The 144,179-nt window shown below is 34.7% G+C and overlaps 1 pseudogene; it reads right to left on the bottom strand.

Moving 5' to 3' along the window:
* Window positions 1–83,291: 83,291 nt before the first annotated feature.
* LOC141519172 (transketolase-like) lies at window positions 83,292–139,010 on the bottom strand (annotated as a pseudogene).
* Between the last annotated feature and the right edge of the window lie 5,169 nt (window positions 139,011–144,179).

Here is a 144,179-nt window from a genome sequence, read left to right as displayed (position 1 = left end):
AATAATGTTCCATAGTATTCATGTACAATAACTTGTTTAGCCATTCCCCAGTTGATGGGCATCCCCTCAGTTTCCAAATCATTGCCACTATAAAAAAGAGCAGCTATGAATATTTTGGAACATGTGGGAGTTTTTGCATTTATATGATCTTTTCTGGATATAGGTCTGGAATTTGAATTGCTGGATCTAAGCAAATGAACATTTTTATTGTTCTTTGGGCATACTTCCATGTTTCTCTCCAGAATGATTGGATCCATTCACAACTCTACCAACAATGCTTTAATGTCCCAATCTTCCCACAACATTTCCAATATTGATCACTTTCCCTTTTTCTCAACTCAGTCAATCTGATAGGTGTGAGGTGATATCTCATAGTTGTTTTAATTTGCATTTCCCCAATCAATACTGATTTGGAGAATTTTTTATTTGATTTTATATATATGTATATGTATATGTATATGTATATGTATATGTATCTTTAATTTCTTCATTTGAAAACTCTATTCATAACCTTTGACCATTTATCAATTGGGGATTGACTTGTAACCTTATAAATTTGTTGCATTCTTCTATATATTTTAGGAATGAGACTTATCAGAATTCCTAGTTCTGAAGATTTTTTCCCAACTTCCTGTTTTCCTTCTGATTTTGGCAACATTGATTTTATTAATATAAAAAATTTTAATTTAATATAGTCAAAATCATTGATTTTGAAGTTTATAATGTACTCTATTTCTTGTTTGATCATAAACTTGTCCCCTTCCCATAAAGCATTTCTTGGTCTATTAATTTTTCTATGGTGACGCCCTTTACATGTAAATCCTGTAACCATTTTGACCTTATTTTGATATAGGGTGTGAGATGTAGGTCTATGCCTAGTTTTTGCCATATGATTTTCCAGTTTTCTCAATAATTTTTGTCAAATAGTGAATCCTTATACCAGAAGCTTTACTCATTTACTTCATTTCCTTTTGAACCTGTCTTAAGTGATCCATTACTCTATTTTTAAACAAGTACCAAGCAGTTTTGATGCCTGCCACTTTATAGTATAGTTTTAGATCTGGTAGAGCTAGGACACTTTCCTTTACAGTTTTTTCATCACTTGCCTTGCTATTCTTGACCTATTGCTGCTCCAGATGATTGTTTTAACTATTTTTTCTGGTTATTTGGTAGTTTGATTGGTATGGCACTGAATATGTAATTTAATTTGGGTAGAATTATGATTTTTATTATATTGGTTCAACCTAACCATATTGGTTCAACTAATATGGGACATTGTAAAATGGTATTTTGCTTTTTTTATATTTATTTATTTATTTATTCATTCATCTATTCATTCATTCACTTATTTGTTTGTTTGTTTATGTATTTTATTCATTCATTGTTTTTTAAGGTTTTTGCAAGGCAAATTCCATTAAGTGGCTTGCCCAAGGCCACACAGCTAGGTCATTATTAAGTGTCTGAGGCTGGATTTGCACTCAGGTACTCCTGACTCCAGGGCCGGTGCTTTATCCACTGCGCTACCTAGCCACCCTATTTTTTCCTATTTATTGTAAAGATTTTATTTATTTTGAGTCTTACAATTTCCCCCCTTTCTTGCTTCCCTCCCCCCCCCCCGCCCACAGAAGGCATTGTTAGTCTTTACATTGTTTCCATGGTATACATTGATCTCAGTTGAAGAATATGAGAGAGAAATCATATCCTTAAGGAAGAAAAATAAAGTATGAGATAGCAAATTACATATTAAGATAATGGGTTTTTTCTCCTAATTTGAAGGTAATAGTCTTTGGTCTTTGTTCAAACTTCACAATTCTTTCTCTGGATACAGATGGTATTCTCCATTGCAGATAGCCCAAAATTATACCTGGTTGTTGTACTGATGGAATGAGCAAGTCCATCAAGGTTGACCATTGCCCCCATGATGCTGTTAGGGTATACAATGCTTTTCTGGTTCTGCTCATCTTGCTCAGCATCAGTTCATGCAAATCCTTCCAGGCTTCCCCGAATTCCCATTCCTCCTGGTTTCAAATAGAACAACAGTGTTCCATGACATACATATTCCATAGTTTGTTAAGACATTTTCTAATTGAAGGACATTTACTTGATTTCCAATTCTTTGTCACCACAAACAGGGATGCCATGAATATTTTTGTATGAGTGATGTTTTAACCCTTTTGCATCATCTCTTCAGCAGTGGTATTGCTAGATCAAAGGGTATGTACATTTTTGTTGCCCTTTGGTCATAATTCCAAATTGCTCTTCAGAAAGGTTGGATGAGTTCACAGCTCCACTGACAATGTATTAGTGTCCTAGATTTACCACATCCTTTACAACACTAATTTTTGTCCTTTCTGGTCATATTGGCCAGTCTGAGAGGTGTGATGTGGTATCTCAGAGATGCTTTAATTTGCATTTCTCTATTAAGTAATGATTTGGAGCAATTTTTCATATGACTATGGATGGCTTTGATTTCCTCAGCTGTAAATTGCCTTTGCATATTTATGACCATTTATCAATTGGAGAATGGCTTGTTTTTTTGAAAATTTGACTCAGTTCTCTGTATATTTTAGAAATGAGTCCTTTGTCAGAAATACTAGTTTTAAAAATTGTTTCCCAATTTACTACATTTCTTTTGATCTTGGTCACAGCGGTTTTTATCTGTGCAAAAGATTTTTATTTTAATGTAATCAAAATTTTCTAGTTCGTTTTTAATAATGCTCTCCATCTCTTCCTTGGTCATAAACTGCTTCCCTTTCTAAACATCTGACAGGTAACCTTCCCCTTGATCTTCTAGTTTTGCTTATAATATTGTTTTTTATTTCTAAATCCTGCATCTATTTCAATCTTGGCATAGGGTGTGAGGAGTTGGTCTAATCTAAGTTCCTTCCATACTAACTTCCAATTTTCCCAACAGATTTTATTGAAGAGAGCATTTTTTATTCCAATAGCTGGACTCTGGGTTTATCAAACAGCAGATTACTATAATCATTTCCTGCTATTGCACCTGCACTATTCCACTGATCCACCACTCTATTTCTTAGACAATACCAGTGAATTTTGATGACTGATGCTTTATAATATAATTTTAGATCTGGTAAGGCTAAGCCACCTTCTTTTGCACATTTTTTCATTGAATACCTGGAAATTCTTGACTTTTTATTTCTCCATATAAATTTAATTACAACTTTTTTCTAACTCATTAAAGTAGGGTTTTTTTTGAATTTTGATTGGCAGGGCACTAAACAAGTAGTTTAGTTTTGGTAGGATTGTCATTTTTATTATATTAGCTCTACCTATCCATGAACATTTGATGCTAGCCCAATTATTTAAACCTGATTTTACTAGTGTGAGATGTGTTTTGTAATTGTTTTCAAAAAGTTTTTGAGTCTGCCTTTGCAGGTAGACTCCCAGGTATTTTAGAGTGTCTGGGGTTACTTTGAATGGAATTTCTGTTTCTAGTTCTTTCTGCTGTATCTTGCTAGCCATATATAGAAATGTTGAGGATTTATGAGAGTTCATTTTATATCCTGCTACTTTGTTAATGTTGCTAGTTATTTCTACTAGTTTTTTTAGATTTTTTTTAATTCTCTAGGTATATCATCATGTCATCTATAAAGAGTGATAATTTTGTCTCTTCCTTCCCAATTTTAATTCCTTCAATTTCTTTTTCTTCTCTTATTGCTGAAGCTAACATTTCTAATACAATATATTGAATAGTAGTGGTGATAATGGGGCAACCTTGTTTCATCCCTGATCTTATTGCGATAACATATCCCTGTTGCATATAATGTTTTTTGATGGTTTCAGATAGAACTAATTTAATCTATTTATTCCTACACTCTCTAGTGTTTTTAGCAGGAATGGTGCTGTATTTTGTCAAAAGCTGTTTCAGCATCTATTGATATAATCATTTGGTTTCTGATAGGTATGTTATTGATATAATTAAATATATTTCCAGTTTTCCTAATATTGAACCAACAATGCATTCCTGGTATAAATCCTACTTGATCATAATGTATTATCCTAGTGATAACTTGTAATCATCTTGCTAAAACTTTATTTAGGATTTTTGCATTTATATTCATCAGGGAGCTTGGTCTATAATTTTCTTTCTCTGTTTTAACTCTTCCTGGTTTAGGTATCAGTACCATATTGGTGTCAGAGAAAGAGTTAGACAGAGTTCTGTCTTCACCTATTTTTCCAAAGAGTTTAAATAGAATTGGAACTTAAATGTTTGACAGAGTTCACTGGTGAATCCATCTAGCCTTGGAGATTTTTTCTTAGGGAGTTCAATAATGGCTTATATAATTTCTTTTTTCTGAGATAGGGTTATTTAGGTTAATTTCCTCTTCATTTTATCTGGACTACTTATATTTTTATAAATATTCATCCATTTCACTTAGATTGTCAAATTTATTGGCATAGAGTTGGGCAAAATAATTCTCAATTATTACTTTAATTTCCTCCTCATTGGTGGTGAGTTCACCTTTTTCATTTATGATACTAGTAATTTGGTTTTCTTCTTTCTTTTTTTTAATCAAGTTAACCAGAAGTTTATCGATTTTATTGTTTTTTTCCATAAAACCAGCTCTTGGGTTTAGTTATTAGTTCAGTAGTTTTCTTGCATTTGATTTTATTAATTTCTCCTTTGATTTTTAGAATTTCTAATTTGGTATATAATTGGGGGGTTAATTTGTTCTTTCTCTAATTGTTTTAGTTGCATATTTACTTCATTGATTTCTTCTTTCTCTGATTTATTAATGTAAGCATTTAAAGATTTAATATATCCCCTGACAGCTGCCTTTATTATATCCCATAGGTTTTGGTATATTGTTCAATTATTGTCATTATCTAGGATGAATTCATTAAGTCTTTCTAAAATTTGTTGCTTTTTTCGCTCATTCTTTAAAATGAGCTTATTTAGTTTCCAGTTAGTTCTGGGTCTATATCTCCCTGGCCCAGTATTACATATGATTTTTATTGCTTTATAATCTGAGAAAGATGTGTTCACTATTTCTGCCTTCTTGCAATTAATCCTTAGGTTTTTATGCCCTAGTACATGGTCAATTTTTGTGTAAGTGCCATGTACTGCAGAAAAATTATATTCCTTTCTATCCTCATTCAATTTCCTCCATAGTTCTATCATATCTAGGTTTTTCTAACAATTTATTTACCTCCTTAACATCCTTCTTGATTATTTTATGATTAGATTTATCTAAATCTGAGAGCAGGAGGTTGAGTTCTCCCACTAGTGAAGTTTTGTTGTCTATGTCTTCCTGTAGCTCTTTCAACTTCTCTAAGAGTTTGGATGCTGTACCATTGGGTGCATACATATTTAGGTTTGAAATTACTTTATTGACTATGGCATCCTTTAGGAGGATATAGTTTCCTGACTTATCTCTTAATGATGTCTATTTTTGCAGCTGCTTTGTCTGAGATAAGGATTGCTACCTCTTCTTTTTTCAATTCAGCTGATGGAAAATATATTTTGCTCCAATCTTTTACCTTTACTCTATATGCATCTCTCTGCTTCTAATGAGTTTCTTGTAAGAAGTATATTGTAGGATTCTGGTTTTCAATCCACTCTGCTATTCACTTAAGTTTTAATGGAGGGTTCATCCCATTCACATTCAAAGTTATAATTAGTAACTCTTTATTGCCCTCCATACTATCTTCCTTCTGTTTGTATTTCCCCCCTTTTTCCCCTTTATCCATATTCCCCAGTGTTTTGTTTCTGAATACAGCCACCTTCAGTGTGTTTGCCCTCTTTATCAACCCACTTCCCTTTCTTTCCTCTTTCCCTTTTCCAGTTCTTCCCTTCCTTCTGTTAGTTCCACTTTTTCTCCCCCTCCTTGTCCCTCTCTCCCCTTTTCCCCTTTTAATGCTTGAAAGGTACCATAAGTTTCTTAACTGAGTGTGTCTAAGTTAACTTTAAGCCAAGTATTATCAGATGAATATTCAGGTGGTTCTCATCTCCTCCCTTCTTCCCCTCAATTACAATAAGTCTTTTGTACCTCTTAATGTATTGGGATTTACCCCATTCAGTCTCCTCCATCCTCCCATCTACTTACTATCCACTTTTTAAAGGAGGTATTGTTTTTAAATCATTCTATCTAGTTACAGAAAAGTTGAGTGTCCATCATTTTTGGCCAAGTATAGCCTCTCTAATAGAGTTACAATTCTCAAGAGTTATTAGAATTTTTCTCCCAAGTGGGTATAGACAGTTTCATCTTATTGGATAGCAGTTTTTTCCTTTACCCTTTTTTTAACCTTTTCATGTGTCTCTTGATGTCCTGTTTGATGTCCAAATTTTCTATTTAGCTCTGGCTTTTTCATCAAGAAATATTGGAAGTCTCCCATCTCATTAAATGTCCATCTTTTCCCCTGGAAGAGAAGGCTCAGCTTTGCCAGGGGCTGTATTCCAAGTTCCCTTGCTCTTTGGAATATCTCATTCCAGGCTCTTTGATCTCTTAATGTTGCTGCTGTCAGGTCCTGAATAATGCTTACTGTGGCTCTTTGGTATTTAATTTTTTTTTTCTTTCTGGTTGCTTGCAGGATTTTTACTTTTATCTGATAGTTCTGAATTTTGACCACAACATTCCTTGGTATTTTCATTTTAGGATTTTTTTTTTCCAAAGGGGATTGATGTATTCTTTCAATAACTATCTTGCCCTGTGGTTTCATGATTTCCAGGCAATTTTCCATCACTAAATCCTTTAATATGAAGTACGGGCTTTTTTTTCTCTTCTGTGCTTTCAGGAAGACCTTTAACTCTCAGGTTCTCCCTTCTTGATCTGTTCTCGAGGTCAGTAGTTTTTGCTGATGAGATATTTTAAATTTTCTTCTATTTTATTGATCTTTTGGTTTTGTTTAACACAATCTTGTTTTCCCATGTATTCATTTGTTTCCACCAATTCCATTCTTTTTTAAGAGAAAATTTTTCTTCATTTATCTTTTGCCACTCCTTTTCCTGTTGATCCACTGAGATGCGACAAAATGTGGATTCACTCTCTACTATTTGTGATAATATTTGCCTAACCCATGAACTGCAAGAAAACAAAGGTAGTCCATTGGCCACCTCCACACTATTCATAAATGGAACCATTGGTTACAGCAAATGGAGAAGTTTTGAATACTGAGGATGAGCATACTTTTGCAGTATACTTTTGAAGGTGTACCCATTGATAATGAGGTTGACTCACACATTGCTAGATAGAGAAAAGTGTGGAAGGAAAGAGATATTATACTGCCCATTAAACTGAAAGTCTATGGAGTCATACTCTGCTACAGAGAGGACAGCTTTAATGGACTGGACAAGTTGTTTGAATACCAGTTGTAAGCTTGTCAAAAAGATGATTTTAATAACAGTTCACATAGGGCAAGCACATGGTGATTGGAAAAAGTCTCTTAAAGTCTCAAGTCTCTCTCTCTCTCAGAAATTATATTTATTTTGAATTTTATAATTTTTCCCCTAATCTCACTTCCTTCCCCTCACCCCACACAGCAGGCAATCTGTTAGTCTTTACATTGTTTCCATGGTATACATTGATCTAAGTTGAATGGGATGATAGTGAGATCATATATTTAAGGAAGAAAAATAATGTATAAGATATAGTAAAATTACATATAATATAGTAAAATTACATATAACATAGTAAAATTACAAGATAATGGGGGTTTTTTAAACTAAAAGTAATGGTCTTTGGTCTTTGTTCAATCCACAATTCTTTCTCTGGATACAGATGGTATTCTCCATCACAGATACCCTAAAATTGTGCCTCATTGTTGCACTGATGCAATGAGCAGGTCCATTAAGATTGATCATCACCACCATGTTGCTGTTAGGGTATACAATGTACTTCTGGTTCTGCTCATCTTGCTCGGCATCAGTTCAAGCAAATCTTTCCAGGTTTCCCTGAATTCCCATCCCTCCTGGTTTCTAATAAAACAATAGTGCTCCATAATGTACATAGACCACAATATGGTCAACCATTCCCCAATTGAATGACATTCACTTAATTTCCAATTCTTTGCCACCACAAACAGGGCTGCTATGAATATTTTTGTACAAGTGATGTTTTTACCCTTTTGCATCATCTCTTCATGGTAGAGACTCAGTAGTAGTATTGCTGGATCAAAGAGTATGCACATTTTTGTTGTCCTCTGGGTATAATTCGAAATTACTCTTCATAAAGGTTGGATGAATTCACAGCCCCACCAATAATGTATTAGAATCTCAGATTTCCCACATCCTTCCCACATTGATCAATGTCTTTTCTGGTCATATTGGCCATTCTGAGAGGTTTGAGGTGGTGCCTCAGAGATGCTTTAATTTGCATATTTAATAAGTAATGATTTGGAGCATTTTTTCAAATGACTATAGATAGCTTTGATTCCATCAACTGTAAATTACCTTGCATGTCCTGTGACCATTTGTCAACTGGTGAATGGCTTGTATTTTAAAAAATTTCACTCAGTTCTCTGTATATTTTAGAAATGAGTCCTTTGTTAGAAACACTAGTTGTAAAAATTGTATCTCAATTTACTACATTTCTTTTGATCTTGGTTAGAGTAGTTTTGTCTGTACAAAGGCTTTCTAATTTAATGTAATCAAAACTGTCTAGTTAGTTTTTAATGATATTCTATATCTCTTCCTTGGTCATAAACTGCCTCCCTTTCTAAAGATCTGACAGATAAACCAATCCTTGAACTCTTAGTTTGTTTATAATAATTTTTATGTCTAAATCCTGAATTCATTTTGATCTTATCTTGGTATATGGTGTGAGGTGTTAGTGTAATAAAAGTTTCTGCCATACTAATTTCCAATTTTCCCAACAGTTTTTATTCAAGAGAGTGTTTTTATCCCAATAGCTGGACTCTTTGGGGTTATCAAACAACAGATTACTATAATTGATTTCTGCTATTGCACCTACTCTATTCCACTGATCCACTACTCTATTTCTTAGCTAGTACCAGACAGTCTTGATGACTGATGCTTTATGATATAATTTTAGATCTGGTAGAGCTAAGCCACCTTCTTTTGCACTTTTTTTCATTAAATCTCTGTAAATTCTCAACTTTTTTTCTCCATATGAATTTACTTACAATTTTTTCCCTTACTCATTAAAGTAATTTGTTTGGAATATTGATTGGTATGGCACTAAACAAGTAATTTGATTTTGGTAGAACTTTCACTCTATTATATTAGCTCACCCTATCCATGAGTAGTTGATATTTGCCCAGTTATTTAAATCTGAATTTACTTGTCTGAGAAGTGTTTTTTAATTTTTTTTCAAAAAGCTTCTGAGTATGCCATGGCAGGTGGACTCCCAGTTATTTTATATTGTCTGAGGTTACTTTGAATGGGATTTTTCTTTCTAGCTCTTTCTGCTGTATCTTGCTAGTTATATATAAAAATGTTGAACATTTGTGAGGGTTCATTTTATATCCTGCAACTTTGCTAAAATTCCTAATTATTTCTAGTAATTTTAGATGATTTTTTTATGTTTCTCTAGGGATACCATCATGTCATCTGCAAAGAGTGGGTTTTGTATCTTCCTTCCTAATTCTAATCCCTTCAATTTCTTTTTATTCTCTTCTTGCTGAAGCTAACATTTCTAATCCAATATTGAATAGTAGGGGTGATAATGGGCATCCTTGTTTCACCCCTAATCTTAATGAGAATATCTCTAGCCTATCCCCATTGTATATAATGCTTGTTGATTGTTTCAGATAGATACAACTTATTATTCTAAGGAATAATCCATTTATTCCTATGCTCTCTAGTGTTTTTAGTAGAAATAGGTGCTATATTTTGTCAAAATCTTTTTCAGCATTTATTGATATAATCATATGATTTCTAATAGATTTGTTATTGATATAATTGCTTATATTAACAGTTTTTCTAATATTGAACCAATCCTGCATTCCTGGCATAAATCCTACTTGGTCATAATGTATTGTCCTAGTGATAACTTGTTGTAGGCATTTTGCTAAAATTTTACTTAAGATTTTTGCATCTATATTCATCAGGAAGCTAGGTCTATAATTTTCTTCCTCTGTTTTACTTATTCCTGGTTTAGGTATCAGCACCATATTGGTGTCATAGAAAGAGTTAGGCAGAGTTCCATCTTCACCACTTTTTCCAATGAGTTTATATAGAATTAGAACCAATTGTTCCTTAAATGTTTCATAGAATTTATTTTGAATCCATCTACCCTGGAAATTGGTTCTTAGTGAATTCAATAATGGCTTGTTGGACTTCTTTTTATGAGATAGCATTATTTAGATTTTTCATTTCCTCTTCATTTAAACTAGTAATCTTATATTATTATATTATAAACATATTATATTACAAATATTCGTCCATTTCATTTAGATTATCAAATTTATTAGCATAGTTGGGAAAAATAGTCCCAAATTATTACTTTCATTTCCTCCTCATTGGTGGGGAGTTCATCTTTTTCAATTATGATACTAGCAATTTGGTTTTCTTCTTTTATTTAATCAATTTGTACAGAGGTTTATCAATTTTATTGGGTTTTTCATAAAACCAATTCTTTGTTTTTTTGTTAGTTCAATAGTTTTCTTGCTTTCAATTTTATTAATTTCTCCTTTAATTTTTAGAATTTCTAATTTGATATTTAATTGGGGTGTCTTAATTTAATCATTCTCTAATTATTTAAGCCCCACATTTATTTCATTGATTTCCTCTTTCTCCAATTTATTCCTGTGAGGATTTAAGGATATAATATATCACCTGACAGCCACCTTGAATGTATCCCATAGGTTTTGGTATGTTGTTTCATTATTGTCATTTTCTAGGATGAAATAATTAATTCTTTCTATAGTTTGTTGTTTGATCCATTCATTCCTTAAATTGAAGTTATTTAGTTTCCAATTATTTTGAGATCTATATCTCCCTGGCCCAATATTGCATGTGATTTTTATTGCATTATGATCTGAGAAGTATGTATTCACTATTTCTGCCTTTCTGCAATTGATTATCAGGTTTTTATGTCCTAGAACATGGTCAGTTTTTTGTGTAAGTGTCATTTACTTCAGGAAAAAAAAGCATATTCCTTTCTGTCCCCTTTCAATTTGTTTCATAAGTCTATCATGTCTGGGTTTTCTAACAATCTATTTACCTCTTCAACTTCCTTCTTGTTTATTTTATGATCTGATTTATCTAAATCTGAGAATGGGAGTTTGAAGTTTCCCACTAGTAGAGTTTTGCTGTCTATGTCTTCCTGTAACTCCTTCAACTTCTCCTCTAGGAATTTGGTTGCTATAAAATTGGGTGCATATATATTTAGTATTAAAATTCCTTTACTGTTTATATCTATATCGATATAATATATATGTATATCTCTAGGAGGATATAGTTTCCTTCCTTAACTCTTTTAACAATGTCTATTTTTGCAGCTGCTTTGTCTGAGATGAGGATTGATGCCCCAGCATTTTTCACTTCAGTTGAAGCAAAATATATTTTGCTCCAACCTTTTACCTTTACTCTATATGGATCTATCTACTTCAAATGAGTTTCTTATAAGCAGCATATTGTAGGATTCTGGATTTTAATCCACTATGCCATTTACTTACATTTCAAGGGACAGTTTATCCCATTCACATTCAAAGTTATAATCACTAGGTCTTTATTGTCCTCCATGCTGTCTTCCCTCTGTTTGAATTTACCCCTTTTTTCCCATTTATCCATATTCCCCAGTATTTTGTTGCTGAATACCACCACCTTCAATGTGTTTTCCCTCCTATATCCAACCCTCTCCCCTTTCTTTCCCTTTTCCTTTTGTCTCTTCTCCCTTCCCTTCCTTCTGTTTGCTCCCCTTTTAATACTTGAAAGGTAACATAAGTTTCTTACCTTAACTGAGTGTATGTTAACTTTAAGCCAAATCTGATGAGAGTAAGAGTCAGACGGTTCTCACATCCTCCCTTATTCCCCTCTATTGAAATAGGTCCTTTCTACTTCATAATGTAATAAGATTTACTCCTTTCCATCTCCTCCATCCTCCTATCTCCTTACTGTCCCACTTTTTTAAGGAGGTATTGTTTGTAAATCGTTCTATCTGCATCACAGAAAAGTCATGAGTTTCCATCACTTCTGGATAAGTATATTCTCTCTATTAGAGTTGTAATTCTCAAGAGTTATGAGAATCTTTCTTCCAGGTGGGGATATAGACAGTTTCATCTTATTGGATAGTAGTTTTTTTCTTTATCTTTTTTTTACCCTTTCCATGTGTCTCTTGAGTCTCCTGTTTGATGCTGAAATTTTCTAGCTCTGGTCTTTTCATCTAGAAATTTTGGAATTCTTCCATTTCATTAAATGAAGACTTAGTTTTGCCAGATAGTGAATTTTGACTGTATTCTAAGCTCCCTTGCTCTTTGGAATATTGCATTCCAGGCCCTTTGACCCCTTAATGTTGATGCAGCAAGGTCCCACATAATCCTTACTGTGGCTCCTTGGTATTTAAATTGTTTCTTTCTGGCTGCTTGCAGGATTTTCTCTTTTATTTGATAGTTCTAGAATTTGGACACAATATTGCTTGGTGTTTTCATTTTAGGATCCCTTTCTGGAGTGGATCAATATATTCTTTCAATAACTATTTTTGCCTCTGGTTCCATGATATCAGGACAGTTTTCCATCACTAAGTCCTGTATTATTAGGTCCAGGCTTTCTTTTCTCTTCAATGTTTTCAGGAAGACCAATCCTTCTTAGGTTATCTCTTTTTGATCTATTTTTTTAGGTTTTTGCAAGGAAAATGGGGTTAAGTGGCTTGCCCAAGGTCACACAGCTAGGTAATTATTCAGTGTCTGAGACTGGTTTTGAACCCAGGTACTCCTGACTCCAGGGCCGCTGCTTTATCCACTGTGCCACCTAGCCACCCTCCTTGATCTATTCTTAAGGTCAGTGCTAATGCTGATGAGATATTTTACATTTTCTTCTATTTTTTTTATCTTGTTTTGTTTAACAGAATATTGTCTCATGAAGTCGTTAATTTCCAGAGATCCCATTCTTTTTTTAGAGAATTTTCTTCATTTACCTTTTGCAACTTCTTATCCAATTGGTCAATTCTATTTTTCAAGGAATTTTTCCATTTGCCCAAGTGTAGTTTTGAGAGAATCATTTTCTTTTTGCATTTGCCCAATTGAGGATCTGAGAGAATTAGTCTCATTTTATTTATTTATTGTATTTTCCAACGATTTGCTTTCTTGTTGAGAGATGTTAATTTTCTCTTGCAATATGTTTATTTTCTCTTGAATTTCTTTTCCCAATTTTTCCAGTTGATTTTTAAACTCCTTTCTGTTTTCTTCCAGGAAGTCATTCTGGGTTGAAGACCAATTTATATTCTCCCCAGAAGTTCTAGATCTCTCTGGGTTAGGATCTGTCCTTTCAAAGTAGTTCTCAATGGATCTCTATTCCCTAGCCTTTCTTCATTTTACTAGGATCTTTTGTTGGAGGAGTGGCTGGCTCTCAGAGTTTTGCTTTTGGTAACCCTAGAGGTTTTGTTTACTTGGCTTAGTAACTTCAAGTGGGCTGGCCAGTAGGGGGTGCTAGAGGTTTTGCACACTGGGTTTAGTAGCTCCAAGTAAGCTGACCAGTAGGGGGCATTGATTGCTTTCTTTGTAGTGTTTGAGACCATTCCCCTAGGTCTACAGTGAGTGGAGGGCAGTAGCAGGTTCTGAATTGTCCTTGACCAATGGGCTGAGCCTTGTGGGAAGTAGTTAATCTCCTTTTCAGCTGAGGGAGCTCTGCTGTCCACACCTGAGCCTGAGAGGGAGAGAAGGTTATTATTTGTTCTCAGAAGAGAGCTCCTCTAAAAGTATGGATTTCAGGCCCCCAACCCTCTGTGCTCTGCAGCTCTGGGCTGGAACTTGCCCTTCAGCCTGGCTGGGACTCACTAGATCTCTGCTCCCCCAGTCAAATATTCTGTGACTAATGTTGATCCTCAGACCTACCACTCACCAAAGCCTCCTTGGCTAACACTGATCCTCTGGCTTCACCCCACCTGCCTTTACATTGGTTCTCTGTTCCCTGCTCCCAGTTCATGCACAGTCCCTTGAGCAGACCTCTTGGTAGGTGTTCTCCTAGCTTCTCTTTCTGGGTTTTGTCAATTGAATTTCTGTTAAGAGGTTTCTTTCATGTCATTTTTGAGGTGAAACCAGGAGAGCCTAGCACAGTGCCTGTCTTCCCTCCAAATCTTTACCGGAACTGTCTCTTAAGAACTTTAGAATTGATTTTATGACATGGGAAACACTGGCACAGGACTGCCCATCATGGCATGTCCTCATCAGAGAAAGTGCTGCTTTATGAGCAAAATAGAATTGAAGTAACTTGTGATATATGCAAATGTAGACATTCTACCTCAAATGTTCACATGGCCTATTTGTGTCCAATATGTGGTAGAGCATTCTGAGTTCCTGTTGGCCTGCCCAGTCATAGTTGGACACACTGTAGCTGAACTCTAACATAGTACATTTCGATTCTGTTCAAGGACAAAGGACAGCAACTAAAATAGTAGTAATACAAGCATTATTAGATTGTTAGATTTGGAATCAGGTTACCTGGGTTCTGAACTTCAACTCTCCAATTTTTCCTCTGGAACCCTGGATTAGTGAGTCAACATCTTTAAACTACAGTCTGTGAAAGAGGGTTATGGTCTATATTTTCTCTAAATTCACTCCCATCTTTAATTCTATTATTATATAAGTCCATGAATATATTATCTCCAAAGTCTGTTCTAGTTCCAGCACTGTTATGGTGTGAAAGATTGTATTGTAGAAGAGAGAGATAAAATTAATCTCTTTGTCTCCAAATGGTGAAATTAAGAGGAGAGAGTGGGGGGAAGAGAAAGACAAATCAACAGAGTCAGAGAGAATAGGAGAAAGAAAGACAGAGAGGAGAAAAGAGAAAGAGGGGGAGAAAAAGGAGAGGGACAGAAAGGAGCAGAAAGGAGGAAAGAGAGGACCAAAGAAATTGTGGGTGATAAAAGAGAGAGGGAAGAAAGAAAAAGTGAGCAAAGAAAGAGGGGGAGAGAGAGAGAGAGAGAGAGAGAGAGAGAGAGAGAGAGAGAGAGAGAGAGAGAGGCGAGAGAGCACATAGAAGGAAACATTTCTGTTCATTCTTGACAAAAACAAATAAAACAACAAACATTTTTTATTAATAAGAGTTTTCAAAGTTTGAATCAGCTGATTTGTAAGTTTGATGAACTGCCCATTCCTGGGGGTGGGGTCTTTAATCAGTATCTGAATGAACCCTTGGTTGTAATACTGCATTCAATTTTATCCATAGATTCTAAGGCCAATGTTCTAACTTCTGATAATTTGTTCTACAATCATTCTTTCTTTTCTCTCTCATCCAATTTTGGTTTACTCTTTCTTCCTTATGTATTGGCTCTCCCCCATTGCCTACAAACATATTTCAGTATCTTTTGAATGTTTGTAAGTTTGGCTCTAACCAAGAAAACAATACCAATTTTGTTTGAACCACCATCTCCTCAAATCATCATGTTTTACTCTTCCCTTTAGCAACCAAATTTCTTGATGGTGGTGGAGTGGGGATTATTCTCACTGAATCTTCTTTTTCATTTCTTACTTCAATTTAACTCCCAATACCACCTATAAAATGAAACTCTTATCTGTAAGATTACCAAAAGCAGTCATCTTAGTTGCTAAATCTATTGCCCCTTTCCAGCCTTCATTCCATTTAACTAAGACTAGGTGACCTCTGAAGCTCTTTCTGGGGAAATTCATCTTACAATTCTATGATTTAAAGCACCTAAGAGTTCACTTATGCTAAGCTTTAATTACATCCTAAGTAATGAAATTTCAAATTCTAGGAGTCCTGAGGAATGTTTTTTAACATTAGAACATATCACTTTCAATGGGCCTTTAGTATTTATGGAATATTAAGTCACATAACATTGAAGGTTCCACAGGTAGACCAGGACACATAGGGGGAAGAGGATTTGCCTCAGGTATACAAATGTCTTTACTCCATGTTCTTAAATTCTTCCTTTCTGCCTGGATTAAACCTATCCCTTTGCCTCCTTTGAAGACTTATTAGAAGGCAAACAAAAAACCCTACAGGTCGGCTTATTCTAATCCTGTTTTCAGCACAGGTTTGCATTCATTTTAAAATTCATCACTGTGCCTATAAGAATCTTCTTTAAATTGTACAATTCATATGTATGCATTCTGCAATTTTGTCCCTTCCAAACATTCCAGTTTCCCTCTCCTGGGAAGTCTATTGTAAGTATTAGTCACAGCAGCATAACTATCTACAGAATAAATACTTTTAGAATTTTCTTCTAAATAGACTTTTAAGGTCAAATGAAATATAACTATTCGTATTTATATAATGTTAGGTTTACAAAGTATTTTCTTCAATAGTCCTCTCAGATTTGTGGGTTCTACAGAAGTTTCTCTTCCTGACCACAGATCTGTTATAAGAGAAAACAATCCAGCATTTTTTTTGCCCTGTGCATATAATCTCATAAATATGAGTAGAAAACCAAGGAAGAATATATCCAGTGTCTTCTCCATCAGTTATCTGAATTTAATTTAGCAGTCTTTCTGATTTTTTTAATGTTTTCAGAGATCACATTAGGCCAATTTTATTTACAAAATTGCATTACAAAGTGCCAAAGGCCAATTAAAAATGACAAAACCAAGCATAAACTTTCTTCATTGTCTATACACTTATTTTTAAGGACTGAGTTTAGTTTTAGTGGCAATCTACCTTCTGATTGGACAGGATGCAAATGATCATGCCATAAAGTTGTGACGGGCTTAGGCAACTCCTGAATTAATGGACTGGATAATTCATTTCTTTTCACAGAATTTCAAAATGCATTGATCTAAATTGATCTAAGTCTAGCTTTGGGCACTGATGAATCAATATCATTTAAATTTTGTAATCTCAAAAAAGACTCATTCTTAGAATCCCCCTATGATTGTTAAATAAAGATGATATCATTGACTTTCATTTTTACTTCCAATCAGCTAAGCTTACCTCATTCTTAACTATGCCATGAATTTTACTTGTATTATGTAGTTGGTGCAACTCTTTTTTTCTCCAAAAACTTGAGAGTTTAATAAGCTTGGGGAAGTTAAAAGGAGCTTCTCTAGCTCCAGTTGATTTTACAGTATTCCGAACAGCAAGAACTGATGATTCAGTGAGCTGAGTTAAGGGTCAGATTACCTCCTCAAAATGTCTGGGGAAATTTTCTTTGTGCCAGATCAAGGGACAAGACATCAAGGTAGTAGAATTCCAGGGTGGAAATGACCTGCTGTACTTTACCCATTGTAAAGATTCTTTTTTTCTGAATTTAAAAAATAAAGCCATAGGAGCATATAAATAATTGTCACAAGCAAGGAAGGGGCAAAGAGAAAGTCATGGCAAATGAAGTTTAAATAGATTACCTAGGGTTTCTTAGATTTCCAAGACCCTTGGATCTACTGGGCAAGATTTGACCCAGGCTAAGTTCTGAGCAGATAAACACTTGGAATCATAACACATTAGCCTTTATGTAAGAACCTTGGTCACTCTACAGTGACTGTCTGGTTAACAAGAATAGCTGGCTGGTATATCATCCATATCATTTCATTCTGAGACAGATAGACAGTTAAAAAATAGAGAAAAAAAGTCAGAGACACAGAGAAAGACAGACACAGAGAGACAGAGAAAGAGAGCCAGAGAGAGAGAGAGAGAGAGAGAGAGAGAGAGAGAGAGAGCCAGAGAGACATAGAGAGTTAGAGAGAGAGACAGACAGACAGAGAGACAGAGAGACAGACAAATAGAAAGACAGGAAGGAAGGAAGGAAGGAAGGAAGGAAGGGAGGGAGGGAGGGAGGGAGGGAGGGAGGGAGGGAGGGAGGGAAGAGACAGAAAGAGTGAGAGGGAAAAGAAAGAAAAAGAGTGAGCAAGAGAGAAAAAGAAACAGAGAGAGAACAAAAGAGAGAGTATTAAGTGAACTCCTTAGTTAAGTTAAAGGAAACTGTAATCAAAATTTCAATTCAAATTTCACATCACTACTTAATTATTTGGGTGACTAGGGACATGCTTACCTGAAATTTGTGAGGCTCAGTTTCCATATATGTAAAATGGAAATTATACATGCTAGTCTAAGTATAGACTATATGATCTCACCCACACACAAACAATCTAGCATTTATAGAATTGGAGGCTATCCCACCTATTAGCATAAATTTTGATGTATATTTACAGTTTATCTTCTTTCAAAATAATCTTCTAAGAATGCATTTTTTGGGGGAAGAAATGAGTGTTTAGAGCTAGGTGATGCCTATATTTGGACCAATAATATTGGTAGTGTTTGCCTCATGGTTTTATTTTAAAGAGAAAATAGATAAAAAGTACTTTGCAAGCATCAAGAGCTATACCACCCAACCCTTGTTAATGGAGAAAAAAGAGCCCATTCTGAAAAATGCTCCTAGGGTCTAAATCCATACAACAAAGGCATTATTCATTTTAACAAGGGAAAAGTTGGAAGACTCCTCAAGTGTGTGAAGAGAGAGATAGTCTTTGAGTTAAAAAGATGTGAGTTGAATCTTGCCACAGACAATTTTACTAACCCAAATTACACTGTTAATTAAATTCCTCATCATCAGTTAAATGAAATTATGGGACTTAAAATCCCTTTCTAACTTTAAATCTACTAACCAACATAAAACTCTTTTCCCTTTTTATTCAAATAAGTCCAGCAAATATACACTTACATAATTATTTAGTTCACAGACTTATGTGTGCATGTGGGTGTTGAGAGAGACATGCTTTCTTGTCTTTGCTGCTGTTACATCTGAGGATGAAGAAACACCTGAATAAAGGAGAAAAGGAGGGAGAGATGAGGAGAAGACGATCAAGGGATAGAGCAAAATGGAAGACACTGGAAGAATTGCTGGAGTGATACCCTTTCCAAGGAAGTTAACTTCTTGGTCTAATGTTAGTGCAGTTTGAAGTGGACTTGGAGGAAGACCTGTAACCCTGAAGAGTACCAGCTGCATTCTTAGTATTAGTCTGAAGAGGCTTCACCTGTGATCCTCACTATGATAGAATTCTTAAATATATGGAATTCTTAAATCTATCAAACCAACCCTATTCCCGACTTTTAAATTACAACTACTTTATATTCCTCAGCTGAGATGTTTTCTTCCTGCTATTCTAAAGAATTTTCTCTGTCTCAAAAAGTGGAATGAATTATTGTAAAGGAGAAGCAAGAGCATGTATAAATGTTTTTCCCCTTCTTTTCTTTCCTTTATTAAGCACTTTCCTTATAACTGTGCAAAGCACTTTAAAAAATATTTTTTTCATTTGATCCTCACAACAACACTGGGAGGTAGAGCACCATTGTTGGCCCCACTTTACCATTGAGGAAATTGAGGCAGAGAGATCAGTGATTTATCCAGGTTCCCACAGCTAGTAAATAAAACCAAATTTGAGCTCAGATCTTTCTGACTCAGCACTAGATTATCAATGGATCATCTAACTGCCCTAATCATTGTCTACCAAAGCAAAAAAAAAAAAAAGATTATTGCTGTGATTATTACTTCATAAAATTCTTTCCCCCATCATAGGAAAGAAATAAGCTGTGTTTTTAAAGGTTACTTATTCCAGAAGTATATAACGTCTGGAACTTCCTGACATAATGGAAAGACCACGAATATGATCCCAGTGGTCAACTTTGCTTGTATTGTCTGAGACTGATTCCCCAAAGGCTCATCATAAGTTGAACCATGAAAGGGTAATGAAATTTTTACCGCATAAACTTTTAAAAATTATCTCCCACATCAAAGATGAATTGAGGTCTGTAAGGACAAGAAATAATACAACACTAATCAAAACAAAGATGATAAAAATATTGAAGTTATTACTCTATTGTTTTTATTATCTCATTCTCATCTTTTCTCTGAGGTGCAGATAGAAATTGTTCTGGGAGTAATCACTAACCTTCTATTATTTTATCTTCAATTAATCTGCAATTGTCCTATGGATAAAATGAGATAACAATATAAATAGGCAAAGATAGCCTTGAACCAAATGACACAAATATAATGAAAGAAAACAGCCATAGATTAGTCATTGGATTTAATAATACTAATGTAAATGCCTATCCCTGGTTCAAAATATGAACTCACAATTGTAAAGTAGAAAATATATGACAAAAACTTGTCTGAACAAGATCTTGGGGTTTCAGTTTGCTTTTGACCTAGTATGAATCTATAGTATGGCAGCCAAAAGACAAAATTTCTAACTTGTAATTGAATCAAAACATTAAGATGCAAGCCCATCTTTAATAGACTCACTGAAAGTATCTTTGGGCCAACTCTACTACCAAATGGGAAAAAAAGATGACATGTCTCAATCTATCCTCACAAGATTATGATTTCTTCTATTAGATATCTACATTTCTGAATCTTTTCAGTGCATGTAGCATAGAGAGTATGAATATTGGTTATGGTGATATTATCATGTAAAATTATTAAATTTAAAACATTATTCAATTTTTATGGATCAATGTTCTATCCATGTGATTATAGTTAACAATGTGAATAATATTCTAATTCCAATACATTTTCATAACTGAATTCTCAAGGATAGTCTGAAGTCTGCCTTGAATTATAGAGATTTGTTATCTTTTGGTTTATGAAAGATATTAAGCTTCTAATATATAATACCAATGATCAGATCATGTTATTCTAAGTACACAGTAGGTGCTACATTTTTACAACCTACATTAATATGTTTCTAGTCTTCTTGCATAATATGATTGGTCAATTATGTTCAGTCTCCTAAAAGACCATCATTTTGTAATTTTGGTGGAGATTACCTGACCTGAATTGTTTTTTTTAAAGCCCTCTGTTTCTTAAATTAATCTGTATGGTTCAGATATTATTTTGTTCATATAGATGTTGCCCAGGGCAGGTCTTTTGATTATATTCTTGGATCTTTGTCATTCTATAGGCAGTAATAATGATTATTATTCTTATTATCATTCCAAGCTCCCTAACTTTGATCAGCTACTAGTATTACTTGAATTTCCACCTGGTCAATTCCTCTATTGTTTGGGGATAAAACTCTGGTTTATAGTAAAAGCACTGAAAAGACTAAAGAGCCAGAGCAATGGCCCTCCAGTGTTATTTTAAGACTCTAAGCCTAGCTATTGTCTATTTGACATGATTTTACTCACTAGATTTGGTTGATTTCATTAAGAAAAACAAGCTTATGCTTTCTTATTTCCTCTGAAAAAGTTTCTTTCATGAACTGTACCAAATTGATGGCTTAATACAAATGTTGGAAGAAGAACTTGTCATCAAAAGTATCTGCTCAGCACAACATCAAGTATATTTTGCTGAAGCCAGACCAAGAGCAATTATATAATTTTAGCTTCCAGAAGGAGACTGTGTAGCTTCCTGGATACATTCAAAATCCATGGGCATTAGCACAAAGAGTTATTAAAACAGTTTACAGAAGGGACACTGAGTTCTTATCAAATGCATTCTCTAGTTCCCATCAAGGATGCTGATGCTAATAATTATTTTTTAAAATGCTTATTCACCATTTAGCTTCCTCAGTGATGACAGTGCCTATCATACAATGTTACCCAGTCTGCATACACAAATATGCCACATAATCATGAGTAACCAGTAGTATCAGTATGTGGGGATGGATGAGCAAGGATAGGGAATTAAAATACAAAATACCCATCTATCAATTCACAGTCAAGACTTTTTATCCACAGTATTCTGAGTTCAAATAAAGATACTGATACTCATTTGTTAAAAGTTGAGCTAGATGATCTATGATCCTATGATATCCTTGGTCTGGTGCATCATGGGGAAGGGGGGATTGAAGTGAGGGCATGACAGGCACTGGGGCAGTTGGTTTAAAGACTTGAAGATGAGAAAATGAATGCTATATGTGCAGAACAGAGAAAAGGTCAATATGACTGAATTCATGGGAAAGGAAGGGTTGGAAAGATAGGAAGGGTCCAGGTTGTAAAAAAAAGTGAAATGAAATTTAGATTTTATATTGGAAAAATTATTTAGCACCCCTTGAATTTATTGAGGACAGGGAAATTAATTTTTAGAGATTTTGGCAGCAGAGAGGATGGATTGGAAGTAGAAGGGGCTTGAGGCAGGGAGAACAAATAATAGTTTATTCCAATAGTCTAGGTGTGAAGAAATGAGTACTTGGATTAGGATAATGGCTATTTTTGTGGAAAGAGGAAGAATATGTGTAAGAAATGTTTAGAAAACAGAAATGACAAGATTTAGCAAATGACTAGATACATAGAGTGAGAGAAACTAGTCAAGGATAATCACAAAATTATGAACTTTCATGACTAGTTAAATATTATTACCCTTGATAATATTAGGAAAGTTATAAATAGTGAGTTTGGGGAGGATATAGGGACTATTTTGCCCAAGCATATTGAATTTGTGGTACCCATCTCAAAGTTCTAGTTTGAAATGTTCAATAGGCTTCTTATTAATGCTAGACTAGAATTTAGGAAAGAGAATAGTGTAAATATATAAATCCACAGAGACTGTAATTAGGTCCAGGGGAGCTGGCAAACTCACCAAATAATCTGGTTCACATCCTTTCCAAATTTTATAAGTGGACCTTTATCCAATGTATTAATTAAAATGGTGAATAAGACATGACAAAAGGCCCCTTGAACAATCCAGGACACTTTGGGTCTTGATATTGAATAATTCTCTCTTCATTTTTATCATCTATTAAATGACAGAGATAGCTAGGAATTAGGACTCAGATACTTCTAACTGTGAAACACTTCTGCATTTCTTCAACTATTAAATGAGATTAATAAAAATACCTATCTCCCAGAGTTGTGAGGATCAGATGAATATTTGCAAAGTGGTCAGCCAAGGTTCTGGCTAAGTAGCCTCAATAAATGCTCATTCTCTTTGTTATTATTCCCTCCCCATTATAATCATTCCATTTACTCTGAACAATGGTCTCTATTATTGTTGAGTTAGTTTTTAGTTGTATCCAACTCTTTGTGACTCCATCTGGAGTTTCCTTGGCAAAGACAATGGAGTAGTTTGCCATTTCCTACTCCAGCACATTTTACAGATGAGGCAAACAGGGATAATTAATTTACCCAGGGTCACAAAGCTAGCAGTGTCTGATGCTGAATTCAAACTCATGTCTTTCTGACTCCAGACCCTGAAGTCTATCCAGAACACTATTTAACTCCTTAGCAATGATCTTAATTTTTTTTAATCTTCATCTAACCCTCAGAACTTTAAAATGTTCATTCTGTAAATTTTTTAAACTAAAATTGTGTTGTTCTTAGGATTGATCACCAATTTCAGTTTATTATGAGTTTTAGTAACTTCTGATCATTTTCTAAAGGTCCATAAAAGGACTCATCCATCTTCTGTATATCTTTTAAGAGAAAGTTTACTTATGTGTTCCCTCTGTATCTCTTTCACTTTACTTAGACAATCCCTACTTTCTCATTATATTTTCTCCTTTAATATTAACAAAATTATTTTCTTGTGCCATAGTGAACCTTTATATGGACAAGGGCAAGGTGAGGTTGAGGGAAAATGTAGACTTAGATCATCATTCATAACTAGGAAAAATATGGAAAGCAATACTAATCCTAATCCTACAAAAGAACCATGTAATTTGAATTGCCATTGACAGGACACATGAAATCATCTTGCCAATGAAGATTCTGATCTGAATGTATGGACAGAAGATGCTGTAGTAAATATTCTCCCTCCTTTGGACTCATTTCAACTCTTACTGGCACCAGAATGTTGGACCCCCAGTAAGGTAACATGGCTGGTTATATAGGCTTCTTACTTCTATATGTTGGATTAGAACCAGCTAGGGAATAGATATCCTGCTCTGTATAATTCTCCCAGAATAGAAAACTCCAAACATGCTCTAAAGATTGGACCAATTACTGCATCACGAAAGTGAAGAATTGCCACAATCAGACTGTCATAAAAATACTTGTATCTGTAATTCAACAAAACTGAATGAAATAGTTTCTTTTAGAACTATTAGAAAATTAATATATTTTTTACATTTGTTGTTGTTCAAGAAAATCTGTCATATATATTTTTCCATCTAGTCTTTTGGTCGAATTTTCAACCAGGTGGTGAAGCTAATGTGTGACGTTTTAGGTGGGGGCTGAAATTCTGTTCTGGAAAACCAACAGAATAAATCTTATTTCTAGGTGCTATAAAGAACTGAATTATAAACTGTGTTCTTAAATGTCTCCCAGATTCTGTCTAAAGTTTAATCTCTGATCCACAGAAAGTATTTTTAAGCAGATCAAATCATTCCCAACCAAGTCAGTAATTTAATCAGTTTCTTAAGGTTTGAAACCAGAAGAACAATTGTGATTGTGTATCTGACTGAGAATTTAGCCTAACCTGATGGGTTTTTTTGATTCTATCTTTCTGAAGTTAAAGACATATTTTTCTTGCTCTTGACCAGGATTTATATCAAATCTACAATCCTCTTGTCTAGCTGATGAAATTACTTCTCCCAGAAAGTTACATAGGTCATGAATCTATTCTAAAATAGAGAACTAATGGAATACCAGTAAATAAATTTGGTAGGTTAATTTTACACTAAAAGCCATTACATCCTATGTTATATCCAGACAGAATAGGCTCACCTCAGTTAAATGTTTCCAATTATTTTTGTTCTTGCTGCCCATTTGATTTAGACCCCTGTGATTCCTTTTATCTTTCAGCAACATAGAAACCTATGAGGCAGAGAATATGGGTAGCTATTTTTTTTTTGAATGGCCTGTCAGGTTCACTTTTGAGAAAGAACAAAAAAAAGTCAAGCTTTATTGGTATGCAAGTGTGTCAAAATGAGAGATGCATTTTCCTCCTTACACCCCTGCAGATAAGCATAATAAAAGTCCTGGTGATATTGGGAATATATCTGAGCAACCTATAATCAAATTGATGAGACAATTAGCATTTTTCTTTCTCAGATTCTAAGGTAACTGATTGAGATTTTCAAATTTTCAAATAGAATGTTAGTTTCATTGATATTAATTAATTAATGTATGAAGAATAACGTGTTGCTATAGATATAAAGTTTCAATTAGACATTGTCCTTGTCTTCAAGTAACTTACAATCTATTAGGGAGGTGATGTAAGATGCTAAAAAAATAAATAGCACTGAAAGTGGCCTTCGAGTTCATCTAGTTCACACCCTGCATTTTACAGGTAGCTAGCAGATTATCAATGGTAAGATTTCAACTCAGTTTTTCCATATAATATATGTGTATGTTTGCACATGTGTATACACGTATATTTATATGTATTTGCACACATAATTATAATATATATATATACTTAGATGTTTTAAATTCATGAATTGCAAGCAAAATAATTTAACAAGCTTAAGAATGACAAAATCTTTACTTATTTCCACTTTCCATTTCTTTGCTTTTGTATAAACTGCCCCCTAAGCCTAATGCCTCCTTCAATTTCTAACTTCTTTCAAAGCTCTGTTCAAGAATCAACTTCTACTTTAAGACATTCCTAATTCCCTCCTAGTTAATACCCAGACATTGTATAAAAGAGACAGTATGGCCTCGCAGCTGGCCAGTGAGTCAAGTTCTAAGTTCAAATCCAGGTTCTGCCATATAATGACTAACACTGGGCAAGACTTCTCATTGCTTCCAGCAAATTGCTAATATAATAAGCTGCAGAACTATTAATGCATTGGTGGAAAGAGTTTCTTTTCCAGCAAATTCTCTACCAGAGACATCAAATTTGAACAAAAGTGGCAGCAGCAATCCTCAATATAGCCTGAGCCATACATCAATGTTTAAAAACTAAAGAAAAACGCAATCCAAAATAATGCTAATTTGTGGTTCAGTAGGGAGGATAGGCTATCACTGCCCTGATACCAATGAAAGAACAAGTTTGGATGATACACACAAGCTTATATGTGTATGTGGGCATTTATATGTGTATATATATATATATATATATATATATATATATGTATATATATATTTATATATATATTTATATATATAGTGTGCATATTGTGGGCATTTATATGTACATATATATATATATATATGTACATATAAATGCCCACATACACATATAAGCTTGTGTGTATATCATCCAAACTTGTTCTTTATATATTAGGCACTGACTCTGGGCTAGGGAGTTACAGGTTCAAATCTCACCTCTGATATTTTCTACCTTTGTGACTTTGGGCAAGTCTCTAACTCTGCCAGGGGCTTGGTTTCTATTTCTGCAAAATGAGAGAATTAGACTAGGTCTCCTTCAAGATCCCTTTTAATTCTATCTGAATGAATGAATCTTTGATCAATCCCTCTGTAGAATACAAACCCCTTGAGGGGAGGAAATGTTTATTCTTTTCTAAAATAAAATGTAATTAATAGCTTTTGCTTTTATCTTATTTTAATTTTCCCCATTTTCCTTCTCTTCACCCTCCCAGGGAGCCAACTCTTATGACAAAGATAAAAAAAAAATCATCAGGGCCTTTTTCATTTGCATCATCAGGAACTAGTGCAAAGTGGGTACTTTAATAACTACTTGATGACTGATTAATTGTCATTAGCATAAATTGGAGGCAGCATAGTACAATGGTGGCCTTAGGGTACAGAATAGCTACATTCAAATACTACCTTAGATATTCCATGACTTTGGGTAAATCATCAAGAGGTTATGGTAGTACAGTGGATAGAGCACTGACCCTGGAGTCAGGAGAACATGAGTTCCAATGTGACCTCAAACACTTAATACTTTCTTAGCTATGTGTTACCTTGGAAAAGTCACTTAACCCTATTGCCTTGCAAATATTAAAAAAAAAAAAAAGAGAAAGCTTTCAAGAGCAGCTGGTAGCATAAGAAATAAAAGTGAGACTCCAGACTTCAGACACTTACTAGCTAAGTGACTCTGAAAAATAACTTAACCTCATTTGTCTCAGTTTCCTCATAAAAGGAGCTGAGGAAGGAAATGGCAAACTACAAAACAAAATGGCATCATGAAAAGTCAGATATAAATAACGGAACAACCTCTCCTACTTTTATATAAATTCATGTATAAAATCAGGATAAAAACAAAGTACTTACCCTAAAGGGTTATTGTAAGGATCAGATAAGATGATGTATGCAAAATCCAAAGATACAACACAATTAATTTCAGGTATCATCATCATCATCATCATCATCATCATCATCATTATGGGTTGAAGGATGAGAAAATAAAGGTTGAAACTCCTGCTAGGTGGCTATTTGTAATCATCTAGGTAGCTGGTAATGAGGGTTTGTATTTGGGAATTGGCAGCTGGAGTCTAGTGAGGGCCAAGGATGTAAAAGGAGACAGAATTTAAAAAATGACCTGATTACTGATGAAACCTTTCCTTTCTTCCTTTTTTTTATATCCATGATTTTGAATGTGGGGAAACTAGATGAATGTATAAATAGTATTACAAATTAGGGAAGACAGTAAAATGTCCCCCTTGTTAGAATGGGCCACTTTTTAATATTTTCTTAAGTGAAACTCTCCATTTGATTTTCAGTATAGTGTATCTAGCATCATATAAAATTTCCTCCATGGGCAGATTCACATAGTTTAAGATGTCTGCTTTATCTTTGGGAAGGTTATGAGTTTAAAGCCTATTGGGGTTGTATGATTATTAAAAATTCAGTTTATTTATTTCCCTCTCAGTATGATACACACCACAAATGGCAAACCAGTAAATTAAGCCACTGTTTTTTTATTAAATTTTGACTGCATAGGGTGAACTGAAGAAATTTTTTTTCTGCTTAACCCATTTTCCCTCTTGCTACACCATCTATCATTTTAAAACTTTTTTTTTCCATTTTTGATACTCAGGCTAGGAAGATGAATTCTAAACTGCTGTTTGGGCAAGCATTCTATTATAGCAGAGAGAATGCTGAATTTTGATAGAGGTCCTGTGTTCAAATTAACTGTGTGATCCCAGGAAAATCACCTAATTTCTCTGAGGCTCAAATTTCATATCTATAATATAAAGATAGCACCTACCTCACAGGATATTTGTGAGAATCTTTCCAAATATTCAATAGCTAAATAAATGTTAGTTTATTTTATTGTTAAATATGTGATATTGGGCAAATCACTCAAATTCTTTGGTTTAAGGTAGAGTCAAGATGGTGGAGTGAGAAGAAATATTTTTGTCCAGCTGACCCAGTAAAATCTCTTCCACAGCAACCTTAGAAAACCTACCAGACGAGAAAACCAAGAAAACATAGTGAATCATCTTTCCATCTGAGGTAGTTCGAAAAACAGAGAGGTCTGCAGACACTAAGATAGGGGTTGAGTTGGAATACTCAAGATATCATTGCAGAAGGCAGAATTAAATGGGACACAGAGACAGAGCACTAGGAAGGAAGCATGGGGTGGAAAGAGATATTGGTACATACCTAACCTAGAACTAGTTGTATGAATAGGTACCATCTGACAGCTCAGCTATCCATTACTCAGTGTTGCATGATAGATCCAAGATGAAGAAGAGTGTTCACTTAGTTCTCCAGGTCAGGGCTGAACAATGACGAAGTTATGGGCATGTAGCTCCTGAGACCGGTAGCAGAGTGGTAACTCAGTTCCAGCTTTTAGCACATAAGACTTTATTGGAATAATGGGCCAGACAAGAAGACCAAAGCAGAGACACTCTGATTTTACAGAATCTGCCAGTGTGTTAAGAGTATAATGGACTCCAAGATCAGTTTACTCAATTACTTACAAGTCGACAGAACCAATCATTGTTTAGGAACTCATAGAGCTCAGACTAGGAAAGCATTGAACAGACTTGCTCTGGATCATACCACTGTGGTGCTATTTAAAATAGAACCATAATTCCATACATAAGATATTTATTTCTACTGACAAAAACATGTCAATGAGCATTGGATGTACCTACTGACAAAGACTAAAGGGGTGCATCTACATGTTGTAGACCTTTGACTGAATGTCACTAATTCAAAACCCCCGAGCCTTGATGAAATGGGAAAGATGTACATCTAAAAGATCAAGGTCTCCTACTGTATCCAGATCAGATATCAAGTCATTGTCTAAGACACTTCTGGAAGAGGCAGGGAGAAGTATATCTTTGCACAACACTCCTGTCATCTTTATCACCATGATGTACATGTCATGGGTCTTCTTAAGTGATGAAGAACAATAATTATTCACATAAAACTTAACAAACCCCTAGACTGCGATGTGAAAGGAGTTGAAAGACTTCAAAGAATACAAGCTGGGGACACCTAGTTGGTGCAGTGATAGACTGGCCCTGGAGTCAGGCGTACCTGAGTTCAAATAAAGCCTCAGATACTTAATAATTACCTAGCTGTGTGGCCTTGGGCAAGCCATTTAATCCTATTTGCCTTGCAAAAACCCCTGAAAATACAAGCCAAACAAGCCTCCAATCCCCAGAAAAGGGGAGATGCCAGCTCTAATTTAAAATCTAAAGTCAAGAAATAGGTTGAAAGGTTGATCAAATAAAACATACAATCAAAAAAGAGGTCAACTACAAAAAGCTATTGTGCTGATAGGAAAGCTGAAGTCATAAACATAGAAGAAGAAAATAACTTGGAAACATCTCCAAACAAAACCTCAAAGAAAAATGCAAATTGGACACAAGCTAAACAAGAAGAGTTGAAAATGCAAAAAATGCAAAAAATGCAAAAAGAATGGAAACCAAAACAAAAGTCATTAAAGTGAAAGTGAGATGGAAAATGAGAGCAATGCAAGAAAATTTTAAAAAGGGAATTAACATCTTAGTAAAAGAAGTGAAAAATCTTCCTAAAAAAATAAAAATAGATTCTATGGAAAGTAATGATTTCGTGAGTCGACAAGAGATAATAAAACAAAGTGAAAAAGGCTAAAAAATGGAAGAAACTGTGAAAAACCTCAAGTTCATCAAGAAGAGATAATTTAAGAATCATCGGACTACTTGAAAGCTATGAGCAACAACCATCCCAAATCCTTGATATTATATTTCAAAAGATTAATAAAAAAACTTCCCCCACACATCTTAGAATCTGAGGACAAAGTAGACATGGAGAAAGTCCACTAAACCCTTACTGAAAAAAAATATCATATTTAATGAAAATTTCCAGTAATGTTATAACCAAAATCTAGAACTCATAAGTTAAGGAAAAAATACTATAAGCAGTCAGAAAGAAAAAATTCAAATACTCTGGACTGATAGTGAGGATCACACAAGATTTACCAGTCTTTTCTATATTAAATAAAATGTGTAGAGTTTGATATGATATTTCAGAAAGCCAAGAAGCCAGGACTACAACAACAACCACAACATGATGACAACAAAAATCCCCACCCAGTAAAACTGGGTATAATCCTACAAGAAGGGAAATGGATATTTAATGAAAGAGAAGACTTGCGAGCATTCAGAAGACCAAAACTGAACAGAAAATATGACATTCAAACACAAGATTCAAAAGAAACATAAAAAAATATAAATATGAATTAGAAATCATGAGGAACTTAATAAAGTTAAGCCATTTACATTTCTAAAAAGGAAAATTAAATGTTACTCCTAAGACAGTTAGAAATCTCCTTAAAAACAGAAGGCATGAGTGTGATTTTATTATGGAATTATATTTTGGAATAAACTCTAAAAAATGGAAGTGAGAAAGAGGTAGGTGCTGGAAGAAAGGACAAGGGAGAGGAAGAATAGAGAAATTAATATCACATAAAAAGACAAAGAAGGAAGTTTTTATTTTTAATTGAAGGGGAAATGGGGGAATAGGCAACATTTGAATTTCACTCACTTGAATTGAATCAAAGAGGGAAGTGTATAAATGTAGGAAATCTATAATAATAACTGACCAGATTAATAATAAAAACAACAAAAATAATATTTTTTTCAAAAAATGGAAGAAAGGTGGTTTTTATTTTACAAAATACAAGCACATTTCTGTTTTTTAAAGATATTAGAAAGCACAAGAATAAAAGGAGCTTTCTTTCAAATGTTATGCAGTATCTATATAGAACCTAGAGCATGTATTATTTCTTTTTTTTAGGTTTTTTTTGTAAGGCAAATGGGGTTAAGTAGCTTGCCCAAGGCCACACAGCTAGGTAATTATTAAGTGTCTGAGACCGGATTTGAACCCAGGTACTCCTGACTCCAGGGCTGCTGCTTTATCCACTGCGCCACCTAGCCGCCCCCGAGCATTTATTATTTCTAAAGGAGATAAACTAAAATTCTTTCTAATAAGATCTGGGGTGAAGCAAGGATGTCTACTATCATTATTATTCAACAATGTATTAATTATGCCAGTTATCATAATAAGAAAAGAAAAAGATAGTCAAAGAATAACTAGATAAAAGGAAACAAAATTATTCCTTTTTGTATATGACATGATCATTTATTTACAGAACCCCAGAGAGGTAATATTAAAAAACCTTATCAAAATGAAACAATTGACAACTTTAGGAAAGTAGTAGGATATAAAATAAATTTATTTCTGTATATTAACTCAGTAAGAAGAAATAGAAAGTTAATTTTTAAAAATAACTTTAGACATTATCAAATACTTGGGCATCTACCTGTCAAAGTGCACTTAAGAACTATATGAACACAATTACAGAACACTCTTCACACAAATAAAGACATGTCTATATGACTGAAGAACTATTAATTATTTATGGATAAGCTAAGCAATTGATTTTTCTATACTAGCTAAATACCAATTAATATTTTATATAGTTGAAAAAAGTAGTAACCCAATTCATATGGAAAAAAGAGGTTAAAAATATCAATGGAATTAATAAAAAAAAATGGGTACACGAGGGAAATGAAGAGGACCTAGCAATACTGAAATTCAAAATTTACAATAAAACTGTAACTGTCAAAATAACTTCATAACAGGTAAGATATTCAGGTTGATCAGTGGAATAGAATAGACACACACAGTATACTGAAGCAAATGAGCCCAGTAACCTAAATGATAAACTTTCAAAATATCAGCTATTATGACAAGTACTAACTTACAAAAATTGTTGGAAAAACTAAGCAGTCTTGAAGTCACTAGGTATAGATTACTATTTAATACCATATAACAAAATAATCTCTAAATTGGTATATGATTTTGACATCCTAAATAGTGACATCATAAGCAAATTAGTGAAGCATGGAAAGCATTACCTGTCAGATCCATAGATAAGGAAAGAACACATGACCAAACAAGAGATAGATTCACTGGAGGTAATAAGGAAACTTTTCATTACAAAAACTTAAAATGTGTTTTTTTTTACACAAAACTAATGCAATGAAAATCAGAGAAGTAATAAACTGGAGGAAAATATTTATTGCAAGCCTCTCTGATAAAAATTTCATTTCTAATAGGGAAGTGAGTCAAAATTACAAGAAACAAGTAATTCTTCCAGTGGTAAATAGTCAAAATCTAAGAATAGCTTGTTTTGGATAAAAAAAATCTAAACTATCAATAACTATATATAAATATTCTACATTACTCCGGGGTACTACCTCAAATTGGCCAAGATGACAAAAAAAGGAAAATGATAAATGTGAGAGGGAATATGAAAAAACAGGTGCAGTAAAACACTGTTGATTAACTTGTGAACTAGTCCTACCATTCTGGAAAGCATTTTGGAAGGATTTCCAAAAAAGCTAATAAAGTGTGCATAACATTTTACTCAACAATAGCATGATAAGGAATATAACCCTCAAGAGATCAAAGAAAGGAGAAAAGAATATACACATATATGTACAAAAATATTTATGATAACTATTTGTGTGATGACAAAGAATTAGAAAATAAAGAAATGATGATATCAACTGACTGAACAAGCCATAGTATAGGTAAATGATTGAATACTGTTGTGTTTTAAGAAATGGTAAAAGGAATGGTTTCAAGAAAAACAAGTAAAGATTTGAATTTGTAAAAAGATTTGATGCAAAATGAAGTGAGAAGAACCAAGAAAATAATATGCTGCAATAGAGATATATAATCAACCATTAAAGGACTCATGATGAAACACATTATTTACCTCCAGAAAGAAAAATGACAGATTCAGAGTGCAGATTGAGTCATATTTTCCGTTCTTTCTTTTGTTTTCTACTTTTAAACATGATTAGAATGAGAATTTGTGCTGCATGATTATACATATTTATTGGACTGTATGGGGTGTCCAAAGAAAACTAGCACCTTTGGTTTGAGGGCTTGCCAAGTTCTTTGAAGGGTTGTGTTCACTTGTCACCCAATTCTGATCTGTGACTACAATAAGCAATAGCATACACAAAAACATAGTCCACACCTGGATAAAACCCACTCTGCAAATGGACTAAGTCAGGTTAGGGATAACCAACATGCTTCAAACCCGAAGGTGAATTAGGAGGATTTCAACCCCATGCATGTGAAGAATTCCTAAAATGGAATGAGCAGAAAAGAATAATCGATCCAGTGGTCATGAAGGAAGGAGATGCTCCCAGCCACTGGATCCCAAGCCATCTATAATTGTCTTGACTTTTGTCTTGCCACTGGACTTCAATGACTCTGAGAGTGAAAGCAATGACTTTGGGCAAAACTGTCTCACTTAAATCCAATTCATGTGGAAATTCAGTCATCTCCCATGATGTCTTTGATGTTATTGATCCTTTTCAAAAATGAAGGACAAAGAGCAACAATATATTTGTAAGAAGTTTTGTTTTTCTTACCTTCTCATGGGAGGGAGAGAGAGAAAGAGGAGACAGACAGACAGATACAGAGAGACAGACAGTGAGAGAATGAGAGAGAGAGAGAGAGAGAGAGAGAGAGAGAGAGAGAGAGAGAGAGAGAGAGAGAGAGAGAGAGAAGGAAAGATTTGGAACTGAAAATAAAATGCTCTTTGAGCTTCAGTTTTTTTACTCATCTATAAGTTAAAGTGTTTGAACTGAAAAATCTTTAATATCCCTTCTATTAGACCAATGATTCAATTAGCCTGTAAAAATTTTTAAGAGGGATCATATGCTATTAAGAATTTTTTAATAGCATGATTTTTTAAATGTCCTCTAACAGTTTGGGTGAGAAAAGGAATGTTCCCAAGAACCAAAATGATTTGGGCTCTAGGTTCAGCTCTGCTAGAAGCTAGCAAGTTGCTTCAGTTCTCTAGGGCTATTTTATCATCAACAAATGAGGATGCTGGAATGTATGAGCTCTAGGGTTCCTTCTAGCTGAAGTATTCAGTGATTCTTTTGGTTCCTTTCATGTCTGTAACAGGGCTAAGCCACTGGGCTAGATCTCTATGGGAAACACTAAAGAAAGGTGAATTTGAAAAAGGAGAAAGTCATCAATGAGTCATACAGGAAAAAAATATCAGATGTCTATCTGGTCCTTTTGTCAAAATTATGTCACCCTGTAATGAACATGCATAGAAAATCCATGCTGTGCTTATGGACAAACATATCTAGTCCCCTTAATAAGTTCCAAAGATGTGACTGGAAATAGTAAAAGGACACATAATCCCTTTATTTACAGGCTTGATATTTATTCTAAAGGAAACCATGGAGTCCTCATGAGCTATCTCATCTTCAGAGAGCAGTGACAAGGACAGCAGAGGCATCAGTTATTGAAAGAATAAGAACTCTGCAGTCACAGACAGCTTCAATCCTCTCTTCGACATTTGCTACTTTTGTTACCTAGGACAAGTTACTTGACCTCACTGTCCTCAATGTGCAAATGAGGAATTTAGGCTACATAATTTCTTAGATCCATTATAAACTGAGAGTCTCATGATTCTAATCCCATGATTGCTCTAGAACAAGACCTTCTATTATTTCTAGGTTCCTTCTCTCCTCATTAATTCTCAAAATAATGTTCTTCATGACCCAGGTAAAAAACATCAAAGATCCTAGAAAGATAAGTACAATATTCAGCCAAGCATATACTATACACCATAATTATAATTATCAAGGACTATGATTTTATATGTTTCTTTTTACAGTCTGCCAGCTACTCTACCTCAAAGGAGGACTTTGGTATTTGACTCAAAATCTGCATTTCCATCCTAAACCAGGTTCTCTTCTTCAGGAAATTCAATGTTCAGGATTGGTCTACCACTTTATCTATCTCTCTAAATTCCATAATTTGCACTGCTGAGGTACCTCAATGCCCAGGTAATCAGAACATAGAACTCAACATCATCCCATAATCCACCTTCATGGTTTAACTTTGAAATTCTGTCTCTGACCAAAATCTTTTTCCTTTCCATTTCCTTCTCTACTTAATTCCTCAAAACCATTTATTTAACCTTAATGCAGCCTCTAGTTCCATTTCAGTTGGGCCTTACTCTTCTGCCCAATCCTGACCCTATAGTTAACCAACTGGGGAAAAGCATTATTCTTTGCCCCTTTGATTTTTATTTTATCATTTATGCCATGCAACTGGATGGGACATCCCAACCTTGTTCTTCTCCTTATTTTCAGGCCACCAAAAATGTAAAGAAAATCACAAATTTATGACATTTGGGGCTCATATGAATTCATTTTATCTAGCTCCAATCTGTTCAATTAAATGAAAACCTGAAATTAAATAGAAGTTTCAAATAACAGGAATGGTAAGTTATTAGTTCTTCCAAAAGGATCAAAGAAAGAAATGGTGGTGTTAGTTTCCCAAAGATCATTTTTGAGAAACTTGATTATTTCTTCTTCAAACATTGTGAATAATAACTACACATAAAACCTTTAATGTTTGAAAAGATAGCTAGATGGATAAATGAATGGAATGGATAGATAGATAGATGGATGGATATTCCCCATTTGATCCTCTGTAAGGGAGATACTATTATTGTTTCCATTTTATATATAAAATTTCTGTAAATAGATTAAAGAGATTAGTTGGCCTTCCTGGTATCACACAGCTACATAGTGCATGATGCAGGATTTGAACTCAGTTCTTCTTGACACTAAGGTCCACAGGTGTTACACATTGTATATGTTCTCAAAATTTTCAATGTATTAATACGCTAGACTGCATTTTTCCTCTCTCAAAAATAAATACTGTTATGTATAATGACTCTAGGAGTAAAGATAACTAAGATGATGTAAAAAACAGCCAGTATAAACTAAAAATATTTTTTAAAAATCAAGGTGTGCTACATCCTAGGGCAGCCTGTGTGAATTACCATAAAGGGCATCACATTCATTTTTTTTCCTGAAGTAACTGAGATCCATTTATATCTGAGATGAAACCTAGGGCTTTTTTTTGCTTTGTTTAAGCCTTATGTCTTCTTTTATTTGAGTTGTTGGGTTTTTTAAATTTGCATCATTCCTCTGCCTCTTTGGTAAAAGCTAAAAGGAAGAATATGACAATGCATCCTTCAGATTATAACACACAGTTTGAAGTCCAGACCATGTATCTATCAGTGAATGCATACAGACAGGCACAGCAAATGGATAAGGATTAAAACCCAGTCTGAGTTAGTAGGTAAAGAGTGATCATGATTACATTACATCTTCAATGCACGTAAAATTCTTTTAAGGATATTTTAATTTATATTTAGCTGATTTTTTAATTTTAATAATATAAACATAATAATATAAACATTTCTAGGAATATTTCCTCTCAAAATTAACTTCTCCCAACAAAGGAAACAATTTTTAAAACTCTAATACAATATGCCCCTTCTTCCAATGGAAGGAAAAACAGAATAGAATTTTATTAGAGAAAAAGGCAGACCAGAGACAGAAGAAATAGATGATGAGATTTGGAAACATATGAGTAATTCGCACATAGTATGTAATAGTAGGGGACAATTGTCAAGGCAACTTTCTCTCTCTCTCTCTCTCTCTCTCTCTCTCTCTCTCTCTCTCTCTCTCTCTCCTCTCTCCCCCCCCACATTCTATTCTTCCCTTCTTCTTTTTCTCCCCTCTTCTCAAACTGCTCTGCTTCTCCTCTCTCTCTCTCTTTTTCTCTCACCCCCCCAACTCTGTCTCTCTAACTTCTTCACTCTTTCCCTCTCTGTCTGTCCCTCTCACTCTCCTATCCTCATACTCATTGATAAAAATAAATGTTACTACATTTTAGATTTGCTTTAATAATTATCTTATCCTTACAAAGGAAGTGGAAGAATCAACAAGGTAAAATTGTTTTTTAGACTTGATTCTCATTAACTCAATCTTGGAGTGGAAATGTTGGGAATCAACCAGTAAATAAGTATTTATTAAACAGCTACTCTCTATCAGGGACTGAAGTCCAAACAAACTGATCTCTATTCACAATGGTTGTGGTAGATTTTTTTGAGAGAACAAAAACAACATCCTCTGAAAACCATACTAGAATCTGAGAAAGTGGATTTCAAAAAAATTCAGAGGAAGTATGAGTAGAATCCCTGGGAAAAAAAGAACTGGAGAAGTCAGCATGAGGATGACAAAAACTGAAGTATGAAATTCTAAAGATACAAAGAAAAACAATTCCAATGAGGAAGAAATAGACCTTTATCTGTAGAGACCAGTTGCTGCACAGTGAATTTGCCAACTTAGATTTTTAAAATATATGCATAAGAGATGAAAGCAATGTCAGGTAACGTGATTAATTTAAGAGTGTGGCAGGAGCCTAAAAAGATTGTGTCAGTAGTCCTGAAGCTCAGAATGAGCTGGAGATGATGAAGGACAACAAAAAAGGGTTTGTTGTTTTGCTTGAAAGTATATTGGAGGAAAGAGGAGGATCAAAGGAGAGATAGAATCACTGTTTGGGGTGGATAGGATGATGACAAATGACAATAAAGAAAAGAGTGCTTCTTTTGCTTCTGTTTTCTCTATCTAGGAAAATGTCCTTTTCATAGGAAAAGCAAAGAAATTAGCTACTAGGCTATTGATATTTAAGCTAAGAAATGAGATGATAAGACAGCACCTTACTACATTTGATATTGAATTTCCCTCTCTCAGATGAGCTGTATCTTCAGGTACTGTAAAAAGTAGCATAGTTGGGACTGTTAAACTACTGGAAGATCATAGACAATGGGAGAGATACTACATGCATGAAGAATGGCAATGATCTCCCAATTTTCCAAAAAAGGGTAGAAATAAAGTTCAAAGACCATAGACTAGTGAGCTTGCCTTTGATTTCTTGGGAAATTTTGGAATAAATCATTAAAAAAGATGCTTAGCAAACATCTCAAAAGGAAAGACAGATTACAAGGGGCAAAGATGGCCTCATCAAGAACAGGTCAAATCAGAATATCCTTCCTTTATCCTCAATATTATTAAACTAAGAAATCAGAAAATATTATAGAGATAATTTACCAAGATTTTAGCAAAACTAAAGTTTTTCATACTATTTTTGTGGAAGAGACGAAAAGGCATGGGAGAGACAATAATAGATTTAGATAAACTGGAGTTATGGATGGCTAGACTGAAGAAATAGTCATTAAGTATCTAGGCTAAAGAAGTAGCGAAATATTAACTTGGTGGTGAAGTAGCCAAAGAAGTGCCTCAAGGATATGAGCTATATTGTTTAATATTTTTATGAATGACTTGAATAAAGTTATAAATGACACAATCATCAAATTTAAAAAGGGCAACCTGAGGAGGATCGTTAACATTATAATATAGAGTTGGGCTTCCAAAGGACTTGACAGACTAGGGTACTGGACTGAATCCAATAAGATGAAAAGCAAAATGAATAAAGTCTTAGACAGTTTTAAAAAAAATAATTTCAATAGTACAAGATAGAAAAGGCAGGGTTAGTCATTAATTTACCTTAAAAAGATAAAAAAAAATATTCAAGCAACTCTCTAAAGTGGTAAGTTGCAGTCTCATGCTAATCTGCACCAAAAGGAGTCTCCCCATTAGGAATACCTGAAAAAATGAAATCACAGTTCTGGTTCAAATAATAAGAGTGAAAGTAGATAGCAACCAGGCACAAACCAACATCTCACCTCATATATGAAGAGAAGCTCCAAATACATGATTTAGAAATGAAGTATGATGTCATAAGCAAATTAGTAGAGTTTGGAGGAAATTGCCTCTCAAATCTATAGTTAGAGAAGAATACACGGCAAAGGTAAAGACAGAGAGATTCATAGGAGGTTAAATGCATATCTTGATTATATATAAATAAATCTAATACAATTTCTCAGATAATAGTCTCACTTTTCAAATATATGAAGAACCAAACCAAATTTATAAGAAAAAGTATAATTCCCTCAAAGAAAGATGGTCAAGGAATATGAAGAGGCAGTTTCTAGAAGAAAAAAATAAAAACTATCCATAATCATACAGAAAAATGTTTTAAATAATTAATAATAATGGAAATGCAAACTAAAATAACCAGGAAGTATCATCTTATACCTATCAGATTGACTAAGATGTCAAAAATAGGAAATAATGAATACCTAAGGAATATTATCAGAGAAAATAGGGGCATTAATGCACAGCTGATGAGATTGTAAAGTAGTCCAAACATTGTGGACAGAAATTATGTCCAAATGATATACTATATACATATATATATATATATATATATATATATATATATATATGTGTGTGTGTGTGTGTGTGTGTGTGTGTGTGTGTGTGTGTGTGTGTGTTTACCTAGCAATACCACTACTAGGTCTATATTCTCAAAAAAGAGAAAGGGAAAGGGAAAGGATTCAGGTGTATAAAAGACATTTATAACATCCCTTTTTATGGTGGAAAAGAATGAAAAATTGAAGGTTATGTCCATCAACTGGGGAATAGCTGAACAAACTATGGATAGAGATATGGGATAGGAATGTCATACTACTGTTCTATAAGAAATGATGAAGGTGATGATTCAGAAAACTTAGACATAAGAACTGATGCAATGTAAAATGAGCAGAACAAGGAAAATATCATACGTAGTGATAACAATAATAGTGACCAACTATGAAAGGTTTGGCAATTCTGACCAATATAATAAGCCACAGCTTTTTTCAAAGAACTCAAGTGAAGTAGTGAACTCTGAGTACACATTGAAATATTTTTGTCTTTCTGTCTTTTTTGTTTTTAGAACATTTCTAATGCAAACAAATTTTCTATAACTTTACATGTGAAACAAATATTGCAGTTCTTGACTTCTCAATGGGTATGAGAAGGAAAGAAGGGAGAAAATTTGGAACAAAAATTAAATATAAAAATAAGGAAAAATATTTTTCAAAGGTTTACAAAGTACTTTTCTCATCACAATTAGTGGTCACTAAGTTGGTCACTAAATATTAATTAATCATTCACCATATGCTAGGTACTATGCTACATGCTGAGCATAGTGCCAATGTTAGAGCCATATTGCAAAAATCAAAAAGCATTTATATAACTCCTACTATGTGCCAAGAAAGATCAACTTTTCTTCCCCCAGAAGATCTAATTTCTCAAGAATAGCCACGCTGCATGATGCAGTCAAGAGTTGAAGTTCACTTTCCCCTGTCTTTTCAGCTTCATGTGTCATGCCTAGACCTAAAGACCTTGATAATTTCAAAGGAAGTTTCAAAAACAAACTAGACAAATGCTAAAGAGAGGAAAATTTGAAGAATTAATCCCCATGAAAATAAATTATTTTCAAAAACTCATTTGAGTAACATTTTATGATTATTAAAAAAATCTACTCAGGAGAAAAGTTGGAGAGGAGAAATGGTTGATTTGGGGGAGGGGACTTTATTCTCAACAACACAAAGCACAACCTCTGTTGACTACAAGGAGGAGTCTTTAATATATCTCTTCTCTAAATAAGTATAGTCAAAGGTTGTGGTTTCCTTAGCAACTGATGACTTCTTTCTATTTTTTCTTAAGGAAAAGAAATGTACTCTGGCTTTCCAAAGAGCTTGTCATCCAAGGTATCAAAGCATGCTGTGGACAAATTGTCACACCGCCCTTGTGAAGTAGATAAATAGTATCCCTCTGCTCCCCCCACTTTCTAGATGAGAAAGGTAGTGAACAGGACAAATCATAGGCTGACCACCTGTGTCAATGGCAGAAAGAAAAAGGAATTGTCCCCTTTTCTCCCATTCTCAGTTCCTAGTAGAATGGAAGCTGAGTCAGAAACTATCTGAGAAAAGGCATTACATGGAACAGCACTATTAGATCAACAAAGTTGAGGAGAGGTAGAAAGAGAGGGATGATCAATGCCAATATCAAATTCAGCAAACAGTTATCAAGAATCTGCTCTGGACTAAGCATGATATTAGGTGCTGGGGAGATTCAGAATTCATCTAAAACAAAGTCGCTGACCTTGTTGAGTTCAGTCTAGTAAAATAATATAACATCATTATAGATTCCTTTAACCTAAAAATCCATGTGTTAGATTCACAGAATATACCATATTTCCATGAAAATAAGACCAGGTCTAATATCAATTTTTGTTCCAAAAAATACATTAGGGCTTATATCTGGAAATGGGCAATCATTCCTATGGGAATCAATATTTTATCTATTCTTCTCTCTCTGAAACTGACCTAAATTGTGTCTTCAGTGTTGTGAATTCCAGATTAGCAGATCTCCTTGATCACCTGCAATGCAAGTGGTCACTTTTTTTTAACTTAATTTAATTTTTTTTATTCTCATTTTGTACAATTTTTTTTTACATTAATAAAATAATTTTGTTTAAGAGTAATCAAAATACCCCTCCCCCATGAATATAGACTTGCTTGGGCGATAAAGTAAAGGGGAGAGAAAAAATTAAAATAAAAAAAATAATAGTCATAATTGTAGCTATGGCCGGGTGGTGTAATGGATGAAGCACCAGCCCTGGAGCCACGAACACCCGAGCCTACATCCAGCCCCGTAGACCCAACAATCACCCAGCCGTGTGACATGCAAGATACCTGACCCCACTGCTCTGCAAAAACCAAAAAAAAGAAAAAAAAGACCCAAAATAAAATAAAATAGTAATAATAGTAGGGGTGGCTTGGTGGCAGACAGTGCATTGGCCCTTGAGCCAGGAGCACCCGGGTCCAAATCCGGCCTCAGACACCCAAAGATCACCCTGCTATGTGGCCCCAGGCAGGCCACCCAGCCCCAAATAATAATAAAAAATGTGCTTCGGTCTTTGTTCCAACACCAACAACTCTGTTGTGGGTGGATCACATTCTTTATGGTAAGTCCATCACAGAAGTTACTTCCTTATTTTTCCACCATTGCCTTTGCTGATCGCAACTCCCTCCTTTCTTATTTCTCCACTACCATGTACTATATTTTCTTTCTCTTTTCACTCTGACTCTGCTGTAGGGTCTCTGAGTGGCGCAGCAGACAGATCCCTGGTCCTGGGGCCAAGAAGCCCTGAGCCCCCATACTACCCCTTAGGCCCAGAATCCACCTGGCCCTGTGGTCCTGGACAGGCCTTCCAATCCCAGCCCCTTGCAAGAAGCAAAAAAGAAAATGTGTTATATCTGACCACTCTCCCCCCATGGTCCATTCTCTCCTCCTTTATTCACATCCCCACCCCTTCCCCCTGCTCCCCCCTCCTTCTTAATCCAGATGTCTATACCCCATTGAGTATATATGCTGTTTCCTCTCCTAGCCATCTCTGATGAGAGCAAAGGTTTCCTCATTCCCCTTTGCCCCCCCCATATCATTGCAATAACTCATTGCAATAAAAAAAATCTTATTATATGCAATATCTTGGCCTATTCCCCCTCTCCTTTTTCTTTCTCCTCATTACATTTCCCTTTTTTTCTATTTACTCCATTTTTACACCATATTTTATCTTCAAATTCAGCTTTCTCCTGTGCTTCAACTATAAAAGCTCCCTCTACCTCCCCTATTAACTGAGAAAGTTCATATGAATATTATCAGTGTCATTTTTCTATGCAGGAATACATGCAGTTCATCATCATTAAGTCCCTCATATTTTCCCCCTTTCCTCCAATCTCTATGCTTCACCTGAGTCCTGTATTTGAAGGTCAAACCTTCTCTGTTCAGCTCTAGCCATTCCAAAAGGAACATTTGAAATTCCCCTGGTTCATTGAAAGTCCATCTTTTTCCCTGGAAGAGGACATTCAGCCTTGCTGGGTAGTTCATTCTTGGCTGCATTCTAAACTCTTTTGCCTTCCGGTATATTATATTCCAAGCCCTACGAGCTTCCAATGTAGTTGCTGCTAAGTCCTGTGTGATCCTGACTGCAGTGCAATGATATTTGAATTGTGTCCTTCTGGCTGATTGTAATATTTTCTCTTTGTCTTGGGAGTTCTGGAACTTGGCTATAATATTCCTAGGGGTTGGTTTTTTGGGATCTCTTTCTCTGGGTGTATATATGGATTCTCTCCATTTCTATTTTGCCCTCTGCTTCTAGAATATCAGGGCAGTTTTCCTGTAGTAATTCTTTGAAAATGATGTCAAGGGTCTTTTCCTGATCATGACTTTTAGGTATTCCAATAATTTTTAAATTATCTTTCCTGAGTCTGTTTTCCATATCAGTTGTTCTTTCAATGAGGTATTTCACATTTTCTTCTAATTTTTCATTTTTTTGGTTTTGAAGTATTGATTCCTGATTTCTGGTAAATTCATCAATCTCCCTGAATTCTATTCTTTGTCTGAAGGTTGTGTTCTCCTCAGAGAGTTTTCTTATCTCTTTTTCCATCTGGACAATTTTGCTTTTTAAGGCATTCTTCTCTTCAATAACTTTTTGAGCTGTTTTATCCATTTGACCTAAGCTGGTTTTTAGCATGCTGTTTTCTTCAGCATTTTTTTGGATTTTCTTGACTAAGCTGCTGACTTCATTTTCATGTTTTTCCTGCATCTCTCTCCTTTCTTTTCCCAGTTTTTCTTCCAATACCCTCATTTGATTTTCAAAGTCTTTTTTGAGCTCTGACATAGCCTGAACCCAATTTCTGTTTTTCTTGGAGTCTTTAGATGCAGGAGCTTGTGCTTCCTCATCTTCAGACTGAGTATTTTGATCCTTCTTGGGCTCATATGCAAAATATTTCTCAATGGTCTTCCTCTTGTTTTTCTGCTTGCTCATTTTCCCAGCCTGTGTGGTTTTGGGGTGCTTCCTGAGCTTTTGGGACACTCCCACAAGGGTCTCAGTGTGTGAGGCTCTGTCCTCCCTCCTAGTCTGTGAATGACCATAAGCACCCTGCCTCTGCCACAGTGCTGAGGTGGGGGTCCCTGCTGTTCTATGGGGGGGCCTAGACTGGGATCAGGATCTGAATGTAGTCAGAACCCCAGAGTCCTATTCCAGGGGCAGAGGACAGAGCTCTGCAGTCTCTCTTCACTCCCCTCCCTCAGCTCAATGGGCTCATGCCCTGGAGGCTCCTGCTTACCAGCTCCACCTGCTTCTGTTTCCAGATCTGAGGAAAGACCAAGCTGCATGCTGTGTGCCCTGAGGGTTGGGCTCCACATGATCGCTCTGGCAGAGGTCCCCCGCTGTTCCCCTACTTTGTGCCCAGTGCTCCCTGGGGTGCAGCTCAGGAGACTCCCCCGCTGTGCGGCTCCCAGCATCCTAGGGATGCCTCCAGGAGGCTGAAGTTCTTTCACTCTGGAGGGCCACCCCTCTGGAGAGCTGCCCCTCCGACCCCGGGGAGCAGAGCCTTTCTGCTCTTTTCCAGGTTACCTTGAGTAGGAGAACTGCCTCACTGGGTCCCTTTATGGGTTCTGTCTCTCAAAAGTTTAGTTAGAGTCCTTAGTTTCAAGTTTTATCAGAGAGCTCCTAAGACTGGATTCCTTCTTGTCACCATCTTGGCTCTGCCCTTGACATTGCCAAGTGGTCACTTTCTTATAACTGCTTCTGTAGACCAGGATTTTTCGGTTTCAAGAAGATAAAATGTCTGAAACATATTCAATCTTATCTTTCTTGCCCTGAGTGAAGATTAGAGGTTGGTCTTTCTTTCCATCTAGATGTTGTCAAGTATTCACATTATTCCTGCATTGTGTCTGTACTCTGGTCATTTGGCAAAAAGTTTTGAATTCAACTATTTACATAAATGTTTAGCTTTCATGCAAAGGCACTTGCTTGGGTATTTACAAATACTTTATTATAATTTACATTATTTATTTTAAGTGTTAATGTCAATAATATTATTTATTCATATTTAATTATATATTAATGTTATTATTGTATAATCCAATATGTCTGTTGTGTACTGCAACAGACATACTAAATCTACCTATCTGGCTAACAGTCTTAACTGGGGCTTATTTTGGGGGTGGGGTTTATATTATGAGTATCCTGAAAAAAAATCATTGAAGAGCTTATTTTCTGCTTAGGTCTTATTTGGGGGAGGTGGGAGGAAAAACAGTAAAGTATAACCTGAAGAAAGGTCATTAACCAAAAATTACGGGTAGGAGTGGAAGGTAATGGGGAAGAGAATTGTAGATGGATTCAATAGATACAAATTACATTTCTGCTGTTCTTACTGCCCTGTAACATTAGAAAATTCACTTTAAAGTTTCCTAGCCCTTAAAATGAGAGGAGTTAGTCTAGGTGATCTCTAAGTTTATTCCACCTCTAAATCTATGATCCCAAATCTATGGAGAGAAGGTGTTTGAGCTGACTTCTAAAGACAGATGAAAATGGAAGAAAGAGATACTACAAATATAGTATCTTGATTGGAGGGCACAAAGCACTTTGAGGGAACTAACAACAGTTCAATTTCCCTGAATCATAGAATATATATGGCAGGAGGATACTGTGAGATAAGAGCAGAAAGGAAGGAAAGCACTAGATAGTAGAGGACCATGAAAACTAACCAAAGTAATTTCAGTTTTATGGACTAAGTAACAAAGAATCTCTCATTATAGTTAAATAAAAGAGTAGCATTGTATTAGATTATTAGATCAGGAAGGAAGGAAGGAAGGAAGGAAGGAAGGAAGGAAGGAAGGAAGGAAGGAAGGAAGGAAGGAAAGAAGGAAGGAAGGGAGGGAGGGAGATCGGAAGGAAGGGAGGAAGGACGGGAGGAAGGACAGGAGGGAAGGAGAAAATAAAAATTTGTATAATGTCTGCAATCTGCCATTTTAAAAATATCATATAAGATTCAGATCAGTGAAAGGTAGGTGCTGCTATTATCCCCACTTTATAGCTGAGGAAACTAAGGCAAATATAGGTTAAGGTACTTGCCCAGGGTCACATAACTAGAAATTTCCTGGGACTGAATTTTAATTCAAGTTTTCCTGACTCCAGCAGTCTCTCCACTGTACTACCTAGTCTCAATGATGATGATTTTGTCCTTCCTTCTTGAAGGACCATGACATTAGGGAGGTGATGCCATGACAAGCAAATAGATGAATTGAAGGGAAATGGAGCTCTTCTAAATCACCAGTCTCACTTTCCCCTCCAGAGACATTTGGGTCCAGTGGCCAGATATGAATCAGAATGACTAGAGATGGCCCTGGATGCAAGGCAATCAGTTTTAAGTGACTTGCCCAAGATCACAAAGCTAGTAAGTGTCTGAGGAAGGATTTGAAATCAGATTCTCCTGACTTCAGGATCATCTAGGTGCTAAAATATTGCACTAAATGACATCAATCAATCACTATTTATTCAGAACTATTCTTACAACCATTGTATTAAATTCTGAGAAAAAAAAATCCTGGTTCCTACCCTCAAGAATCTTACATCCTAGAGGAGTAGAAACATTTCTACAAATAAGTATTTTTAATTTAATTTTTAAAATTAATTTTAAAGTCAAATATTTTGGCAAGTTAGTCACAAAGGTACAGTTGGTGATTGACAAAAAACTGGGAAGATCTCAACAAGGGATCACAGCTCAGAACTGGAGGAACATGAGATATTATCCAATATATCCTTCCCCCTTTACAAAGGAAAAAAATGAGGCCAAGGGATTATATAACTTGCCCCAAATCACATAAAAAGCAACAGCAGAACAAGTACAAAAGCAAAATCTTCTTTATTCCAATCCGTTCATCTCCTATTGTGCTATTTAGTGTCCTTCTTCATTTCTATCTCTTGGCTTTCCTGGACTCCTTTAAGCTTCAACTTAAATTTTACTTTCTGCAATAGGTCTGGTATATTGTCAGCACTTAAGATTTTGTTGACTGTTGATTGACAAATTAACTTTGATACTCTGGGCAAATAATCAAATATCTCATTTTCTGTTTCCTCACTTCATAATGAAGGGAAAGAAGAGGCAATAACCTCAGGATCATATAGTTAAAAAAAGAAGAAACCTCAGAGGCTATCTTGTGCCACCTCCTTCATTTTGCAGCTGAGAAAACTGAGGGAGACCCAGATTGGTAATTTAGCTATTTGATAAAGTTGTCAAAGCTTGGCCCTAATTGTTTTCAACTCTAGAGCTACTTATTTTGAGGTAAACTGAATACTCAGTTATTAAATTTTCAGTGTGGATATTTACACTTCAGAGATGCTACAAACCAGACTTTACCGTTTCATTGATTATCTCTAGATTTAAGAAAGCACTGGAGAAAATGTTAATAATTCAGATTGCAGTTAGAAGTGTATGTTGCAATTTTTCCTAGAGTCATAAATATTTACAGATGACCTCCTTGATCAGAGGTTGTCTTCAGATTCAACAAAGGGCCAAAGTGAGATAGAATCAGAAGAATAAGTGAGACTGAGGGGCAGAGAAAGACCACTCAAATCGCAACAGGCAAGGAGAACATAAACCACCAGCACACAGAGGGAACTCCAGTTTCAGATGCCTGAAAAGGAAGAAGAAGCCTGAAAAGGAAAGGCCAAAAGGCATTTCTGTTAGAAGTCATTTTGAACCAATTGTGAAGTAATTGTGTAGTTGTTTGAGGAAAAGGATGATTTATTAAGGAATCTAAGTGGAGTCCTATACAAATTATGATTGAAAAAAGAAGAAGCTGAGCTTTGAGTGAATTCATACTTAATGAAGAAAGGGAGAACTTTATCACTGTCAAGGGCATGGAGGAAACTGCTGATCTCAGAACTTTGAGTTTCAATTGTTAGATAAGTGAATGGGCAGCATAAGTTGGCATGAAGATTCTTATAAAGCCTGAACTAAATAGGTGTATAGAGGAAAGGCAAGGATATAACCTTGTGCATTCATGAATGATTTATTTCAGGGAAGGGCAAATTCAATTGGGACCCAGATATCTTTCAAAGCTTTGCTAGTTATAATGAACTTCTCATTTGAGCTAAGTGTGAATAATGTTACTAGGCGACTTCTAAAGCTTTGGTGAAATGGAACTTTATTTCTTACTGATTCCTCAGCAATAGAATATCACACACACACACACACACACACACACACACACACACACAAACACACAAATCTCTGGGAATAAAATTTTTGTTACAACCAAAACTACCACCATACTTTGTAAAGAAATAAGCATGATCAACCTAAAGGGAACCTGAATTTTTACTTTCAGCTAAAATACACTTTTCTAAAACAAGGCACATCATGTTTTAATAATAGATTTTGTTGATATCTTGTGTTTGTTAAATCACAAAAATTTCTTTCAATATCCATTCTTCCCTCCTGAATATTCCACATAATTATTTAAAGAAGGTGATAGGAATTTTGAAAACTATTAAATAGTTAGTGCTTATATTTGCTTTCAAGTGGATGGTATCGTAAAGAGCAAGATTCATCTGAGATTATTTGATCATTTATTTCAACTGTGAGATTGTATGTTAATTTATAGTATGTATTGAAGTTTTATCTTTGAGCCAACTTAGCCCTAATAGACCTTAGATTCCAGGATTTCAATTTTGCCTTAGGGATTAATATACAATGCAGATTTGAGGTCTAGAGTAGCCAGAATTTTTCTGGGATCTTGCATAAAATTATTATGTATTCATTGTATATGTAAAACTCTAGAAGGTGCTTATTCTTAACTTACCAATGGAGAAAAATAACATATATTTAAATGCTCAGTAGTATTATTGCAACATAACAAAAATAATATCTTACCCTTAAGTTGTGATTAATGAAATTTTGCTGGTTGGAGTAAAAACTATTAGCATTATAACATGATATTATTCTAAATTTTGATTTCAAGTATAATTGCATGAATTTTCATGAAGTAAAAGAACCCACCATTCAAGATGAACAGCATGTACTCTCCAATAAGAGTATGGTTTGATAACTGCTACAGGTGGGTGCTTGTCCTTGGGAAAAGTTAAGAAGATGACTTTGAATAGGCAAAGATAAGATTTTCTTGACTCAATTTCCCATTGTTCTATTTCCTCTTTGAACAGGAGATTTTCCCACCTATTTAATTGTGTGTCTGACTATGATACCCTATGAAAAATGTTAAACTTTGCAATGTGATGGACTGTTAACTAAGACTCTTGCCTGGAATCAAACAGATATGGGAGTTTTTCCCCTGTTATGGCTTCTGTCAGATTAATCTTGAAGGAACAGTTTTAATAGTGTCATAACCAGATCCCTCACATTTCTTTCATAGCAAATTTCTATAAAGACAATGTGAACAGTGAAAGACAAAGACTTTGGAGTAATTTGCCATTTCCTTCTCCATGTCATTTTACAAATATGAAAGCTGAGGCAAAGCTAAGGGTAAAGTGATTTAGCAAGAGGCACACAGTTAGCAAGTATCTGAAGATAGATTTGAACTAATGAAGATGAGACTTCCTGATTCCCAGATCACTGGACCACCTAGCTTCTCTTTATATCCACTAAAGTTTACTCAAATTGAGTTGACATTAGCAGCAGAGATTAGGATGAAATAGCTAAGGATGGAAGAATTAGGATCATACCAAGTATATGGTTGGCACCAAAATGGGGGTAAGTCAATCACTAATTTAGGCATTCTTAGGTACTCCCTTTGCTTGAGGGGGTTCCTGCAGGGGAGGGTCCTACTGAAGCAGACAGAGCCACATACACTGTAATCCCATCTCATGAAAATGTGTCAGCTCCTAGCATGCTTACACACTAACTCATATCCTCATTTGAAAATGTAGGACAATCGTAGGGACAACTGAGGCAGCACTAATCTCGGCTCCTCACAGTTATGTGATCCAAACAAAATTCCTTTGCCCTTATATGAAAGATGCTCATCTGGTCTATAAAGGAACTCCACATTTGAATCCTGGGTCAACCCAGCAGATGATCCACAAATGCTTTCCTGCCTTGGTGATATAATAAACTCTTTTTTTAGCATTCTCTACTCTTTAACTTCCTTTTTTAAGAGTCTTTAACAAACTTGTTCTTTAACATTCTCTTTAATCAGGGCCCCCAAAAATTAATTTTCATTTTAATATCATGAACACTATTTTAAAATAATAATATTTAAATTTAAACATGTTAATATAATAAATAAATTTTAATATTTTAATTCTTTTAAAATATAATGTTATAATAATTCAGAAGAAAACAGAAAATATATTAAAAATTCTGAAAATATATGCAATGTTTCACATCTATGAACCTCTCTTTACAAAGAAGTAGGGTTGGGGTGACTTCTCACATCTCTACTTTAAGGTCACACTTGTTCTTTTACTTCTGATTGTTTTTCAATTGTGGATCTTACATTGTTCTGGTCATTATGTATACTGTTCTCTTGGTTCTGTTTAGATTCTGCATCAGATTCTACACATATATTCTATACTTCTCTGTATTTGTTATTTATAATGTTTCTTTTTTTAATTTTCATCCATTTGTACATGCATATTTCCAAGTTAAAAAATTTCCCTCCACCCTTCCTTCCCACCCCACCCCCCAGTAGGGAACAGTCAGGTTAGCATTTTACATACCTATTTTGTTAAACATATTTACAAGTTAGCAATTTTTGGAATGAGGAATTAGGATTAAGGGAAAGAGATGCTTTTATAAAGTGTTCATCATATTCAGTAGGGGTTTTTTTCCCAGTGTGTTTGTCTTGTTTTGTTTTGTTTTTCTTCCTCTAATGGGGAACAATATAGTCCATACCCACTCCAATACAGTTGTCTTAGCTCTCTGGACAATTGAGAGGAGTTGCTTCCATCAAGGTTGTGCATCTCATAATGTTGTTGATGTGCACATTGTCCCCTTGACTCTACTCCCTTCAGTCAGCATTAGATCCCATAAGTCATTCCATGCTTCTCTAAAGTCCAACCATTATAATTTCTTATAGAACAATAATATTCCATAGAATTCATATACTGTAACTTGTTTAGCCATTCCCCAATTGATGGGCATTCCATCAATTTCCAATGCTTTGCTACTACAAAAAGAGCTGCTATGAATATTTTGGAACATGTAGGACTTTTCCTATTTTTTATTATTTCTTCTGGATATAGTCCTAGAATTGGAATTGCTGGGTCAAAGGATATGAACAGTTTTATTGCTCTTTAGACATAGTTCCATATTGCTCTTCAGATCTGTTCCCAACTCCACCAGCAATGCAGAAATGTCCCAATCCCCCAGAACCTCTCCAGCAATGATCATCTTCCCATTTTCTCATCTGGGCTAATGTAATAGATGTGAGATGATACCTCACTGTTGTTTTAATTTGCAATTCTCTAATCAATAGTAATTTGGGTCATTTTTTCCATTTGATTATATATAACTTTAATTTCTTCATTTGAAAACTGTTTATATCTTTTGACAAATTATCAATTGGGGAATAACTTGTGACTTCATAAATTTCATGCAATTCTCTATATATTTTAGAAATAAGACCTTTATCAGAACTCATGCTTGTAAAGATTGTTTCTCAGCTTTCTGATTTTTTTCTAATTATGGCAGCATTGATTTTATTAGTGCAGAACCTTTTTAATTTAATATAGTCAAAATAATTCATTTTGCAGTTTATAATGTAGTCTAATTCTTGTTTGGTCATGAATTTATCCCTTTTCCATATATCAGATAGATAGAGTTATTTTAGTCTACATATTTATCTATGGTATCGTTCTTTATGTCTAAATCCTGTATACATTTTGACCATATTTTGATATAGGGCATGAGATGTGGATCTATGATTAGTTTTTGCCATAATATTTTCCAGTTTTTTCCAATAATTATTGTGAAATAGTGAGTTCTTATCCCAGAAGATGATGTCTTTGGATTTCTCAAATAGTAGATTGCTGTAGTCATTTACTGTAGTTTCTTTTGAACCTATCCTAACCCACTGATCCATAATTCTATTTCTTAACCAGTAGCAGGCAGTTTTGATGATTGCTACTTTATAGTATAGCTTGAGATTGGGTAGCACTAGGTTACCTCCTTTACAATTTTTTCATCAGTTCCCTTGCTATCCTTGCCCTTTTGTTGCTTCAGATGAATTTTGTTACTATTTTTCAAGATTGGTAAAGTAGTTATTTGTCAGTTTGATTGGTATGGGACTAAATAAGTAATTTAATTTGGGTAGAATTGTCATTTTTATTATAATATATATATAATATATATAATATATATAATATAATATATATATAATATATAATATATAATATATAAAATATAATACCAAACCCTGAGCATTTGACATTTTTCCAATTATTTGGATCTGACTTTTATTTGAGTGAGGAGAGCTCTATAATTGTGTTCATACAGTTTCTGGGTTTGTCTTAGGAGGTAGATTCCCAAGTACTGAATGTTGTCTACAACTCTTTGAAATGGAATTTTTTTCAGTCTCCTGTTCTTGGGCTTTGTTGTTCGTATATAGAAATCATGATGGGTTTATTTTATGTGGGTATATTTTATAGCCTGCTACTTTGCTGAATTTGTTTATTGTTTCAAGGATTTTTTTAGATAATTTTCTTGGGTTCTTTAAGTATACCATCATATCATCTGCAAAGAGTGAAAGTTTTGCTTCCTCATTGCCAATTTTAATTCCTTCAATTTCCTTTTCTTCTCTTATTGCTACTGCTAGCATTTCCAATACCATATTAAATAGTAATGGTGGTAATGAGCATCCTTGTTTCACCCCTGAATTTATTGGAAATGTGCAGAGTTTATTCCCATAAAATATAATATTTGTTGATGTTTTAGATAGATATTATTTATTATTTTAAGGAAAACTCCATTTATCCCTAAACTTTCTAGTAGTTTTTTTTAATAGGAATGGATGTTGTATTTCATCAAAGGCTTTTTTTCATCTATTGAGATAATGATATGATTTCTGTTACTTATTATTGATATGCTTTATTATGTTGAGTGTTTTCCTAATGTTGAACCATCCCTGCCTGCCTGGTATAAATCCAACCTGATCATGGTGTATTGTCCTGTAATAACTTGCTGTAGTCTCACTGCTAAAATTTTATTTAAGATTTTTGCATCAGTGTTCATTAAGGAGATTAGTATATAATTTTGTCTGTTTTGGTTCTTCCCCATTTAGGTATCAGCACCATGTTGGTATCATAAAAAGAGTTTGGCAGAACTCCTTCCTCTCCTATTTTTTAAATAGTTTATGTAGAATAGAAATTAATTATTCCTTAAATGTTTGGTAGAATTCACTTGTAAATCCATCTGGACCCAGAGACTTTTCCTTAGGGAGTTTATTGGTGATTTCTTCAATTTCTTTCTCTGAAATAGGGTTATTTATGTTTATTTCCCTTTCTATTAATCTAGGCAGTTTATATTTTTGTAAATATTCATCCATTTCACTCAAGTTGTCCAATTTGTTGGCATACAGCTTATCAAAGTAGCTCCAAATTATCTCTTTAATTTCCAACTAATTGATGGTTAGTTCACTCTTTTCATTTTTTGATACTGTTAATTTGGTTATTTTCTTTTCTTTTTTAAATCAGATTAACGAGAGGTTTGTCTATTTTATTGGCTTTTTTCATAAAACCAACTGTCAGTTTTATTTGTGAGATCAATGGTTTTCTTGCATTCCATTTTATTGATCTCTCCCTCGGTTTTCAGAGTTTCTAATTTGGTGTTTAATTGGGGTTGTTTAATTTGTTCTTTTTTCCTAACTTTTTTTAGTTACATACCCGATGCATTTATCTCCTCTTTCTCTATTTTATACCTATAGACATTTAGAAATATAAAGTTTCCCCTCAAAAGTGCCTTGGCTGCATTACATAAATTTTGGTATGATGTCTCATTATTATCATTTTCTTGGATATAATTATTGATTATTTCTATTATTTGCTGTTTGTTCCACCCATTATTTAAGACAAAATTATTTATTTTCCAATTAGCTTTTGGTTTATCTTTCCCCCTTTGACCCTTTATTATCCATGTAATTTTTATTGCATCATGATCTGAGAAGTATGTATTTATTATTTCTACCTTTCTGCACTTGACTTTAAGGTTTTATGCCCTAGTACATGGCCAATTTTGGTGAAGGTGCCATCTACTGCCCAGAAAAAAGTATATTCTTTTCTATCCCCATTAAGTTTTCTCCAGAGGTCTATAATATCTAAGTTTTCTAAGATTTAATTCACCTTCTTAACTTCCTTCTTGTTTATTTTGTTGTTAGATTTATCTAGTTCTGAGAGAGGGAGATTGAGGTCTCCATTATTAAAGTTTTGCTTTCTATTTCTCCTTGTAATTCACTCAACTTTTCCTCTGGGTATCTGGAAACTATCCCACTAGGTGCATACATGTTTAGTAATGATATAGCTTCATTACCAATGGTGCCTTTTAAGAAGATATAGTTTCAGGAAGATAAAATACAGCACCAGCCCTGGAATCAGGAGGACCTGAGTTCAAAACTTCCCTCAGACATTTTATTAAGTGCCTTGCTGTGTGACCTTGGGCAAGTCACTTAATCCCATTACCTTAAATAAATTAAAAATTAAAAAAACTAAAGAAGATGTAGTTTCCTTGCTTATCCCTTCTAATGAGATTGATTTTTGCTTCTACTTTGAGATTAAAATCACTACCCTATTTTTTTTACTTCTGCTGAGGCATAATGTATTTTGCTCTAACCTTTCACCTTTACCCTGTGTGTATCTCTGCTTCAAATGTGTTTCTTGTAAACAACATATTATAGGATTCTAGTTTTTAATCCATTCTGCTCTCTACTTCTGTTTTATGGGACAATTCATCCTATTCACATTTACAGTTATGATTACTAATTCTGTATTTCCCTCCATTCTGTCTATCTCCATTTATATTTTATCTCTTTCCTATTCTCTTATTCCTCCTTGCCAAAATTTTACTAATGTTCCCCTTTGATTTTTCTTTTAGGAACTTAACTTTCAGTTTATTTTCACTCATAACTTCCCTTCCCTTTTATCAGACCCTTCTTCCCTTTCCATTCCTATTCTCTGTCCCCTTCTTCCCTGTAGATTAAGTTAGATTTTTAAACCCAAGTCGTATTTTATTCCCTCACTGGGCTAAATCCATTGAATAGAATTTACTCAGTATTCACATTCTCCCTTCTTTCCCTCCAAAATTATAAATCTTGGGACTTCCAGCCAAGATGGCAGAGAGAAGACAGGCACAGTTCTGAAGTCTCCTGATCTTTCCCCATCTAGCATATGAAACAAACCTCTTAACAGAAATCTGACCCACAAAACCCAGAAAGAAAAGTGAAGAGAAAGAACATCTACCTCAGGATTTGTTTCCTGCAGCAGCCTTGGGCAGTGAGTCTGGGCCCAGAGGGCGGATCAGCGCTGGATCAGCGAGATTAGCAGCTGAATTGGAGCTGGGGTGTCTGAGGGCCCGAGAGACTGACCTGCTGGATCAGTGGTGTGGCTAGACTGTAAGGGCTTGAGTTAACTAGGGAGCAAGGGCACTGGTGTTGGCGCTGACCCTCTGGAGCTTGCTGCCAGGGCTGGGGGAAGAGTTCCGGTGCAGGAGAGCTGCAGACACCATCCCTGGGATCCTCTGGTTTGAGGAAATATGAGTCCAAGCCTCCATTGCAGCTGAGGCCTCTTTCCAGAGCAAACAATAGCAGACTACTTCTGCCTCAGGCACAGGTGTGTGAGCAGGAAACCAGCCCAACTGACAATAGAGAGAGGAATGACCTCACCCCAGGGTAAAGGCCACCATTGACTGAAGGCAAAAGGATTCAATATCTTCAATCTCTCCCTCTCTCTTCAATCTCTCGCCTCAATCAAGGTCAGAGAAAGCAACCAGCACCTCCTACTGGCCATCCAGAGAAATTGCACTCAGTGAGTAAAGCCTCTAGTGATTCCCAAGTCCCTGCAAACCAGCCGCTCCCCAAGTCAAGGTCTTAGCAAAATGAAGAAGGGTCAATGGAAAGGTGGACCCATAGAAAAATTCTTGGAAGGAAAAGATCCTACCTAAGAGAAACCTAGAACCTCTGAGGAGAATATGATCTGGTCATCAGCACAGAAAGACTTCCTTGAAGAAATAAGAAAGGAGTTTAAAAATCAACTGGAAAATTTGGGAAAGACAATTAATACCTTGCAACAAGAAAACAAATCCTTAGAAAATACAATTGGACAAATAAAAAATGAGAATAAATCTCTCACATCATCAATTGGAAAAATACAAAATGAGAATAAATCTCTCACATCATCAATGGGATAAATACAAAATGACAATAATTCTCTCAGATCCTCAATTGGGCAAATGCAAAAAGAAATTAATTCTCTGAAAACATCAATTGGTCAAATGGAAAGCTCTTTCAAAAGTAGAATGGACCAACTGGAAAAGGAGTTGCCAAAGGTTAATGAAGAAAACTCCTCCCTAAAAAAAAAATAAAGAATGGAGTCTGCAGAAACTAATGACTTCATAAGACATCAAAAAATAGAAAAAATACAAGAAAATGTAAAATATCTCATCAGTAAAACCACTGATGTCGAGAATAGGTTGAGGAGGGGCAACCTGAGAATTATTAGACTTCCTGAAAACATTGAAGAGAAAAAAAAAAGCCTGGACTTAATATTACAGGATCTAGTAATGGAAAATTTCCCTGATGTCATGGAACCAGAGGGCAAAGTGTTCAATGAAAGAATACATCGATCTCCTAAAGAAAAAGATCCTAAAATGAAAACACCAAGAAATGTTGTGGCCAAATTCCAGAACTATCATAAAAGAGAAAATCCTGCAAGAAGCCAGAAAGAAATAATTTTAATATCAAGGAGCCACAGTAAGATTTACACAGGACCTGGCTGCATCAACATTAAGGGATCAAAATGCCTGAAATGAGATATTTCAAAGAGCAAGGGAGCTTGGAATGCAGCCAAGAATCCAGTATCCCACAAAGTCGAGCCTTCACTTCCAGGGGAAAAAGATGGACATTTAACAAAATGGAAGAATTCCAAAAATTCCTGATGAAAAGACTAGAGCTAAATAGAAAATTTGGACATCAAACAGGAGGTTCAAGAGACACATGAAAAGGTAAAAAAGGGGGGGGCAGTAAAAGAAAATAAAAAGCTGCTATCCAATAACTTGAAACTAGTTACATCCCAGCATGGTGAAAAAGATTCTCATAAATCATGAGAATTGTAACTCTAACAGAAAGAATAAACCAAGCAAGAAGTTATAGACATTCATGACCTATCCATGAGACTGCTATCCAATGGGATGTAAGTGGCTTTAACCCCACTTGGGAGAAAGACTCTAATAACTCTCAAGAATGTTAACTCTATTAGATAGAATGTACTTAGCTAGAAGTGACGGATATTCAGAATTTTCTATGACTCAGATAGAATGATCTGAAAAACACTAGCTCCTTAAAAAGGGGGACAGGAAGGAGATGGAAGTAGGGAAGTAGGGAGGTGATTGATTGGGGTAAATCTCATTACACTAAGAGGTACAAAATTCCAATGGTAATAGAGGGGAAGAAGGGAGGGGATGAGAAACAGCTGAATCTTCTTCTCATTAGACTTGAATTAAAGTCAACTTACGCATACTTAGTTAACTTAAAAAACACCTAACATTTCAAGTATTAAAAGGGGAAAAAGGGAGAGGGACAGAGAAAGGGAGGGAGAGTAAGGGGAAAAGGGGGAACTAACAAAAGGAAGGGAAGGGAAAAGGGGAAAGGGAAAAGAAAGGGAAGGGGGTGATATAGGAGGGCAAACATACTGAAAGTGGTGATATTCAGAAACAAAATACTGGTGAATACAGATAAAGGGAGGAAAGGGGGAAAATACAAACAGAAGGAAGATATTATGGGGGCAATAGAGAATTAGTAATCATGACTTTGAATGTGAATGGGATGAACTCTCCCTTAAAACGTATGTGAATAGCAGAATGGATTAAAAAAAAACAGAATCCTACAATATGTTGCTTACAAGAAACTCATTTGAAGCAGAGAGATACATGTAGAGTAAAGGTAAAATGGAGCAAAATATATTTTGCTTCAGCTGAAGTGAAAAAAGGCAGGGGTAGCAATCCTTATCTCAGAAAAATCACCTGCAAAAATAGATAGCATTAAATGAGATAAGGAAAGAAAACTTTATGCTCCTAAAAGGTACCATAGACAATACAGTTATTTCAATACTGAATATATATGCATGCAATGGGATAGCATCCAAATTCTTAGAGGAGAAGCTGAAAGAACTACAGGAAGATATAGACAGTAAAACTCTACTAGTGGGAGACCTCAACCTCCCACTCTCAGATCCATAAATAATATAAATAAGATCATAAAATAAAAAAAAAGCAGTTAAGGAGGTAAATAGATTGTTAGAAAAACTAAATATGGTAGACTTATGGAGGAAATTGAATGGGGATAGAAAGGAATATACCAATGGTGACAATAGGAGGGTGTCCTAGGAGCTCTCTCATAAATCGTTGAAACTAAGGACTTTAACTAAATTTTCAAAAGAGAGAACCCACAGAGGGACCCAAGGAGGCAGTGCTCCTACTCAAGGTAACCTGGAAAAGAGCAGAAAGGCTCTGCTCCCTGGGGTCAGGGTTGGAGGGCCAGCCCACCAGTGGGGGTGGCCCATCAGAGGGAAAGAACTTCAGCCTCCCGGAGGCAGCCCCAGGGCACTGGGAGCCACAGCTCACAGCAGTGGAGGAGTCTCCTGAGCTGCACCCAGGGGAGCACGGGGCACAAAGTGGGGGACCAGCGGAGGACCTCTCCCAGAGGGAGCATGTAGAGCCCAGCCCTCAGGGCACACAGCAAGCTGCCTAGCCACTGCATTCTGGATCCAGGAAACAGAAGCAGTCGGAGACGGTAAGCAGGAGGCCCCAGGAAATGAGTCCATTGAACTGAGGGAGGGGAGTGAAAAGAGAGAGACTGCGAAGCTCTGTCCTCTGCCCCTGGAACAGGACTCTGGGGCTCTGACCACATTCAGATCCTGATCGCAGTCTAGGGCACCCCATAAAATAGCAGCCCCACCCCACCTCAGCCCTGTGGCAGGGGCAGCGCTTATGGTCATTCACAGACCAGGAGGGAGGACAGAGCCTCACACACTGAGACCCTTGTGGGAGTGTCCCAAAAGCTCAGGAAGCACCCCCAAAACAGGCACAGGCTGGGGAAAATGAGCAAGCAGAGAAAAAAAGAGGAACACAATCGAGAAATATGAGCTCAAGAAGGATCAAAATACTCAGTCTGAAGATGAGGAAGCACAAGCTCCTACATCTAAAGACTCCAAGAAAAAGAGAAACTGGGCTCAGGCTATGACAGAGATTAAAAAAGACTGAAAATCAAATGAGGGGGTTAGAAGAAAAACTGGGAAAAGAAATGAGAGAGATGCAGGAAAAACATGAAAATGAAGTCAGCAGCCTAGTCAAGGAAATCCAAAACAATGCTGAAGAAAATAGCATGCTAAAAACCAGCTTAGGTCAAATGGATAAAACAGTTCAAAAAGTTATGGAGGAGAAGAATGCTTTAAAAACCAGAATGGGCCAGATGGAAAAAAGAGATAAGAAAACTCTCTGAGGAGAACAAATCCTTCAGACAAAGAATAGAATTCAGGGAGATTGATGAATTTGCCAGAAATCAGGAATCAATACTTCAAAAACAAAAAAATGAAAAATTAGAAGAAAATGTGAAATATCTCATTGAAAAAACAACTGATATGGAAAACACTTAGGAAAGATAATTTAAAAATTACTGGAATACCTGAAAGTCATGATCAGGAAAAGAACCTTGACATCATTTTCAAAGAATTACTACAGGAAAATTGCCCTGATATCCTAGAAGCAAAGGGCAAAATAGAAAGGGAGAGAATCCACCGATCCCCCCAAGAAAGAGATCCCAAAAAACCAATCCCTAGGAATATCATAGCCAAGTTCCAGAACTCACAAGTCAAAGAGAAAATATTACAAGCAGCCAGAAGGACGCAGTTCAAATATCGTGGAGCTGCAGTCAGGATCACACAGGACTTAGCAGCAACTACATTGGAACCTCATAGGGCTTGGAATACAATATACCAGAAGGCAAAAGAGCTTAGAATGCAATCGATAATCAACTACCCAGGAAGGCTGAATGTCCTCTTCCAGGGAAAAAGATGGACTTTCAAATGTTCCTGCTGGAATAGCCAGAGCTGAACAGAAGGTTTGATATTCAGATATAGGAATAGGGTGAAGCACAGAGATTGGAGGAAAAGGGGAAAATATGAGGGACTTAATGATGATGAACTGCATGTATTCCTGTATAGAAAAGTGACACTAATAATACTCATACAAACCTTCTCAGTTAATAGAGCAGGTAGAGGGAGCTTTTATAGTTGAAGCACAGGAGAAAGCTGAATTTGAAGATAAAATATGGTGTAAAAATGGAGTCAATAGGAAAAAAAGGGAAATGTAATGGGGAGAAAGAAAAAGGAGAGGGGGAATAGGCCAAGATATTTTTTAATAAGATTTTTTTTTATTACAATGAGCTATTGCAGTGATATGGAAGTGGGGAGGCAAAGGGGAATGAGGGAACCTTTGCTCTCATCAGAGGTGGCTAGGAGAGGAAACAGCATATATACTCAATGGGGTATAGACATCTAGATTAAGAAGGAGGGGGGAGCAGGGGGAAGGGGTGGGGATGTGAATAAAGGAGGAGAGGATGGACCATGGGGGGAGAGTGGTCAGATATAACACATTTTCTTTTCTTACTTCTTGCAAGAGGCTGGGATTGGAAGGCCTGTCCAGGACCACAGGGTCAGGTGGATTCTGGGCCTAAGGGGTGGTATGGGGACTCAGGGCTTCTTGGCCCCAGGACCAGGGATCTGTCTGCTGCGCCACTCAGAGACTCTACAGCAGAAGCAGAGTGAAAGGAGAAAGAAAATATAGTGCATGGTCGTGGAGAAATAAGAAAGGAGGGAGTTGCAATCAACAATGGTAATGGTGGAAAAATATGGAAGTAACTTTTTTGATGGACTTATCATAAAGAATGTGATCCACCCACAACAGAGTTGTTGGTGTTGGAACAAAGACTCAAGCACATCTTTTAATATTATTATTTTTTTTGGGGGGGTGCAAGGCAAATGGGGCCCGGTGGCCTGCGGGGGGCCACATAGCAGGGTGATCCTTGGGTGCCTGAGGCCAGATTTGGACCCGAGTGCTCCTGGCTCAAGGGCCAATGCTCTGTCCACCACCCAGCCACCCCTACTATTATTACTATTTTGTTTTATTTTGGGTCTTTTTTTTCTTTCTTTTTTTTGCTTTTTGCAGGGCAGTGGGGTTCAGGTGGCTTGCATATCACACGACTGGGTGATTGCTGGGTGACTGTTGGGTGTACGGGGCCAGATGTGGGCTCGGGTGCTCGTGGCTCCAGGGCTGGTGCTCCGTCCATTGCTCCACCTGGCCATACCTACAATTATTACTATTATTTTTTTTAATTTTAATTTTTTTCTCTCCCCTTCACTTTATCGCTGAAGCAAGTCTATATTTATGGGGGGAGGGGGTATCTCATTCACCTTTAAACAAGAATATGTTACTAATGTAAAAATAACATTAATTGTACAAAATAAGAATAAATAGTAAATTAAAAATAACAAAAAAAGAAAGGAAGGAATATACCTTTTTCTCTGCAGTACATGGAACTCAAACAAAAATTGACCCTGTACTAGAACACAAAAATCTGATGAACAACTGAAGAAAGGCAGAAATAATGAATAAATCTTTCTCAGATCACAATGCAATAAAAGTCATATGCAATATTGGGCCAAGGAGATATAGACCCAGAACCAATTGGAAACTGAATAACCTCATTTTAAATGAGTGGACCAAAAAACAAATTATTGAATGAATTAGCCATTTTATCCTAGATAATGGCAATAATGAAACAACATAAATATGATTACATGAATAAATTTGAGAAAGAGGAAATCAATAAACTAAACATGCAACTAAAAAATTAGAGAAAAAAGAAATTAAAAATCCCCAATTAAATACCAAATTATAAATTCTAAAAATTAAAAGAGAAATTAATAAAATCGAAATCAAAAAAGACTATTGAATTGATAAATAAAACCAAAAGTTGCTTTTATGAAAAAAACAATAAAATTGATAAACCTGTGGTCAATTTGATTAAAAAAAAGAAAGAAGAAAACCAAATTGCTAGTATCATAAATGAAAAAGGTGAACTCACCACCAATGAGGAGGAAATTAAAGTAACAATTCAAGATTATTTTGCCCAGCTCCATGCCAATAAATTTAATAATGTAAGTGAAATGGATGAATATTTACAAAAATATAAGTTGCCCTGCTCAAATGAAGACAACCCTATCTCAGAAAAAGAAATTCAACAAGCCATCATTTAACTCCCTAAGAAAAAATCTTCAGGGCCTGATGGATAGACAAGTGAATTCTACCAAACATTTAAGGAACAATTGGTTCCAATTCTATATAGACTCCATGGAGGAATAGGGAAAGATGGAACTCTGCCTAACTCTTTCTAAGAAACCAATATGGTCCTGATACCTAAACCAGGAAGAGTTAAAACAGAGAAAGAAAATTATAGACCTATCTCCATAATGAACATAGATGCAAAAATCTTAAATAAAATCTTAGCAAAACGATTACAACAAGTTATCACTGGGATAATACATTATGATGAAGTAAGATTTATCCCAGCAATGTATGGTTGGTTCAATATTATGAAAACTGTTTGGACACTCAATTATATCATCAACAAACCTATCAAAAATTATATGATCATATCAATAGATGCTAAAAAGGTTTTTGACAAAATACAGCATCCATTCCTACTAAAAATACTAGAGAGTGTAGGAATAAATGGACTGTTCCTTAGAATAATTAGCAGTATCTATTTGAAATCATCAACATGCATTATATTCAATGGGGAAAGGCTAGAGGCATTCCCAATAAGATCAGGAGTGAAACAAGGGTGCCCATTATCACCACTACTATTCTATATTATATTAGAAATATTAGCTTAAGCAATTAGAGAAGAAAAAGAAATTGAAGGAATTAGAATTGGGAAGGAAGAGACAAAACTCTCACTCTTTGCAGATGACATGATGGTATACCTAAAGAATCCCAAGAAATTGTCCAAAAAACTACTGGAAACAATTAGCAATTTTAGCAAAGTTGCAGGTTATAAAATAGACCCTCATAAATCCTCAACTTTTCTATAAATGTCTAGCAAGATACAGCAGGAAGAGCTAGAAAGAGAAATCCCATTCGAAGTAACCTCACACAATATAAAATACCTGGGAGTCTATTTTCCAAGACAGACTCAGAAACTTTTTGAAAACAATTATAAAACATTTCTCACACAAATTAGATAAGATTTAAATAACTGGGGAAACATCAACTGCTCATGGATAGGTAGAATTAATATAATAAAAATGACAATTCTACCACAACTAAACTACCTCTTTGATAAAAACTGCTGGGATATTTGGAAGTTAGTATGGAAGAAACTTAGAATAGACCAACATCTACCACCCTTTACCAAGATAAGATGCAAATGGTCACAGCACTTAGACATAAAAAACAATAGTATAAGCAAATTAGAAGGTCAAGGACTAGTTTACCTGTCAGATCTATGGAAAGGGGAGCAGTTTATGACTAAGGAAGAGATGGAGAATATCACCAAAAACAAAGTAGATGATTTCTATTACATTCAATTAAAAAGCTTTTGCACAGATAAAACCACTGTAACCAAGACCAAAAGAAATGTAGTAAATTGGGAAACAATCTTTACAACTAATGATTCTGACAAAGGACTCATTTCTAAAATATGCAGAGAACTGAGTCATATTTTTAAAACAAAAGGCCATTTCCCAATTGACAAACGGTCAAAGGTTATGGAAAGGCAATTTACAGATGAGAAGATCAAAACAATCCATAGCCATATGAAAAATTGCTCTAAATCCTTAATTATTAGAGAAATGCAAATCAAAGCTTCTCTGAGGTACCACCTCACACCTCTTAGACTGGCCAATATGACCAGAAAGGTTAATCATCAATGTTGGAAGGGTTGCAGGAAATCTGGGACACTATTATACTGTTGGTGGAGCTGTGAATTCATCCAACCTTTCTGGAGAGAAATTTGGAACTACTCCCAAAGGGCAACAAAAATGAACATACCCTTTGATCCAGCAATACCCCTACTGGGTCTATACCCTGAAGAGATGATGAAAAGGGGTAAAAACATCACTTGTACATAAATATTCATAGCAGCTCTGTTTGTGGTGGCAAAGAATTGGAAATCAAGTAAATGTCCTTCAACTAGGGAATGGCTTAGCAAACTGTGGGTATATGTATGTCATGGAACACTATTGTTCTATTAGAAACAAGGAGGGATGGGAATTCAGGGAAGCCTGGAGGGATTTTCATGAACTGATGCTGAGTGAGATGAGCAGAACCAGAAAAACACTGTGTGCCCTATCAGCAACATGGGGGTGATGTTCAGCCTTGATGGACTTGCTTGTTCCATCAGTGCAACAACCAGGGACAATTTTGGGCTGTCTGCAATGGAGCATACCATCTGTATCCAGATAAAGAGCCATGGAGTTTGAAAAAAATTTCAGGATTATTCCCTTTAATTTAGGAAAAAAAACAGATATCTTATTGTGTGATTTTGTTATGTCTTATACTTTTTGTTTCTTCCCTAAGGATATGATTTCTCTCTCATCACACTCATTTTGGAGCAATGTACAACATGGAAACAAAATAAAGAATGATAGATTGCTTTTTGTAGGGGGGGGTAGGGAAGTAAGATTGGGAGAAAGACTGTAAAACAATACTAAAGAAAATCTTTAAATATTAAAAAATAAAAAATACAGAATATCAAATTCAACAGTAAGCCACATAAATTTGCTTAGAGAATGCTTTACAGATTCTTATTAAAGAAAGAACTAAATACTCTGAATAAATACTGTCTGAATAAAATGAAACGAGTAAAATAAAATAAAATTATAAATCTTTGTGCCTCTTCCCTTGATGTTCTAATATTTTTAATCAGGTATCATGTACAGCTTGATAAATTCCTATTGCAATCAACATAATCAAGTAAACAATCTGTGATGCTATGTTGTCTGGGAAGGTCTGTCTAAGAAGAAATGGTTTCAAAGCCCTCCTCTGACAACATAGCCCTCCCCAGACAACATAGCATCACAGATTGTTTACTTGATTGCTTGATAAGCAGCATTGACTCAAACTGGATTAAATTGTAATTATAATCATCTTTTTACCTTACCCCCTTTCAAATATCTATCAAGGACCCACTAGTCTCTTACTGAGCCATAGTATCATTCAAAGCCACATTATTTCTTGAACTATTTGTGCCCCTCCCCCAGGCCTATTTTCTTGTACACTTCACCCCCCATCCAGGGTACTTAACATCTTGTTAAGTGAAGCAAGGTCTATTTTCTCTCCTCCTTTATACCCCCCCCCCCAAATGCTGATTTAATTAACTATAAGTATCTTGAAGATCTCTAAGTACTGGGAGGCTATGGAGGTCTCACTGACAACTTTACAAATGATTACAACAGAAACACTGTCTCAGGTCCTCACAGTTTACCTCATTAGACATTGTGATTAAAGTGAGTCATAGTATAATGAGACACTTAAGTTGAAGTAAACATTTTTTTTTCCCCAGGGTTTTTGTCTCAAATATAGCTATGTCATCTTGGACTTCTTCAGTTGAGAGACAAGACCCAATTATACCCATATCCTTAAGGTCATTCTCTTCAATTATATTCTACCCTCTAATTTTCATTCAAAAAGTAAAGTTCTAAAGAATTACAATGGTTATATCTTCCCTTTTAGGGACCAACATTTGTTTAAAACAATTTGGTTTATTCAGTCCCCTTTTTCATTTACTTTTTTTTTTTATGTAACTCTTCAGTCATGTATTGGGAAATTGAATTCTCTTTTCCGTTCTAGTCTTTGTGTCAGGAAGTTCTGGAAGTCCTGTATTTCATTGAACATCCATCTTTTTTCCCTGACAATACATTATGAATTTTGAAGGGTAGTACATTCTAGGTTGTAAATGTGATTCCAGTTCTTCTGATCCTTCAATATTGAGGTCTTTTCTTAGTCTGATTGTGTTCCCTTTGTATTTGAATTGTTTTCTTTTTGCTGCTTGCAATATTATCTCTTTTATTTGAGGGTTCTAGAATTTGGCTATTACAGCCCTTGGAGTTTTTATCCTGGTCCCTCTTTCTGGAGGGGTTCTTTGAATTCTTTCAATTGTCTGTATTGTTCTCTTGTTCTACAAGATTGGGGCAGTTTTCCCTTATAATTTCCTGCATGATGTTTTCCAGGTTCTTCTATTGGTCCAGGCTTTCCTGGTAGTCCAATGATTCATAGACTTTCTCTCCTAGGTACTTTATTCTTCAATTTTTTCAGTGTTTTTATTTTGTTTGAAGGAATCTTGTAGTCTTATAGATTCATTAGTTTCTTTTTTTTTAAAGTTTCATCATCATTTTTATTTTTTTTTATTTTCTTTTTTGAAGGCAAACAGGGTTAAGTGGCTTGCCCAAGGCCACACAGCTAGGTAATTATTAAGTGTCTGAGACCGGATTTGAACCCAGGTACTCCTGACTCCAGGGCCAGTGCTTTATCCACTGCCACCTAGCCACCCCAGATTCATTAGTTTCTAACTGTTCAATTCTAAACTTTAGGAATTTATTTTCTTCAGTTATCTCCTGTGTTTCCTTTTCCAATTGGTTATTTTTACTTTTAATTTTTACTTTCAATGGAGTTTATTTCTTTGGACAACATATCACAATTTTCCTGCATGATTTTGATTTCTTTTTTCCATTTTTTCTTCTTCCTCTTTTCTTTGGTTTTTAAATTCTTATTTAAGCTCTTTGATGAGCTTCTGTATTTGAGTCCATTTTAAAGACTGTTTTGATACTTCTGTTAGTGATTTTTGCTGCTTTCTTCTTCAGATATGGCATTGTTGTCATCTTTATCTCTGAAGTTTTTTCTATAGTGAACACTATTTTAGCTTTTTTTACTCCTCTTTGTTTTAGTTCTCTGCTAGGGTATATGGAGTATGGAGCCAAGCTTTGTGTTTTATTCTTTGTTTTTTGTTTTTTTTCTGGGGCTCAGATCTGATCCCTGGCTCATTGCTGGCCAAGATGTTGCCTATGCAGTCCAGGCCTTGCCTTTACAGAAGTTTGTTTCCTCCTTTATGTCCAGGTTCTGACAGCAAAGGATTGTTCCTGACCCAGTCCTGTCTTTTAGTCCAGTGCTCTCATGGTTCAGATTTTGTTTGGAGTTGGGATCCTCCCTGCTGGCTTGCTATCTAGGTGTCAAGACCTCTGTTATTATTAAGCTGGAGGGACCTTGATTGTACTGTAGCTAAAAAGCCTCCTTTTGGCTTTCCTTGCTCTCCTACTTCCTGAACTTTACTTCTCTTTTTCCCCCACCAAAGAGACAGACCTTCCCAGAATATACTCCACGATGTCTACAGTTGAAAACTTCTTTGAATCTTCTCTTTTTCTTGGTAGAATCTGTAGTGTGATTGTGAGAGTAGAGGCTTTATTTATTTTTGGTTAGGGAACATTCCGGAAGCAGGTTAGCTTCTTTCCACCATCTTGGAAGTCATTTACAATGTTTCCTGCAGCTTAGTTATAATCCATGATATTTATGTACCATCCACTTTGTTTTCAATTCTGTGCTAACACCAAAAGTATTGCTATAAATATTTTGGTGATAGCTAGGTAGTACAGCAAGAACCCTGGAGTTCCAGACTTGAAGTCAGGCAAACTCATCTGCCAAGGTTCAAATATGATCTAAGACAGTTATGAGTTAGGTGTCCCAGGTTGCAAAGTTCAAATGACTTTTTTGGGTTTTTTTAAACTCATGATAGCATTTGTTCCATAAACTGCCATAGAGGAACTTATTTTTACCATGGCAGATACACATTGCTCTGCAAATTATAGCTATAATTGTCAGAAGCAATAAAAGTTTAGTTTTGTTTTGCCTGGGGTCATACAAGTAGTGTGTATGTGTGTCAGAGGAGGGCTTTGAAACCATTTCTTCTTAGTTTCTTAGTTCTGAGTCTACCTCTCTATCCAGTCAGAATACGGTCTCTTAAATAAGATTATATCAATAAATCATTACATTAAATATATTGATAGGAAGAATGTGACACAACGGATGAAGGTCAATCTTGAACCTAGGAAGTTTGAATAACCTAAGGTTGCTCAATCTCTCAGTGGCCCCCATAGCTATTACATGTTACTGTAAAAAAAACAAACAAGAAACAAGCGTAGGAATTTTTCTCCATCACCACTGTAAATTGACAGATTAAATGGCACCATCACTGATTTAATAGTAAGTATAGAACAAAGTTTTAACCTTCACACTTGGTCAAACAAGCGAGGTTAAAAAACACACCTTACTTAGGTCTTCCTAGTTAACACTCTACACTGTTCAGAATTCTCAGGGAATCAAGTAAATCCATTCTAAGACTGGAACTACCCATCTAGTTGTTACTTTACTTATTGAACAAGAAGATAGTGGGGTAATAGGAAATGATAGACATAATTCATAATTTAGTGGCATCCAGGAAGCGATGCCTAACCCAAAGTTTATAAGTTCACAGGGAAAGGATTGGCCATTTTTTCAAGTTCAAACACTCCAAACATTGATTCACATTTCATTTCCATTTAAGAAGGCAAAGAATTGTTCACCTAGAAGGTGATTCCTTTGGCTGAGTACCCACGGTTAAGAAAGCATAAGTCTCTCTCTCTCTCTCTCTCTCTCTCTCTCTCTCTCTCTCTCTCTCTCTCTCCCTCCCTCCCTCCCTGTGTGTCAAATCCAAAAGTTATTTTATTTCTTATAAATTGGTCTCCAGGTAAAAGTAAGCAAAAATCATCATCATTTTCATTTTCATTTTTTATTCAATAATAGATTCCACAATTTAATAAATCTGATTTACACGAAAAGATTTCAAAATTCTTGCCAAGACCTAACTAAGGCTTTGGTTTTATTAAAGTTTCTATTAACTTTTTTCCAGCAGCACAATTTTTATAGATTATTTCTTACCACTCTCTAAATCAAAAGAGGCAAATTAAATACTCAGGATTAGGAAACCTAAGAAGAATTTAGTTTGTAATAATAGTGCTTTGAATGATATAATTTCCCTAGTTTTCTCTTCCAGAAACTTAACTGCTTTAGATTCCATTCTGATGAATCTTCTAAAAGAAAGTAAAACATGTTTCCATCACTATTCTCATTAAACATACATTAATTAAGCACCTACAGACACTGTGCTAAGAATTGGGGATTTAAAGGAAGAAAATGAAAATACTTTTTTACCTCAAGGAACTAACATTCTAAGAATGTCTTCTTTTACACGACCTAGGTTCAATTTATTTTCAGTGGAACTCAAATTCCTCACAGTATAAAAAAAAGAGGGAGGATGAGCAAGATAGTTTATCACTGCCTCTAATATTGTATAATTTTATAATTCCCTTCATCAGTTAGTAATTCTGAGGCGATCAGACCTAAAGCCATCTGACCTATGTTTTCTACAAGTCAGGAAAAGGGAGTTAATAATAACAACAGCAACAACAACAATAGCAGCAGCAATAATAATAATAATAATAACAGCCAACATTTAGATAGGGTTTTAAAATGTGCAAAGGACTTCACATGTATTACTCATAGAATCTTCACAATAAATTTACTATTAAGTCACATTTTTTCTGTTGTTCATTCATTTTTCTTGACAGTGGTTTGCCATTTCCTTCTCTAATTCATTTTCCAGATAACATACTGGAACAAATGGAATTAAGTTACTTGTCTAAGGTCACACAACTGGTAAGCGTCTAAGGCCAAATTTGAACTCAGATCTTCCTGACTCTAAGCCAGACACTCTATCTATCCAATTTGCCACCTAGCTGCCCAAGTCGTATTTTGCAGATTTGCAAAATATTGAAAGGAGTTAATTGACTTCTCCAACATCAAACCACTAGTAGAGATCTAAGGTAGATTCCATTTCATGTCTTTCTGACTGCAGATCTAGTTCTCTATCAGTTACCTCCCAATAATGGATAAGGCCTTGAAATGTCATTTATAGCACTTCCACATAGTAGGCACTTAATAAATGTTGAATTGAATAGCAGGAAATTTAACTCAACTAGCATTTATTAACATAATAAACGTTTGAGATGGCATAAGATAGAGCAGTCTTCCTCAATTAGAACATTAAGCTACTTGAAGACAAAGAATATCTTATTTGCTTGTAACATTACTTAATAAATAATTTTTAATTCATTCTCAAGGTCACTTTAGCTCTTGATTTCTATTAGTGCTGGCTTATTTAAACCTGAGATATATCTATAAATGATAATATGAAAGTAAGAAAGTAATACATGCTATCTATTGTCTATATTTCCTGTCTACTCAATGCCAAATATTACCAAGAAACTGGATAAAAAAGACAATAAACAATTTAAGGAATTATTTACATTTCTTTTTCACATGTCTTTAGATAAGTTATTACAACTAAGTATCTATTTCCTCATCTACAAAATGAAAGGTTGGCCTCGATAAAGGATTCATAAAACTAAGGAGCTATGAACTTGTGTCTTTAAAAATTACTGTATTTTAAATTGACTTCCTTTGTAATGTTATTTTTTTAATTTTAGAAAGGTTTTTATTTATTTTGAGTTTTACAATTTCCCCCCATCTTGCTTCCTTCCCTCATCCCCCACAGAAAGGCAATCTGTTAGTCTTTACATCATTCCCATAGTATGTATACATTGATCCAAGTTGAATGTGATGAGAGAGAAATCATATCCTTAAGGAAGAAACATAAGGTATGTGATACAGCAGAAATACATAATAAGATAACACTTTTTTTAAAAAATTAAAGGTAATAGTCTTTGGTCTTTGTTCAAACTCCACAGTTCTTTCTCAGGATACAGATGCCATTCTCCATTGCAGACATCCCAAAATTGTGCCTGATTGTCGCACTGATGGAATGAGCAAGTACATTGAGGCTGATCATCACTCCCATGTTGCTGTTAGGTGTACAGTGATCTTCTAATTCATTAATCTATCCAAAAACTTTTTTTCTGAGAAAGTATCCCTAGATTTTACCAAACAGTCTTTGACATATAAACAAACAAACAAAATTAAGAAATTCTGATCTAAAGCTGGACTGTCCAACCTTACTTTTTAAAGATTTTTATAGAAACAATAGACATCATATTTTGATTTGCCATTTTAGTGAGAGCTCTATGGTAGCTTGGTTTCATTTGCTAAAACATTTAATAAACCCACATAAAAGTGCATGGCAGACTGCATGCTACCTGTGGGCTACATTTTGAACAGTCCTGATCTAAATAATGAAAGATTCATTTTCTTCTCTAAAATCTTGTCATTCCCATGGTATTTCTACTTTAGAATAAGAATGACTAGAATATGATTCTGTTTACAAATATTCCTCAAGTGAATCAAATTACACCATTATATGGGATAGGGTCACCCAATGTAATTCTTTTAGTAATCCAGAAGTTCGATAGGTCAGGGATCAAAACCAATAATTCAGTAATATGCTTTATGGCTAGTGTCTTCCTATCTATTCAACCCCTGACTTTGATGCTTATGTACAAAAATCGTCATATGTATGATCTTTTTTTCTTTTTTATTAAATATTTCTTTTTTAGCATTCTTTTTGTATTTTTTATCATTTTTTATTGTTTTTCTTTCTTTTTATCTTTTTTAACAAGAGCTTGTGACAGAGCTGATTTTCAATAGATTGCAATGAGGGAGCTGCTCGGCTTTGCACAAATCCTAAACCAAGAAGCAGTTCATTTATAAATGATTCAGCACAATGTGCCCCAGTCATATGTATAATCTCAATATGATATGAGATTTCTGACCAACAAAAATAAATGTCCAAATCTTCATTTCAGTCACATGACATTTCAGTCATGTGTTATTTGTAACCCATTTTTTGACCATTTCTTGGAAATGATATTGGAATGGTTTGTCATTTCCTTTTCCTGCCCATTTTACAGATGAAAAATTGAAGCAAACAAGGCTAAATGACTTGCACACAGCTAGTAGGTATCCAGATTTATTTCAATAGAAATTTTAGAAAAAATATTATATTTTTCAGAAAAGCTTATTATTATATTATTTAAATCTGCTTTTATGTGCTTAGACCTAGAATGTTACATTGACCTCTGTAACTCTCTAGGAATGTTGAAAATGACTGTAAGGAATGATTTTGTTCCCCCCTCTCCTCCAGATTCTGGATATAGGTACATGCACCCAGGTATTAGTTTTCCAGGCTATTTAAGTTTGTGCTTTGACTTCAACCAAATTTTAATGAATATTTATATTTACATTCTAATATATATCTTAAGCCTACTCAGAGATTTTTTTAACTCTATATATGAATGCAAACCTCATAGAGTCTCAAGGAGAAGGAGCCACATCTTTTTCCAGTTCACTCTCTTATGCCAAGCTACCTAGTAAAATTATTTCAAAAACCATTTCATGTTTTGAGTTTTGCTCTTAATGAACAGCATACCCTCTATGGAATCTCTAATAAGTGAAAAACCCAGCCTCAGCTTGAAGACTCCTGGGATGACAGCTGCTAAAGCAATCTTGCTTAATCTCACGTCTAATCATGCCCTATTCTTGCTCAAGATGCTGAAATGGTTCCTTTTTTGCCTCTAGTCTAAAATATAAACACTTCAACTTGGCATTTAAAGCATTTTATAATTTGGCTCTTTTTCACTGTTCCAGATTAATTTCTTACATGATACTCATTCTCACAGGTTACCCAATCCACCTTCTAAACAAACTGACCTTCTTGAATTCCACATTCTCTCTTATGACTGTCTTTTTGGGAAGGCAAGTAACTTAACCCTGTTTGCCCTAGTTGCTCATCTGTAAAATGAGCTGGAGAAGTAGATGGCAAACAATTTCAGTATCTTTGCCAAGTAAACCCCAAATGGGATTGCAAAGAGTCAGACACAACTGAAAAGAGTCAACAACATGAAAACTCTTCAATAACAAAAGTACATTCCCTTTTTTCACCTCTCTGAGAAGTCTTAACTTCTTTCAGTTCTTAACATCTTTCAATTCTTAATATCCTTCACCTCAGAAGTTACTTCCTGAGGGAAAACTTTCAGGATTCCCTTAGTTATAAGTGCTTTCCTGCTGCTCAGTTTAGGTTATATCTGCTTTTCCATTTACATGTTATAGATCCCAGTAAAAAGTAAGCTCTTTCATAATAGGAACTTTTTTCTCCTTTTTGCCATATTATCATCATCCTGAACATATTAGATATATCTTTGTTGAAGTGGGGCATTCCAAGTGGAAGGGGGACCACACATATACTCATAAAACTGAAAAAGGATTTCCCCAATATGTTGCTTTTCTCCAGATGTTTGGCATCTGGATAAATATAAACATAAAATTTGCCAGTATCATTTGTAGTAACATTTTATTTTGTGCATCTGCTTTCCAGTTCTTCCCCTTATCATAAAAAGGAGAAAAGAGAAAAGAAACAGGTCAACCTGAACATGATAAACAATGAAGAAACAAGATGTTTGAAATTATTATCAGGTAAAATATAGCTGTGTGCCTATTTCTGAGAGGTATTTCATTTTTAACATATTAAAATGTTATCATGTATTTTTGAATAGTATTCTACTCCAAGTTAGCCTGCTCAAAGCTGTAAATGTCAAAAAATGTATTTCTTATTCATACATAAAGTGTGCACTCAAAAGTTCTTTTCCATTATTATTCAGTCCGTTGAAAATTGTTCCTCTTCCAGGTTGTCAAGTTCATTTATTTTGGAGTAATACAATCTGTTCATATTTTTTCAATTTTCCTTTTATTAAATGACAAAATGCTATCAAATACATTTATTTAGTAAATGAGCAGCAAATCCAAAAAAGGCATCTGTAATGCCTCATCAGACTGTTCAAGAATGTTTTCTTTGTGTCCTGCTGTTTATTCAAAGTGTTACATCAATTTAACAATTTGAACATGAAATAATATATTACTTTTATATATAAGTAAGAAAATATGAAAACTCTCATCTTTATATCTAGAGCTCAAATCTAATCAAGTTCTTGTGATTTGTTCTGGGTCATGAAATAGTATTCTGGGTAGGAGGGTTTTAGGGAAGGAGTTTGTAGGGGAGAAGAAACCAATATAACTTTCATACAAATAAACCTCCATTCCCTGCTGTTTCCCTCTGTTTGCATTTAGCTTCCACTTAGAAATTTTCCCAGTTATCTTTGTTTCTTTTATCTAGGTCTTTGTGATAAGATATCAAAACACTACAAAGTCCATGAAAATATATAGAGGATTTTCCCAAGAAAAAAATTATTATAACCTAAACACAGTGGTGGACTTAGTAAAGTTCTACTAAGCCTGAACTGTAGGTTGTTGGACTAAGAATTTAACAGTGTACATGACAAAGCATTCATATTAGTATGGTGAGATTTTCCCACCAATCTTTTTTTTTTTTCTCTACTGGTAAAATAAAATGAAATCAAACAAAAATTCAACTTTGCAAAGAAGCTACACTAGCCAATATGGTAATATAGGAGTACTCATTCTTTGGATGAAATTTTTCCAACAAACATTTCTTCCCTACTGGTAAAAAAATAGATATAGATAAATGAAATAAAACAAAAGTAATTTTTTTAAAAAGCTATTCTAGCCAGAATGGTAGCAGGAGAATCCACTTAAAGATAGAGTCATACATACCTAGCTTAGCTGGATAGGTATTGGGGTGGGGAAAGACCAGTGGTTTTGTATACAAAAATGTCTAGATCATGGGAATTGGCATGTCAGTATGGTGGAATTCTGTCCTACATTACTGGGAATACTCTATACCCTGGGCAAAAATTTCATCCATGCTACCTCATTTGACTGATCATTCCTTTGTGCTGGCTGGAGCAAGATCTCATTCCTAAGAAGGTTTTTAAGGAACATAGTAATGGAGGAAGGTGGGTGGCTGCTTCATATGGCTGTGTCACATGTCTTCAGAGGACCAAAGGGTTAGTCCAGCACTTCCAGAAATATAACTATAACAAGGAAACTTGCCAGCAACAATTCATCCTCAAAAGTGCATCCTGGAATAAAACCATTACCTTCTATGCTAGATACACTTCTGGTTTATAATGATAATATCTGAATAGGATTTCTAAACCATAGACTTTAAATAACATAAACAGTCAAAAACATTTGAATAGACAGTCCATTGAGCTTTGCATTAACAGAATTTTACTTGTATATTCCTCCTCCTCTGATGAAGTAGTTTTTATCATGTCAGTCACTTCAGTACAGGCTGAAGGGAAACTTCCTTTCTTTGGTCTTGCCTAGCCTTTAGTGCTCTCCTCATTTCTCCTTCTTACCTCTGTTCTCAATCCAGACTTGCAAGTTGGTTCCTGAAAGCCACTAATGTAACTAGTAAAGCGAACTGACTCCCTATGCCTAGGTTTTTCTCCATCACATATACAAGTCTACCCTCAACCCCAGTCTCTCACTGTCTTGTGATGAGTCCAGTCACTGGCTTAACCACTTTTTCCTCTGATGGGTTCACATTTACTAATCAGTAAACATTTATTAAGCATCTACTATGTACTAGACCCTATGCTTAAACACTGGGAATAAAAAACATTGTAAAAGAACATCCCTGCCTTCAAGGGATGGGGGAGACAATATGAAATAAATATATAAAAAGTAAGCTGTATACAAAATAAATAGGAAATAACAGGGGGAAAGCACTAAAATAAAGAGGGATTGAGGAAGACTTTCCACAGCAGGTAGGATTTTATTTCAAACTTTAAATGATTACTTTTGTTAACTAGCATCATGTTAACACTGATTAGACTTATGCTTCTCAAATGAATACAGTCAACACATTAATAATCAAAGCACAAAAATCATAACCACTTCTAAGATTGAGTTACCAGTGTACATCTTTTATGTTTTGTTCAACTTCTCTCAGCAAAGTCACTTCTCTGACCAACCGGGATGCATTTCCTCTGAGGTGCTTAAAAAATCTGACAAATTTCCAACAATAAGGACTGCCCTCAAGTGACATGGACTGCATGAGTATCAATTGTGATGAAGCTGGAGAAAATCCTGGTCATCCATCCCGAGGAACAAGTTCATGAGTATGACTTCAGGTGATCTTATAATTATGGATATTCTTCAGTTGTTTGCCACATGGTTTAACTGGTAGGTCACTGTCACTTTAACATTACTGATAAAATTTCTTATCTTTTTCATTGGTAATGATAACAAAAATAATATAATAATAACAATCATTTATGCAGCCCTATTTGTTAGGCAATGAGCTAAGCACTTTACAAATTTAGTAATCTTTCTTAACAGAGGTTCAAATGTACTAAGAATAATAATTAAGTATACATATATGTTGCTTATTTATTGGATAATATTGTACAAGTACTGATTTTATTTTTGAGAAACAATTTACTCGAAACAATTTAGTCATAAAATGGAGGCTTAAAACAAAATAGAAAGTGTGATTCCAAATTGAGAATCTAATTACTTCACTAAAATGTATTCTTATTTTACTTGGAGGAATAAAAAATATTAACAAAGACCCATTCGGTTCCCATATATGGGCAAATTTTCCGAAATGCAACAGAGATGTAATTATGCTACACTAGTTCCAACTCCATATACAATAAAAGCCTTGGACAAGATGAGTGCTGAGATCCCTTCCACTTCTAAAACCTATATCCTACATAAGGAAAGAATAAAATTAGGCAGGGTACATTTAGGTAACCAATTTTTTTTCCTTTTCACTAACTAAAATTCTTGATATGGGTATCAACTGGACCAAATAACTCTCAATAAGAAAATTCCTATGAAGATTAGAACATTATAGAGCTGTTTGAAACACCAAGAGGTTAAGACACTTCCCTGGGATCACAAAGGTCAAGATATGCAGAGTAAGAACATAGACTCAGGTTTTCCCTTATTCTGAAGCTAGCTCTTCATCCTGTCAAATTCTTGATATAAAACTTCCAAATTCATTTAATTAACATGTATTTATGAGGATCTAGCATGCATGAATCTCTAGACAAAGAACAAAAATGATGCCAACATATTCTTACATTATCAATATTATTAATCCTTTATTGGCATAGAATCAAGTACTTCACAGTTTTTTTGAAAGTCATATGAATAATTACAAGGTTATTAACTCAAGTTTCTAAAAAGAAGATTTGAAATATATCAGAAGATATATTCAGGATTATATCAAGATATATTCAGACTATTCATGATTGGAATCAGAAAGATCTGAATTCAAATCTGCTATCAAACATTTCCTAACTTTGTTACCCTGAGCAAGTATATTAACCTGTTTTCACAGTTTCCTTATCTGCAAAATGGCTGCTAGGTGGCAAAGTGAATAGAGCACTGGACCTGGAATTAGGAAGACCTATCTTCCTGAGCACAAATCCAATTTTAGGTCTTCACTAGTTTAGTAACCCTAGGCAAGTCACTTTACCCCTTTGCCTCAGTTTCCTCATCTATAAAATGAGCTAGAAAAGAAAATGGCAAACCACTCATGTAACTTTGCCAAGAAAACCCAAATGAAATCTCTAAGATTTGATATGACTGAAAAGACTGAACAATGAAAAATTGGGATAATAATAGAGCCTCCATCCCAGGACTGTTTATGAGAGGACCAAATGGGGTAATAATTATAAGCAATTTAGCATAGTACTTAGTTACCATAAAGTAAATGTTATATAAATGCTAGCTATTGCTTGGTTATTATCAAATATCCCTTGCTATTGTCTCTCTTCATGAACTGTTGCTTTCTATGTGGGAACCACAGAATGGATGGAACTCAAAATTCAATAAGTATTTGTCATTAGCCTACAGAAAGACCTTTCTTCAAATCCTCACTCAGAGCCTTACACTAGGTGACCCTAATCAGTCAATTACCTTTCTCAGTCTGTGTTTCCTAAGTTGTAATATGAGAATAATAATAATAATAATATCTACTTCAAACATATGAGATAATAATGTAAAGCACTTTGTAAACCTGAAAGTAGTATATAAATACTAGCTATTATTTTACTAAAACTCCAAAACCTATCCAAACCTCATATTATCAGCAAATATACTCAGAAAGGAATTAGAAAAAGAATACCCAAGGTCTCACAAACTCCTTCTGTTTATTTAGATAGGATTAGCAATCATACTCTAGAATTGCCTTAAATAACAAAGGAGAAAGTAATTTTTGTCCATACTGTTACATTCTTCCAAAGCATTAAGCTAAAAATATAGAGACCCATTCCCCTCCCCCAAATTCCCACCCCATCCTACCATGGAGATTTAAACTCCCCTGAGGGGAGTGATTTTTTTCATTTTGATTTTGTACCCTAAGGCCTAATGTAATGGATTCTTCATAGAAGGGAGTTAAGTCTTAATAAATTCTTGTTGCATTGAGTTGGAAAACACATCAATGATAATTCATTTTTCAACACTATTTCTGACTTTTGTCTCCTTAACTATTCAAGTAAATCCACTGGAATCTTTTTTAACTAAGAATTCATTCAAAGTTTAAAAAAACAGTTGGAGGGAATACCTTCTTTTTGGAGACTTAAGAAAACACCTGCTGTGTTTTTAAACCTTGCAAATCTTTGCAATCACAACTCAAAGTCTAGTCTGAGCATTTAAGGAATCTTTATAGTATGTGTATGAATACAGTTTACTATCACTAAGAGGAAAAATCACACAATTCAAAAGTAGTGTTTTTAGTCCCAGTAACCACTAAAAAGTCTATGAATTGAACTGGAGCATTAACCAGTGAAGCAGACCTACTCCTCCTTTTGTACAAATACTCTCAGTGACCTCATACCAAGTACCCTTTAAAAATAATGGATACCATTACTGATTCAATATGTGGGACAAAAGAGGAGGAGAAGGTGGAGAAAGAAGAGGAGGAAGAGTAGAAGAATGAGGAGGAGGACAATAAAGAAGAAGAAGAGGAGGAGGAAGAGGAGGAGGAGAATAATAATAAGGAGGAGATAGGTCTAAATCTTATTTTAGAAATGTTTTCAATAATAACCTGTGGGGCAGCTAGGTTGCGCAGTGGTTAGAGCACTGGTCCTGGAGTCAGAAGTACCTGAGTTCAAATCTGACCTCAGACACTTAATATTTACCTAGATGTGTGACCTTGGGCAAGCCACTTAACCCCATTTGCCTTGCAAAAAAAAAAAACACCTAAAAAATAATAATATCAAATTGTTACTCTCTTCCTCAGAAAACTCCAGTAGTACCCTACTTCCTCTAGGATTAAGAATATACTTCTCTGTTTGGAATTTAAAGCCTTCACAATCTGACTCCAGTCTAACTTTCTAGGCCTAGTACAGATCACTCCCGTTCACTCTTTTTTTTTTTTTTTTTTACAATTAAATTACCTTCTCATTTCCTAAACATTACATTTCATTTACTATTTTTGTACATTTTCACAAGCTGTCTTTCAAGCATGGAATGTACTTTCTCTTCATTTCCACTCTTTGAGTCTCTGGCTTGTTTCAAAACACCGCTAAAGTTTCAAAACTCAAGTTTACTTAACATTTTTGTTGATATATAGAAGAAAAGAATAAAGGAGGGAAGGAAGGAAGGAAGATAAGGGAAGAAGGGAAGGAAGGAAGGGATGGAGGGAAAGAGGGAAGGTAGGAGAAGAAAAGAAGGAAGGAAGGAAAAAAGGATAGACAGAAGGAAGGAACGAAGGAAGGAACGAAGGAAGGAACGAAGGAAGGAACGAAAGAAGGGAGAGAGGGAAAGAGGAAAGGAGGAAAGGAGGAAGGGAAGAAAACACAAAAGTCCAAAATATATGATCTTAATATTAGTAAAAAAATCACTGAAGATAGATTTAAGTTTAACTAGTTTTGAAATTATCTCAATAACAGATTGGTCAGTTAAATTTTCTGCAGTTCTCCAAAGAGTATTTTTATTTAATGATAGACACCCAAAATATAGATTTCATAAAATTGAGATTTGAGGAATGGGAAGAAACATGTGCCATCATATAGGCTTAATGTTCTTGCTCAAAAAGTTAATTGGGTTAAATTAGTGAACACTTACATGAAAAGGAAGCTTTAATTTCCTATGAACATCAACATCTTCAATCATCTGAAAGGCCAAAATTCTTTTGAAATGGCCGGACCACTTTTAATGGAGAGAAAGATGTTGAAATATTTAGACACAGCACCAGAGTTGAAACATTTCTACTGCAATGATTATTTCATATTTACAGGGTAAAAACAATATATTCAGAGCTCTACTTTAATCAAAAATTGTTAATCTGTTTTCTCTAAAGATGTTACAGGAAAATCCTTTGCTTCCCTACTAGCTTCCCCTATAATCCACAACCCCCAAATGATATATGAGCCCCAATGATTGAGTGGCTGAATACAAACAGGAAATAATGGAGAATTTCTGAAGAATGTCTTATGGATAGAGAAAACAATGTCAAATTTTTGTCACAGATTGTTACCACTTTTACTCTCCAAAGCCTCTGGATAAAGTCTAATTTTGCAGCACACTCTCCACCCCCACCCCTGAATTTAAATAAATACACTATGATTATTCTATCCTTGTAAAAGCCATTTTTTTGTTTCCTATGGCAACAGAAACTATCCTACTGTTAGAGGTCAACTATCCATAATTGTTCAGAAGGACAGTATGCTTTCCTGGGTTTATTTGAGACATTTCAAATCATGGCAGAATCTAATTTCTTCTCAAGTGATGCTGGTAACAGAACAATTAAGAAAAGAAGCTAGTGGAAATACTGGAGAAAAGCCAATTGGCACAAAAGTAAACTGGATCAAATGAGAAATTAACAAACCTCAGTATATCCTCTACATTTGAAGTGTAAAGAATCTTTTAGCAAGATGCAGCATTATTAATGTTTATATTCATGTATGTATCTTTTAGTGACCATTATATTCCTTCCAGTAATCATTCAAAACCCTTACCTGTGCTCCAAACTTCTTTGTCCTCTAGAAGATGATTTTCACCTACAGCTTTACTAAGTTAAAGGTCTCTTGGTGGTCATCAACTGCCCTTTTATTCTCCTCTATATATTCTCATCCATATTTTTCTTCTCACTTCTTTTCTCAGAGAACAAAGTAGTCCATCTCCTCACCAAGATTCAATACTCTGACTCTGTTCTTGATCATATTTTCTTGTATCTCATTAAGAAACTTATTCTAGGGATGGCTAGGTTGCACAGTGGATAGAGCACTGGCCCTGGAGTCAGTAGTACCTGTTCAAATCCAGCCTCAGACATTTAATAATTACCTAGCTGTGTGGCCTTGGGCAATCCACTTAACCCCATTGCCTTGCAAAAAATCCTCAAAAAATAAAGAACCTTATTATAAAAATATTTTCATCTCCTACATCCTTAATTTCTCCTTTGCCTCTCACCAGTTGATCTTGGCCCAGAGTGATTACCATTAATATTATTGCTAATGATAATGAAAATAATGATAATAAATGGCAGTTAGCATATATGTATATATACACACATATATATATATATATATATATATATATAATGTTTTAAGATTTGTTCAAGTAAATTTGTTAAAGTAAGTTTGTTAATGTACAAGGTACCTTACTACTATTGTTTTATTCTAAACTCACAGAAACCTTGGAACACCACCACAATTGCCTCCATAAAGGAAAAAAAAAGAAAGCTTCCATCTTTCCTTATCATTCTATTGAATTATCTTCAAGATTACTAAGACTTCTTTATTATTTTTCTCTAAATCCAATGATTTTCTTCCAGTCATGTTTAACCATTCTACTGCATCTGACACTATTGATCATCTCCTTCTTTATGTTCTCTTATCCCCATAACCTAACTAGCTCATAGCTCTCTGATTCATAGTTCTTACCACTTCTGTTTTCTAACACCCATGCCATTTTTCCCTTCTTCTCTCCCACTTACATGCTAAAAACCTGTTTAATATAAGCATTCTTTCCCTTCCCCTCCCTTCACCTCTCTTGTCCTCTATCCTCTTTCTATGCCTTCTCTTTATGTCTCATTTAATCTGACACCTAAATTAAATTATCACCTTTAAATAAATGAATGTCAAATTATTATCTCCACCCCTGACCTCTGTCATACTATAATTGAATAATTCCAACTTTCAAACTTCTTATTTGATTGTCTTCTCTTGGATGTTTGACACTTCCACACATCTACTATCAAAACCAATCTTAGTTCCTACTCTTCCATTTCACTCAGGCAGGTTTAAAATCTAGGAATAATCTTTAACAATACTATGCATACAGTAAATTGCCATATTCTAATTTAATTCTATCATTGCAATATCCTTCATACATTCTCACTCATTCCTTTCTATTCTCAAATCTACCATCTTTATTTAAGCTCTCATTATTTTTACACATGGATTAATTCAATGATCTATTCATCTGCGTCCCCCACCTTCCATCTTTTCCTCCCATGACTATATATCTAACTTATCGCAGTTAGGATTTTTTTTCCAAAACAAAGCTCTTGCAATGACTGTCTCCTACTCAAAATTTTTCTATGGATTCCAATTACCTATAAAATAATAGACAACTCCTTCCCCTAATTTTCAGGTTCTCTCACAATATGGTTTTAATCTTCCACTTCAGTTTTATCTTTTTATATACCTCTACAAATATTCCATGCTCTAATTAAATTGAACTTCTCATTATTCCTCTTATGTTCCCCATGCTTTTCTATTTATAAGATTTTGTTGATGCTAGTTTCTTCAGGCAAACTTTCCATATTTTTTAAATTTAATTTTTACTTATTTCTTATTGTATAATTGTCCTCCATCACATTCCTATACCATAATTTATTCATTCATTTCTCAATAGTGGAACTTCATATTTAATATTTTCATGGAATTCTCTTGACATCTATTTTCTCAAAATATTTAATAATTTTTATTTTCCAGTTTATCTTTAGTAAAAGCAAAAGTTACTTAATGTATTTAAAGTTACAGTAATATTTTTCTCTCTCTCCCCTTCTTATGTATTTGATCTAGAATTGTCAGCAGGAGTCTTAGACTTGAGACAAGTTCACTTTGACAGACTAACAATGGCATCCTTGTCAATGACAAACATCTTCAGCAGTTCTGCTGCCCTCACACTTCTCAGGATGTTGATGGCAGCCAAGCAACTTAGGGTGATACCAGGTTTACTCATCATGGCAGGAGTCACAGTCTTTCCTATTCCACCTTCATAATTATGGTCTTCCAGTCAGGATACTATCATGGGTAGCTTGGGAATTCTCAATGATGAGTTTCATGGAGTTTTTCCCTACAGAACTTTAAGTGAAACCACTACACAGACATTAAAGCTACATATCCTATCAGGAAAAAAAGAGTAAAGCAAGTTCTTGACTCTGGACTTCATGAAGGATCTTTAGTGAAGATCTGTCTCTTCAGGAGTAAAGGGGAAGAATAGCCTAGCTAGGTAAGAAGTGGGAAAACCAAAGGTAAATGAAGCCGAGAGCCCAGCTAATGTTACATAGCAACCCAGGTTCCAGCAGCTACATAGCAGCCCAGCCCCCAATTCAGCTAGATAGCATACCAGTAGGGAGGGTCCCAACCCCAGATAAAGTCTGAACCCTAGGAACACTGGGGCAACAGATAAAACTGGATATGGAACAAACCACTGCATAGGCAAAACCTGGACTGCATAGGCAAGACCTAGACAAGTGAAAAGCCAGGAACCAATTTGCAATTCCAACACAAAAGCTTGGGACTATACTCTCTATTCCCCAAGAATAGAGCTCAACCATCAAAATGAGCAAACAAAATAAACAAACAAACAAAAAAGCAAGTAGAGTACTAACTATATAGAAAGTTACTAGTTGGATAGAGTTGATAAAATGCTATATCAGAAGAACAAAGCAATGATAAAGTACCTAGAAAGGAAGTCTCAAAGGGGTTTATAAATTGGACTCAAATTCAAAACCTCATGGAAGAGCTTAAAAATATTTAAAAACCAAATAAGAGAGGAAGAAGAAAATGGAAAAAAGAAATGAGAGCCATACAGAATTATGAAAAATTGACTGAAGAAATCAACTCCTTTAAAAGTAAAAAAATGATCAACTGGAAAAAAATAACTCATCAAAAAAATACAATTAATACCATTATTCAAAATATATACACAGTGGTATAACATCCATATTCTTACAGAAGAAACAATGAATTTCAAGGAGACACAGCAAAACTGCAAAACTATAATAGTGGAGGATCTCAACCTCCTTCTCTTACTAGGAGAAAATTCTAACCACATAAAACAAACAAGAAGGCAATTAAGAAGGTCAAATGCAAAAGTTAACTGAAGAAAGTAAAAGCCTAAAAATTAGAGTTGAATAAATAGGAGCTAATGATTCTTTGAGACACGTAGATTCCATCAAACAAAATCAAAAGACTGAAAAAAATCAAAGAAAATGTAAAGTACCTTTTAAGAAAAACAAAAGACCTGGAGAGATAATTTATGAATTATTGGTCTACCTGAAAACCTAGATCAAAAAAGAACCTGGAAATTATCTTTTAGGAAGTTATCATGAAAAAATTAATATACTAGATCAAGAAGACAAAATAGTCCTTGAAAAAATACACAGAACAATGCCACAAAGAAACCCCAGGTTAAAACTCCAAGGACTATCATAGCCAGAATTCACAACTAAACGAAAAGATATAGCAAGCAGTCAAAATAAAGCAATGTAAATATGAGGGAAGCAAGATCAGAATCAAAAAAGACTTATCAGTTTCATTAAGGATCAGAAGACCTAGAATGTAATATGCTAGAGGGCAAAAGCTTTGAATTGCAATCAAGAATTAACTATCCTACAAAATTCAGCATATTCTGTCAGGGGAAAAGATGGATGTTTAGGGAAATAGTGGACTTCCAAAATTTTCTGATCAAATGACCAGAACTGAACAGAAAATTTGATCTTCAAATACAAGACTCGAGATGTTTAAAAGGTAAACAGAAAGGAGAGAAATTAAACTGAATACATCCCTAAAAAGGAAGATAATACGAGTGATTCTTGAGAATTGTATTGGTTGGATATAGCTGGATATATGATATAGTTGAAGGGATTGTACTTAGAGAATATGGGTATAAATGAGACATGAAATGATGTTGATTATGAGAATGCTATTTCCTATTAAGTCAGAAAGAGGGAGAGCACTTAGAGGGTCTATACATAATTAAATCATGAAGTGACCTTACTTTACTAGAGACTTTAGTTAAGGAAGATTGTAATGCAATAGGGACATAGGTGGGAGTGTATGTCGAAGGTTTAGACATTAATAGATCAGGAAGTGTTCTTACTTTATTCCAAACTTAGTTAACAAAGGTTATGTTGCTATAGTTGAAGTACTATAGGGCCAGATGAAGAGAGTGTGCCCAATATTTTAGTTAAGGAGGGATTCAGTGCAATGGTTGGCATGCTAAAGCTAAAGGGCCAAAGGGAGAGAGAGTGTACCTTATACTTTGGTTCAAGAGTGTTTGTAGGGCTATTGTCAGAAAACTGTAGCGATGAAGAAAAGAGTGTACTTAGAGGGACTGGACATGAAAAGATCATGATATGATTTTGCTTTGGCAGCAAATGGAGGGGAGGATGGGGGTTTGAGGGTGGCATCAAACAGTCCATGAAATGATATGATTTTGCACAGTGCTTTGATTCATGAGGATTGTGTGTCCATGGAGAAAACTTGAAAAGAGGGGACCATATAAACTGATTATAATTTGATGTAATTTATGATTCTTGAGATGTGTATTTCTGAAGGTATACTGCTATTTATCAGTAGAGCAAGCAATCAATGAATCAACCTTTGGAAAAGATACTTCTATCAGGTTACATAAAAACAGTTTATTTTGACAGAGGGGTTGTAGGTAAAAGACAATGTTAAAACAATAAAGATATGAAAAGAAGGACTATACTAGGAAAAGACTTGGCATTAGTGAATAAATAAAACCAGGTGAGGAGGCACAAAGACATATTATAGTAGAGGAAAAGAATTAAAGGTGTGAATACTTAGTAAATCAACATATTTTACCCAAAGAGAAATAACATACATGACCAATGGAGTATAAAAATCTGTTCTACACCATAGTGGGGAAGAGAAAGAAAGGGGAAGAAAGGGCTAATTAAAGTGGAGGTGAAGTTAAAAGTAACATTAAAGCTAAAATTTAAAAGAAGAGTTATAAGAGAAAGGGAGCAAAATATTGGTGAGGAACAATAAGAGGAAAGGAAAGAGAAAAGTATAAATAGAGGAAAGATAGCATGGAGAGAATGCAGAAATACTAGCCTCACCAGTAAATGTGAATGGGATGAACTCTCCCCAAAAAAATGAAAGTAGATAGCAGAATGGATTAAAAACCAGAATCCTACACTATGTTCTTTACACATTTGAAGCAGAAAAACAAACATAGGGTAAGGGAAAAAGGCTGGAGGAAAATATATTATGCTCCAACAGAAGTAAAAAAAAAAAAATCAGGAGAAGCAAGCTTCATTTCAGACAAAGCAAAAGTGAAAATTGATCTAATTAAAAGGAATATGGAAGGAAATTTCATCTTTCTTAAAAGACATAATAGGGAATGAAGTTTTATCATTATTCAAAATATATACACAGTGGTATAATATCCATAATCTTACAGGAGAAACTGAATGAATTCTAATGAGACACAGAGAGCAAAGCTATAATAGTGGGGGATCTCAATATACTTCTCTCAGTAGTAGAAAAATCTAACCACATAAAACAAACAAGAAGGCAATTAAGAAGGTCAATAAAATCTTTAAAAACTTACATAAGGGGACGGCTAGGTGGTGCAATAGAGAGAGCACTGGCCCTGGAGTCAGGAGGACCTGAGTTCAAATTTGGCCTCAGACACTTAATAATTACCTAGCTGTGTGACCTTGGGCAAGCCACTTTACCTTACAAAAAAACCTAAAAAAAAAAGATGATAGACCTCTGAAGGAAAGTGAATGGGGATAGAAAGGAAAATATCTTTTTGTCTGCAGTACACATAGCACCCATACCAAAATTGACCATGTATTAGGGCATAAAAGATAGTTGTCCTTCATTCTTAAAAAGACCATAATATCAGGAAAGTGATGTCATGACAAGCACATGAATTGGATTTGAGTGAAAGGTTGCTGTGTTAGATCACTAGCCCCACTTTTTCCTCCAGAGTCATCCGGGTCTAGTGGCCAGATATGAATCAGGATGACTGGAGATGGCCCTGGATGCAAGGCAATAATGGTTAAGAGACTTCCCCAAGGGCACACAGCTAATGGGTGTCAAGTGTCTGAGGCTACATTTGAACTCCCATGCTTCACACCAAGTCCAGTGCTGTATCTACTGCATCACCTAGCAGACTACTAGGGTATAAAAACTTTTCAATCAAATGTAAAAAGGCAGAAATAATAAATGTATGCTCCTCAGATGATTTGCAACAAAAATTATATGTAATGAAGGGCCATGCAAAGATACATAAAAAATAATTAGTAAACTAAATAACCTAATTTGAAAAAATAATGATCAAACAACAAATCATAGAAAAAAATCAAAATTTCATCAAAGAAAATGACAATAGTGAGACATCATACCAAAATTTATGGGATACAGTCAAAACTGTTTTAGGGGAAATTTTTTTTGCCTCTAAATGCTTATATAAAACAATAGCAAAAGAGGAGATCAATGAACTGGAGATGTAACTAAAAATTCTACACAAATAACTCATTTAAAAAATCTCCAATTATAACAAATTACAAATTCTGAAAACCAAAGAAGAAATTAATAAATTTGAAAACAAAAAAAATCATCAATGTAATAAAACTGAGTTGATTTTATGAAAATACCAATAAACTGATAAAAACTTTGCTTGATCTGATTAAAAAAAAGAAAACCAAATTACCAATATCAAAAATGGAAGAGTAAACTCACTACTAAAGAGGAGGAAATTAAAGAAATAACTCAGAACTATTTTACCCTTCTATAAACCAATAAATTTGGCAACAAGAGAGAAATGGATGAATATTTTTTTTAGGTTTTTGCAAGGCAAATAGGGTTAAGTGGCTTGCCCAAGGCCACACAGCTAGGTAATTATTAAGTGTCTGAGACTGGATTTGAATCCAGGTACTACTGACTCCAAGGCCACCCCCAGAAATGGATGAATATTAACAAAAATATAAAATACCCAGATTAACAGAAAAGAAAGTAACCCCATTTCAGAAAAAAATTTCAAGAAACCTTCAATAAATTCCCCAAGAAAAACTTTCTAGGCCAAGATGGATTTACAAATGAATTCTATCAAACATTTAAGACGCAATTAATTCCAGTTCTACATAAACTACTTAAAACTAGAAGAAACTATTCTGTCAAATTCCTTTTATGAAATCAATACGGTACTGATGCCTAAACCAGTAAGAGACAAAACAGGCAAACAAAATTATAGACCAGTCTCTCTAATGAACATTGATGCAAAAGTCTTAAATTAAATTTTAGCAAAGAGATTACAAGTTATTACGAGTATAAACACCGTGATCAAGTCAGATTTATACCAAGTAGTCAGGGATGGTTCAATATCAGGAAAACATGCAACATAATTGAACAAATCAATAACAAAACTAGCAGAAATCATATAATTATCTCAATGGATGTAGAAAAAGCCTTTGACAAATCACAACACTCATTCCTACTTAAAAAACACTAGAGAGTATAGGAAAAAAAGTTTTCCTGAAATAATAAGTAGTATCTGTCTAAAAATCATCAACAAATATTATATGTAATGCAATAAAATAAGACTATTTCCAATAAGATCAGGGTGAAACAAGTATGCCCATTATCATCACTATTATTCAATATAATATTAGCAATGCTAACTTTAACAATAAGAGAAGGAAAATAAATTGAAGGAATTAGAATTGGTAATGAGGAAGTGAAACGTTCACTTTTTTTACAGATGCTATGATGGCATACTTAGAACCCTAGATAATCAAGTAAAAAACTACTTGCAACAATGAAAAACTTCAGCAAAGTAGTAGTATATGCAAAAACCCCACAGAAGGCATCATCATTTCTATATGTCACCAAAAGAAAGCCCAAGGGCAGGAAATAGAAAGAGTAATTCAATTTAAAGTAACTCTAGACAATATAAAGTACTTGGTGATCTACCTCCTAAGACAAATCCAGAAACTGTATGAACACAATTACAAAATAATTTTCACACCAATAAAGTCAGATCTAAACTGAAAAACATAAATTGCTCATAGTTAGCTAGAGTTAATATAATTAAATGACAATTCCACCCTAATTAAATTACTTATTCAGTGCCATTCCAATAAAAGTATGAAATAAATATTTTACAGAGCTTGAAGAAATAATGACAAAATTCATCTGAAGCAACAGAAGATCAAGAATATCAAGAGAATTGATGAAAATAATTGTAAAGGATGGTGGCCTATCTGTACCAGGTCTAGAACTAGACTATAAAGTGGCAGTCATCAAAAGTTCCTAGCATTGCCTAAGAAATAGAGTAATGGACCAGTGGATTAGAATAGGTGCAAAAGAAATAGTAGTGAATGACAAACACAAAGACATTAGCTTTTGAGATAAGAACTCTCTATCTGACAAAAACTACTGGGAAAATGGAGAATTGTATGACAAAAACTAGGCATAGACCCATGTCTTACACTCTTTACCAAAAACAGGTCAAAATGGGTACAGAATTACAATATAAAGGGTGATACCATAGACCAATTAAGAAATCAAGAAATACTCTATCTGTTGGGGGGGGGTTAGGTTTGTTTTTTTTTTACAAGGCAAATGGGGTTAAGTGGCTTGCCCAAGGCCACACAGCTAGGTAATTATTAAGTGTTTGAGGTCAGATTTGAACCCAGGTACTCCTGACTCCAGGGCCAGTGCTTTATCCACTGCGCCACCTAGCTGCCCCTACTCTCTCTGTTAGAACTATGAAAAGAGGAGAAATTTATCAACGAACAAGAAATAGAGTACATATAAATTGTAAAATGGATGATTTTGACTATATTAAGTTAATATATTTTAATTATATATGCAGTCAAGATTAGAAGATAAACAGAAAGTTAGAAAACAATTTTCACAAATAGTGGTACTGATAAATTGATCTAATTAAAAGGAATATGGAAGGAAATTACATCTTTTTAAAGGACATAATAAGGAATGAAGTTTTATCATTAGTCAAAATATATACACAGTGGTATAGCATCCATATTCTTACAGGAGAAACTGGATGAATTCCAAGGAGACACAGAAAGCAAAACTATAATAGTGGGGCATCTCAACCTACTTCTCTCAGTAGTAGAAAATTCTAACCACATATAACAAACAAGAAGGCAGTTAAGAAGGTCAATAAAATCTTTGAAAACATAGATAAGAGAAGATAAACAGATCAAATTTATAAGGTTTTTAAGTCATTCCCCAACTGATAAATGGTCAAAGGATATGAACAGATAGTTTTCAAGTGAAGAAATTAAAACTACATATAGACTATGAAAAACATGCTCCAAGTCATTACTAATTAGAAAAATATGGGGCAGCTAGATGGCACAATGGATAGAGCACTGGCCCTGGAGTCAGGAGTACCTGAGTTTAAATCCAGCCTCAGACACTAAATAATTACCTAGCTATGTGACCTTGGACAAGTCACTTAACTCCACTGCCTTGCAAAAAAAACCACTAAAAAAATAAATGCAAGTTAAACATCTATGATGTACCACCTCACACCTATCAGACTGGCTAAGGTGGTAAAAAGGAAAATTGACTATGTTGGAGAGGCTAAATTGTTGATTGAGTTGTGAACTCATCCAATCATTCTACAATGCATTCTGCAACTATGCCCAAAAAAGCAATAAAACTGATTATACCTTTTGATCCAGTGATACCAAAACTAGGGCTATATCTAAAAGAAATCACAAAAAATGGGGAAAGTCCCACATTTTCAAAAATATCTATAGCAAATCATTTTTTGACCCGGTAAAGAATTGGAATTTGAGGGGATGTCCATCAACTGGGGAATGGCTGAACAAATTATGATATATGAATGCTGTGGAATACTATTGTTCTATAAGAAGCCATAAATGCTTGGACTTTAGAGAAGCACAGAAAGAATTACATGAACTGATGCTGAGTGAAGAGAGAAGAACCAAGAGAACATTGTACGCATTGTTAATAACATTGTGAGTTGATCATCTATGATGGATGCAGCCCCTCTCATCAATTCAGAGATCTAGGACAACCCTGGGAGATCTGTTATGGACAATGCCATTCACATACAGAAGAAAAACAAAGCAAAAAAAAACAAAACACAAGGCCCCACAGAATCAGAATGGATACTATGTTCACATTTTTACAACCTCTATTATGTTACTCCTTCTTATCTCATGATTTTCATTCTCTTTCCTTAACCATAATACCTCAGATACAAAATGACTAATATTTAAATATACTAAACATTAAAATACATCTACAACTTTTACCTGACTGTTCACCACAGAGGAGAGAAGGAGAATGGGAAGGGAAGGGTGTAGAAAAATGTGTAACTTATAAATATACAAATGGATGAATGCTGAAAAGCTTCCATAACATGTAATTGGAAAAATAAAATAAAATATCAATTTAAAAAAATATATCCAGGGGCATACTGGTAAAAGGACCTAGCAGCCCAATGTTGATCTTTTCTTTCTTCAGCTGCTCTGCAGGTGCCAGCTTCATGGAGGGGGGGTTCACACCAGTTTAAGTCTGTCAGTTGATCATCCTTACTCTTCAGGACCAACTTGGCCTGGCCAGTCTGGAAATATTCATTGTTGTTGTTGTAGTAAATGATTGTATTCTCTGGGTATATTAAACAGATGTCTTTCATGTTGGCAGTTAACTCTATAGCTTTTTCAATGGTCACAGCATCACTCTGGTAAAAAACTGTACCATTGGGAATGCTCTGGAACCTAGAAAGATCTTCATGGGTCATCTGAGAAGGACCATCTTCATTGAAGTACACCCCACTGTGCAAGCCACACAGGTTGATGTTGCTCTTAGAAATGGCTGCCATCCAGATCTGGTCGAAGGTGCTGGAAAAGAAGGTGGCATGCTACAGAGAGGCACAGGTACTAAGAGTCACCCCACAGTGATGCTCATCATGTTCTGTTCTGCAACGAAATACTCAATGAAGTGATGAGGATACTCTTCTTGAAGATATCAGGAAAGGTAGAATTCTTGGTAATTCCATCCAGGGCAATCACACAATCACAGGCATTTCCCAATTCAGCCAGGGCCATGCCAAAGACTTTGTGGATGACTTGCTTATCTCTGAGCTTGTAATTTGGGAGAAGATAGCAGATGGATATTGGTAATGTTAACTTTAGGGAGGGTAGCTAGAATCTTTTTCTTGCTTTGGATTTGAACATAGATTTCCTTGATGGCCTGTTCTGCCGTGTTTTGGGAAAATGACTTCCTATGCCAAGATTCCTTATCTTCCACTCCTGAGATTCCTCTGTCCTTAAATGTCTTTTGCAATAACAGCCAGTGGCTTATGTTTGTCCTGGTCTAAGGTTTGTTCTTCCACATCATGGCCATCTGCAATGATTACATTCCTCCCAAAGGATTCACATAGGTTCTGGTACCCTTCAACTTGGTATTGCAGTAGGGAAAGGTTACACTGGCTCAGCCAGTTAATGTCAAAGATGGCAAAGATGGTTATTCAAATTGTACAGTCCTGAGAAGGCCATGACCTCCCACATGAAGCCTTCAAACACTTCCCCATCACCCAGTAAACAATAGACATTATGGCTGACTTTGTTGAAATATTTGCCAGTGTAGGCCATTCCACAAATTGTTCCAAGCCCTTGACCAAGGGAACCTGTAGCCACATCTATGAAGGCTTGTTTAAGGTGACTTTCTAGATTGAAACTCATCTTCCTCAAGTTCAACAGCTGAACCTCTGGCAGAAAACCAGCCTCAGTCCCAGCTGTTATAAAAGATGTAAGCCACATGACCCTTGGAGAGCACAAAGAAGTCATTGTTGGAATCCCTAGGGTCCTGGCATTTGTACTACATGGGTGTGGAAAAAGAGAACTGCCATGACTTTGGCAGCACTACAGCATGATGTGGGGTTAGTGGAACCGGTTGTGGCTTGAATGGAGCTGATGAGTAGCCAGTAGCCAGCACCTGAAGTTTCTGTTGGTCCAACCTATGGTAATCCTTCAAGGTGAAGTGAGTTTATGGCAAAAGTAGCAGAAACATGAGCAGAGAAGAGGAGCTCAAAGAAGAAGGAGAAAAAGGATTCTCCTGATATCTTGAGCGATTGTCTGAAGACAATGAGTCAAAGATAGAAGACCAAACTGAGTGGCAAAGAGATTGATAAGCAAGCTAAGAAATTGACTCTTTCTGATAACAAATTCAAAATGCAGATTCATTTTTTATATCATTTCAGGACCACATGGAGTGCATGCTTAGTCAGAAGTAATTTGTGGTAACAGGATAGAAAAATATTTCACTAGAAAGGAAGGGATAAAGAAAGAGAAATCAGGCAAGGGAGAAAAAGGATTTGGAATGCAAGTAATATAATTATTATTGGGATAAGAAAATATTTCCTGTTCAAGGACAAGATTCAAGACCAAGACATCAAAGACCTTTACATTAGTGAAAGAAGTCCTCTTCAACAAAATTGCAGGTTCTCTTCTCTAAGGACAACAGATAGATATTCACAAAAATGCACAGGACTATGAACTTCACAGTGTTCTTACATAGTTTACTAATATTTTTTATCTCTCCTTTATTTCCACTATTAAGACCACAAAATTTTGTGGACTTTCTACTCCTAAAGTTCACAAGATGTTGTAAAATATTTGTGGTTCCTCTATTTTTCCCACAGTTCCATTACAAATAGTTTTCCCAAAACAGCTGAACCTATTCACAGGTCCATCAACAGTGCATTAAGGTGGTTATTTCCTCATAGCATACCCCCCGCCACCCAATATTTCTTATTTTACATTTTTGTCATATTTACCACTCTGATGGTTGGGAAGTGAAATTTTTAAATTCATTTAATTTACATTTCTCAAATTAGTAGTGCTATAGAACAGTTTTTCAAAAATGTGACTGAGATTTTTCCCTTAAGATTGTTTCAATAATCAATTGCAGAATGATTTTTTTCCTTATAATTTGAACCAGTGCCTCAGATATCTTAGAAACTTATTACAAAGATTTTTTTTCTCAGCTGTTTCCCTTTTAATCTTAGCTTTGAGTTATTTATGCAAAAACAATTTAAATTTATATATAGTACCAAACTGTTTTAAAATTAATATTTGGTAAGATAGCTTGGGATCTGATCCTGCTAGGCTCCCTTTGTTCCCACTTCTTTCCATTGTTTCTCTTGAGAGGATTCATCTTTTTGCCTCCATATGAATTTCATTATTATTTTTTCTAATTCTATAAGGTAATCCTTGATAGTTATAGCATTAAAAATAAATTAATTTACTTTCATTATCATAATTGTCATGCTTATAATATCAGTTCATTGTATTTATGGGTAATTAATATTTTTCCAATTATGTAGTGCTGCTATTTCTATAAACAGCTATTTGTAATCATGTTTATATATAACTCTTATGTTTTTATGGGAGACATCCCAGTATTTGATACATATTATAGTAATTTTAAATGAAATTTCTTTTACATTTTTTCTTAGTAAGTTTTATTGGTATTACATAGAAATGTTGGTATCTTTTGTAGATATGTTTTCTATACTGCAAGTTTGTTAAAGTTATTGTTTCTGTTCATTTTTATTTGATTCTTTAGTATTCTTTAAATATATCAAGAGATCAACAGTAAAATATGAAAACTTTATTTCTTCTTATGCTCTGGTTGGTACTCAATTTTGTTTTCTTGTCTTATAGTAAGTTCTTTTAGTATCATGTCAAGTGACAATGGAAATCTATGTTTCATCTTTGATTTTACCAAAAAGGGTAGTTTATCTCCAGTAAAACTGATAGCTCTTGCTTTTGAATATCTATTATTTATCATTTTAAGGAAATGTCCTTTTATTCCTAAAGTTTGCATATTTTTTCAACAAAAATAGATATTATATTTTGCCAAAAGACTTTTGCTGCTTTTACTGATACAATCATATAATCTTTAAAGATTTTTTGCTATCAACCATAGTTAAGTTTATAGTTTTCTTGATAGTGATATTTAAAGAAACTAATTCAGACTATTCATTGGAAGGTCAAATACTGATTTTGCAACTTAAATACATGAGAAGACAGGACTCACTGGAAAAGACCCTTACATTGAGAAAGATCCCTAACAAAAGGAAAAGAGGATAGCAAAAGATGAGATAAATAAAAAGTATATGCAACAAACTTGAACTTGAAAAGACTTTAGAAGATGATAAAGGATAGAAGGAACTGGCATGCTAAGATCTATGGAATCATGAACAGTTAGACAAGAATGAATGAAAACAGTATTAAACCACCATGTATTCCCAGTGTAAATTAATCTGATTGTAGTCTTTATATAATCTTTGTGATAAGTTGCTTTAGAATTTTAGAATTTTGCCTAAAATTTTTAATTCTATGTTCAGTAGAGTTATTATTTCAGATTATCCTTTTCTTTTTTTTAGTTCTCCCTAGTTCATGTATCAAGACCTGTGAAATAGAAAGAATTTTTAAGGATCCTTTCTTTTTCTTTTTTTGTAAACATGCTATATGTTTTATAAATATATATGTGTGTGTGTGTGTGTGTGTGTGTGTGTGTGTGTGTATATATATATATATGTATATATATATACATATATATACATATATATATATATATATATGTATATATATATATACATATATATACATATATATATATATATATGTATTTGTAAATCCATCTGGTCCTGGAGTTTTTTCTTTGGAAATTCATTTATAGTATATGCAATTTCTTTCTCTAAAATTAGGTTGTTTTAATTTTCTATTTCTTGTTCAGTTCATTTGGCTATTTCATATTTTTATAAATGTTTATCCCTGTCATTTAATTTCTTAAAATTAAATAAGAATCTTGTATTGCGTATTAAAGAATTCAGGACATACATCAAGTAAATCATGTTCACTTCTGATTTCTACATTTTAGAAAGGACATTGATGAATTGGAGTTGAACAAGAGGGCTACTAAGAGAGTGAAGGGACAAGTAATCATGCCAAAGGAAAATTGATGGAAGCACTCATTATGGCTAGTCATTTCAAAAATAAATTATGCTGTCTTAAGAAGATTTAAGAAGATGATGTTAGATGATTTCATGTATTTAAGGCCTATCATATGAAAGAGGGTTAGGCTTATTTTTCCTGGTTGTAGTGGAAAGAAATTCCTAACAATTTTCTGACATACCATCTTGTTGTTAATGAGTCCTCTGTCACTAAAAGAGTTCAGCTATAAACTACACAGATTCTTGTCAGGTATCTCGCAAAAGTAGATGCATCCATGCCTAGAAAATGTCAGACTAGATTTGAGGGCCCTTCTCCCTTTAAGATTCTATGATTTTATGTTTACTGATTTTTTTCTTAACCAATTAATTCACTTTACCAACATTATATCAGAACTATTGAAGTGGCTTTCCAGTTTTTAATAGCTAGAGCTCCCTCAGCAAATATACTTTTGTCTCTGCATTTATTCATTCAAAATTGAAAGTTGGTAAAAAAAATTGGAAAAAAAGACAAAATATTAGATATTTGTTTTCCAACTTATGAATAAAAAAGAAGAAAGAAAGAATAAACATCACAGCCAAAAGCATTTAGTTTATTACTCACTTATTTCTGTCATCCATAACTACAATTGATAAATATTAAAATACATGTTCTATTTGTTTTAAAAAAAAGGACATGATTTTCTAATTAGAGGAAAATATACAGAAAACATAAATTTATTTCCCTCTCTCTCACTTTGGGATTATTGGGATTATCTAGCAGTTAAGATTATTGGGAAGAATATTCCCAATATCAAGATGAATATTACCCTATTAAAATGAACATAGACTAGCTCCCAGTGAATTTTGGTAACAAATCTCTCAATCAGCAAAACTACAAAAATAGAGGCTTCTCAGGTCTGGAATTTCTCATCACAGTATGAATATAACCCCTCCCTCATAGATGCTGTCAAAGAGATTATGCCAGTGGGGCTAATGGTGAGTAGGCACGAACCAGATTTGTCCAAGTTTCTGGACCTTTTGATCTTAGAATGGAATTTCCTTCTACCAAGAGCCTATGTAATTGAGATACAGAGAAATCACTAGGTGGCACAATCTTCCTTATTTCACTAGGGTCCCTGAGGAGAGTAGGATCAAATTTAAAGTGTTCCCCTACAATTATTTCTCTAACCCTCTCCCCCTAGCAATTTCATTGCTGAAACTTGTGGAATGGATGAGTTGCTTCAAAGATCTTGCAAATGGTGGTCTCTTATCTGTGGCATTAGAACATAAACTATGCCTTGTTATGTTGACTCTGCTTTCCCAGTCTTTCAAAGCTCACAAAGTCATAAATGTATCTAAAAGTCACAAATTAAAAAGGCCAAGAGCCAAAATTCACTAATTGCATATGTTTAGAAGCCGGCTTCCTGCATCCCCTTATGCATATAGGAAGAGAACCAAACAGGTCAGCTGGTATTCCTTCAACTCTATGTTCACTTCCAGTGCACAACCAATCTAAGAGGCCCTTTACCATATTCTAATTTTATTTAAATAGTTTTCTTACTTTCAATTTTATTAATTTCTCCTTTGATTTTCATAATTCTTAATTTGGTATTTAATTGAGGATGTTTAATTTGCTCTTTTTCTAGCTTTTTTAGTAGCATGCCCAATTCTTTGATCTCCTTTTCTCAATTTTATTCATGTATGCATTTATAGATCTCAAATTTCCCTTAATAACTAGTTTGACTACATCTCACAAACTTTGATATGATGTGTCAACATTTTCATTGTCTTGGATAAAACTGTTGATCACTTCTATGATTAATTGATACATTCATTCTTTAAAATTAGATTATTTTTGGTATATCTTTCCAAGACCTTTTATTGTCATGATCTAAAAATTATGCATTAAAATTTCTTGTTTCCATTTACCTTTTTACACTTCTCTTGGGTTATTTTTTGAAGATCAAATTTTCTTTATACTTTTATTCTTTTTAGCAGGTAAGTTTGAAAGTCCTCTATTTCGTTAAAAATTCATCTTTTTCCCTGAAGGAATATGCTGAATATTGTAGAGAAGTTGATTATTGGTTGTATTCCAAACTCCTTGCCGCCCCCCCCAGAACATATTCCAGACCCTTTAATCATTAAATGTTGAAGCTGATAATGTTGAAGTCCTGCATAATCCTAACTGTGGCTCCCTGAAATTTAAATAACTTCTTTTTGACTGATTACAGCATTGTTCCCTTTAGCTGAGATTTCTGAAATTTGACTACAATACTCCTTGGAGTTTTTATTCTGGAATCTCTTTCTAGAGGTGATCAATGTATTCTTTCAAGTACTATTTTTATCTTCTTGTTCAAGAATATTAGGGCATTTTTCCATGATAATTCCCTGCATGATATTGTCCAGGCTCTTTTTCTGATTGTGACTTTCAGGCAGATTAATAATTCAAAAGTTATATTTCCTGTATCTCTTTTCCAGATTCTTATTTCTAAGAGTTACTTTTCATTTTCTTCTGTTTTTTCAGACTTTTGATTTTGCTCAATTGAATCTTGGTTTCTCATTGTCATTAGCTTCCATTTGTCCAATTTTAATTTTTAGGGTTGTTTCTTTCAGTTAACTTTCATGTTTATATTTTCAGTTGGTTAATTTTTGATGAGTTATATCCCTTTACAAGTTGATCAATTTGCTTTATGATGAGTCTGATTCCTTTTTCAGTTGTCCTTTTCAGATACTCTTAAAAATTGCATTCTTTTCCATTTGACCAGTTTTAAAAGTATTGTTTTCTTCAGTTAATTTTCAACACTCTTCTGTATAACTCTCATTTCTTTTCTACATTTTTCTTCTACCTCTCTTCTTTGATTTAGAAAATTCTTTCTGAACCCAAGAGGTTTTTTTATAGATTTGAGGAAAATGCATATATCCCTTTGAGGCTTCACATACTGGCATTTTGTCAGTTTTTCTCTTCTGAGATGGAGTTTTTAATCATCTCTATAAGAATAGTAGCTGGTCTTTAAACTAACCTAATGTACTTTACTGTAATCTTAGCTAAGTAGCTTCATCTCTCTAGAATTCAATTTATTCATTCTGTAAAAGAGGTTGCTAGAAAAGTAAGGAGTCAAAAGATAGAACAGATGAAAAATATGCACAGTATCAATAAGCATTAGCAAAGATGCTCCAAAACAGAAATACAAATTAAAATAACTCCAAGTTTTAGCATACAACAAGCAAATAACAAAGATGAAAAGATATGGATAAAAATCAATGTTGGAGGGAGAGTGTGAAGACCCTAATGAATACCCTAATGGTGGACCTATAAATTGGTCTAACTGTAATGGATTACAATTGGGTCAAAAGAAATAACTAAAGGATTGGTTTCAGCGAAAGCTGGGAAAATTTGAATGAATTGATGAAGAATAGAGAAGTGAGAAGAATTAGAAAAAAATATATTATAATAGTAACATTATAATCCATAATCTATGTATTTCTATAGCAAGCTCTTAGTTAATGTTTCCAGGGTAGAAAAAATCTCCTCCAAAATAATAACAATAAATTATAAAGACAAACAACTTTGAAAGACTTAAGAATTATAATCCATGCATTGACCAACCAAGACTTGAGAGGTCCAAGGATAAAACATGCTACCCATCACCTGACAAAGAAGTGATGGGCTCAAAATGCTGAATAATACATACATTTTTGGACATGGCCAATATGAGAATTTGTCATATGTAACTAGATATAATTTTTCAAAGATTTGAGAGTTTGATTTTCCAGTGAACAAGAAGATGAGGGAAAGAAAATAAAGGCTTATTAATTTTAAAAAATTTTTCAAATGGTCAACTTATTCTATATATAATTGCAAAGCTGAGGAGCCATTGTAAATGTAAATCACACACTATAAATGGGTCTGAGTATGTGATCCCATATGGCATGATTCAAGGGCATGAGATTTTTATTTACAGACCCAAAGTAAGCTGCAAATTTCCTAGAAAAGGTGTATTTATTTAAGTGTCTCTGTTGATCATAAAAGTAAAAAAAAATTAGACCTCAAGTTCTTCTGAAATGATAAATAAAAAGTAACTCTCCATAGTAAATAAATAATTATTACCTGCTTACTTTGTGTCAGACATTGTGCTGAGGATACAAAAGAAAAATTAAAACATACTTAATAACTTTGCATTCTAAAAGAAGTAGTAAATATATATATATATATATATATATATATATATATATATATATATATATATAGTCTAATCTTACAAGGGTAATTTGCTCCACCATCACAAAAATAAAAATCCTCCTAAGAAAATTATGATGGTCAAAAATGTAATCACCACTAATTTCAAAAGGACAAACTCATATGCTTCCTGAGTTCCATGATTAACATGCTATAACATCCACTGATATTCAGTGATTAGTAATTAAATTTTTTAGAGGACAGTTTCATACCCTCAGCACCAATTAAGTAACTAACAAGATATTCTATGCCCTAATACCTTTAGCAGGACAGTATACTTCTTGATTGAATTATAGAATCCACCAATCATATTTGTAAATTAGGTGGAAACAATTCCTAAATAGTTCTATTGAATTAATCAATAAAAATATAAACTATATGTGAAGCATGAATGTTTTGTCATCAAATAAAATAAGATGATAAAATTTATCAAAATTATTTGACAGCAATTGGACATAGCTATATCAGTGAAAGAGAATCTAACAGGAGCATTCCCACTACAGCTTTTGGAATTAAGCTTTAGATTTCTTTGAGGAGTCAAATCCTGGTGCCTATAACTAGAGGGAATAAATGAGGATGGGGGGAAATGATTCTAAAAATAAGGTTACATTTCCCACCTAGAAAAACTAGACTAGCAATAAACAATGTATATATCCAGGAGATAATTTGGCCTAAACCAATTGTAAAACAAATTGTTTAAAGATTCAGAGATGATGTAACCTGTAGGATAAAAGTGCAGATTCAGAATTCTATAAGCTGGGATCTGGCACAGAACTATAGTTACTCCCTTGTTTCATTTTTACAAATGAGACCTTTGTCTTTTATATTTCCTGCAAGCAGGTACATTCAACCCTGCATTCTACAAAATATTCATAGGTGTTGAGTCCCTTTCCAGACTTTCTTATCCTTCCCCAGGTGAGCATTGAAGGGGTGGGAGACAAGGAAAACATGTTCTCCCTGTGCACACCAAGGTCTCTATTTGCCAAAATACAAGTGCTTAAATATCCTCCGTAGTCTCTAATCCACTCCCACTCCCATGGCACTTAGTAAACGAACACTCTGGTACTCAAGGACACCAGATGATGAAGATTTACAGTATTCCCATGGACAACAGTCCCTAACATATCCCCCTTCTTATCTTTCTTGAAACAAAATTATTACATAAAATTAATGCCACATAGGTTGTAAATAAAAGTTCAAAAATAGTATAAACAAATGTCAATTAAACAATAGTTAAAACCAATATTCCCAAATTCCTTGAAATACATTTTATGCCCAACTTACAAACAGACAAATATTACAAAGTTTTTTCTTTTGCCAACAAAAAACCTTTCAAAGCAATCAAATTCAAAACCCAAACTAAAAGGAGTAATTTTTTACTCAGGTAACATTTAACTCTTTCAGATCTAAATTACACACACATAGGAGTTTAGACACTAACACAAACACAGAAACAACTCTCTTGTATCACATTTACCAAGATGAGACTGATACCCCGACCAGTACCAGATCTCAGAATATAGAAATATTTCCCACCTCTCCAGGCCAGTAGAGAGATGTAAAATATCCTAATGTTGTGTAAATACACATACACACACACACACACACACACACACACACACACACACATAAACAATTAAGACCAGTCAACAGAAATATAACCCATAAGCAAAGGCTTCATTCGAAAGACAAAATCCAAATTTCCCAATCCCAGAGAAAAAGGCTTCTTCCCCTTTTCTGTTAACTAATTGAAACATGAAGCTTCCCCAATCAATAGCCTATTGCCCAAACCCCCTTCTCCCCAAACCAGGATGAAAACATGGGGGTCCCTTTATTTCTAGAATAAGCTTTTGGAGGGGTCTTGCCCTTGTAGCAAAGCCTGAATTCCATCCAAGACATAAGCTTGAGCTTCCAAGTTCCAAAAAGGATGATTTTCCTTCTCCCTCCCCCTCCCTCTGCAGAGTGTGGGAACAGCAGAGAACAAGAGAGAGTATTTGAAATTACTTGAATTGTTAACAACTGTACAATCTGGAATTGTTGCATTCTAAAAACAATAGTCAGCACCATTACAAACTGTCCAATAGCATGTGACATTTTTGCTCTCAACAGAGGAAGTACAGTTAGTGTTCAATTCACAGCCCTCTGGTGTCAGAGCAACAGTCAATGCATGTCCGACTGTAGGCTGGAAAGTGAAACTCATTTTGGCTTCTGGAGTGAAATTTGTCTTTGATGTCAGGGTCTGTGTCAGGGTCTGCTTCAGGTTCTACATTGTGATCTTGGCCCATATTCCCCCATTACCTTCTTTAAATCTCTGACTGCTTTTATATTCAGTGGCTTATGTCTTCTCCTGGATTTCCTGGATTAATAGGATCTGACTCCTCAATAATAGGATATGACTGAAACTCATATCCTAGATCCATCAAAATATCTCTCTGATCTTTTGCTTTTTCAATGACCTTTTCTACTGCTGAAGTCTCTTCTCTAGGTGCTATAGGGCTGATCCTAGGCTTTTCTTAGTAATATTTCTTTATTTCTTCTGCCTCAGGCCATGGATGTGAATACACTTTCTCTTTACCTTCACTTTCCTCCACACCTCCTTATTTAAAATCAGCCCCGGGTAACAATCAAAACCTGTTACCCCTTCCAAAGTCCTCTGCTTCAGGATGTCACCTGGATGTTGCTTGTATCTGTTGGTCCTTATCCCGGACTCTACTCAGATAATTCTACCTTCTTGTTCCAGACACCATATGTTGAGTTCTTTTGTTGAGTTCCTTTCCAGACTCAGGTGAGTGTTGAAGAGGCGGGAGACAAAGAAGTCAGTTTCTCCCTTTGTACACCAAGGTCTCCATTTATTTAGCAAAATACAAGTGCTTAAATATCCTACCCAGTCTCTAATCCACTCCCACTCCCGTGGCGCTTAGTAAAGCAACGTTCTGGTGCTCAAGGGCACCAGGCGATGAAGATTGACAGTATTCCCACACACAACAGTCCCTAACATATAACTTTTATAAAAGACCTAACTATAAGCACCTAAGAACTCAACCATTCAGAATTATCTCTATAGTACTGCAGCAAGAGAAGTAGTCGATTCTATTCTTAGGACTCAATTTGCTAGTGAGAATTGGAGGTGAGAACACTGTACAAATCTTTAATACACACACTCATTAAATAGAATAGTAAAGATGAATGATATAATTTAAAACAATGGGAATTTTATCATGTTCATCAAAGAATTTGACATGGATAAAGGAAAAAGAGAAAGTAAAGACAATTAAGGAGAAGACCTATAAAGAATGAAATTATCACTATTAAAAATTTGGACTATCACTACTAAAAATTTGGAAAATTTGAGATACTTAATGTATCAGATGAAAATCTCTCTCTCTCTCTCTCTCTCTCTCTCTCACACACACACACACACACACACACACACACACACACACACACACACACAACCCACAAATGCAACTGTGAAAATGACCACATGATGGCTTCACATTCTCAGTACTAAGTTGCTCTCAAGGAATTTGAAAAGGAGATTGGTATTCATAAATGTAAAGAAATGTCTTGTAAGTTGAATTATAGATATTCAATAAAACTCTTCATCAAGTCAAACTTTTATAATCCAAATGGATGTGTATCTAGGTATAGCCATACATAAAAAAAGAATTACAAGGCAACCTAGGAAGGGAAAGAACAGCTGCAGAGAACTTGAAAAAATCTTCACAAAAAGGTTGGATTTAAGTTTCATCTTGAAGAAATTCAGGGATTTTAAAATGGAAAAAGTGAGGAGAGAATTCTAGACATAAAGACAAACATTACAAAGGTATGAAGACAGATGATGACTACAAAGTAAATAAAATAAAGTGACATGTAAGATAACTAGAAAGAGCAATGGAGCCAAGAGAAAGAATTTTTTAAGTAACAAATAGAAGAGCTTTTATTTGATCCTAGAAATAACAGGGAACTCCTAGAGTTCATTAAGTGGAAGTAACATAGTCACACTTGAACTTTAAGAAAATTACTTTGCTGGATGTGTGGAAAATTGAATGGCCTGGGGAAAGTCCTTGAAAAAGTGAGATAGCTACATAGATAAACAAAATGAGTTCTCATCTATCAGCAAATGATTAGGAAAATAATACATTATGATGAAGCTAGCAGAAGGCTGAGAATATGGGCTAAAACTATGATAACTGAAATAATCTCCAATCCATGAACATATACAAATGGACCTTTGATGAAGAGAAGCAGAATGTAAATGATCAAGTACACTACATTTAGAGTCAGAGTGCAAATTCCATTTCTGGAAATTAGGACCCATGTGAATTTGATCAAGTCTTCACTGGACCTCTGTTTCTTCATTTGTAAAATGAATGAATTAGACTTGATAATCTCTAATGTTCTTCCCAGCTCCAAATCTATGATCTTCAGATAGATTCATTAATTCTTTGATAATATACCTATAAACTAATCTAATTGTCCTGTAAAACAATTTAGAATTATGTAGGGAAAGTCACTAAATCTTCAACTCTTTTGCTCATTAATTATGTCGCAAACCGAAATGTCCTACTTATATCAAAATATTTACTGAAGTCATGCTTGTCCTTTGTTCTAAAAGAAGACTGGCATCAGGATAGGTGATTCCATGACAAACAAGTGAAACAGATTTGAGTGAGGGAGTGCTGTGCTAAGTCACCAGCACCAGCCTCAGTTTCTCTTCTAGAGCTACCTGGGTCCCGTGTCAAGTGTCTGAGGTCAGATTAGAAATCAGGTTCTCCTGACTCCATAGCCAGCATTTTATCCACTGCACCACCTAGCTGAAGCAGTTTTTGAAGGAAGGAAGCAAGGAAGGAAGGATGCACACCCAATATTTAGGGAATGGTTGGATAATGGTTGCTGCATATGAATGTAATGGAATATCCTTATCTATTAAGAAAGAAGGAAAATGAATTCATAGAGGATTTAGAACCAACCTTGGAATAGAAAAGAACTGGGTTCAAGTTCTACTTAAGACATATAATAGTTATGTGATCATAGACAAATTATTTAACCTCTTGGTTCCCCAAGCAATCTTTAAGATAAAAAAAATTACAGACAAGTTGTAAATGGGTAAAGATAAAGGGAAATTTCATTCTGGGAATTTCCTATAGCAATAGAATTCTAGATTTGGAAATATATGCATCATAGATTATATATATATATATATATATATATATATATATATATACATATATATATATATATATATATATACATGTGTGTGAACTCTTTTTAAGCCTCTTTCTGACTCAAATTTCAAGTACTGAATTAGAACATTTTTAGGAATTTAATTTTAGTGGTATTCTTTAATTGCCATATAGTTTAATACAATTTTCTCAGAGTACTTTGTCGTAAAATCTCCTTTGTCCTATACAGAGTTATATTGATAAATGTTTTAACAATCTTTTTCTTTCTGTAGGGAAAAAAAGATACACATGATACACTTCTAAGATTTCTTTGAATAATTAACATTTTCTCCATTATCTTCTTAAGTCTAGAAATAAAAAAAAACACTAAATCAAGTCCTGATTTGAGATGCTTAATAATTATTTAACAATGGGCCAGTTCAAGCCAGCTTTAGCATAATCCTGCTCTAATCATTTTCAATGTGTGTGTGTTACATATTTGTGTATATGTTATGTCCTCTTCCTTCACGATTACCACCCCCACTGCATTAAACTTGAGTACATGAACTGTGCAATTTTTCCATGTGTGTGCTCCTTGCACCTTGCATATTCATAAATGTTCATTGACTTAAATGAGATAAACTCTGTCTTTAACTTCTCTGTTCTCCCATGAGCTCAGTTCATGGATAAGAAATAAAAAGGAGAAAACTAGAAAGGAATCTTACTCCAATGACAGATGAAATTATTTCTAATTATTTATTTTTACATATTATTGAAAGGATGGAATTTCTTAGATCCTTCCAACTTAAGTGAAGAGGGAATCAAAAAGACATGTCACTTAGGTGGACTTGAACCTAATCACATCAAACAAAAACTTCCTGGTCATTAGCCAGGGAGGAACTAAGAACAATGACTGAAAGAGGTCAACAATGGTATAAAGAGACAAAGTTAGGCTTCTGGATAAAAAAAAAAAAAACAAACAAACAAACTTCTAAACAATTAGGGCTATCTAAAAGTACAGTGGACAGTTTGGGGAAGCAAGGGATGACAAGATGACCTCACAGGCCCTTTTCATCTTTATGTGTGTGTGATCCTGTCCATCATTCCCTCCTCAAACATCATGGAACAAATGATGCAAAAACACTAGTCAAGTATAGTGAAGAGAAGTGTCTTTTTAGGTAGAGGATTAGTTTGAGTGACCTCTCTGTTCTCCACATTCTTTTGTTTATAATGGCTTGACACATTGAGGGATTTGTGAACTAAGTTACAGGACAACTCAAACAAATAGCTGAGAAAGCAGTCGATGTGGGGGGTCCTTCAAATTTTGCATTATAAAGATTTCCTTCAGAATGAGAGTCCAAGGAGTGGTAGCAAAAGGCCCTGGGGTTGAAGCCCATTTCTCTTCTGAAATATGAAATTTCCTATTAAGATGATAGATCACACCACTTCGGAATAGCTAGGCTCTTTACAGCCTGGCAGGTGAATAATCACTGAATTAAGGGCTCCTAACCATATGATAGACATAATAATGTGTTATAGCTCTTTTCAATAATAGGTCAAGAATTCTGAACTTTGCCTTTTAATCCATACTGCTTTGTAAAGCCATTATGATCTCAGAACATGAATGAAAATTAAATTGACTTTTCTAAAGGACCCATAGAGAAAAATTGGAATTGGAGCCAACAGTCAGATATGTGGGCACCATGGCAATTCAAGTGAAGCAAAAATGTCCAGGATGATTATACAGCTTTGATTTTCAACATCTTAATCAGGAGGCTATCAGACTACTTATTCCATGATAAAAAAAATGTTATCCCACAAAACTACTGCTGGTCACAGACATCTTTACCCAACACAAATTCATAGTATATAAGCTTACCAGGAAGCTGACTGTTGTTTGATAAATTCTCAGTTCTAGTCCCATTGAATCCTCATCTCATCCTCTATGGAACTTTCATCCTGTTATTAATTAACATTTTAACCAATAATTTGGAATATAGAATAAATAAATTAATAGGTGTATCTTAGTCACTAAGCAACTACCAGGATTCAAAAACATCTGGAAGGACCAGACCTGGCCAGATTTGGCCAAATCTAATAAAGTAAAATCTAAAAGGGACAAATATTTTTAAACAAACAAACTTTATAAAGAAAAAATAAGTAAAGAAATATGATTAAATAAATGAGTTGAAAAAAGATCTGAGGTTTTTAATAGACTAAAAGCTCAATATAAGTCAAAAGTATAATATGGAATCCAAAAAACTATGTCAATCTTAAGCATAATTATGAGGGGTATAGTGTTCAGGATTAAGGAGGTGATGGTCTCTACTCTGCCCTTGTCAGCCAACATTGAAAATATTCAATTCACTTCTGAATTCCATGCTTTTATTGTTCAGTCATTTCCGTTGTGTCCAATTCTTCATGACTCTATTTGGCATTTTCTTGGAAAAAGATAGAAGAGTGATTTATCATTTCTTTCTCCAGTTCATTTTACAATTTTTGGAAACTAAGGCAAGCATAGTTGTCCAGGATCACACAGGTAGTAAATATCTGAGGCCAAATTTGGACTCAGGTCTTCCTGACTCCAGGCTTAGCACTCTAACCACTATGACACCTAGCTTCCCCTTCCATAATTTAGAAATGTCATAGATAAATCTGACTGAGATTACAAAGAGCCTTGTGATTGAAAGCTCAGAGGATCAGGTAGAGGAAATGAAGATATTAACCCTGAAGAAGAGAGGCAAGAAAATTATAGTCAAATATTTGAAAGACTATTTCAGTTCTAGTTAGTCCTAGAGGGCAAAACTAGAACTCATGATTAGAAGCAGGCAAGGGCAGGTTTTGATTCAACCATAAATCTTACAAGGAGAACTTTCAGAAGTGGAGGGTGCTGGGAAAGCCCACTGTTTCAGAAAGTTGTCACTTCTACCTCTTTTATGCCTCTTTTTCCATGTGACCAATCATCTTTTTAAGGAGTTTTTCTCTTCAATGGATTTTTGTACCTCTTTTATCATTTTCCCTATTCTGTTTTTTATACATCAGTATTTTTATACCTCTTTTACTAAGTTGTTGACTTTTTGAAAATGATTTTCTTGCATCATTGTCACTTCTTATTCCATTTTTTTCCTTCAACATCTCTTGTTTGATTTTTGTAATCCTTTTTGAAATCTTCCAGAAATTCTTTTTGAGTCTGAGATCAATTCAAATTTTTCTTTGAGGGTTTCATTGTTACTATTTTGACATTGTTGTCTTCTTTTGGGGTTGTATTTTTATCTCACCATAGTAACTTTTCGTGGTCATGTTCTTTCTGTGTTTTTTGTCCATTTGCCTAGCTGCCTGGTTGTCTTGACTTTTAACTCTGCTCCCAGTGCATGGGGGGCACTGGCCTAAGCTTTTATGGTACTGTTTTCAGAGATATATCTGGGAATCTGTAAGTTCTCAGTTTTTCCAAGGTGGTATGATCTAAGGAGAAGTTTGGTCAGTGCTCATCTGGCCTCTACTCTATTCTGTGAAATATCAGAGGCACTCGTTTTGACCCTAGAATTGTAACCAGGGTCATTGCTTCTTCTAGTGATCTACCTTGCTTTGGGACTATGACTTAGAATCATGAATGGACAGTACAATAATATGACTACTTTTATTACCCCCTACCATTTGTGGTCTTAGAACTCTGTAAGCCACCTCTGCTGTCATGGATTCAGCTTTCCTCAAGGACTGCAGCTTGTTTTGGTGAGGACTGTTCTGGTACTACCCTATACTGTACTCTGCTCTACTCTCACGCCTGCTGATCATCTAAGCTCTTTTTTGGCTTAGAAAATTTTTTCTTGGTTCTGCTGCCCTATAATTAATTTTGACAAGTTATTTTAAAGTTGTTTGGAGGAGAATTTTGATAAACTCAGTTGAGTAAAGGCAGGGGCCTTTACTCCACTATTTTGACTCTGTCTCTGAATCCCTTTAGTTTTCAGTTGCTTTTTCTTGTTTTGTTTTTTGCCCACAGAAAGAAAAGTTTGAATGTTTTGTTTGTGTTTTTGTTTTTTGTACATAAAGGACCTATTCTCCTCTTTTATCTTGAGGAAATACATCTATCTATTCTATAGAAAGATCAAAAGACACATACTGTTAAGCAACTTTTTGTGTAACTTTTCAAATTGCTATCTAGAATGGTGGTAACCATTCATAGATCCACCAATAATGTATCAAAGTACCTATCTTTTACATAATCCCTCCGCCTTTAATATTTTTCTTTTTTATCATTTTTGCCATGCTAGTAGATATGAGTTAGAATCTAAAGTATTGTTTTAATATTTATTTTCATAATTATTATTTAGTTGAGGCATTTTTTCATATAGCTTTAAATAGAAGATCTATGTTCTTCCCTTGAGAACTGTCTGTTCATATTTTAGATATTATATTATATTCCTCTGGAGAAATGGAAATAGAAAGAAAAATATGATTTTCTCAGTGGTACATGGCCACATATTATACTGACTACTTATTAGGGCATAAAAAACTCACAATCAAATGCAGGAAAGCAGACATATTAAATGCATCTTTTTTTCAGATCCTGATGCAACAAAAATTACATTCAATGAAGGTCCATGGAAAGATAAATTAATAGTTAATTGGAAACTACATAGTCTAATACTAAAGAATGAATAGGTCAAAGAACAAATCATAAAAATAATCATTAATTTCCTAAAGTAGAATGAGAACAATGACACAATATACCAATATTTATGGGATGCAGCAAAAGTAGTACTTACGGTAAAGTTTATATTTCTAAATTCTTATATCAGTAAGAAAGACCAGATCAATAACTTTAACCTGCAATTAAAAAACTAGAAAAAGAACAAATTTTAAATACTCAACTAAATACCAAATTTGAAGTCCTGAAAATCAAAATAGAAATTAATGAAATGGAAATTTAAAGAATTATATTAATAACCTAAGCTAGGAGGAACTAATTTCATGAAAAAATAGAATAAGCCAATATTTAAAATGATTTTTAAAAGAAAGAAAAATGAAAAATTACTAGCATCAAAAATGAAAATGGCAAATTCACTATCTATGAAAATGAAATTAATTCAATTATTAGGAACTTCTTGCTTAATCATTTTCCAAAAACAAATCTAAAAATCCAAATGAAATGAAAGTGTAATTATGAAAAATATAAATTGTTCAAATTGACAGAAGAAACAATAGAATATTTAAATAGACCGTTCTTTTAAAACTAAACATGTTATCAGTGATCTTGCTAAGAAAAAATCCCCAAGTCCATATGAACTCATAAATGAATTACTCTAAATATTTAAGAAAAATCAATTATAAAGTTATTATAAACTTGAAATTATTATGAATTATAAACTTGAAAATAGACAAAGAATACTATCAAATTCCTTTTATGATACAAATATTTTTTTAGGTTTTTTTTTTTCAAGGCAAACGGGGTTAAGTGGCTTGCCCAAGGCCACACAGCTAGGTAATTATTAAATGTCTGAGACCGGATTTGAACCCAGGTACTTCTGACTCCAGGGCCAGTGTTTTATCCACTATGCCACCTAGCTTCTCCTTATGATACAAATATTGTGTGATATATAGCCAGTATGAGCAAAAAAGACAAGAAAAAGAAAACTAGAAAAATTTCCCTAATGAATATTGATGCAAAAAAATTTAAATCAAATACTAGCAAGGAGTTTTCAGCAATTTATTACCAGTATGATGCATTATGAGCAGGTGGGAGTTTAACAAAGAATTCAGATTTAATTAAATAAAAGAAAAATCTATCAGCATAAGTGACTATATCAATAACAAAAGCAATAAATGTCCTATTTTTGTTTCAATAGAAGAAGAAAAAGGTTTTGTCAAAATGGAACTCATTCCTATTTTAAAAAAAAGAAAGCATAGGAATAATTGAAGCTTTCCTTCAAATGATAAGCAGAATCTATCTAAAATCATCATCTGCCAAAGTGATAGTTTTATTTCCTCCTTATCTATTGTAGTTCTTTGCTTTGTTTTTCTTCTCTTATTGCTATAGCTAGTATTTCTAGTACAATTCTGAATAACAGAGGGGGATAATGGGTATGCTTGCTTCATTCCTGATCTTACCTATTAGATTGGCTAATATACAAGATAAGGGAAATGATAAATGTTGGAGGGGGAAATTGTGTCACTAATGTACTTTTAGTGGAGTTTTGAACTGATCCAACCATAATGGAAAACAATTTAGAACTATGCCCCCAAAATAAAATTTTATATACCCAGTGACCAAGAAATAACATTATTTGATTTGATTCCTAAACAGTTTCTTTTTTTGTTTTTGCAAGGCAATGGAGTTGTGACTTTCCCAAGGTCACACAGCTAGACAATTATTAAGGTCTGAGGTCGGCTTTGAACTCAGGTCCTCCTGACTCCAGGGCCAGTGCTCTATCCAATTCACTACCTAGCTGCCCCAAGAGTTTTTTGTTTTTTTTTAAAGCAAAAGGACCGGCCTAATGGATTCACAAGTGAATTCTACCAAACATTTAAGGAACAATTGGTTCCAATCCTATATAAACTCTTGGGAAAAAATAGGGAAAGATGGAACTCTGCCTAACTCTTTCTATGAAACCCATATGGTACTGTTACCTAAACCAGGAAGAGTTAAAACAGAGAAAGAAAATTATAGACCTATTTCCCTGATGAATATAGATGCAAAAATCCTAAATAAAATCTTAGCAAAATGACTACAACAAGTCATCACTAGGATAATACATTATGATCAAGTAGGATTTATTCCAGGAATGCAGGGTTGGTTAAATATTAGGAAAACTGTTAGTATACTCAATTATATCAATAACAAACCTATCAGAAACCATATGATCATATCAATAGATGCTGAAAAAGCTTTTGACAAAATACAGCATCCATTCCTATGAAAAACACTAGAGAGTGTAGGAATAAATGGACTGTTCCTTAAAATAATTAGCAATATCTATCTGAAACCATCAACAAGCATTATACTCAATGGGGAGAGGCTAGAGGCATTCCCAATAAGATCAGGGGTTAAACAAGGGTGCCCATTATCACCACTACTATTCAATATTGTAATAGAAATGTTAGCATCAGCAATTAGAGAAGAAAAAGAAATTAAAGGAATGAGAATTGGGAAGGAAGAGACAAAACTCTCACTCTTTGCAGATGACATGATGGTCTACCTAGAGAATCCCAAGAAACCATCTAAAAAACTACTGGAAACAATTAGCAATTTTAGCAAAGTTGCAGGTTATAAAATAAACCCCCATAAATCCTCAACTTTTCTATATATGTCTACCAAGAAACAGCAGGAAGAGCTAGAAAGAGAAATCCCATTCAAAGTAACCTCAGACAATATAAAATACCTGGGAGTCTATTTTTCCAAGACAGACACAGAATCTTTTTGAAAACAATTATAAAACACTTCTCACACAAATTAAATCAGATTTAAATAACTGGGCAAATATCAACTGCTCATGGATAGGTAGAGCTAATATAATAAAAATGACAATTCTACCAAAACGAAACTATCTATTTAGTGCCCTACCAATCAAAATTCCAAAAAATTACTTTAATGAGCTAGAAAAAATTGTAAGTAAATTCATATGGAGAAATAAAAAGTCAAGAATTGCCAGGAGCTTAATGAAAAAAAAATGCAAACGAAGGTGGCTTAGCACTACCCGGTCTAAAATTATATTATAAAGCATCAGTCATCAAAAGTCTTTGGTATTGGCTAAGAAATAGAGTGGTGGACCAGTGGAATATACTAGGTGTAAAAGCAGGAGAGGATTATAGTAATGTGCTGTTTGATAAATCCAAAGAGTCAGGCCACCAGGATAAAAACTCCCTCTTTGATAAAAACTGCTGTGATAATTGGATGTTAGTATGGAAGAAACTTAGATTAGACCAACACCTCACACCTTTTACCAAGATAAGATCCAAATGGTTACAGGACATAGACATAAAAAACAATACTATAAGCAAATTAGAAGGTCAAGGACTAGTTTACCTGTCAGATCTATGGAAAGGGGAACAGTTTATGACTAAGGAAGAGTTGGAGAACATCACTAAAAACCAATTAGATGATTTCCATTACATTAAATTAAAAAGTTTTTGAACAGATAAAACCAATGTAATCAAGATCAAAAGAAAAGTAGTAAATTGCGAAACAATCTTTACAACTAATGATTTTGACAAGGGACTCATTTCTAAAATATACAGAGAACTGAGTCATATTTTTTTAAACAAAAAGCCATTCCCCAAATGACAAATGGTCAAAGGATATGCAAAGGCAATTTACAGATGAGGAGATCAAAGCAATCCATAGCCATATGAAAAAATGCTCTAAATCATTAATTATTAGAGAAATGCAAATTAAAGCTTCACTGAGGTACCACCTCACAACTCTCAGATTGGCCAGTATGACCAGGAAGGATAATGATCATTGTTGGAAGGGATGTGGGAAATCTGGGACACTATTACACTGTTGGTGGAGCTGTGAACTCATCCAACCCTTCTGGAGTGCTATTTGGAACTATGCCCAAAGGGCAACAAAAATGTGCATACCCTTTGACCCAGCAATACCACTACTGGGTCTATACCCTGAAGAGATGAGGAAAAAGGGTAAAAACATTACTTGTACAAAAATATTTATAGCAGCCCTGTTTGTGGTGGCAAAGAATTGGAAATCCAGTAAATGTCCTTCAATTGGGGAATGGTTTAGCAAACTGTGGTATATGTATGTCATGGAACACTATTGTTCTATTAGAAACCAGGAGGGACGGGATTTCAGGGAAACCTGGAGGGATTTGCATGAACTGATGCTGAGTGAGATGAGCAGAACCAGCAGAAAAAACACTGTACACCCTAACAGCAACATGGGAGTGATGTTCAACCTTGAAGGACTTGCTCATTCCATCAGCGTAACAATTGGGAACAATTTTTGGCTGTCTGCAAAGGAGAGTACCATCTGTATCCAGATAAGGAGCTATGGAGTTTGAACAAAGTACAAGGACTATTCCCTTTAATTCAGAAAAAAAAAACCCAGATGTCTTATGGTTTGATCTGGTTACCTCTGAGAATTCTGTTCTCTTTAAGGATATGATTTCTCTCTCATCACACCCAATTTGGATCGAGGTACAACATGGAAACAAAGTAAAAACTGACGGAGTGCTATCTGTGGGGTGGGGGTCAGGGGAGGGAAGCAAGATTGGGGGAAAACTGTAAAAGTCAAATAATATCTATAATAAAAATTTTAAAAAAAATAAAAGAAAATAAAAAAGAAAAATAAATAAAGGAAAAGGACCTATATGTACAAAAATATTTATAGAAGCTCTTTTTGTTGTGGCAAATAATTGGAAATTGAGGAGAAGCCCATTGAGCTTTAAGAAACAATGGGCATGATACTTTCAGAAAAACCTGGAAAGACTTATATGAACTGATGCAAAATGAAGTAAGCAAAACAAGAAGAAACCGGTCCAGATGAATTTACAAGTGAATTCTACCAAATATGTAAGATTCAATTAATTCCTATTCTACATAAACTATTTAAAAATAGAAGAAGAAGAAAAAACAGAAGGAGCTCTGCCAACATAATGCTGATACCTAAATCAGGAAGAACCACAACAGACAAAGAAAATTATAGACCAATATCCCTAGGAATATTGATGAAAATTCTTAAATAAAATTTTAACAATGAGACTACAACATGTTATTAGCTGGATAACACACCATGATCAGGTAGGATTTATACCAGGTAGCCTGGGATGGTTCAGTATTAGAAAAACACTCAACATAAGAAAAAACAGAAATCATATCGTTGTCTCTAAATGCTGAAAAAGCCTTTGATAAAATACAGCATCCATTTCTATTAAAAACATTAGAAAGTTTAGTAATAAATGGGTTTTTTCTTAAAATAATAAACTCAGAGCATTCCCAACCTAAGCAGAGGGTGAAACAAGGATGCCCATTATCACCATTACTATTCAATAGAGTATGAGAAATGCTAACTTTAGCAATAAGAGAAGAAAAAGAAATTGAAGGAATCAGAATGGGCATTGAGGAAGCAAAACTTTCAACCTTTGAAGATGATAGGATGGTATATCTAGAGAACCCAAGAAAATCATCTAAAACACATCTTGAAACATTTAACAAATTTAGCAAAGTAGCAGGATTAAAAAAAATAAACCCACATAAATCACCAGCATTTCTATATATAAACAGCAAAGATGAAGAATAAGAGATAGAAATAGAAAGTCCATTTGAAGTAACTATAAGGGGCAGCTAGGTGGCACAGTGGCCCTAGAATCAGGAGGACCTGAGTTCAAATCCAGACTCAGATACTTCATAATTACCTAGCTGTGTGACAAGTCACTTAACCCCACTGCCTTGGAAAAAAAAGTAACTATAGACAAAATTATATACTTGGGAATCTACCTTCAAAAACAAACCCAGAAATTATAGAAACACAATTATAAAGTACTTCTCACCCAAATAAAGTCAGGTCTAAATAATTTGAAAAATCAATTGCTCATGGTTAGGTTGAGCTCCTATAACAAAAATGGCAATTCCACTCAAATTACCATACCAATCAAATGATAACCAAAAAATGGTAACAAAATTCGTCTGAAGTAAAAATAGTCAAAAATACCAAGGGAACTGATATGAGAAAGGCCAAGGTGGCCTAGCTCTACCAGATTTAACACTATACTATAAAGTGGCAGTCATCAAAAACTACCTGGTAGTGGTTAAGAAATAGAGAAATGGATCAGTGGATTAGGATAGATTCAAAAGAAACCACAGTAAAGTACTACAACAATGCACTGTTTGACAAGCCAAAAGACATCAGCTTCTGAGATAAAAACAAAATATTTAATAAAAATTGTTAGGAAAACTGGAAAGTAGTATGACAAAAACTACTACACGACATGACAAAAACCACATCTCACACCCTATAAAAAAATAAGGTCAAAATGGGTACAGGATTTAGACAAAAAGGACAACACCATAGAAAAATTAATGGAGCAAGAAATATTTTATCTGTCAGATTTATGGAAAGGGGAAAAATTTTATGACTAAACAAGAATCAGAGTACATTATAAACTACAAAATGAATGATTTTAACTATATTGAATTAAAAAGGTTTTGCACTAATCAAATCAATGCTGCCAAAATTACAAGGAAAGCAGAAAGATGGAAAATAATCTTTACCACAAAGAGTTCTGATAAAATTTATAGAGAATTTCATCAAATTTATAAGGTTGCAAGTCATTCCCAATTGCAAAATGATCAAAGGACATGGATAGACAGTTTTCAAATGAAGAAATTAAAGCCCTATATAATCATGTGGAAAAATTTCTCTAAATCATTACTGAATAGAGAAATGCAAATTACACCAATTATGAGGTATCACTTTGTATCTATGATATTGGTTAAGATAAGAAAAAGGGAAAATGATCAATGCTGGAGAGGTTATGGGAGGATTGGAACATTGATGCATTGCTGGTGGAGTTTTGAATGAATCTAACCATTCTGGAGAATAATATGGAACCATGCCCAAAGAGCAATAAAAATGTTCATACCCTTTGACCCAGCAATTCCAATTCTAGGCCTATATCCACAGGAAATCATTAAAAAATAGGAAAAGTCCTGCATGTTCCAAAATATTCATAGCAGCTTTATGTAGTGGCAAAGATTTGGAAACTGAGGGGATGCCCATCAATTGGAGAATAGTTAAAGAAGTTATGGTACATGAATACTATGAAATCTTATTGTTCTATAAGAAACTATAAGTGGTCAGCCTCTAGAGAAGCATGAAATGATCTGATGTTGAGTGAAGGGAGTAAAACCAAGAGAACAATCTATATATTAACAACAATATTGTGGCATGATCAACCTTAATGGAAACAGCTCCTCTCAGCAGTTCAGAGAGCTAAGACAGTGGTATTAGACTGGCTATGGGCAATGCTATACCCATCCAGAGGAAGAAAAACAAACAAAACCAAAAACATTTAGTTTGAGAATACTTTATAAAAATACCACTGATGTATCTCTTTCCCTTAATCCTAATTCCTCAAATGAAAAATGATTAATATGTAAACATGGTTATCAAAATAATTATGTACAATTTTAACCTTTTCATCATTTAGGGGAAGGGAGGGGGAAAGGAAATTTTAAAATATACATATGGGACAGAGGGGCAGAGCCAAGATGGCAGCATGAAGTCAGGATTTCACTGAAATTTGTTCCCCAAAAAACTTCAAAATCCATCAAATTATGACTCTAGTCAAACTTTAGAGGGGCAGAACCCACAGAAAGACTGAGTGATACTATTTCCCAGTCCAAGACAACTTAGAGTTCCATGGGAAAGGTATGTTTCACCAGGATCAGGGGTTGGAAAAAAATAGTGACCACAGCCCAGCCCAGGGATTACAAGGAACAGCCTCAAGGGTTGTTGAGAGAATTCTGCAGCAGCAAAGGGCAGGAGAACCGACCTCAGAACAGCCCTGCAGTGAGAACCTGTAGCAGAATTGGAGAAGCCAGTCTTCACCTCCAGAGCACAGCCCACAGAGGGTAAAGGGGTCAGAGGAGACTGCAAAATCTCTCTGCTCTGCCTGGGGCAGGACTCTGCTGTTTGCCCACACTCAAATCCAGGTTGCAGTCTGGGTCCCACATTACCATAGCTGAGCAGGGATCCTCCTCACAGCTCCAGGACAGAGGGGAGTATCTGTGGTCATCTACATATCAAAGTACAGGCAAGAGAGCATAAGACTTTGAAGGAATAAAGGTCCCAGTGGGGTGTCCCCAAAACCCCCAAAGCCTGTGAAGTGTATTAAATTAGTCTTAGGAAATGAACAACCAAAAAGAAAAACAAGAATCTGACCATAGAAAATTATTTTGGTACCATGGAAGATTCAGAAGATGACAAAAGTGAAGCTTCTGTATCCAAAGCCTCTAAGAGAAATAGAAAGTAGGCTCAGGCAATGGGTGAGCTCAAAAAAAGACTTTAAAAAGCAATTAAGGGAGGTGGAGGAAAAATTTGAAGGAGAAATGAGATCAATGCAGATAAATCATGAAAACCAAATCAGCAGCTTGGTGAAAGAAATACAAAAAATGCTGAAGAAAATAACATGTAAAAATCAGTTTAGGGGGCAGCTAGGTGGTGCAGTGGATAGAGCACCGGCCCTGGACTCAGGAGTACCTGGGTTCAAATCCAGCCTCAGACACTAAATAATTACTTATCTGTATGGCCCTGGGCAAGCCATTTAACCCCATTGCCTTGGGAAAAAACTACAAAAAAACAGTTTAGATCAAATGGAGAAAGCAAAACAAAAGGCAAATGAGGAGAAAATACCTTAAAAAGCAGAATTGTCAAGCTGGAAAAGGAGATAAAAAAATCTCTCTGAAGAAAATAACTCCTTCAAAAGCAGAATAGAACTAAAGGAAGCTGATGATTGAGGGAAATTAGGAAGAAATAAAACTCTTCCAAAAAATTCAAAAATTAGAAGAAAATGTGAAATAGCTCATTGGAAAAACAACCAACCTCGAAAACAGATCCAGAAGAAATAATTTAAAAATTATTGGGCTACATGAAAGTCATGACCAGGAAAAGAGCCTATACTTCATTTTTCAAGAAATAATACATGGGGTGACTAGGTGGCGCAGTGAATAGAGCACCGGCCTTGGAGTCAGGAGTACCTGGGTTCAAATCTGACCTCAGACACTTAATAATTACCTAACCGTGTGGCCTTGGGCAAGCCACTTAACTCCATTGCCTTGAAAAATCTAAAAAAAAAAAGAAATAATACACCAAAATTGCCCTGAGGTCCTAGAAGCAGAATATAAATTAGAAATTGAGGGAATTCACCAGTTACCTCCTGAAAGAGATCCCAAAAGAAAAATACCAAGGAATATTGTAGCCAAATTCCAATATTCCCAAGTCAAAGAGAAAATACTAAAAGCTGCCAGAAACACACAATTCAACTACCATGGCTCTACAGTCAGGATTCCACAGGATCTGGCAGGACCTACCTTAAGGGCTTGTAGCAATTGGAATATATTCTGGAAGGTGAAAGATCTTGGTTTACAACAAAGAATCTACTACCCAGCAAAACTGAACATCCTCTTTCAGGGGAAAAGATGAACTTTCAATGAAATATGGGACTTTCAAACTTTCCTATTGAAACAACCAGAGCTGAAAAGAAAGTTTGATCTTCAAATACGGAACTCTGGTGAACCCTAGACGGGGAGGATAAGAAGGACTAACTATGAGGAACTTAATGATATTGAACTGTTTGTATTCCTGCATGGGAAGAAGATAACGATAATGATCTTTCTTATTTATAAGAGCTTTTAGAAAGAGCTTATATAGACAAGGCACAGGAAAGAGTGGTATATAAAGTTATAATATAGTAAAAAGATGGAGTCAATGGGTGATAAAGGAAAGTAGTGGGAGGAAGAGAAAGGAGAGGCAGAAGGAGCTGAGATATTTGACATAAGAGTCAAGAAAAAGGTTTTTCAATAAGTGGAATGGGGGAAGGTGGGGGGGAAGAGTGAGCATTCATTCTCATTAGAAATGACTCAGAGAGGAAATAACAATGACACTTAATAGAGTATAGAAATCCTTCTTACCCTAGAGAAAAATGAAAAGAAAGGGATGGGATAAGGGGGGATGGGGGAAAGGAAGGGGGTAATAGGTGATAGAAGAGAGGGAAGATTGTGGGAGAGGGTACTCAGATACAACACACTTTTGGACAGGGACAGGATGAAAGGAGAGAGAGAGAGAGAGAGAGAGAGAGAGAGAGAGAGAGAGAGAGAGAGAGAGAGAGAATAGAATAAAAGAGAGTGGGGTGGAATCTAGTGGAGGAAAATACAGTTTGTAATAGCAACTGTGGGAGATATATTGAAGCAACTTCTGTGGTGAACTTATGATAAAGAAGGCAACTCACCCCAGAGACAGAACCATTGGAAACTGAACACAGACTGAAGTACAATTTTTTCTCGCTCACTATTCTTGTGGTTTCATATCTTCTGGGGGGGATGTTTACTCTTATAACAAGATTATTATAATAATATAAAAAATTAAAAATATATACCTATACATATTGATAAATGTTGAAAAAATTTTCATAACATGTATTTGGAAAAATAAAATATCAATAAAAAAACAAGAAAAACAAGATAAATAGTACTAGCAGTATTATATACTTGGCCATGAGTGACTAAGGTCTTCTCAGCAATACAATGATCAAAGACAGTATTGAAGGACTTTTGATGGAAAGTGCTATCCATCTCCAGGGAAAGAACTGATGATGACTGATTGAAGAATGAAGCATATTTTTACTTCATTTTTCTTGGAATTTGGGGTTCTGATTTCTTTCACAACATGAAAAATGAATAAATATATTTTGCAAAACTACACATGTATAACCTATATCAAATTTCCTTTCTTCTCAAGGAGGGGGCAAAAAAGAGGTAAGCATATAATTTAAACATCAAAATTTTAAAAAAACAAATTTTAAAAATTGTTTTCACATGTATTGAAAAGAGAAACAATAAATACCTACTATTTGAAGAATGACTGAAGAAATTTTGATATATGAATATAAAGGTGGAATATTTTTCAGTAAAAAGTGATGAAAAAGATTATTTTAAAGAAACACAACTAGTATGAACTTGTATGCAGTGAAATAAGGAGAACTAGAACAACTTATAACATCATGTTTCTTTTTAAAGAATGCCAAATGACTTATGAACTCTGATCAGTTAAATGAGTAACTAGGTTTGCAAACAACTAATAAGGAAAAATACTAGTCAACTCGAGACAGAGAAATGATGACTTATGTACTTAAGGAGAGGAATATTTTTGAATGTGAGCACTTAAGGAATATGTATTCATGTAATAAATTCTTTCTTGATTCTTTCATTCCTTCTTTCTTCCTTTTTCATCTTTAGTTGGGATTTAGGGAAGTGGTTGGGACAAATATGTTTAATAATTGAAAAAATAAAATAAATTTTAATGAAATACATTAGCTAGACATCTTGGTACAATGAAATGGGAAGTAAAGGTCAAAAAAATCATACTTGGGGACAGCTAGGTGGTACCGTGGATAGAGCACTGGCCCTGGAGTCAGCTGTGTGACCTTGGGCAAGTCACTTCAGCCCTTTGCCTTAAATTAAAAAAAAAAAAGAAAGAAAAGAAAATCATACTCATGTAATACAAAAGTGGCTTAAAAAGAGAAAAGTTTTTTAACTGCCTGGAGAATTTTAGTTATGTCACTTGTCTCCCTGGCCATGTTTTTGGGTTAGACATTTCAAACTGGTGGATATTCTGGGCATAGTGAAAGACTCATCTGTTCACCTTAGCCTTAGTTGTGTTTGACTTTTCAGTTAAATTGGCATTTTGTAGTAGTTTAGAGATTATGTCTTGGAGAGGCTATGTGCTGTGATGTGCAGGGAAAGTAGTGAAGCAAAAAGACACAATTGATAACTACTTTGGTAGCCTGTTGACAGTATAAGGTCATGTTGTAATACTTTGGTTGTGGTTCTAGGGAATATGTCAGTCCTTTAAACTGCACTTCAAGTTAAAATTTAGCTTACATGTGGCGCTATAAGTCAAGGCAAGTTGGAAAAATATTATGTATTTAGACCCTGCCAGATTTGGGTCTTTTGGAATTGAATCTGCCAAAGCTCTTAATGGTGCTTATTCTATTGTTGTGTATGAAGAATCCCCCTGAGAAAGTTCATCATTTCTTTATATCTCCTTTGTCTTCCATCATGTCAATGGGGAATACTTCTGAGTAGAGTTCTTCAAGAGGAGACCCTAGCCAAGAGATAAAATATTAAAAAGAATACCTGAGCCAGTGGATTCTTGCTATATGATGGTGACCCAAATTTGATGATAGTTCAAAACAGTAATCCTATCGAGAAGACATATCAATGAAAAGCTACAAAGATGATTGCACCCAAAATGGTCTTTTAAAGTGTCCACCTGATATTATTTAGTCTAAGATTTATTTTAATTGTGAATTTAAAGTAGTTCTTCTACACACTTGGAATTTCATATTTAATCTCAGCAATGAATGGTATAGTTTTAAGATTGACAGATTGAATTTGATAAAGAGCAGGTTGTCAAATTATACATAGAATCCCTAAGGCAGGAGGGAAGATGTTTTCCATCTCAGTGATAAGTAAAATCTTTGACACAGTTTGAGTGAAGGAGGGTTAGAGTCCAGCTGGCAGTTTCCTGATCCAAGTTCTTGGCATGATAGATCAAGAATGGGATGGATATAATTAACTTTTGTCAAAGTAGCATGACAAAAGTCTTGGATCTCTTAGGATTAACAAAATAGAATGGATTATTGGCCCCACTGTTATTTCAGCAACAGGCTAAAATATGTATCCTGTGATTATAAATTCTTTACATTTTTGAAACCTAAGTCAGAAAAAGAGTTAAGACATTTCAATGAAAAAGCAACTCAACTGGAAAATGGTCTATTGTTTAATTAACCAAAGACAATAAACAAGGTTTTTTAGTTTCTCCTCTGTACCAAGACTTAATCATAGGTTTGATAAATATGAGATTAAGATTTATTATCCTTATGATAGAGTAAAAGCTACAACTTCATGTTGGAATTATGAAAGATTGTACTGCATGTTGGTTCATCTGTTTCCAAATGTATTGGTAATGAAACTCCATTAAAACATGAGTTGCTATTACATGCATTTGTATACAGCATGAGTCAAATCATGTTATCTGAAATGAAACTACATATGGGAAAAGACTGATGATTTTGTTTGACTTAAAGCCAATAAATAATTGGCCCCAAATGAGCCACAAATCAATGCCTTGAGATGCTACAATAAACTCTATATAAATATACTAGATATCCCCAGTTGTGTTCTAAGATATGTCATTAGTTCTATCACTTTCTTTACTTGTAAAGTAGCTATAGTAAAATTTATCCTACTCAGTAAAAATGTTAGTAATGCTTCTAAGGAATGTTGGGGCTATAAGTTGTAGAACTGAAGGGGAAACAAGAAGCCATATAGTCCAAAATTCTGATTTCTAAGTAAAGATACTGAGACACATAGAAGATAAGTGACTTGTTCAAGATCATATGGGCACTAAATATCAGGTGGGATTTGAATAACAAATTTGAAATAGATATGTAACCTAAATATAAAATACCACAGTATAAAAATATTAAGGGCTAAGCAGATAACATGCCTTTGATAGCTATGAATAGTTGATGAAATCCTAATTAAACAAGCAAAGGAACAATTACAAATTATAAAAGGGAGAACTTTGATTACATGAAATTGAAAACCTTTTGTAGTAACAAAATTAATGACATTAGGGATAAGAAAAATGTGTCAATTGAGATAAAATCATTATGTCAAATATCTCTGATATGAATTTGATATCTAAAATATATAGACAATTGACAGAAATACACAAAAACAAAATCATCCCCCAATATACAACTGGTCAAAGGTATGAACAGTTCTCAAAATAAAAATACAAAATTGACAATCACATAAGAGAAATGCACATCAAAACAACACTGCAGTTTTTTTTCCTCACAACAAATTAAGAAAGACAACTAAACACAGGAATAGTCAATATTGGAAGGGTTATGGTATGAGAAGCATATGAATATTGGCAAATTGTTGGGAGAACTGTGAACAGATAAGAAATTTTGGAAACAATTTGGAATTATGTAAAGAAAGTCTCGAAAATGTTCCCAGCTTTTGATCTAGTGACTTTCCTGCTAGGGATATAGACTCAGAAAGTCATTGACAAGAAGAAAGTCTCCATCTTCATAAAAATATGTATGGCAGCACTTTCTGTAGCAGTCAGACATGGAAACAAAATTTTTTTGGCTAGAGAATGACTCAACTTGTGATATATGTATGAAAGAGAATATTACTACTTTGTAAGAACCATGAAACATGATGAATACAGAAAACCATGGAAAGACATTTAAACTGAAGCAAACTAAGCAGAGTCAGGAAATTAATAAATACAATGATTTACAGTTTTAATGGGGGAAAAACAGAATATTGCAAAATTATGAATCCTAAGCTTAGCTCCTAAAAAGAGATACCAGAAACTATTATCCCTATTTCATTTATAAAAGGAGTCCATGCGTTTGAAATATTGTACATAAAATATTTTAATGTTGTTAAATTGATAATTAAACATTAACAAAATATGTCAAAATTTTAATAAGTTGGATTTACTGATTTTTTTCTTTTGTCTTTTCTTTAAAAAGGGGCATGGTTTGTGTATGTGATGGAACACTATTGCCCTATTAGAAAGCAAGAGAGATGGGAATTCAGGGAAACCTGGTAGGATTTGCATAAACTGATGCTGAGTGAGATGAGCAGAACCAGAAGAACATTGTACACCCTAACAGCAACATGGGAGTGATTATCAACCGTAATGGACTTGCTCATACCAACAGGGCAACAAGCAGGCATAATTTTGGGATATCTACAATGGAGAATTCCATCTGTATCCTGAGAAAGAACTGTAGAGTTTGAAAAAAGACCAAAGACTTTCTATTTACCTTTAATTTAATTTTTTAAATTGTCTTATTATGTAATTCTGCTATATCTCATACTGTATGTTTTTTCCTTAAGGATATGATTTCTTTCTCAGCACACTCAACTTAAATCAATGCATACTATGGGAATGATATAAACATTAACAAACTGTCTTCTGTGGGAGTTGGGGGAGGGAAGCAAGATTGGGGGGAAATTGTAAAACTCAAAATAAATAAAACCTTTCTAAAATTTAAAAAAGGGAGGATAGTTCTTCTTAAGAAAAGAGAGGGAAAGAAAAGATAAATGTAGCAGATGCAAAAACAAAAGCTGTTTTTGAAAGGCCCTAGTTATTGTGTTAAGATTTTTGTATTGAAATATCATAGATGAATGAGATCCATTTTACTGGACAACAATTATCTTAAATATTTCCTACCTCCTCTCATATTCAGAGATATTATCCTATTATTACATCTTTGCCAACAATAGAAATACTTTAAAATTGAGTTAGAAAAGATTGTAAAAAAGAACTATAATCTAGGATGAATGACTGTAATTCTTTCCTCACTTTTTTTAGGGTTTTTATTTAGGTTTGTTTTTTGCAAGGCAAATGGGGTTAAGTGGCTTGCAAGGCCACACAGCTAGGTAATTATTAAGTGTCTGAGACCAGATTTGAACCAAGGTACTCCTGACTCCAGGGCCAGGGCTTTATCCACTACACCACCTAGCCACCCCCTGCACCACCTAGCTGCCCCCATTTCCTCACTTTTGATCTGCAGTTTCTAAGTAGTTCTATCATCTCTTCAAGAAATATCTATAATCTATAACTAGTAAAGTATAGACTACAGCTTACTTCTTCCAATTTATAGAAGTCAATAGCTGTGGTTTAACCCAAAAGAGCCTAAAAAATAGTCATGGATACTTCTCATAGATAGCTATTATTCAAACAGAGATGATAAAAATTCAATCCTAGAAGAAGAAAGCAGCGACAAATTACCTACATGGAATGTCTCAATGGAGCTTGTGAATTGGACTCAAATCCAAAATCTCATTAAAAAAGATATTGAAAACCAAAGAACAGCGGTAGAATAAAAGGAGAAGCAAAATGAGAAAAAAATTAGAGCCATGCAAGAAAATTATTAAATATTGACCAAAGGCATCACCTCCTTTAAAAGGAAAAGTATACAACTGAATATAGAATATAACTCATCAAAAAATATAATAGATTGATTGGAAAATGAATGCCACCTATCTAAAAGTCAAAGTGACAAACTGGACAAGGAATGCTATTCATCTAAAAGTCAAATCACCCAACTGAAAAGAGAATACAACTCAGAAAAAAGTAAAATTAGTCAAATGGAAAAGGAAAACAACTCATTGAAAAGTAAAATTAACCAAATGGAGATGGAAATACAAAAGCTAACTGAGGAAAATAAAACCCTAAAAATTACAATTGGACAAATAGAAACAAATGAATCCATGAGACACCAAGACTTCATCAAACAAAACCAAATGACTGAAAATTTGAAGAAAAAGTATCTTTTAAGAAAAACAAATGACCTGGGAAATAGATCTAGTGAGAGCCTAGATCAAAACAAAAAGCCTGGAAAAATATCTTTCAGAAAATTATCATGAAAAACCACCCTGATATAATATTTCAAGAAGAAAAAATAATCCATGGAAGAAGACACAAAACACCTCCTTGAAAGAGACCCCAGGACAAAAATTCCAAGGACTATCATAGCTAAATTCCAGATTTCTCCAATAAAGGAGAAAATACTGCAAACAGCTAAAAGAAAGCCGTATAAATACAAAGGAAGTACAATCAGAATTACACAAGACTTCAGTTTCAACAGTTAAAGACCAGAGGATCTAGATTATGATGTTTCAGAGAGCAAAGGACCTTGGATAAAAATCAAGTAAACACTTCCTTGCAAAATTCATCATATTCTGTCAGGGGAAATGATGAATGTTCAATGAAATGGAGGACGTCCAAAATTTTCTGATAAAAAGACTAGAACTGAAAAGAAAATTCTGTCTTCAAATACAAGACTCAAAAGATGCATGAAAAAGTAAATGGAAAGGTGGACAAAACAAATTTTAATCAAGAACATTAGATTTTATACATCCCTACAACTTGTAACTTCTGAAAAATTGTATTTCTCTTAAGATAGTTAAAGGGTTGGATGTAGTTGAAGGAATTATATTTAGAAGATATGGGCATGGTTTGTTGTTGTCCTTTGTGATCGAAGGAGACAAAAATGACATTACTGTGGCTGATCAGGCCAATACCAGATCAGAATGCTCTATCACAGGTTGGTACAAATAGTCCAGCTGAACACCTCAGGTTGTGGGTACACAGGCTATTCTAACAGCCATGACACAAATCATTCCCAAGTAAACTGCCACCTGGACAGTCTCAGGAGCTGGCAAGCCGCCCTGAGAGATAAGGTGAGCCGGAGTCCTTGGGAGCCAGAGTCTTTGGGAGCTGGACATTCCGTCCCACTGACCAAGGGCACTAGACACAGCTGTGCCTTATCACCTCCTCCCTAACATACCCCCCCATCATGTAATGCAAGATGCTGCATGTACACCCTACTTTTATCCCCCCCCCAATTACCTCATTTATCTTTGTTCTGCCCCAGAAGACCTAACAGTATATATGTAATAACTAAGCAGTAATAAAATTGAGCAGGAGGCATAAGGCAGTAGTGGCTTGACTCCTTATTCTCAGCTCCCCTCCTGGAGGGAGGTCGCCGCTGTGGGCCCCAAGGAAGCAAGCCACAGCATCAGATGTTTACTCTAAATTTATGTATCTCAGATTTCCTTTGAAGCTTCTTTAATTCTGTCTTGCTCTTAATGCTTAACACTTTCTCTGATGAAGGTAACCTGTACCAGTGTCTCCCAAGTCTTACAATCAACTCTAAAGTTCTTAAGAGAAACTTCTGTAGTTAGAGGTTCTATAAATAATTAGATCAGAAGTGACCTTACTTTACTAGATACCTTGGTAAAGAAGGACTGTAGTATAATAGGGGCAGAGGGTGGGATACAAAGAGATTAGAAAGTGATGTTTACTTAATTCATATTTTAGTTAAGGAAGGTTTTTAGTACCTTGGATGGGGTACTATAGGGACAGAGGGAGAGAGTGTACCTGATACTTTGGGGAGGATTGTAGGGCTATGGTTGAAGTATAATAGAGAAGGAGAAAGACAGTGTACTTAGAGGGATTGGACGTGAAAACCTCATGAAAAGATTTTGCTTTGTTTGACAATTTGATTACAATTGAAGGGAGTGGACTTGAGGGGTGTAAATGTTTCATGGAATGAATTCACTTTGCATGATGCTTTGGTTCATGAGGATTGTGTGTCCATGGAGAATACTTGAAAAGGAGTTAAAATATAAAATGATTATTAATTGATGTTACATGACTCGTGAGAAGTGTATTTCTAATGAGACAGAAGAGGGAGAGTGCTTAGTGACTATGAGGCAATGCTGCTTATAAATCAACCAATCAATCAATCAATCAACCATTGAGAATAAGTCTTCTATCTGGACCAATAAAAGGGGTACATTTTGATAAAAGGGATCTAAATACAGGAGAAGGCTAGGCATTAGAGGATAAATAATCAGGTAAAGACATATAAAGATCTATTATAGTAGAGGGAAAGAAGGAAGAGTGTGAACACTGAGTAAATCTACTCAAAAGATTTGGAACAGAGAGAAAATAACATACTTTTCAAATTGTGTTTAAAAATCTATCCTATCCTATTGGGCAGTAGAAGAGAGGGAGCAGTAGGAGGGAAAGAAGGAAAGAAAAGGGGAAAGGGACTGATAGAAGGGAAGGTGAAGGTAAAAGTGAAAGTAAAGTTAGGCTAAAATTTTAAATAAAAGCTTAAGGGGAAAGGGAGGAAAACATTGGTGAGGAGAAATAAAAGGAAAGGAGAAAAGTATAAATAGGGAAAAACAATACAGAGGGGTTTAAGAATTGGTCATTTTAACTGTAAATGTGAATAGGATGAACTCTCCAATAAAATAAGAACAGATAACAAAATGAATTAAAAACCAGAATCCTACAATATGTTGTTTACAAGAAACACATTTGAAACAGAGTGATAAACATAGGGTAAAGGTTTAAAAAAACCTGGAGCAAAATATTTTATCTGCAACGGAAATAAAAAAAAATATTAGGAGTAGCAATCCTCATCTCAGACAAAGCAGAAGTAAAAATAGATCTCATAAAAAGGGATAAGGAGGGTGAAGCTGGGTAGCAGAATGGTTAAAGCACCAGCCCTGGAGTCAGGAGGACCTGAGTTCAAATTTGACCTCAGATACTTAATAATTGCCTAGCTGTGTGGCCTTTGGCAAATCACTCTTAACCCCATAGCCTTAAATAAATAAAAAAATTTAAAAGGGGATAAGGAAAGAAACTACTATGCCATAGTCAATGAAGTTTTATAATTATATATATATATATATATATATATATATATATATATATATATATATATATGCTCCAAGTGGTATAGCATCCAATTCTTAGAAGAAAAGCTGAATAAATTATAACAGCAAAACTATAATAGCAAGGGACCTCAACTTCCTTCTCTCAGAATTAGATAAATATAACTACAAAATAAACAAGAAGAAAGTTAAGAAGGTCAATAAAATCTTAAAAAACTTAGATATGGTAGACCTCTGGAAAAAGCTGAATGGGAATGGAAAGTAATATACCTTTTTTTTTCCTTGAGATGGCACCTAAACTAAAATTTACCATGTAAAAGAGTATAAAAACCTTATCATCAAATTCAGAAATAAATAATAAATACATGCTTTTCAGATCATGATGCAATAAAAATTATATGTAATGAGGGACCATGGAAAAATAAACCAAAGATTAACTGAAAACTAAATTACAATTTTAAAGAATGAATGGATTAAGCAATAAATCATAGAAACAACTAACAATTTCTTCCAAGAAAATGATAAAAGTAAGACACCATACCAAAATTTATGGTATGCAGCCAAAGCAGTTATTAGGGAAAATTTTATATCTCTAAATGGTTACATGAATAAAACAAAGAAAGAGAAGATCAATGAATTGGTCATGCAAATAAAAAAGCTAGAAAAAAGAAATTAAGGTCCCCAATTAAATATCAAATTAGAAATTCTGAAAATCAAAAGAAAGCTTAAGAAAATTGAAAGCAAAAAAACCATTGACTTAATGAAACTAGCAATTGATTTTATGAAAATTTAATAAATAAATTTGGTTATCTGAATTAAAAAAGAAAGAATACTAAATTACCAGTATCAAAAATGAAGAGGCTCAACTCACTACCAATGAGGAAGAAATTAAAGAGAAAATACAGAGCCAACACTATGCCAATAAATTTGACAACCTGAGTGAAATAGATGAATATTTACAAAAATATAAATATACAAATTAACAGAAGAGTAAATAAAATACTTAAATAACTCCATTTCATAAAAAGAAATTGAAGAAAACATCAATAAACTCTCTTTAAAATGTTTTCAATTCCAGATGGATTTACAAGTGAATTCTACCAAACATTTAAGAAACAATTAATTCCAATTCTACATAAACTCTGTTTTAAAAATAGGAATTCTGCCAAATTCCTCTTATGTCAACAACATGGTGCTGATACCTAAACCAGGAAGAGAAAAAACAAAGAAAATTATAGACAATATCCCATTTAATAAACTTTGATGCAAAAACTCAAATAAAATTTTAGCATAGAGATTACAAGTTATTACTAGCACAATTCACCAATGATCACATAGGATTTATGCCAGGTTCAGTAACTGGAAAACACTCAAAATAATTAAACATATAAATAATAAAACCAACAGAAATCATATGATTATCTTTTGTGGTTTTTTGCAAGGCAATGGGGTTAAGTGACTTGCCTAAGGCCACGCAGCTAGGTAATTATTAAGTTTCTGAGGTCAGATTTAAACTCAGGTACTCCTGACTCCAAGGCCAGTGCTTTATCCACTATGTCACCTAGCCGCTCCCCCCCTCCCCATCCTGATTATCTTAATGGCTCAAAAAGTCTTTGATAAAATACAGCATCAAATCCTATTAAAAACCATAGAGAGTATAGGAGTATAAATGGAATTTTCCTTAAAATAATAAGCAGTATCAGTCTAAAACATCATCAGAAAATTATTTGTAATGGATTTGGATAAACTAGGAGCATTACCAATAAGATCAGTGGTGAAACAAGGTTGCCCATTAGCATCAATATTATTCAATATAGTATTAGGAATATTAGCTTTAGCAATAAGAGAAGACAGATAAATTGAAGGAATTAGAATTGACAATAAGGAAGAAAAACTTTAAGAAAACTCAAAAAATATTCTAAAAAACTACTTGAAAAAATTAACTACAGCAAAGTAGCAAAATATAAAATAAACCCACATAAACCATCTATATATGAACAACAAAGCTCAAGGGCAAGAGAAATAAAGAGAACTTCCATTTAAAGTAACTGTAGGCAACATAAAATACTCAAGAATCTAACTCCCAAGGTAAACCTAGAAACTTTACGAATACAATTATAAAACACTTTCAAATAAATAAAGTCAGATCTAAACAACTGGAAAATCAACAATTTCTCATGGTTAGACTGAGCTAATATAATAAAAATGACAATTCTACCCAAATTAAATTACTTATATAATGCCATACCAATCAAACCTCCAAATAACTATTTTACACAGCTAGGAAAAAAATAACAAAATTCATTTGAGACACAAAGCATCAAGAATATCAAGGGAACTAGTGGAAAAAATGTAAACAAAGGTGGCATAACTCTACCAGATTCAAAACTATACTATAAAGCAACAGTCATCAAAACTGCCTGGTACTGGTTAAGAAAAAGAGTAATGGACTAGTGGGTTCAGATAGGTATAAAAGAAACAGTAGCAAATGATTAAAGTTTTGAGTTTGACAAACTCAAAGACTTTAGCTTCTGAACTCACTATTCAACAAAAACTATTGGGAAAACTGGGAAATAAGAATTGCAAAAACTAGTCATAGACCCATTTCTCACACCCTTTACTACAAAAATGGATGCAGGATTTAGACTTAAAAGGCAACATCATAGGCCAATTAATGAATAAAGAAATACTCTATCTGTTGAATCTATGGAAAGGGGAAAAATTTATGACTGAACAAGAAATAGAGTACATTATAAAATGCAAAAAGGATGATTTTGGCTATATTAAATTAAAAAGTTCTTAACTAACAAAACCAATGCTGCCAAGATTAGAAAAAAATAAAAAGTAGAAAACAATTTTCACCATTAGGTGATCTCATTTCTAAAATAATATAGAAAATTGCATCAAATTTATAAGACTCCTAGTCATTCACCAATTGATAAATGGTCAAAAGGATATGAACAGGTAATTTCATTTTAAATTAAATTAAATTAATTAATTAAAGTTAAAAATTAGATTTAATTAAAATTAAATTTAATTAACTAAATTTAATTAAATTAAAGTGATATCTATCTATCTATCTATCTATCTTTATATATATATATATATATATATATATATATATATATATATATATATAAAGTTCTCCAAATCATTATTTATTGGAAAAATGCAAATTAAAACAACTGTGAGGTACATTCTCATACCCATTAGATTAGTTGAGGACAAAAAGGAAAAACAGTCAATGTTGCAGAGACTGTAGAAGGATTAGTATATTAATGAATCCACTGTTGGTGGAGATGTGAGCTAATCCAACCATTCTGGAGAGTAATATGGAACTTGGCCTAAAGAGCAATAGAATTGAGCATACCCTTTGATTCAGCAATATGAATTCTAGGCCTATATCCAGAAGAAATCATAAAAAATGGGGAAAGTCCCTCATGTTCCAAAATATTTGTAGCAACTCTTATTGTAGTGCCATCATCGTTATGTAGTCTTGTACTTATTTGTTCTCAGAGGGCTGGGCCCAGATCCAAATGGAAAATGAAATCGTTACATCAGAAGTAGCTCTCAAGTTTCTTCCATGTTTTAGTAGTACCATCAAGGACCAGCATTATTATATAGTCTACATTTTTCTTTGTCCTCAAAAAGGAAGATAAAAATGTTTTTCCTTCATAATCCCATGGTATTATTTCTTTTCCCTTAGTCCTAGGCCTCATACACAAAATGACATGATTAATATGTAAACATGTTAAAAGCAAATGTACATTCACTAAACTGTTTGCCACTGAATGTAGGGGGAGAGTGGGTGGAAGAAAAGTATTTAACAATAATATGCTTGTGGATGAATGTTGAAAATTTTTCCTATCGGTTAATTAGAAAAATAAAATATTAATCAAAAATTTAAAAATAGCAGAAAAATTGATCTGAAAGCAGTGGTCAAACTGTAGACATGAAGATATAATCACCTAGGGTAAGGGTTCTTAAACTCTAGTTCATGATAGAGTCATAGATAGATAGATAGATAGATAGATAGATAGATAGATAGATAGATAGATAGATGATAGATATATTAAAGATAGATAGATTATAGATTTCATTGCAATATAATTCATTTCACTGATAATCCTATATATAATGTCTTTCTACATTCCAAAACATTATTCTGAGGAAGAATCCATGGTAAGACTTTGGTAAGACTGCCAAAGGATTCCAAGACACAAAAAAGGTCAAGCACCTCTGACCTAGAACTTATAGGAGTCAGTTTTTCTCCAACTTTGAGGATATCCAGCTGCCATGACAGTTACCATATCCATCTAACCTAACATTACCTCCTGCCAGATATATTTCTATAGGGAGATAAAAGGATACATGCATAACTTAACCACTGCTGTATTATCCTAAAAATCCTGTCAATGTTATTGTAAATCAACTTCCTCTTGTTGACTGTTAGATGGTCTCTGCATATCACATTTCATTCAAATCTTGAACTTCAAATGGCAGATCTGTCTGAATCATATCTAGAATATACTAGCATTAAAGAGGGATATGAACTGAAAAGGAGATGGATTAAGTATTGAGAGGAATGTGAATGGATGGCCCAATGTGCTTTATTAGTACCTTATACTGTCAAGACTATTACAGAGGAATTCAAAAACTATTAGTTGTACTTCTGATGATGCATTTAGAGAAGGATATGGAAAAGAATGACACAGAATGAGGCAGTGGCAATGGATTATCGTTTGTACCAAATATGTTTTTCCCTCATTCTTGAAGAAGACCATGACATCAGAGAAGTGATGTCATGACAAGCATGTGAATAGGATTTAAGTGAGGAGATGCTGTACTAAGTCACCAGCCTCACTTACTCCTCCAAAGCCACCTGGGTCCAGTGACCAGTTATGAATCAGGAGGACTGGAGATAGCCTCAGATATGAAGGAATCAGGGTTAAGTGACTTGCCCAAGGTCACACAGCTAGTAAGTAGCAATTGTTCCCAACCTTCTGACTCCAAGGCCAGTGCTCTATCCACTACACCATCTAGCTGCCTTTCTGTTCCATTGGAAATATTCATAGTAATGGGATCACAGATCCTTCAAAGTATTAAAGCATTTATTTCAAATTAAGTATTTATTAAAGCTCTAGCCTGTAAGAAATTGAACCATATTAAGCATTCTTCAGAGACCAGATGAAACACAATCTCTGCTCTCTAAGCTTCAGAAACAACATTTTTTTAAATACCAGGCACGTGTTTTATTTCCAAGCTTATACTTTTGCCTGAGGTTTGCTTTGAATCTTAGGTTTTTTGAACTGGAAACTTCCTTTTGAACTTCAGGGGTCTGAATCTGGGAGAACCAGATCTGATAGAAAAGTTCACTGAAACTATAACCAAATGAAACCACATCTCTAATGAAATATAATGCCCTCTAAAACCAAGTTTTATTTCAATTTCACTTGAAATGCTAAAAAATCTGAGTCAGGTTCACAGTCTGAGTTACAAATCATTGTAATTTATAGGTGACAGAGTAGTCCTAGTATACTTGAAATGCCATGGAAACATACTGAGAATTACAATTAATAAACAATTGAAAGTAAAGGCTATTGAGTTCAAACAATCTCTGTTCCTAGCTCATGCCAGGAGCAAAATGGATGTCAAATTACATGAAAATTAGACTTAGTTTGCTTCTTCTACAAAATGTATTGTTTAACTATTTTTTTCAGAATACTAAGTGATTGGAAGGATATAAGCAATTAAATACTTTAAAATGCACTGGTTCCTTTGATGATAGAGAATAAAATGTGCTAAGGAATTTCAGACTAAAGTACAACCATTCTCCCTAGGTTTTAGCAACTATCAGACAAGTTGCACATTAAGTTAGATGACAGTATTCCAATTCAAAGGAATTTTACATATCTTTAAGATTATAACTGTTGCATCTCAGTTATTACCCAGGATGCAATAGGAAGAGGTAGGCAAGCAAAGGAATCATTGACATCAGATCTTATTAGTGAGAACAGTTACTTTTGTTATTTCCTGTTTTCTTCAATATTCCAGGATCATTGAATTATATGGATGGATAGGCACCTTGGAACAGGAAAGACTTGAGTTCCAGTGTCATCTCTAATGGCCATCTCACATGGGTGATCATGGACAAGTCATTTAACCTATCAATTATCTAAGTAACTCTCCTAGACTACAAATCGAGGAGGAAATAGTTCAAATTTCCTCATTCAAGGAGCTCCCTATTTCAGTGAAGGTTCATTCCCTATCCCTACCTCTCTTATATGGTCATCTGGTCAAACTTTTTATTTTACAGATGAAAACACTGAAGTTCAGAGATATTAAATAACTTATCCAAGTTGCATAGGTATCAAGTATCAGTGCTAGGCTTAAAATCTAGGTTACATGATGATAGAACTAGAATTAGAGAGGAATTTGTACAATTCCTTCATTTTATAGATAAGAAAATTGAGGATTACTGAAATTAAATGACTCATCTAAAGTCACACAGGTAATGAGTTGCTGAGGTTAAATTTAAACCCTAGGACTCTGAACCATAAAAATTATTGCTGCTTGCTTGAGCTGTAGTGGCATAATCTTTGATAATTCGAGGTCATATACTATAAAAATTTGGAGATGAATAATAATTGTTGTTACCTGCCTTTTGACCAAGATGAAAAGCAAAGGAATTGAAAGGAGTTGTGTGTATATTGAGACATTCCAACTATAATCTTGAAGAGTGACAGTCTATCAATGAATCTAGATCACTAAGGTTGAATGTAGGGCAAGAATATTGCCAATTGATGCAGGAACTAATGGGCAGAGATAGTAGCAGGCAACATTGAGATATTTATGTGGAGCATGCCATGAGGGACAAATAGGATGACACCAAGCAAAATCTTAGTAATATGGCACCTTATACCTAATACATGTTGCCTATGGTAATAATGATATGCCATTTCTTTAATCTCATTTTTAAGAATTAACTTTTATGTGTTGGTAACTGGTCATTACTTCAAATTGTAATTATGTATTTGTTGATAAAACATCATCTTGTTGGTTGGATGTTGTTGTTGTCCTTCATTGTCAAAGAGGAGCAAAATGACACCATTAGGTTAGAGTCAAGCTATAGTATGTCTGATTGTGACTGATCAGACCAATGTAAACTCAGAATGCTCTATTATATCTCTGATAAATAGTCAATATCAACATTTGAAGTAGATTCTCTAAATTTGTGAATCTCATGTTTCTTTTGAGCTACTGCAGTTCTGTTCTGTTCATGGATCCCAGCATCTTTTCTAATGAGGGCACACAATGCTGGGCAATCTTATATCAGTGTCTCCCATGTAGTGCAATCAATTCCAAAGTTTTTAACATTATTTTATGGAGATCACATACAAGGTATGTGCTCACATGGAAATCTGAAAAAGCACTTTTTCAGATTTCCATGTGAGCACATACCTTGTATGTGATCTCCATAAAATAATAATTTTGGCAAGCATTTATTTGATATTCAAACAATGTAACTGACCCATCAGAGTTATGCTCTCCATAATAGAATTTGAATGCTTGGCAGTTTAGTTTGAGAAAGGTCATCAATGTCTGGTATCTTGTCCTGTCAGGTTATAATCAGCATCTTCCTAAGAAAATTCAAATGGAAGTAACTCTGTTTCCTAGCATGGCAGTGGTATACTATCCAAGTTTCACAGGCATACAACAATGAGGTCAGAATAATAGTTCTGTAGTACTTCACCTTGGTTGTCAGTCTAATACCTTTCCTCTGCCACACTTTCTTTCAGAGCTTCCCAAACACTGAGCTAGCTCTGGCAAGCATACATCAACTTCATTATTCATGTTTACAGCGCTTGAAAGTGTACTACCAAGGTAAGTGAATTTATCCACATTGACTGATGGAGAACTTATGTTTCCTGTTATTAATTGTTACACCAAGATTACCACAAGCAGCAGAGTATCATTCCATAACATTTTTTCATCTCAGCTTCAGAGGCTTCATTGAGTACACAATCATCTACGAACAGAAAATCATGTACAAAGACTCCCTCCACTTTGGTCTTGTTTTATAGTCTTTTCAAGCTGAAGATCTTATCATCAATACAGTAGCTGACCTTGATGTCATGTTCATCATCAGACAAGACATTTGAGAACACAGCCTAGTTTCATTCCATTGATGCCTAGGAAATAAAAAGAGCATTGTCTATTATCTGGAACTGGGGCAAGCATGCTATTGTGAAATTGATGTACAATACCGATAAACTTCTCCAGGTAACCAAATTTTGACTTAATTTTCCATAATCCCTCACCAATGATAATATCAAAGACCTTGGTCAGATTTATAAACATTGGTTACAATATCTCTGTTCTACTTATGGATTTCTAAACTCTCAGGTAGATGACCATCTTGAAGCTGAAAGATTGGCATATTAAGGAGGACTCTGGCAAGAATCTTGTCAAGTAGGCAGCTAGGTGATATGGTGGAGAGAGCACTGGCCTTGGAGTCAGGAGAACCTCAGTTTAAATCCAACCTCAAACATTTAATGATTACCTAGCTGTGTGACTTTGGGCAAGTCACTTAACCCCACTGATTAGCAACCCCCCCAATAAAGAATCTTTCCAAGCAGTAACAAAGAGACAGACCCCCCTCTAATTGTCACAGGACAATCTACTCCTTTGCCTTTATGGATAATGAAAGTATCTGCAAACCATGAGGACATAAGTTCCTCTTGCCATATAACCTGTCAGCTTTTGTATGAGTAATGGATTTTCAACCTTATAAATCTCAATTGGAAAATAATCAGCACCAGGTGCTTTGCCACATGAAAGGAGTTTAATGGCATTCAAAACCTCTTCTTCGTTTGGAATTTCAACTAGGGAGGTATCTACTCTAACCTGAGACTTCAGCATTGATTGAAGATGGTTCCTTAAGGACACTATAGAAGCCTGCAGCCCTGTTCTCTAGGATCATGACCATATCACTAATCCACTAATCAGTGTGGCTCCATCAGCACTGAGTAGTTGAGATGTGCCATATGTCTTTGGCCAATCTTTAATGGCAGCATAAAAGCCCTTTGGACTGTTAATTTTAGCATAAAACCGAATTTCATCTTCCTTATTACTGAGGCAAGAATCCAACATCTTGCTAAACTTTACTTGTACTTTTACTTTTACTTGTACACCTCCTTAGAGATGAATGAACTATCTATCCTGCTGTTAAACCCTGTGAAATTCTCGTTTTTTATTTAGTGACTTCTGTATTTCTCCATAATTTTCATCAAACCTGTCTTGATGTTTGCAAGTATTCTGAACCAAATAAGCAAATGCAGTTCTATACATTAATACTGAAAGCTGCCAATTCCTTTTCTTCTCCATTGTTGACTACTTTGTTGGTTCAACATTTCCTCTAAGTAAACAAACTATTCTCACTCAAAGAAGTACTCTAATCTGTTGACTTTGATTCTTTTGGTAGTCTTTTTGCCTTGCTTTTGTAGAATACAAATATTTATCATGGAGAGGATAAGTCTGAGATCCTTCCAGCATTTTGCACCATATATTAGCTTCATCACTCTCACAGTCTCTCTGCCTTCTCTCCTTACACATTGTCTATTTAATGACAATGTTTGCTGCAAAGATGCATAAATGAAATTTTATTGCATTTTGGTAAAAAGAAGATAGTGTTGGTGATGAGGTCATGAGATTCACAGGAATGGAGTTGGAGACAGCAACAGCAATGGTCAATTTCTTTGAAAATTCATGAATCTCATTACTTTTTCATCACCAACACTGTCTTCTTTATACCAAAATTCAATAAAGGAGCATGAATCCAAGGGATAGTTTCAATTAGCAGCTTCTAAATTTCCCTTTACCATGGCCTCTCCAGAAAGAATAGTGTATCTAGTTCTGACTTCAGTAATGGCCTTCATTCACCAGTTTTGTTTCACTCAGGATTGCTATTTAGATGTGATACCTGCTAAGTTCTCTTGCAACAAGATCTGTTCATCTTTCAAGTCTACTGTATTTTATTTGTCTATAAATATGCAATTATTCTATGTACCTGCAATACATCTTTGCAGAAGTTTTCGCACAATTTTTTTGTTTTGCCTGGGTGGGATCCCTGTCTACCATTGTAATCAGGCCAGGGATGGAAAAGCAGAAATTTTTGTAGAGCACTTTTTTTTTACTTTTCTTCTAGGTTTTTTTGGCAAGGCAATAGGGTTAAGTACCTTGCCCAAGGCCACACAGCTAGGTAATTATTAAATGTCTGAGGCCGGATTTGAAGTCAGGTACCCCTGACTCCAGAACTGGTGCTCTATCCACTGTACCACCTAGACACCCCCCTTTTTTTTACTTTTTGTAAGGTAATGAGGTTAAGTGATTTGCCCAAGATCCCACAGCTAGGTATCTATTAAGTGTCTGAGGTTGAATTTGAACCCAGATCTTCCTGATTCCAGGGCCAGTGTCCTATCCATGTGCCACCTAACTTTCTCCCAGAGCATCTTTCTTAGCTCTTTCCTCACATCAACAGGTGAGTAGGTAAGCAGAGTGATCTTTAAAAGGCTTCTTAGACAGACAGGAGGCTGCTAAATCCCACTGTTGTTTCCAGTGAGAAAATGACCCTATGTCCTAGACCACCTAGTGCATTTTGCACCTCTGGGCAGACACAGCTCCCAGTGAATCCACACCTGCAGCTTCAACACTTGCCTGTCATAACAGAACTTTGATATAGGTAAAAATTATATGGGTTATATCTTTTGATTCATGAGTAAACTAGATTTAAGTGAGACAGAGTTACCTGAGGTCATGGACCTCTCTCTCTCTCTCTCTCTCTCTCTCTCTCTCTCTCTCTCTCTCTCTCTCTCTTCCAGAATCATCACAGCCCAGTATCAGGACAGATCAAGATAACTGATAACTGGTGATGGCATGAGATTTAGTGGATGACCTTGGCATTTTCAATTTCTAACCAAGTTAAAAGTGCTCCAAAGTGTCTGCTTCAGATGCTTTCATGGCTTTTGGAACAAATTATTCTCATCTTCCCATTCCACTGGGAAAGTTATTGACAGGTTTGAGATCCCTTGGTTACTCTCAGCCTAGTTTAACCCATCTGTTGAAACGGTTTACTTGAATGTGGTCTCTATATAAACTACAGCTTCTTGAATCCACAGGTGAGAGTGAAGTAGATCAGGTGAATACCAATGGTGGTAGCAGCCCTCATACCAAAGGAACAAGTCTTCCCTGAACACATTCTACAACCCCCCCCCAAAATCAGCTACACCTCTCATATGTACTATGACTTTTGACTGCAATACCCAATCTAATGCTTTACTGTAGTTACTGAAAATGAAGCTTTGATCTGTGCTTATCAATGGTTTACATTATTATTGGGAAAAGTTTATGTCCTTATTAACATTTTCTTCTAAATGGCTAAAATGGCCAAAAAAAAGTAAAAAGAAAATGATCATTGATGGAAAGGATATGGGAAAATGGGAATACTAATGTGTTATTTGTAGAGTTATAAACAAATACAACCTTCTGGAGCACAATTCAGAACTATACCTACCCAACGGATAATAAAATTGTGATTATCCTTTGAACCAGCCATACCACTACTAAGTCTATATCCCAGAGATATCATTAAAAAGGAGGAAAGACCCACATGTACAAAAATATTGATAGTAACAATTTTTGTAGTGACAAAGGATTAGAAATTAAGGGAATGAAAATTAATTGGGAAATTATTGAACAAGTTATGAAAATGAAGGTTATGGAGTACTATTGTTCCATAAGAAATCATGAGCAGTCAAATTTTAGAAAAAACATGGAAAGACTTATATGAACTAATACTGAACAGAACCGGGACAACATTGCACACATTAACAGCAACATTGTGAGATGGCTCAACTATGATAGATGCAACTCCTCTCAGCAGTTCAGTGTCAAAGACTATCATGGAAATTGACATCCACATCCAAAAAAAGAGACTATGTAGTCTGAATGCAGAGCAAGACATACTATCCTCATTTTTTTAAAATTTCTTCCATTTTTTATTTCTTTCTCATGTTTTGCCCCTTAGTTCTAATTCCTCTTTCATCTCATGATTAATGTGGAAAATATGTTAAATACAATTTTACATATTCAAACTTGTACCAGATTCTACACCACCATTGGGGAAACAGCTGGGGTGGGAAAGTGGTAGAAAAATGTGGAACTCGTAAACTTGCAAAGTGGTAAATGTTGAAAACTATTTTTCATATGATTGAAAAATTAAATAAAAAAGAAATCTCCCTCCAATTTCAACAGTAAATACCATGAATAGGTTTTATTATCTATGGATGATGTTTTAGTATCCTTAATTGTCTGTAAACTACAGGTATGATGAATTTGGGGTCACCAGAAATTTCTCCCATGCTACTACTGATAAGGATAATTCCTCAAGATGATTCTCCAGTCTACTAATTAGTTCCATGACATTTGATCCTGAATGTCCCCTTGTTTTAAAAGAGTTAGTAATCAGCTCCTGGTCTTCCCTCATATATAATATAAAACAAACCTCTTAACAGAAATGAAATTGACAAAACCCAGAAAAAGAAGCTAGGAGAAGAATATCTACCAACAAGGTCTGTCTCCAGGGATCATGGATTAGTCGGGGGAAGAGAGCCAATGGAGGCAGGATAAAAGCTGAACTAACTGAAGATCAGCCCCAGAGGCTTTGACTGTGGGAGCCCCATTCTGAGAGCCAACTAAGCTCTGGAGGCTTTGGCTGTGGGAGCAGCAGTCTGGGACACTCCAGCAGGGCTGGAGGGTGACTTCCAGTGCAGAGAGTTGCAGAGTATGGTTGGAAATTAATCCACTGGGGCTCAGCTAGTCTGGATGACTGTGGACTCCATACTTTCACTTCAGCAGAGTTCTCTTCGCAGAACAAACATAGTAACAGGCCTCCACCCCACCCCCCAGGCTCAGGCATCAGCAGCAGAACTCCCTCAGCTGAATAGGACAATTAACTACCTTATTCCAGGGCCCAGCCCACATTGTTCAAGGATAGCAATATCCAGCAGAGCCACCCACCCTTTCCAGGCCTAAGGAGAGGGCTTCAAATCAAGGTCACAGACACTCCAGGAAAAATTACCGGCACCCCCTATTAGTTGACCCACCTGAAGTTACTAAACCCAATGAGCAAAGCCTCTAGGGATCTCAACACCAAACCTCTGTGAGCCAGCCCCTCCCCACAACACAAGAACTTAGGAAAATGAAGAAAGGCCAGCAAAAAGGGGGGATCCATAGAAAATTACCTAGAAGATAAAGACCCTAACTTAGAGAGATCAAGAACTTCTAAGGAGAATATGATTTGGTCTATAGCCCAGAAACACTTCCTAGAAGAAATCAGGAAGGAGTTTAAAAATCAATTGAAAATTTTGGGAAAAGAAACCCAAGAGAAAAATGAACACTTTGCAACAAGAAAACAAAACCTTAGAAAATACAATTGGACAAATACAAAAAGAAATTAATTCTCTCAAAACCTCAATTGGACAAATGGAAAATTCCTTCAAAAATAGAAAGACTAATTGGAAAAGGAGTGGCCAATAGTAAATGAAGAAAAATCTTCTCTAAAAAAAGAGTCTGGAAACTAGTGACTTCATGAGAAAATAAGAATCTGTTAAACAAAGACAAAAATCGAAAAAATAGAAGAAAATGTAAAATACCTCATTGGCAAAACCACTGATCTTGCAAATAGAACCAGGAGAGACGACCTAAGAATCATTGGGCTTCCTGAAAATATTGAAGAGAAATAAATGTGTGGACTCAATTTTACAGGATTAAGTGATGGAAAATTGCCCTGGCATCATGGAACCAGTGGGTAAAATAGTTATTGAAAGAATACATCAATCCCCTTTAGAAAGAAATCCCAAAATAAAAACACCAGGGAATATTCCAAATTCCAGAACTATCAGATAAAAGAGAAAATCTTCCATGCAAACAGAAAGAATTAATATTATTCTACCAGTATACCTTGCTACCTTTTTTAGAGAGTTAGGATTTTGAAATAGATCAGTCTAGGCACAAGATTCTAGAAGGGATAAGCTTTGCATTTAACTTTGGCAGATTTCATGGTCTCTCTCCAAGATCTTGCTCAACCTCATCCTGAGCAACAGAATACCTAACTACAACTTTGATACAAACAGCTATGAATTTTGTATTTTTGGACCTGAGACTTATTAAAGAATAACACTTGGGCCCCAAATCTTAGTAAAGTTTTTTCATCCCCCCATTAATCCAAACATCCTTCCATGGAGAGGGACTTAACTTCCAAGT

Source organism: Macrotis lagotis, chromosome 3 (genome assembly GCF_037893015.1).
Source record: "Macrotis lagotis isolate mMagLag1 chromosome 3, bilby.v1.9.chrom.fasta, whole genome shotgun sequence".
NCBI classification, from domain to species: Eukaryota; Metazoa; Chordata; class Mammalia; order Peramelemorphia; family Peramelidae; genus Macrotis; species Macrotis lagotis.
Note: the sequence above shows the minus strand (reverse complement) of the source record. Positions and strands in the feature narration are given on the sequence as shown.